This window comes from Hyperoodon ampullatus (assembly GCF_949752795.1).
Source record: "Hyperoodon ampullatus genome assembly, chromosome: 8".
Taxonomy (NCBI): domain Eukaryota; kingdom Metazoa; phylum Chordata; class Mammalia; order Artiodactyla; family Ziphiidae; genus Hyperoodon; species Hyperoodon ampullatus.
Window position 1 is genome coordinate 6,978,509 of NC_136921.1, and position 118,607 is coordinate 7,097,115.

General features: G+C 48.4%; 1 protein-coding gene across 2 annotated transcripts; it reads right to left on the reverse strand.

Moving 5' to 3' along the window:
• Positions 1-3,528: 3,528 nt before the first annotated feature.
• DGKD (diacylglycerol kinase delta) lies at positions 3,529-112,913 on the reverse strand (the record flags this gene model as incomplete). 2 transcript variants are annotated; one of them, XM_079709610.1, is made up of 30 exons in its annotated part: positions 3,529-3,747; positions 4,501-4,631; positions 5,720-5,837; positions 12,960-13,079; positions 13,977-14,069; positions 14,154-14,265; positions 15,222-15,373; positions 15,639-15,773; positions 16,793-16,906; positions 17,881-17,988; positions 18,130-18,226; positions 19,880-19,990; positions 21,981-22,077; positions 23,344-23,472; positions 24,296-24,445; positions 26,990-27,269; positions 27,346-27,445; positions 27,530-27,624; positions 28,737-28,821; positions 29,728-29,867; positions 32,495-32,603; positions 35,096-35,258; positions 35,947-36,049; positions 36,199-36,324; positions 36,652-36,758; positions 37,542-37,674; positions 37,929-38,033; positions 80,522-80,602; positions 82,164-82,274; positions 112,758-112,913. In XM_079709610.1, 30 exons carry the CDS (start codon positions 112,911-112,913, stop codon positions 3,658-3,660), a joined length of 3,651 nt encoding a protein of 1,216 aa, XP_079565736.1. In that variant the 3' UTR covers positions 3,529-3,657. The 2 variants fall into 2 exon arrangements, with proteins under 2 accessions (XP_079565736.1, XP_079565735.1); XM_079709609.1 differs by having other exon boundaries at positions 5,648-5,837.
• Between the last annotated feature and the right edge of the window lie 5,694 nt (positions 112,914-118,607).

Here is a 118,607-nt window from a genome sequence, read left to right on the forward strand (position 1 = left end):
GAGACCTGGGACCACAGGCAATTTTGTTCTCAGCGTGGGGCCCAGCTGGTAACATGACTTCCCGGAAAGCACAGCTCAGCAGGCTTTTTGGTCAATCTGCTTCCATCCACGGTGCGAGCGAGAAAGCCTTCAGGTCCCTAGCTGGCGGGTTTTCCTCTGCGAGTTTTACAACCTGCTTATTAGGCTTTTATGATCAAAACTGGCAACAGACGCCGCTCCGAGGCCGGCACCTGGGCTGGGCGGCCAGCGCGGTCACAGTTGCCATCCCAGTGTGAGAGGGACCACAGGCTCCCAGGCCAGGATGCCTGCGTGTGACTGAGGCCGTTCCCTCACCTGTCAGAGTGGGCTGGGGTGGGTGTCAGACCTGGGACACAGGACCAGCATGGCCCTCGAGGTGTGATCTCCGGTACCCAACTGCCCCGTGACTCCCGTCCCTGCCACGTGCTGCTGGGACAAGTTGTGAACCTCTCTGAGCCTGTGTCCTCATCTGTAAAATGCAGATACCCACCTCATAGGATTGCTGAGGAACACAGGTGAGCTAGGATGTGTGAAGTCCTGAAGCCAGCACCTGACATAAAATAACAGAAATGTGTTAGGCCAGCAGCATTGTGATCAGCCATCACTTGCATAGCCCCATTCCCTCTGCACCCACCGGTTTAGTCAAGAGTGTGTGATACAGTTCTAGACAATGAGACATTAGGGGAGGTGAGTGGAAGCCAGACTTTCTGAAATGTTTCCTTTTACCTTAAAAAGAGACGCAGGAGCTTCCCTGGTGGCGCAGTGGTTGAGAGTCCGCCTGCCGAGGCAGGGGACACGGGTTCGTGCCCCGGTCCGGGAAGATCCCACATGCCGTGGAGCGGCTGGGCCTATGAGCCACGGCCGCTGAGCCTGCGCGTCCGGAGCCTGTGCTCCGCAATGGGAGAGGCCACAACAGTGAGAGGCCCGCGTACCGCAAAAAAAAAAAAATTAAAAAGAGACGCAGAAGAGACAACCCTCGTATACACCCACACCTTAGCCTGGACATGGTCACGTTTGGATGTGATCCCTGGAATAGTGGCAGTTATCTTGTAAGCAGGAGGCCTGATCCTGGATGGCCAGGTGGGGGGAGCACGCACACCAGGACAAAAACGGGGCTCTACTAAGCATAGGAGGAGAGAGGAGAAAGCTGCTGGGGAGGCAACCTACACATCCAAAGCCCACACAGCCCTATGGTACCCTGCCAGCCTGGTTTTCGACTCTGTGATCCCAGCCCCCATCCCTCACCCCAGGAAACTGGGGGATGATTAAAGTGACCTTGAGCTTGGAGAGGCAGCTCCCTTGTAATAAAGGTGCTATGATTAAACAGCCGTAAGTAGGGAAGCTCCGGTTTGCAGTTACACGTGAAAGACTTAGGAGGTTAGAATATTAGCTAAAATGACCCAGCCCTCAGTAGGTTGGGCTGAAGCTGCACGTGATTAAGCCTGAGAACCTTGGTGCTACCTGGCCCCAAGGTTGCTGAATTTTTTTTTTTTTTTTTTTTTTTTTTTTTTTGCTGTACGTGGGCCTCTCACTGTTGTGGCCCCTCCCGCTGCGGAGCACAGGCTCCGGACGCGCAGGCTCAACGGCCACGGCCCACGGGCCCAACCGCTCCGCGGCACGTGGGATCCTCCCAGACCGGGGCACGAACCCGTGTCCCCTGCATCGGCAGGCGGACTCCCAACCACTGCGCCACCAGGGAAGCCCGGTTGCTGAATTTTTAATTCAACAGATCCTAGAACCTACACCCTAAATAATACAATGGCATTCATCCCACTTTGCTTTTCAGCCACCGCCAATTCAACCTGTTTTTAGAGCAGCTGAAAAACGTAATTCTGAACCCAGTTCGAGAAGATTTGGGGCAACGACATCTTACGTCCAAGCGCAAGGAATGGTAACAAGAAACCCGACAGTGAAAGATCAAAACCAGGCTTGTTTTATTTATACACAGAACGTATTTACAACCCCAGATGTGGATATGTACATAGCGATACAGGAGGCGTTTGCTTCCACGGTGGGCGCTGTATAAATTAAGATCATAAATATGGGGGAAGCCCCACCAGAGGGCACAAAACCTTTTCTCCAAGACTCCAGGGATCCCTCCTCCCTCCCTCTACACTGACAGGACCGTGAGACCCCAGGGGCCCCCGAGGGACAGCCATCCAGCAGCACGGCGGGGGCCCGGAGGGCAGCCCCACGCGCAGCAACACGCACCACAACGCGCGTGGGACACCGCCCCAAAGACGCGGCCTCGCGCAACGCTTGCGTTTATCCCACTCGCTCTCACTCACTACCCTCAGAAAGTGGTTTCACGTAAACAGTGTCGCTCTAATCACTGACGACGTTACCTTTAAACACCACGCTTGACCTAAACCTAAGGCTTTCCCACGGGAGGGCGCTGAGGGCCGCGGTGGCCCCCGAGCACCGGCCACCAAGCCCCGCGTGCGCCCTCCTCCGCCGAGTCCCCGCCTGTGCGTCGGCCCTGAGGGCCTCAGAGCCCGGGGTGCCCCCCGCCCGAAGCAACAGAGCAGAGGGCGTCTGGCACCGCGGGCCGGGCCAGCCTGTTCTACTTTGAAACCCAGGGACTTGCGGCGACTGGGTTTCCTCCACCTCCCTCCACCCGCGGCGGCTCTGATGGGCGGGAACCTCGGGGCGGAAGAGAGTGACACACTACCTCCGAGGCGCAGGCGGCTGAGCGCACGTGCAGAGCGCGGCCACCCCGTCCGCGGGGACAAGCTGGCCTGGGGCAGGGCCTCGGCCGAGCTCAGCGCAGGGAGGCCCGCCAGTGGGAGCCCCCGCCGGCCGGAGGCAGCGGCCGACTGCGCGGCGGGCGGGGAGCCGGCAGAGCGTGTGCGAAGCGAGCGGCAGGTCAGTGCTGCTCCGCCGCGCGCCCCATGGGCCCCTCGGGACGACAGCGCCCCCGCTCCCGGGCCCCTCGGGACGGCGGCACACAGCCCCCGGGAGGCGGAAGGGGAGAAAAGGGCCAAGTCCCAGGCGGTGAGGACCGGGGTGCCGCCGGGGACGGTCCCGGCTCAGCTTCCTCCCCGCGGAGGGACGCCGACCTGGCCGCTCGAGACGAGAAGTCGCCCCGGGGTGAGAAACTCTGGGCGGCCCCTGACGCCCCGGCAGCCCGGGAAGCCTCCTCCACACAGAAAACACGGACCAGCCTCTGTCCGCGGGGAGACGACAGGCCAGGCGTCCTGGGCACAGAGGGGACCCCGCGCCCGCAGCCCAGGGACCGAGGGGCCGAGACGGACGGGGCGCGAGCTCGTCAGCCCCGGACCGTAACTACCATCTGCTCGGCCTAAGGGGGACCCAGCGTCGCCTTCGTGTCAGACGGAACCGGCGGGACGGAAGGCAGCCAGGCCGCGCCCACACCAGGGCACTCAGACGCGTGGGGACACAGCGCGGGCCGGAGGGGGCGGGAGACAGTGCCCCGCGCTGCGCCGCTGAGGGCGCGCGGAGGAGCCCGGGCCCCGGACGGGGCGGAGGCGGCATCGGCTGGAAGGTAGCTGTGTTGCGGGTCGGGACCCGGGGCCCGGGCCGCCGGGCCGGGTCGGAGCGGCGGGAGTAGCACCATGAGCGGCGCCGAGCCGGCTCAGTCGCGGGAGGCGCGGGGGACGCAGGCCCAGAGGGCGGAGGCTAGGCCTCGGCGGCAGGGGTGCTGCGGCTCAGCTCCTTGATGCCACACAGGATCCTCTTCATGTGGCCCACCTTGGTCACGCCGAGGTCCTGCAAGGAGAGGACAGCGCTCAGGCCCCGGCGCGCCGCCGCCCGCGTCCGAACGCGAGTGAGGGTGAAAGCGACAACGGGGGACGCAGCCGGAGACGATGCCCGAAACCAGCAGCCCGCGGCCGCCCGCCACGTCCCGGTCCCTGACGGGAGTCATCAAGGGCACACGGAGCAAGACACAGACGAGCGAGGCAGAAGAAAAATCAAAGGGAGCTACCCTTACTGGGTAGCTCGGCGGCCTCTCAGCCTCTCGGGGCGGGACGCGAGAGCGCCAGGCTCCGGGAGCCCCGGGTCAGGGCGCCCCACGTCCTCCCGTCCTCCCGTCCTCCCGAGGGCAGGGAGACAGGCGAGCAGGGCCACTGGGGGAGCCAGAAAGCGGCCAACTGGGGAAGGAACCCCGTCCGCTGGGTCCCCTTCACCCGATGGCCGTCATCACAGAGAACGCTTCAGCTTGACTAGCGGAGGGCTGCATTCCCCAAAGGGTTTTTAGCGCTAACATGGCTCACTGTCCAGTTAGGCTAAGAGAGCGAGGCTCCCCACGGGGTCTGCTCGGGCTTTGGCCGCAGCAGGTGAGACATCACGTCTGGGAGCCGCCGCGCATCACCCCCAGGTCGTCACCCCGGGTCGCGCACAAAGGCCTGAGAAGAACGGTGAGGAGACTGCTGACGCTGGGACGCGGCCAGGTCAGAGGGTGGGGACAGGGGGGCCGCGGGGAGCGCAGGTGCGCCTTCCCAGGAGATGCTGTGGAAGTACCTTGAGGTCCCTGCGCTCCAGGTGCAGGAGCTCTGAGCCCCGGATGTCGTGCCGCATGAAGATGTCCTTATACTCACAGAGACTGAGGTGCTCCAGCCAGGCAGCAACCTCCTCTGTGCCCCAGAGGTGAACTGTCGGAGACGGAAAAGCACGAGTGCAATGAGTGCCCAGAGCCCAGCGCGAAGCAGGCGGCGGCCCGCGCCCGAGACACCCCAGCAAGCGGCACCCGAGACGCCCCAGCAAGCAGGCGCCCGAGACGCCCCAGCAAGCAGGCGCCCGAGACACCCCAGCGGCAGGCACCCACCACCCAGCCCCAGGTGCCGCCCCAGGCTGTGCAGAAAGAGGAGGGGAGCTGCCCGCCCTCGAGCTGCCGCAGAAGCTGGTGTCTGTTCCTGCCAGGTCACTGGCAGCCTTCTGTCCCAGGAGGGACACATGGGTCTGACTGCGGCTGAGGTCAGCTTCCCTCTCCCTTCTAGAGGGGTCCATTTCACTTCCAGCCCACAGCAGGAAGGGAAACATACGCAGAGATTCCATGGAGTCAGAGCCACCATCATTCAAAGAAACCCAATTTTTGGACAAACATGCGAAGAAGAAAAATCAAAGGGAGCTACCCTTACTGGCAGCAAATGCCACCCCCAAATCCAGGCTTGGGGCTGCCCAGCACCTGAGAGCCTGGGGGCAGCTGTGCTCAGGGCCGACACTTTGAATGGAGATTCTAAAGCCCCAGTTGACTGACCCAGAGGAGAAACATCCTGTAGTGCCATTTTCTATTGATTTCACGGCCCAGGGCCACTGGCAGCCCAGGTTCCCGGCGCAGGGGCCTTGATCAATGAACTGATTAATGGGGGACGAGCAGCCCCGCAGAGGAAGCAGGCACAGGGGGCCAATGTGTGGCTGGAGTGTGAGCTGTGTCTCTGTCTTGTCACCTCTGCTGTCTCCTCCCCACCTTGTGCCCCAATCTAGCGCAGGCAGGCGGCTCGGTGGCCTGTCACCCCGAATCTGCACCGGGAGCAAGTTCAGGGCAGGGCGTGACACCGGTGAGCCTCCCACGTGGAGCGGGAAAGCCGGGGTGCGGTTCTGTAGCCACAGACGAGTCGGCGCAGGGCGTGACCGGAGGCCGTGGCCCCGGGACAATGGGGCCGAGCACCAGGCCAGGGAAAAAGCAGAGCCTGGGCCCCGCACAGCCCGGGCGGCCAGGAGAACAGCAGAGGGCAGGTACCCGGGGCTCCCAGGCTGCTGCGAGCTTCTCTGTTCTTGTTATTCTTCTCCTTCTTAAACTTGGTCACCAGGCGGAATTTACCGCTGCGGCTGCGCTTGGAAAGATCCAGCATCACGTTCTGTGTGGCAAACGAGAAACGGTGAGTCAGACCCCGGTTCACCAAGACCTCAGCCACCCCTCGACCAGACAGGCACGGAGCTAGGAAGACACGTCGTTCCTGATACTCTTATTCCCGGGCTTTTCCTTGACTTTTAGTCCTGTATTTATTGCTGATTTTTTAATGCCTTTAAAAAGCAGTTTCACAGTGATAAGTATCTATTTTCATATTCTTTTTTTTTTCATTTTATAGTGTTTATTTCTCACGTGACTAGAAAGCTCTCTCTATTATTATTTAAATATCAGGACCATTATATCAAGATTGGCAAGTTATTAGCCACTCTTCCAGCATGGGCAGGCTTTGACTATCAGCATCACGAGTATCTTTCTAAATAAAGCTTTTCCTGCACTTTGCACTGTTTCCTTGCGATCTGCTCCCTGAGGCAGAATCAAGGAGGGAAGGGAGTCAGAGGGACACGGGGACTGGGTCCCTGCTCGGTGGCCACCTCCCCACAGAGCAGTCCAGGGCACGGCGGAGCCATCGCTACCCCTTCCCCACGGGTCTGTGGACCTTCTCTGCTGATTCTCACAGAAGCTAGGGCAGGGGTCTCCGCCAGTAAAGCATTTTGTGCACACACAAACAGGTACCTGTTCTGATAATGTGTATAAACCTATTCACAAATAAAGAAAGCGTAATTTCCTTATTTTTCAGGTGTGCCACTTTCTTCCTGGCCCCGCCGGCCTGGATTCTGCCCCTGGGCCCTGTCTACCTACATCCCCACAGCGACCGGCACAGTTAGGACTGCGCAGCTTTATGACACACTTTCAGATCTGACGGGGACATCAGGTCACACTGAAAAAACTCCATCGGCATTTTCACTGGGATTGCACCCAACCTAGAGCCTGGAAATACTAAGCATCTCCACACCCAGACTGTCGTGACCCTGCATCTTCATCACGCCCCTGCACGGTCATCTTCGTGGAAAGAGACCTCTTACAATGACATTTTCTAGTCAATGACTGTGAGTACTGAAGAAACTTGTTTTCACAGAAGTCTTATTCTTGGCAAAACCATCAAGCGCCCATTCTCGCACAGCTGCTCCACGCAAGAACTCCAGCTCCCGGGCGGTCAGCCCAGTCACGGGCTCTCTGGCCCCAAGACGAGCCGCCCCTCACTCCTCAGCGCCACCCGCAGGAGGGGCGGCCACGTGTGAGGCAGGTCCTCTCCAGAATCCACACAAAATCCGATTCCTGACTCTACAATTTCTTTCTTCAATGCAAACATGAGCTTTACATTTACTTCTAACTTTTTCAATATGCATATTTTCTTCCACTGGTAAGACGAGGAGACTAGTAGAATGTGGCTGATTATCGAGCTGTTATCTTATTTAACCTCCTCCGGCCTTTTAAAAGCAGATTTCAGACATCAAATTACTCCACCCATAAGCACTTCAGTATGCAACTCTAAGAATACTCTTTTGAAAACATATTCATGGCACCATCATCACTCCTGATACCACTAACAAGAAGTCATTTGGCTCTCATGAATCCATTTGTATCGGATCTCCCCGACTGCTCCAAAGGTTTATCCTCACAGCTGGATATGTGTGGGTAAACATCTGGAGCAAACCTTTGAATCAGGACCCTGACGGGGTTCACAGGGGACACCCAGCTCTTGTGGCTCAGTCTCTCCCCCTCGGGGCCACCTGTAGAGACCTGCCGTCTGCCCTGCAGGACAACTCGTGCTCTGGCTCTGACGGGCGTCTCCCTGCCTCCCCACTCCCCGTGTGGTCCAGAGCTGCTGATTCCATCAATCTCGTGTCCCCAGGGACGCAAAATGGCGCTTTAATCCTATACGCTCCAGCTAGAATTCTGTTATAAAGAACTTCTTTCATCAACTATTTGATTTAAAGAAATAACTTCAAGGGATCTACTGATAATACTGAAGTCTGGAATCCAACGTGCTGGTTTTTTAAAAATGAAATGTTTAAAGTTCTGGAGATCTGTTTCCTAACAATGTGCATATACTCAACACTACTTGAACTATACACTTAAAAATGACAAAGATGGGGCTTCCCTGGTGGCGCAGTGGTTGAGAGTCCGCCTGCCGATGCAGGGGACGTGCGTTCGTGCCCCGGTCTGGGAAGATCCCACATGCCGCGGAGCGGCTGGGCCCGTAAGCCATGGCCGCTGAGCCTGCGCGTCCGGAGCCTGTGCTCCGCAACGGGAGACGCCACAACAGTGAGAGGCCCACGTACAGCAACAAAAAAAAAAAAAAAAATGACAAAGATGGTAAATTGTGTTTTTCTACCACAATTTAAAAAAATGAACTGGGACAATGTCCATCTTTTTCCAGCTTTGACATTTTCTTATATACGGAAATTACATATTCCTTGACATTTTCCCTTTGGAAGTAAAATTTATTTTTTCAAGTTGTTCTGTGACTTTTAAAATATCTTGAAATTTCAATTTGTGTAATTTAAATTTTTTCTGAAAAATCAAGTTTCATCAAGATTGTAAGATTCACTGTCATTTCTTTGTATATGCTGTAACTTGATTAATGCCCATATCTGTTGTTATAGCCCCTTATCATTTTGTTCATTCCCCCCCCCCGCCGCCAATTACATCTGCCAGAGGAGACGTTTTTTTTTTTTACTTTCAAAGAATCAGCTCAAAGACCTATCACTTCTTTTCCTTTCAAATAAGTGATTTTCCTATTTTTATGCCAGTAGAAATACGGTGCCTCCCCCTCCAAGGTTCCCTTTGCCCTTCACACTTTACCTCCTCCTGCTGCCTTGCATGGGGATGAGCCGGAGTCCCAGAGGGTGGCAGCACTGAGCTGGAAGGCACCAGCGGAGTTGGCTGGAGAAACCAGGAGCCCAGGAGCCAGCGTGGTTTTCCCTTCACTCCCGGGGCCCCTGGCCCTCGGTTGGTTTCTGGCCTCAGGCCCCATCGGGTGAATGCCTGTAGTAACACCTCCCCGGCTGGCTCCAGAGGGTTTCTGGTGTTTCAACTACACCTCAGGTGCCATCGGTACTATTCCCCACCTACTACTGCAAGAACGAACACCTGCTCTGTCTCAGCAGCCCACATCTAGGGACCCTGGAAACCAGGGCCACTCTAGACGTGGCTTAGGGGGTTCATCAGGCAGCATTCAGGTCAGCCATCCAGGGAGGACTCGTGGTGCTCTGTGTTTGTTTCCATGGTGGCTGCATGGCATTTGGTGATAGTTGTTCTGCAAACACTTTTAGGCTTAAAGCTTTAGAGCCACACAATCCCTGTGACATGGGCTTTTACTCCTAAGACCTGACAGTCCCAAATAAACTGAGGTGCTTGGTCACCCTGCAACTGGGCACCAGGCTGTGAGCCTCCCACCGCAGCAGCTGCTACCCTGCCCGTGAACTGAAGAAAATCCTTGCCCTCCCTGTCTTCACTGAAGAATCTGCATGGAGGCAGAAGCTACCCACCTGCGCAGGGCAGCGCACTGGGAGCACAGGGGCCATGGTTTACAGCTGGCACAATTTCTGTTCTGAGTTAGTATCTGAGGTTTCCTTGTGGCCTAGAGCTGTGCTGCTCAAACTATCCCTGGAAAAGAACCAGCGTTAAAAATTCCCGTTCCATAGTGGACTGGTACTTAAATGAAAGAAAGTAAAACAAATTACTAGAAAAATGAAACCCCCAAAAGGCATACAAAATACAAACCTCAGTTTTTTTATTGGGACTTCCCTGGTGGCGCAGTGGTTAAGAATCCGCCCGCCAACGCAGGGGACACAGGTTCGAGCCCTGGTCCGGGAAGATCCCACGTGCCGCGGAGCAACTACACTCGTGTGCCACAACTACTGAGCCTGCGCTCTAGAGCCCATGAGCCACAACTACTGAGCCCGCGTGCCACAACTACTGAAGCCCGCGCGTGCCTAGAGCCTGTGCTCCACAACAAGCCACCCCGATGAGAAGCCCGCGCACCGCAACAAAGAGCAGCCCCCGCTCGCTGCAACCAGAGAAAGCCCAAGTGCAGCAACAAAGATGCAACGTGGCCAAAAATAAATGAATAAATAAATAAATTTATTTTAAAAAATTTATTATTTTCAACATAAATAAAGTTTCCCTCTCAAGTGCTTCAAAGTTTCTAAACGCTTCCTCTCAATTTCTACAACGATAACAAAGAGTTTCATACCATCAGTAGTAGTCCCAGTTTAGAAAATGATCAGATTTTCTAACGTCCTATGGGCAACAGAAAAGAAAGCATTTTCCCTCTTTGCAGAGTATAAAATTCTCTCTATAGAGAAGCATGATATAGACTTGTATATATATTCTACATATACGCATTCTATCAACTTGCTTTGTTCAGATGTTGTGACCGTTTGTTTTACGTGATTAATCACGGACTGATAGGGATAGCTCACACTACAAAATTGGGTTTCTGACACTTCCTATCATTTCAAGAAGTTGTAGCTTTACATATTTTATGCATGTAAATTAAGATTAAAATTTTGGGGGTCATCACTAAAAGAACAGACAGAAGAGTACATATTTCCAGACTAGTAGAGGGGACAAACAGAATTGTGTGGGAAGGAGAGACTCATCAATCAAAAAGGAGAAACGAAAAGAAACAAAAAAATGGGACAGAAAGCACAAAATATGGTAAAAATATATCTAAATATCATAATCATAATAAATATAAATAGACTGAACTCTCCAATCAAAACAGAGTACTATACCAAATAAAACCCCAAAATTTAGCAATGCTATTTATAAGAGCGACACTCCAAATAAAGCGTGAAAGTGAAAGTATGAAAAAGTATGAAAAAGAATATACCAAACAAGTGGACTTGAAAACAAAGAGAGTTAACAAAGGTCTTTATATATAATGATGAAACTTGTATGCATCCAATAACATAACCTCAAAATACATATAGCAAATATACACAAAACCGCAAGGATAAACTGAGACATCTACATTCACGGTTAGAGAGTTCAACAGTAACTGACAGATCAAGAAGACACAAAAATAGGGGGCCTCCCTGGTGGCGCAGTGGTTGAGAGTCCGCCTGCCGATGCAGGGGATACGGGTTCGTGCCCCGGTCTGGGAGGATCCCATATGCCGCGGAGCGGCTGGGCCCGTGAGCCATGGCTGCTGAGCCTGCGCATCCGGAGCCTGTGCTCCGCAACGGGAGAGGCCACAACAGTGAGAGGCCCGCGTACCACAAAAAAAAAAAAAAAAAAAAAAAAAAAAAAAAAAAAAAAAAGAAGACACAAAAATAAAAAACAAAGTAAGGACTTAATGACGTAAATAATTACAACTGGATATAAGGTACGTTTATAAAAACTGACCACCTTTTGGGCCATAAAGTAAGTTTCAACAGCTTTCAAAGGCCTGGTAACATACAAACAACTGCCTTTGAACACAGTGAAATTAAGTTAAAAATCAATAACAAAAAACTTATCAGAAAAATATCTCACATATTGGGAAATACATACTTTAAGTCATTTAAATGTTATATTAGGACAAGATTTTATCATTATTATAACCATCATAAGTTTATCTCAGAATTATACAATATATAGTATAATGATATGGTTATTATCTTTTACCAATATAAAGTGATCCTCTATCATTTACTGCCTTAGGTATGCAATTCTATTTTTACATTGTTACTTTGGATTTTTTATTGTGCTTTCTTGAAATTGTTTTAATCTTTCTGGGTCACAATTTTTTATTGAGGGTATGGAAGAGAAAACTGGGCTCCTGTGACTAGTATTTGGTTAGATTTCTTTTTTTTTTTCCTAACACAATCTAAGAATAATTTGCTTTTAAGAGGAGCAGTTATATTATTTTCTATTTTCTTATTTTTATGCTGTTAGCTCCATCTTTACTACTTCTTTTATTTTCTTTTACGATACAGACTACATTTTGCTTGTGTCTTTTGTGGTGATTCAAAAAGACATACACCTTTTCAATTTTACTAAAAGCTACCTTTAAAACTGACTCTACCTTTCTCTAATTATCGAAGTCAAGAACTTTCATTAACCTTCCTCCACCGTAAGAGGAGGGACCTTATGTGCCCTCACTCCCAGCCATGTCCTCTTCCCTGTCTCCCCACTGCACTGTCTGCACTTCACAGGCTCTGACAACATAATCTGGAATCACGGGCCTAGGTTACTGCTACATTTGTTGAATATCTTACGTATTATTATTATTGTAGTAATTTTCTTTAAATGAAATTTTTATAACTAACTACAAATTTTGATGAGCTTGGCCGGGCCCTCTGAACCAAAATGTCCTCATTCTTCAGTTGTTGAGTTTTGTTTCTTGGCTGGAAGGCCTCTGAGCCAGTTTTCCAGGCAGGGGTCACATCTATCAACAAACGCCTGCATGTTCAAGAAGAGCTCTGGACTGCCGGCCCCGTCCCCTCGCCCTATTGCTGCCCACGGGTCCTGACAACGAGCCGGCAGCAGGGGCACCTAATGTGTCTAGCAGTTCTTTACCTGGTGAACTCTTCTCCCGGCCCACCTCTGTTCCACCCCTGAGAGGAAGGCCACCTAGGGTTTGCCCCTCTCCAGGTGCTGCCCGCAAAAACCAACCACCCAACACCAAGAGCCTCTCCAGGGCCTTCTTCCTGCCTCTCCTGCTTCAGGAGACACTACCCCCAGGGCGCACATGCCCGGGGTCCCATCTGTTGTCCCAGCTATAAGACCCGCGCAAGCTGGGGTCTCTAAATACGCACAACAGAAAAGCGTGACTGTGAGTTGAACACAGCAACTCTGCCCCTGTCAACAACAAACTCCCAAGAAGTTGCTGTTTAGCCAACCGATGTGCCTCCACACTGGGGGCAAATAGTGGGGCTGGGCTCAGCCTTCTTTCCACCTATGTCCTGGACAGCACCGCAGTTCTGTTGCCGAGGGCAACTTGTGCCCCAGTCACCAAGGGTCATTCTTAAGAGCAATTCCCAATTCCTTCCTACCTGCCGAAGTTCATCTCTGTGCCTTCAAGGCATCTTAAAAGAGAAGCGTGGGAGGCCAGATCAGGGGCTGCAGGACCAACATCATCTTAATCCCGAAGCTGCACAGAGCACGTGAGTTCAGGCACTGAAGGTTGTGCCGCTGTGTCCGGGGACACCGCGCTGAAGCCCTGTGACCCACATACCTCTTCATCACCAGGCTCCATGGGCTGGCACAGCCAGGGCGTGTCCGCCAGCTTCCTGAGCTGCTGGTCCATCTCGACGAGGGCAGCCGTGAGCCGTTCCTTCTGAGGGGGATCCAACTGCTGCTCCAGGCAGGGAGGGAAGAGACACAGCTGGTTACCGGCAGGGAGGAGCTGGGGCCGTGGCAGAGCCCCACGTAGACGGGAGGTCTGCCCCAGGGGCTGGGCTGCTCTCAGAGAGTTTTCTAAAAACTTGCAAGGAAACTGAGTCCCAGAACGCCACTTAAGGGCCAGACTCAGAACCTCCCCTCGTAAGTAGTGTCGGGTGAGAGAATTAAACTCTCCTCTCGTAAATGATGGGGCAGGCCCAGCTTGTCTCAAATCGCATCAGCATGGCTGACAGGTCACCTGCTCTGGTTTCCTCGGGACCCTCTCTCGGAAGCGGGGGAGCAGCCCGCCTGCACCAGAGCGCAGGAAGCATGGTGGGGCCGTGGAGGCAGCAGCTGGAACGTGTCAGGACAGTGCGGTATTTTGGAATGAGAGCAGAGAGTGTGGAACTGGACTCTTAGGGCGGTTCTCCAGTGACTTCGCCTCCTTGACCTCCCACCTCCTCGTTTTTTAAAACAAGGAGGTTGGCCAGGCGCTCTCTCGGGTCTGCCCTACGCTAGCTTCTGCGATTCAGTCCAACTCCAGCCGCACGCCTCTGCAGGGCTGACTCATCAGCCAGGCTGCAGGGCTGAGTGAGGAAGGCGGCCGGGGGAAAAGGCCGGCCAGCCTGGCCGCGGCGGTGGCCGCACACCTGGGGGGCCTGGGGCAGAGCGCCGTCTACAACACAGGAGGTCCCGGACACCCTGGAGATGACGTGGCGAGATGTGGCCAGAGGGTTTGAGCATCACCACACCGTCAGCTCAGATGGCCTCTGAGGCCCCTCCGACAGGGGGCCTAGAATTCTCAAGGCCGGGGATCCTGGGCTGAGGCGGGCTGCCCTCTGTGCGCACAGCAAGCGGCCCCCCAGCTCACCAGGGCCAGCTTCCCCGCCAGCAACAGCTCCGTCTCGCTGCGCAGAGCTCTGACGTTATTCACCATCTCCAGCACGAAGCTGCAGCTCAGCCCCTGGGAGGAACCAGAACAGACACCGTGGAGACGGCCCGAGGGCGAAAGGGGCCCGTGGGAGAAAGGCCGGAAAAGCGCAGGCACCTCTGCGGCCCTGGGCTTGCCGTACACCCGGTCCATGGCCTTGGAGCTGGCGTTGACGGCGTGGGCGAGCTCCTGCTCCACGTCTCGGTGGGACCGCGCTGCTTCCCGGATGCTGGAGGGAGACACGGCGCTCATCAGACCGAAGAGCGGCAGCCTGCGAGTCGCCTCGCTGGAACACAAGCCCAGGTTCGGCCCAGAGGGCCAACAAGACCACGACTCGACCGTGATGACCCGTGACGGCCGATCGTTTCCTGGCGGGTGGCGGAGGAGGCCTTAAATGGGAAATCTGACAACAAAATCCCAAACTTTTCTAGAAACTCAGCCAAGGCGGTAAATGCCCCAAATGAGACCTACACCTTGTAAAACAGCGAGCGGGTAAGTAGCAGAAGGCAGAGGAGGAGAAAGCCAGGACAAAGCTAGACTGGGCCGTGGAGGGGCTCCAGGCCTGTGGCGGCTCCCGGCAGGGGCAGGGGAGGCACAATGCAGAGACACCGCCAGACAGCAGCTGAAGGGGGTCAGCGGATGTGGCCAACGAGAGGGCACAGGTCACCAGGCGGAAGGGCCATGCTGGAGCGAGGTGGGTGGACACAGCGGGGGGAGGGGAGAATGGACAGTGGGCAGAGCAGCGACCACTGTGCTGGAAGGTCCAGAGTAGGAGAAGGAAACGCCTTTGGCTGTTGGCTTTTGTTTTTTCAAAATAACTACACTGTCTGCTTCTTAAGTGCAAACCCGCTCTCTGGGGGCTAAAGGAGGCAGGAGGGGTACTATTCTCAGAGATCCGGGATAGGCTGTAAAACCTATGAGCTGCCTCTGAAAACGCCGGTGGTGTGAAGCTTCCACCTGCATAAACCCCGAGTAATCCCTGGAAGACTGTCAGTGAAAATACCAAAGCCCGGGGTTAACAGAAACCCGGGCCAGGCCCTCGTGAAGGAGGCAGACGGCACATAAGATCCGGCAAGGGCATCTCAACGCCTGCGGCCCAGCCGCGGACCTGGGTCGTCCCAGTGACGTCAGGGGGCCCGGGCGCTCTCGCGGAGGAGTGGATCACGGAGGAAAGGTGGCGCCCACCTGTGGATGAGGGCCCCCGCTGCCTGCCCAAACTGGTCCATCTGGTTGGCTTCCTCCTCGGACAGGATCTCCGGGTGCAGAGAGAAAGACGGAGGGCGGGGCAGCTCACACTTCTGCTTGTCCTCCCAGGACTTCAGGGTGTTCTCAAAGGCCTAGGGCACGGGAGCCAGCGTTACACTCTCTCCTGCCAGCACACATCTAACAACAAGCACTGCTGGGACGCTAGTGGGATAACCGGCTAGAAAGGCAGACGTTCTTTTTAACGCTGGGGGGAGGGGGAGCGGTCCTAGAAAGCAGAGCCCTGTTCACTTAATCTTAATCTTCAAAAAAAATAAATAAATTCCTGGAACAAAACGTTAAAAACTCCAGGTCTTCTCCTAGAAGGGGCACATGTGCGCCGCAGGCAGTCCGTCTTACCCGATCCCTGGTGAGCGTCTGTGCCCGGTTCTTGTGGATAATCCGAATGTACCCTGGCGGCTGGATCCAGGCCTCTCCGTCCACCTGCACAGGTACGCCCTCATCCCCCAGGATGGAGATCTTCACCGTGCGACACTGAGCAAACATCACAGCCGTCACCGAGCTGCACCCAGGAGCCTTCAAGTGCTGTCAGCACCACAGGCACCGTCCTGCCCTACACACCCCTGCACCGGCCGGCTGACCCCTGGGGTGACACCATACCCCGCCCCCCACCAGCCTCCGGGGTCAGAGCATCCCCGCCTGGGGCGCACGCAGCTCATGGAGCCCGGGGGGTCTGCCCCACCCCGCTCCCACTGCCCTGCACCCAGCACCGCCATCTGTGATCGCAGTGCAGGGAACTCGGTGCTCAGACACCAGCACCAGGTGCAGGGCGGGGACACATGACCACCAAGAGCTGCTGGGTCCCTGGGCACGTGGGGACACTCCCAGGACAGAGCAAACACCCAACAAGTGCTCCTTTTTTCAACAAAAAATACTGCCAAGGAATTAAAATTGTGAAATTCAAGCAGCCCACGGCAGGGACAGAAAGGACTGGGGTTCAGAGGAGCATGAACTCCCCATCTCTGTGCCTGAGAACATCGCCCGCCCCAACCCCACCAACAGACACACCCTTCCCAACCCATTACCAGAAGTACCGGATGGGGAACCCACCCTGCCACCCGCTAGCCGGGCCTCTGAGCAGCCGGGCAAGGCCACGCACTCGGCCTCTGTTCCCAGACTCAGGCTGTGGCTTCTAAGAGCTGCAGGCCCAGGGGCCAAGGTCAGCCAGGCCCGTCTCATCTCACCCACCTCAGCAGGGGTGGGCAGGAAACAGGTGGTACCCACAGAGTGAGTCAGGGAGGGAGCTCAGGGAGGGTACAAGCCAGCCCCAGTTTCGAAAGTATTTTTTAATTGTCAAAACACGGCAGGTGAGAATGGGCTCTGGACCAGGAGGCGGCCGGGGCGATCCTGGAAAAGCGCCCACTCCCCTGGGCTCTGAACCCCGGGGGCCCGTTTATCTCGAGAGCGCGGCTCTGGGCCAGGCCTGCCGCCCCAAACGTGTGTGAGCCCCAGCTCCACCCAGGCCCCTCCCACCTCCAGGACCACGGCGGTACCTGGGCGATTCGGTGATGCTGCAGCTTTATGACACGGGAGACGGCCATCTGCATGCTGCCGAACACGGCGACCACCTCCAAGATCTTGTCATCAAACGACGGGGCTGCAAAGGTCTGGAAGGGCCGGCGTTAGAGCTGACCTCTGCTCCCAGCTTCCCTGAACACGCCCCTCACCACGCGCATCCTTCTCACCTGGGGGCCGCTGTGCTGGCGAGAGCCCGACAGGCCCACTAGTAGGAGAAGCTACGGGGTCAACACTTGCTGACGGGTCTCCACGTCAGAGCCTGAGAGCAGCTGCCTGAGATCAAACCCCAGGCCTGCCACTCACTAGCGTGGGAGCTTGGGCAACTTACTGTCTCTCTACCTGGGTTCCCTCATCTGTAAAATGGGGCTAACACGGGTACTACGTTCCTCACAGGTTCTCATGAGGGCCGTCAACAGGCACAGCGCTGAGAAGAGGGACCGGCACACGCTCAGTGTGCAGCCGGTGTCAACTGTTTTTATTAGCTATTACGTACGAAGGAAGTCAGGCCCCTGGTTAAAACCTACCAACACCCCCAGAGTTCTCGGCATAAATTCCAAACTCCTCCCTGCCTTACACGACCCCACGGGAGCTCTGAGCTCTCCGTGCTCCGCCCAGCACGCACAGCACCAGTGAGCCTCCTTCCCGCACCCGGCCCGGCCCTGCCCAGCCGCCAAGCCTTCACATACACTGTTCCCTCCTCCTGCCCCACACCCACCTGACCTGTCCAACCCCGAGTCACCCTCAGGTCTCAGTGTAGATGTCCCTCCTCCTAGGAGTCTTCCCAGACCTGGGCCCGGATTCCAAGCCACACCTGCGACCATGCCTGTCCTGCCTGGCATCCCTTTTTCAAGGCCACGGGAGCGGGGCCTGCCTGCCTTGCTCTCCGCTGCGCCCCCGCTGCCGGCACAAGGGCCCCGCTCCACCCATCCCTCCGCCTCACTGACAGGGCACCCCCAGAGCGGGAGGCTCCACCACGGCTCCCGAAGGGGCCGCCCCTCTGGGGACCCCGGCCCCATCCCCTTCCCTGAGCTCGGCCCATGCTGCCCAGCACCCCGGTACGTACATCGTCCTCCTTGGTGCCCCCCCAGAAGTTGGTCCCTCCAGCATAGCTGGGAATGTTGAGGACAGCAATTCCCTGGAGACTGGGCAGTGGGATGGGTCGCCCGTCACACTGAGCGGTAGAAATGCGTGAAAGGAGAGAAGAGAGAACCAGGCTTCAGCCGGGGGCTCCCTCCCCCCAGCACTCCACCCAGGGCTAAGGCCGAGGGGCCACTGGGTCAGCAGAGGGGCCGGCAGGGGCCCGCCTGCTCACCTCCAGCAGGACCTTCTGCTCCAGGTTTTTGTAGGTTCTGTGCAGCAGCTCTCTGGTGCCGAGGACTCCGTACCACATCATGTTCTTGGTGCGACTCCTAGGGGTGGAAAGCAAAGGACTGACGTGGGTCTCAGCTTTCTCTGCACAGCTACCTACGGCCCTTGCTGCCACCTCATCACAAATGGGTCACATCGGGCAATCACTCCCAGCAGCGACACCGTTAAGATGAGGAGGACATGCCCTTGTCACATGTCCACGCGAGATGGGCTAAAGAGATATATTATTCACTGACCAGAAATTCTGCCAAAGAGTAACACTGCCAAGAAAGTGATCATACCCTGAGAGGTAAAAAAGGTAAGACATTACAGAACCTCACAAAAAAACGTATAAATCACAATTTTTTTTCCAGCTATAAAATTATGCTTACCACAGAAAATTTGGAAAGGGCAGAAAAGCACAAAAGAGAATTCACAATCCCCACATCTGTAAGTGCTGATGATAAATGCTTCAGTGTATTTCCTTAGGAACTTGATTTACAGCTGAAATAGCGGTAACTGTGCACTTCACCCTGCACGGAGAGCACTGCCCTGTGTCCTGAGCACGAATGACCACAACGGGGCACTTCCCACCAGCACTCGCTGAATTAACCCCTGTGACGGGTCTCTACTTGTGCCCACCCCTGAGCTCTATAACGTACGTGGCAGTAGCCCTTGGTAAACGCCTCCTTGACGAAGTTCCCAATTACTTTTTAAGGGTCGATGTGTAGAAGTGGCATCTTCTAAGTAGACCTTCTCAAAGATACAAACTCAGGCAAGATTATATATCAGGATCCCATGTTTCTAAAAACATATCACATGTGGCCTTGCTCCTCACCTGTTCTGCTCTGATAAATTACCTGCATTTCAATGCCTTTTCAGTTGTATTCAGACTAACAGGGGTATCTTCAAATGACTTGGGCTCCCATCATGTGCTGTGTAACAGGGATGACCCCTGGGGACCTCTGAGACTTTTCCGACACTCGAGCCCCAGAGCTCCAAGGTTTTTGAGTTCTTATGCTTGATTTTGTTTTCCGAGAAAGGTCCAAGCACACAGGAGTTGGGGGATTGCCGGGCAACTCCTCGGGTGTCACTGTGACCCCCCGCTCCGAGTGACAAGGGCACCTGGCGGGGGCAGGTCTGCAGGCTCTCCAGCAAGGGGCCCCCTCCTCCTGCATCAATGGCTGTTCTCCGCCCAAACTCCACACCAGCTTCCCTGTCTCTAGTTCTAGAAAGTCATAGCTGAACAGTCTGCCCTCCAGGTGATGGCCACCGTGGGGTGGGGCGGGAGACATCAACTCCGTTCTTCCCTTGTCACGTCTCCCCGGAGGAGAGGACTTTCTACTTCAGCCAGGAGGAAACCTTCCCATTCCTCTCCGTCCTCTCCCCGGCCAGGGGTAGACAGTACGTGGTGATTTAGGGGAGAACCTGAACACCCCCAGCGAAACACCCCCCGGGGCCTCTCCTGTGGCATTTGCCTGCTCGAGGGCCTTGCGGGGGAGCAAGCCCTGACCCCACCTGAGGGTGACATGGAGATGCCACTGCCGTGGCCACGACACACAGACGCGCCCCGCTTTCTGACAAGGCATTCGGGCTCCATGTCTGTACTCCACCTGAGGGCTCTGTGCGCCCCAGAAATCACCCCACGGCCGGAAGGAGAAGCCAGCACAAGACCCGAGGACAGGCACGCGCAGGAGCCGCACCCACCTACCCACCTGCACTGCTCCGGGTGCTCATCACGCTTGTTGTTGAAGTCCAGGGAGATCTTCGCATCCAGGCCGATGCCAAAGTAATTGTTCATGACGCACTTCTCTGTGTAATACTCTCTGCAAAGGGGTATTTCAGGCCATTTAGAACAACCCTGCGTGCCAGCCTCTGAGCAGTTCTTCCTGAGGGCAAAACTCAGTTTTTTTGTTTGTTTGTTTTGGTTTTTTTGGGGGGGCGGGGAGGTAACAGCATTACTGACATGTAACTCACATACCATACAATTTACCCATTTAAAATGTCCAACTCCATAGTGATTGTCCATGTATTCAGAGTCACGACAATCAATTTTAGAACAGCTCATCACCCCAAAAAGAAAGTCCACATCCTTCAGCCATGAGCCCCAACCCCTCCCCAGTGCCGGCAACCACTAATCTGCTTTCTGTTCTCTGCGAACTTGCAGATTCTGGATGGTTCCTAGAAATGAAATCACACAGCGTGTGACCCTTTGCGTCTGGCTCCCATCACTGAGCACGTTTTCACGCCACGAGCACTGGGCTCATCTGAGTTCAGTGCTTCAGCTGGTTAATGGCGAACAGCGACGACCCAATGCAGGGATCCTCGGCTGACGGACCTTTGGGTTGCTTCACTTTTGAGCTATGATTTGTGAACCCTCATACACACGCTTCAGTGGGGACGTGTTTTCTCTCCTCTTGGGAGTAACCCTAGGAAGGGACCTGCTGGGCCATGTGGAAACCCTGGGTTTTGAGGGACCGCCAGACTGTCTTAAAAGTGGCTGCACCACCTCACGTTCCCATCAGCAATGTTAAACCTGATGACATCCATGGCACACACGCCCACATATGCTTACACCCTGGATCCCAAAACGTCCCTCAAACGTCCCTAGACCCAATCAAAGCAAAGTCCCCAATTTGAACATGTCCAGCCCAGCCCCACGTCCCAGGTCCACCGCGGGTAAGACTCCTCCCGGCCCCTCACCCCCGTGAGCGAGGCCCGGCACGCCACGCTGGGGAGGGAGGAGAGGAGAGCAGCTTGCGTCTCCCCAGGGGAAGGAGAAGCCTCTCCCTGAAGGAAGAGACCACAGCCCTCGCTGCCAAGTATGGAAATGCAGGGACCCCGGGTGACGGAAAGAGACAGCACATCTAGTTCCGGAGGCCTCTGTGGGCGCTGCTCATGGAAGGCTACAGCTCTGGCCTTGTTGGGGAGGACAACTCAGGAAGGGTCAGGACCAGAGCCCCCGACAGGCCCCGGCGTGAGAAGCAGACAGGAGGGTGGTGCCAGGCTGGGGACAAGGACACGGGCCAGCACTGGAGCAGGTGTGGGAACCCAGGCCACCCTGCAGGAAAACTGGCTGCCACTGTGCAGGCTTGCAGCTCTGCTTCCCGAAAGCCAGAGTCTCTGAACCGCACATTTCTCACTGCTACTCTCCCCACCACGCCGGACACACATGGTGGACAACTTTTAACCAACTGCCACTAGCCACTAGCTGCCCAGAACTTGCTATCAGCCAGCAGAAAGGGAAATCTAGAAGGCTGGGCTTTCAAAATACCATTTGTCCCCGCAACGGTCTCTACACACACGAGAACAAGCTGCGTGAAAGGCCTCACTGCCTTTGACGCTGGGCAGTGGACACGGCACGTGGCACGCAGAGCAGTGTCGGGACTTCGTTCCCCAGAGTCCAAGCCCAGGACAGCATCTCCCCAGGCACGGCGAGGAGGCGCTTCCAGCCCGGGAGCTACACTAACGGGAGCAGCAGACCCGCCGGAAGGAAGGCGGTCAGGAGGCGGCGCCAACGTGGGGCCAGCAAGGACCGCGGGGAGGACGACCGAGGACACGGGCAGAGCCTCCAAGCCTGCCGAGGCCCCAGAAGGTCAGGCATGCGCCAGGACGGCGCCTCCCTACCCAGGCATTCCCAACACACCCTCTGCCCCGGACGCCTCACACCTTATAGGTTTTCCTTATCGGCAAACGCCAGCTGGAAAAGGGTCACGCAGGGAGCTGCTCACGATTTTCTCTAGTTAATTCCAAGCCAGTTTTCTACGCTCCAGCATTCAGCTGACAACATGCCCCCTTGGTTTACCCCATACTCACAGGTTTTCTGGTTCGGAGTTAAAGGGATCGGCATTAATTAATAATCGACTGATGACTGAACCTCCAGGCAAGGAACCAGACATCCCGGCACGAACATCTGTAAGGCAGAAAACAGGAGACAGCACTGCCTGGGGGCTCCCAAATGAAGAGGCCGTCGTGTCTTTGAGGCTGATGGTCCACAGGTTCTTCAGAAGGTTATTATAATAAGATGTTTCTAAAATACTGCATAAAAATGTCCAAACTTTGACAATTAATAGTCTCAGGGCAAAAATCACTATCATAAATCCATATTCACAGAACAAAAACGAACACCGGGTGGTAACCGACACCTATGAGACACATCAGAAAGGAGCTCACAAAGATAGTTCTCACTAAATTTAAGAAAGTCCACCAAGATGATTCCTACTGCAACTAATCGTAGGGTCTAGTCACACAACGTTATAAGGCTAAACTCATGAGAAAAGGTTAAACATCAAGGAACCCTCCAGGTGACCAGAACCCTCAAGATACCTGCACCCATTGTAAAAATTTAAATGATAAACAGTAAGGCTGAGATGGGGCCCTGCTTTTGAACATTCTGCCAATCCGTCCCTTCCAGTAGCGTCTTTGCTGCTTATTAACCAAATCTGTCTCAGCCTCTCTTCCCTAGAGCTTCCGCAATTTTCTTTCTATTCAGTTGAGATTCACCTAGAAATTGCCAAATCGCTTACAGGAGCAGCGCGTGCTCTAGCTTGCCCAGGAGGCCGCAGGAAGCTGGTTAAGGGAGTCTTATCAGCAATTTCGACCCCTCGTACCACTCCTTCCTACTGCAGACACAAAGTGCTATCATGACTCTCTCTGAGGGAAGAAGCAACAGGAGCTGCCTTGACATGATCCTGGGCAAAATGAAGGCAAGGCAAGGGGACTGGGCCCGACTCTCCTGGTGGCCAGCTGTGCTCCTTCTGCAATCATGCTGGAAACAAAGGGGTGACCCACCGACTCCCCATCACGACCTGCCGGCCCTTCCCTCTTCACTCAGCCCAACTCCTATTTACCTATCAGCACCCAACTGAGTATCACCTCCTCAGTGACATCTTCCTGGGACCCCAGGGCGACGATTTGAATGCCGTCTGCTCTTTGTAATAAACAAGAGCACTTTTCATACCGTGATATGACTCTGAAATTCTGCCTGTCTTCCCCATGGACCTATGAACTCTTGGAAGACAGGGGCCCGGTCTCGTGAACCCCTCAGACTACTGCCAGGCAGAGCGAGTGACAGCTGGGTGCTGAGCTGGAAAGCTCAGTGCCTGGCCTGCGCCCCTCCCCCAGACACACAGGCCTCTGTGCGGTGCCGGCGACCCCGGCCCACGCGGGGAACACTCACTCGGGAACAGGATCTTCGTGTTCAGCGCTGGCAGGCTGTCCCGGTTTCCTGACTGCGAAGGAAGAGAGGCAGAACCCCCCGGGGACAAGCTTCCTTTGCTTATCAGCTTTTCACACGGGGATTTGGACACTATGAGAACAGAACAGAAAACAGAACGCGACTGAGCTACTGGCAGCTTCATCGGAGAAAGGAGCAGGCGGAGGGGGGCCGAGGGAAGCGAGGAGTGGGCCACCCGCCGCGGCCGAGTGTGCAAGACGAGGAGCGCGGCAGGGAGCAAGGAGGGGAAACGAGAAAGGGGACACAGAGGCGAGCGGGCTCGGACACCCGCCAAAGAGACACAGGCCCCTGAGGGGCTGGGGCCGCGGTGACGTGACGAGGCCGGGGAGGGGGAGGGGCGGCCTGCAACCGCAGTCAGGCCGCGGGGTCTGTGCACGGGCAGGGGCGAGTCCTGCACAGGAACGTGGTGGAGGAAACTCTGGGGCAGGATCTCCCGGTGGCTCGCAAAGGCCACGAGCGAGGGGGCCGCGCAGAGTTGGGGCTGTTCCAGGAGGGCTAGGGGTCCGCAGGTGGTGGCCCGTACAGCTGGGTGGTCCCTTACCACCCGGAGCAAACGTGGTATGTGGCCGGCTGCAGCCAGGAGGCCCCAAGCCCTGGGTGAGGACCCCGGGTGTGCAGGGAGGGCCTGCTGGGTCTGGGCGCGCAGGGAGGTTCAGAGGGAAGCACCGCCCCAGCAGCAAGGTCGCCCCCTGCCCAGGATCCTGCCAGGCCTGCACCAGGCAAACTGCACACAGCAGGTGGTATGTGAGACAGGTCACCTGTTTGAAACTTTTTACACTTCCAAGTGGCCACAGAAACCGTCAGAAAGCACCCGTAAGCTTCCCAAGGCAAGCTTCTGAGCATCGCAGACAAAAAGGCCTGATGGCGGCGCCGCGGGTCACCAGGGCTGCTGTACCTCTGCGGAGGCTCCTGCCCTTGGCAGCGCCGTGGCCCTCGCCGTGGCACGCTCTGTCGTCCGACTTCAGGTCCTTCTTCTCCTCCGACTCGGAAAGACCTAAGATGAACCCCTCCTGCTCTTGGGTCTGGGCGTTTTGCTCGTCCACAGCTGTGCAAGGCAAGGGTATTTGCAGCTGAGCGCACAGACGTTACCCCGCAGGCACCACCGGGCTGGCGGGGCTCCCACTGCACGCGGACCCCCTCCTCATCTCACTCATCTCCCTTCAAATGTCGTCTCGGCTGAAGGCTTAGACCCGAAGCTCCGACCCGTCCCACTTTCTCCCCGGCCCTGGCACACAGGGCACCGGGACCCTCGTGCCAGCTGGCTGGGGAGGAGGGCCGAGGGCTGGGAGAGACGGAGGGGAGGGGAGAAACGAGCGAGAGCACGCGCAGCCCGGAGGGAGCAGTGCACCCGCCAGCGCGCAGGGGCAGGTCACGACCTCACTGTTCTCACTGTAAGAAGCAGCAGATCGATCTGCTCAGAGAGAAAAGGGTCTGATGAGAGCGGAAAAGGTATGAGATGGTTTCTGAAGGTACCGAGAGAGAAGACAGAAGCAAACTTGCTGGGGAGGATCTCAGGGTCTGGGTGAGGGTGGAGGTAATGAAGTTCACAGGTCACTGTGGTTTTACAGCGTTCTCTTCAAAGCTTAGCAAAGAGTCTAGGAAAAGGGAGCGATTGACTGGGCGAGTCTTTAATCCTATGCAGGGGTGCCTCTCTCTCCCAGGCCGACTAAGGACAGTCAGCAGTGGCATCCTGGACACCAGGGCCGGTGACCTGTCCGGGCCCCGGGCCCCTCGACCACTGCAGCCGGCGCCTGCCTCACACACCACAGCACAGACGCTCCCCCCGCCTTTTTTTTTTTTTTCTTTCTGTTAAAAGTATTTTGTCTTGTTTTAATATTTCATCAGCTTTACAGGGTTACAATTGTCTAAAATATTTCTGGTTTAAATACAATCTGCATATAATGTTATAAAATGTAAACTTTCAGTGTTCTTTCAATTTCAAAATCACACCTTTTTTCTCTTTTTTTGGTCTTTCTTTTCCCCCCTCCCTTTCAATACCTGAATGTCCTACAAAAAATAAAATAAATCGTCACAGGCTGCCCCGCCGCGGCCAGGGCGCGACAGGCTGGGCCCAGCCAGAGGTAGAGAGCAGTTTTACATCTTTTTATTGGAAGTTTTTTTCCCTTTAACCCGAGTTCAGGCGCGGTCCCCATGCCCTCTGACAAACCCCAGAGAAACTGAAATTTCACATGTCAGGAATGAAAGGCTGAAGTCGTGTTTGCCAACAAAAAAGGCAGAAGCAAAATTAAGGGGGGGAAGGAAGAAAGGACGGTAGTGGGCAAACATGCTACCAGTGAGAAAAGGGGCTGTACAAACGCACAGTTACAAGCCAACCCACCCCCCAGGCCCCGTCCCGCCCCCGCCCACCCCCCAGCCAGAAAGCTACAGCCCTGCGGCCGGTTTGGAGGTCACAAGGAAGCCTCTAGAAGCAGCCCATCCACAAGCACCTCCAGAGCGGGGGGGACCCCTGGACCCCCTCTCCACCCTGGGTTTGGGGGTCCCCAACCTCAGCGTGCTGCTGAGCCCCGCCTGTTCTGGAGTGGACAGCACTCAGCCCCCATCCCCTTACGTCCCGGTTTGCATAAGGGGTGCTGAGTGGCACCCCGGAAACCCCCCCAACAGGCAGCGGTGGGGCTGGGGGGCGCCCCAGGCAGAGGTAGGGCCCCTGGGGGCTGAGCGCCCGCTGGCCCCGGGCCCCCCTGGCGTTTCCACAGCCGGTGGACTCCCCCTGACCCATCCCCTACAATCATCAGCGTCGCTCAGCACCGCAGGCACACACTGAGTTAGACCCGGGGGAAGGCGCCTCCCCTGCGGGACACCGGCTCCCCCAGACACCCGCGGATGCTCAACAGGACGCACGGGGGTGGGACGCTGAGCTGGGAGCTGGTTGGGGCGGGCGGCTGGGCGGGGGTCCTGGCATCATTAGTCAGACCTGAGGCAGAAAGAGATTCGCAGCGGGGCCGCCCACACGCCCGTCCGCCCACACGCTGGCAGAATGGGGGGCGGAGGGCAGCCGCCCGCGCTCCTGCAGTCAGGTGTCCCCCCGTCTCTGAGCACCGACCCGGCTCACCCGGCCTCCGACCCCATCCTCACCTCTGTCCGTCACATCGTCCTACAGCCTCATCTCCCACCTCTGGCCCGGGCCCACCTCCCTCCTGGGCACAGGGCCGTCCTCCGCGGGTGTCCTCAGAGCACCTCAGGTCTCAGCACCGAGGCCCTCCTCGGAGCCCCCACCCCTGGGGACAGTCCCACCTCTAAGCGGACAGGGCCAGGCTGCGCCTGAGGTCTGGCAGAGCTGCCGCAGGTGAGGACGCTTCCAGGGAGTGGGTCCCCCAACACGCTCCCCCGGTGTGCCTGCGCGAGGCACCTTTCCACCAGCTGGGGGCGCCCTCTCGACTCTGCCGTCCGCTCAGTGTCTTTCCATCGGGCACAGGCCCTGAGGAAGGAGGCGCTGGCCTGTGTCAGGCGGTCCAGAGCGGCTCTGGCCTACACGGTGGGTCCCTCTGCGTCTCGCGCCACGTTTGGGGGGAAACTGGGAGCTCCCGGGGCTGGCCTGCAGAGAGCCCCGCGGCATCCAGAGCCCGGCTACCTTTCTCTGTGTGCTCTATGATCTGGCGAATCGCCTTCTTCAGGCTGTTGGCTCTCAGCATGAGCTGCTCCCGAGGACGGAATATCTGCGGCCGGGCTGGGCAGGCCGACCCCACGGTGCGGTCCCCGGTGGAGCTGGAGCCACAGCTGCCGCCCGCCCCCTCCCCGTCTTCCGCCTCCTCGGCGATGGTGGGGGGTGGCGTGGGCAGAGAGGACGAGGCCTGGGACTCATCATCCAGGGTCTTGAGGAGAGAATCCAGCTTCTCTTTCAGCACAGAGCACTGGGCGGGGAACAGAGGAGGGAGTGGAGGGGCTGCTGCCCCGCCCAGACACCCACCCCAGGTGCCCAGGACGCACCTTCCTGGCCATGACCTCCGACTCCTCGGAGCTCTCGGTGGTCTTCTCGTAGGCCTTCCCCACCCGAGCCACGAAGTCCTTCACGGTCTCACAGAGCACTCTGTGGGGGGGAACGCGGGGAGAGGCTTCTAGAGAGACAGTCCTGGCTGGGACCCTGGCTCCCCCGAGGCCGCCGGGCACTCACTTGGCCGAGGAGATCACCACCGAGTGCTGGTCGGAGGTCAGGATCTTAGAGAGATGGGCCGCGACCGAGTCTTCATAGAAGAGGATCTGCTGCACCTGCCATTGCCCCAAACAGGGCGGGCGACTGTCAGCCCCACGACGGAGCCCGGTGAGCTCCACGCTAACCCCCGCCCCTTGCCGGCGAGCCCCAGCTCACTTCACGCTAATCTGACAGATTTCAAAAGCTTCACGGAGCTGTGGACGAAGGGATCTTAACAGAAAAGAACACGGTGATAAAACCTCGTGAATGGCTCGTGCTGCTTTCGTCGGAGATTCAACACAGCCAGCCTGTGCTGGGCTGGAGTCCTGAATCCTGCGTCCTCCTCAGCAGCACAGGCGGCAGGCAGGGTCCTCAGCTGAGGCTCCACTCGTATTTCTCTGCCTGGCTGGAACTCGGCCCGGGCCCCTCTCCACCTCTCGATACAAATCACCCCCTTCACCGCTCACCCCTGCCTGCGGGACTGGGGTCGCTCACCCTCTGTGACGAGCCCTCTCTTTAGACCTTGGCCCTGGGTCGGCCAACTTTACTACTGGCCAGAGAGTAAATATTTAGGCTTTGTATACGTGCGTACGCTCCCTCTCTTAAAACGCGCAAACCATTCTCTGCTCACAGGCCAGGTCACAGCAGCCCAGGCGGGTGTGGCCTGGGGGGCTGTAGTTTGCCAACTGCTGCCCTTGACCCTCCTGAGGGGCAGACGGGCCCTGGCAGAGCCCTCTCTCCTGCTCAGCCAGCAGCCAGCTTGCCCAGTGGGGTGAGCACAGCTGGGCGCCCAGCGCTGCGCCAGTCTGGGCCCTGAGGGAACCACTGATGACAAAAACCAGCGTAAAGTGAAAAGAAGAGCTGAACACTGAACTAGCACAGACTGACGGCAAGGGTGGGACGTGGAGGAGGCGGGCCCAGAGCGGGAGCCTGGGCTGGGCGGGGGCACTGGCAGCAGGGGGCGGCAAGTCCTAGGGGGCCATCGACACAGAGGACCCCAAATCCGGCGACACCCCAGGAGGCCCCCAGATGACCACCAATCCTGTGGGGGCAGAGGCCACGGGCTGCAGCTCCACCTCGGCTGGCCCTGCCCCTGCGTGGGTCTAACCTAGGGAAGGACGTCTACGGGTGGAGGCAGGGCCCCAAAGTGGTGAGGACAGTGAGCACGCGGCAGGGCAACTGGAAGTACCTCGGAGCCCTCACTCAAGTCTTCGGTGACAGTGGAAGAGGAGGCCGGCCGGGGGAGTTTGGTCTCGTAGGCCATGACGCTCCACCTGCACACACAAAGGAGCTCTCAGCAGGTCGGCTCGAGCCCCCAGGCAGGCCCCGTGCCTCTCCCACCTCCCCAACTTGTGGCCTGGGGGCTTGATCTCATGACAGCCCTAACTTCATCTGTAAGCCTTTATCTTGACTCCCGTGTCCCTAACCTGGCTCCTCACTTAGTCACAACCCATTGGACACTGCAGCTCCACTGAAGGAGGTGAAAGGCATCCCATAATGCTGCTTCTGGGAAAATGGGCTTCCCCTCTTCAGAGCTGAAATCACTCAGCCAGCAGCCAGCTCTCCCGCGGGGGCTGAGCATTTCACAGCCTCCAAAGGCACGTAGGCCTCCCTTCAATAGAGAAGAAACGGTAGAGGCAGCTGGAGAGGGTTCAAGACCACACCTGCTCGTTGCAGCGCAGGAGCCTAAGAGAGAATACGGGCGTTTCAGCAACACCAGGTCCTGCAGGCTGCGGTCAGGGGTTTCATACGTGAGCTCAGCACTAAGCAGCTCGCTCGAGAAGAACGCCCAAGTTATTTCTAAACACACAGAGGAGAGTTGTCCAAAACTTAAGATTCTTCTGGGAACATGGAATTGCTCAACTATGCAATAAGTCTTCCTTATTGCAAGACTCTGCTGACAGGTATCAGACGAGGCTGCAAAGGCCAAAGGGGACAGGGCCACCTTCTCTAACGGCCCAGAGGATCGGGCCTGGCTGGTGAGACCTGATCGCTCGAGGGCACAGTGCCAACCTGTCCTGCTCGTCAGCTCTTTCATAACCTGATCGCCAGGTAAAGCCCACCAGAGACAAGGATTCCTGCTCAGGCCGAATTTTTACAAGTAACTGCAGAGGGCCTATGGTTTCCAGGGACCCTGGGTTGAGAACACCTAGTCAAGGGGACTCGTGCGGTCCACTCACCTGTCCAGCATCTTGGTGCTGGCTCTTTCCAGCTTCTCCAAGATCTGCGGGAGCTGGGTGTCATCGTCACAGGCCGAGCCCCAGCCTAACACGCGAGCCAGGTCATTCCCTGTGCCGAGGGGCAGCACTCCCAGCTGACACTGAGACACGGGGGGAAGACACGCGTCAAACACCCTCCTTTTCACCTACAAGGTGTGAGGTCTGATCTCACACGGTGTGGTGCTCGCATTCCAGGCAGAGCCAGTAGGCAGGGCAGGACAGATGTCTCTCTAATCCGACAGAAAATTCCTCTCCCACCCACAGGCCTGCTTCTCATCTGCTGCCGTATCTGACAATCAATCCTCTACAACCGCCCAGATCTACATTCCCACCTTCACAGCTGTGGCCACAGTGCTGACTGCTGAGTATCTGAACCCCCGAAAAATCAGTCTATACGACTTCCCTCCGCCTGCTTCTCCGCCCTCTACAGCACCACACTAACACCTTCCTTCCCCTCACAGCACCTTCCACGGCTTTAAGTCCTATCAAGACAGGCGCCAGGACTTCCAGCCTGGCCGTCAAACTGGAGCACACCCCAGCACTCGGCCTGCACCCCTCCGCCTGTCACTCCCCAGAGACCCCCTGCACTGCTCAGGCCCCGCCCTCCACCTGGAATTCCCACTAAGAGCCCCCTGTGGAAACCCCACCTAGCCAGTTCAGTGCTTAGGAAGCTCCCCAGACACCAGCTGCCCAAGAGCCTTCGACCTCCGAGCCCGACACGCAGGGTGGGGGAGGGTCCCTGGACCCCCTAAGCACGGCACAGCCCGTGGTCACCTGCCGCGGCCACTGAGGGAGGCCCTCCACCCTGCCAGGGACAGCAAGCTGGACAGAGCAGGTGAGGAGGACAAGGAAGCCCCAGCACCAGGGGGAGGGGACCTGGCGCCGGCTTCCAGGAGCCTTAAAGGAAAGGAGCAGGCAGCACGGTGAAGGGACAGTGGCGTTCCGGGAGAGGTGACCCCCCGCCAAGTCAGAGCTCAGACGGGGAGGGCCGTGAGGAGAGAGCAGTCGGAGAAGCAGAGGAGGAAGAAGCAGCCGAACTGAGGCCTCACTCTGAGTCCGGACCTTCTCCTAAGTCAAGAGCCACCGGGGAGCACTCAGCAAGGGTGCACGAGCAGAGCCTCCCCAAGGAAGGTCCTCGGGGAGGTGAGGACCGGCGGGGACCGGCGCGGCCCAAGAGGCTCAAGGAGGTGCGTGAGCAGAACTGCCCAAGGGGAAGGCCCCCTCGAGGAGTGGAGAGATGGAGCCCGGGGCCAGCCCGGGCACACACGGCTGTGCTGGACACTCCAGGGTGGCAGGTTAACCAGAGACGAGGAGGGAGGGTGAGGGAAGGCTCAAGAACTACTGTCAGATCTCCGGCTTGGATATCGGGTAGGATCACGGGCCACAGAGAAGCCAAAGGAAATGAATGCTCCCTGAACTCAGGTGAATGCAGGAAAACCTGTCTTCCTGACTTGTGATAATGAACTTGGTAACGATCCTGGAAGTGAACAAAACCTAAGATTGGACCTAAGTGTACTGCTCTAACTTCACCACGAGGGGGCAGTGCTCTCTTTCCCGAGCAACTGGCCTCCCTAGAGCTGAGCAGTTACTTGCACACCCGGGGTCCCCGCTCCAACGTCATTCCAGGAGCTAAACGCTGACAGCAAAAGGTCCACCCCGCCTACAAAGACCACCAACGTGTTGAAGGACAAGTGACAAATGAGGAAAAATATGGGCAACAAGGATTTCACATCCCTAATATAACAATAATCCTTAGAAATCAATTTTTAAAAAAGTAAATACCCCAGTAGAATATTAGGTTAAAAAAAAACATGAACAGATGATTCATTTAAAAATTCATAGTTAATTGAGGATATGCTTGACTTCACCAGTATTAAAGAAATAAAAATGAAACATACCATTTTTTTGTCTACTAAGTTGGGCAAAAGCCTTAAGATGTACAATGGACAGCATATGCGAAAACACAGTTTTATGAGCATTAGGAATATAAACTGGAGAGCAGTCTGGCAATATTACCAAAATTTAAATTTGGGTACTCTTCAAAAGAGAACATAATTGGGACACTGTATACATGGTTTTCACCAGCACTGTCATTATGAAGCAATCTGAGTGTCCATCCATGGGGGGAGATGAGCTAAACCCAGGGCTGGCGTAGCCCTGCCCAGTGGAAAATCATCACATAGGCCTCCATTTAAACTGATGGATCAAGAGGTGCCCACAATGTGTTGGTTAAAAACTGACACTACACAATATACTGTAAGGGTACCATGAGTCCATTTAAATTAAAACTGCATCGCACACTGTACTATATACATTTTGATAGAGAGAGGTCTGAAGGATAGTTACTGAAATGTTGGCAGTGGTTAATTATTGGGGGCGGGGGGTGTGAGGGAGCTGGAGCAGAAAATAAATCAACACTTAAAAAACAACCCTACTCTGACCCGAAGCTCAAGTATACTTCTGAGCCCTGCTCGCCAGCAGGAGGCATCAGGCAGTAGGCGGCATCACTACCCAATAAGGAGCCGCACCCAGATCCGCCCGTGCCTGGGACCTGCGGGGATGGAAGTGTTCTTTTCGTTGGGTCCCTGGGCCCATGACGCCATCAAGCTACCTGCTCTTCCCTCCAAGACCACCCCAAGGGGACGAGGAGTGCCCCCCGAGATGACACAGCCTCTCTGTAACGGTGGCGTCGCTCTCCCGTGGGGCCGGCCCCTCCACACCCAGGTACCTGTTTGTGAAGGTTGAGGCTGTCGATTTCAGAGAGGACCCAACCAACACTGCCATCTCCACCACAAACCAGAATCCGGAACGTATCAAACTTCTGGAATAAGCGTAGGCTGCAAAGAAAACAGAATGTCAATGAAATGAGGTCCACTCTAAGGGACAGGTAGCCAATGGCCAGTCAGTCTGGGGCTGGGGGACCCCCTCTGTGCTCCTCAAGGCCGACCCTGCGGCCCCTCCTGCGAAAAGGCCTCTCGGAGGCTGGAGCCAGGCTGTGCTTAGGCTCCGCCCACTGGGGCCGCTGGGCGCCTGAGAGCAAAGGCCGGCCCCCCTCAGCCCCCAGCCCACCCACCGTCCCCGCACTTGGCCAGCCCCGCACGTGTCTTCAGGAGCCCCGAGCTGCAGGATCCTGCCCACGCTGTCCCTGTCCTCTGGGCCACTCCGCCCGCCCAGGTGACCGACCCACCCTGCGCCCCTCGTGACTCCAGCTCCATCTCCTTCCTGTGCTCCTCTTGGCGGCCCTGCCCCTGGCTCGCAGCATCCCTCCCAGTACACCCGGCAGCCTTCCGTTCACTCCCCAGCCGCTTCCTGGGTGGCCTTATCCGCGTCTTGGCTTCAGGGACGACACAGACGCTGATGACCCTGAATGACCCTGACAACGATCCCTCGGCTCTCCTGAAGGACAACACGTGCGCTTGTCTACCAGAACGTGCCACTCGGTGTTGCACGGGCGCCTCCTCGACTGACGTTTCCTTCCTCAGAGAAAGGCAGCGCCACCACCAACCCAGTTACCGGGCAGGCCCCGTCGTCCCCTCTCGCAACCCCTCCAGGAGCCTCCCGTCTCCTTCAAGATGCCTCCAATTCGTGCTACCAGCCTCATCTTCCCAAAACCAGTGTCGTCGGGTGTCCGGCTTTGGAAGGGGCCGCTTGCTTCCAGGAGAGGTTCAAACCTTTCAGCAGCCCCCACGGCCCTCCCTGGCCAGGAGCTGCCACCATGTGTCCGCACCTCTGCACACAGCCCACCCTCTGCCTAGAGGGCTCCCTGCCTCCCTCCCCACTACCAGAAACTCTCCTCAAACGCTAGCTCGGCGGGGAAACTGAGACCCCCATCTGACTCGTAAGCCCCTTCTCTTGGTTCCCAAAGAACCTGCACACCACACTGCCAACGAGACAGATCGCCTGCCTTGGGCCTGGACTGTCCGTCCGCGCCCGTCCCCGGCAGGCAGGGCGCCCCCTTGGCCGGGCTTTGCATCCAGCACAGTCCGAGCGGGGGGAAGGCCTCAGACAACAAACAGGACCAGGTGACAGGGAACTCGGGGACGTAACAGAGGGGCGAGGCTGCACCAGACCTTCAGGCTGGGAGAGAAGCAGCCACACGTGTCCTTTAAGAACACTGACCTCCCTCAGGCCTCCAGCTCTCTGGAGAAGATGGGACACGTCAAGGCCAGGAATCAGGAAAACGAAGCCGTATCTCTAAGTTTTCTTAGGAACAGTGTGAGAGCAAGGCTGCTTCCCAGAAACGGGACCTGTCTAAGCCAAGTACACCGCACCTCTGCAGGTCTGCACGTCCTTAACGCCTACTACGAGCTGTGGGGCTTGCATGCTTCTCCAAAGGAACACATGCTCATTCCGCGGTCCTACTGTGCAGCCCGCCCTGCCCAACACCCCTTCGGGGCATTCCTCCAACATCCCTGGCGCCTTGGAGAGCAGCGGCCTGCACCTGTCTGGTGAATCCCCGCAGGGCACCTCCAGGGTCCCTCCAGGGAAGGGGGTGCTGTCACCAAGGAAACAGGCTAGAGAGCTGCCACCGGTGACCATTTTCCAATAGCAGGTCTCTCCAACCAGACCCAGGCTCAGGTCACAGGAGCACCCAGCTCCAAAACCAACACCCTCCCGGGAGCCTCCCAGGAGCGCACACGCCCCCAGAGAGCAGGCTCTGCGGGCACTGTCTGCTGCAAACATCCTGCACCACCTCCCACACGTGCCGGGGGCTCGCAGAGCTCCCACCTGGAGCCGGTGCTCCCAAACGAGGAAGGAGTTGGTTCAAATGCCAGAATTTACAAAAGCAAACGTTTTCCACAAACCTCTGGATTGTATAAAACTAGAAAGCACATGTCAGGTCTCTTACTTTGCCAGATACACCGGGCCTTGCACATCTGCACGTCACGGCACCTGCAACTTAAGTAACCTCAAGTGCCCTCTAAAATGGAAAATCTCCCTTTTGGCCTCACTGGAAAAAAGCTTCCTACTCGATACTAAGCAGCCATTCAAAAAAATGAGGCAGATCTGTAACTACTGACATCAGAACACATCCACACTGCTGTCGGCTGACACCCATAAATAGCACACTGCACAAGGGCAGGTAACCTAGGCCCCCACCTGGTTTCAAAGTCTGTGTGTGCACACAACTGAAACACGCACTGGAATGTTGGAAGGACACACAACTCTATGAAACATTCAGAGTGGACACCTCTGCCAGTGGAATTTGGGAAGGGTAACTTTTATTTCCTATTTAAAATTTTCTGTATCTTTGTATCTTTAAATAAGCATGCATTTTCTTCAAACGGTTTTTAAACTCCAAGAAAGATATATTTTACAAGCTTCCTACCCAAGGTGTGGTCCTCCATTCATGAGGTCAAAGACCTGGGCAGGGTTCAGCAGCTGCTTGAATCTTCTGAGGAACTTCACACCCTGGTTGTCCCCACTTTTTGAATTGACGAAGACCAACAATGGACTCGTGCAGGATGGAGGACACGTGGCCTTCCAGAAGCCTGGGTGTGAGGACAGAAAAGGACACAAGAAAATCTGAAAGCCACGAAAGACATCAGGGCGCCCTCAACCGTGCACCAAGTAGACTCCCCCCGTGGGACCTACAACTTAAACGTACATGCCCAGGAAACCAGCAAGAGATTAATCCACGTTTCCACAACGCCATCCCCCGTGTAGAGGGAAGTGAGTCCTCATCTGGTCTGACCTCACTTTTGCAGGACTCTACATGTCAGACACTGCTCTCAATCTAGCAGAGGTGACTTCTGGAGACACGTGCCCCGGTTCCCAAGTTCCCACCAACACATGTTAATATGCATCATCAAGTACCACCTGGACAAGCGAGCGCAGAGGCGGAAGAGCGTGTAATTAATATCAGCTACTAGACGAGCCTAGTTGACGGACAGCCCACGTCAAAGACGGAGAAGCATCTTAGACTCGGTTTCTACTCAACAGCCAATGGACCCACCACCTTCAAGTAAGGTCCTGGCCTTGAGTCCAAGATGCCCAGAAGCCCAGCTGCCAGGACACTGTTCACCACCTCCTCTCCTCTCCCCGCAGGGGTGGGCCTGACCTCTTCCCAACTGCATCTCAAAATCACTGACATAACCAATTCCAGAGCGGGGGAGGGGAGAAGGCCTGGAGAAGGAAGCACGAGGAAATGGCTGAGACGGGAGAGCGTGTGGCACCCACCATCGGAATCGATGCTGTTGAGAGCGGTGGGCGGGATGACCGACACTTTGCACAGGCCCAGCGGGCACTTGGTCAGTAAGGATTCTTTACACGCCGTGTGCACCTGGAACACAGACCCGCTCGTCACAGGGGGCGCCAGCCTCCCTCCCGCACCCCAGAGCTCTCCCCAGCCCTGCCGCCGCAGGAGCCGTGCTCTCGGATCCAGCCGGCCTGTGCCCATCTGGCATTTGCCCAGCGGCTGCGCTCGCTCACCATGGCCTTGCACCAGAGGCAGCGCCAGTCCTGCAGACGCAGCACGCTGCCGCAGGTCTTGTCGCACACCGTGCACTTGGCGCTCACAGGCAGGTTCCCCTCCAGCCACTGGTGAGGCATGGCGATCTGCAAGCCACGCAGAGACATGCACCGGGGGCGTCCTCACAGCCTCCACGCAGGCCAAGGGGACCCTCAGGCAAAAATGCTCCAAAATGAATTCCACGAGGGGGTGGGGCGGGGTCTGCAGAGCCCTGTCCCCCCCACTGCTCCCCTACGGGCATCCACAACTCACAGGGACTGGTCAGAGCTCGAGGCCCCCAGACACCAGCATAACCAACCAAAGGAAACCCTGCCCTCACGCTCCTCAAGAAAGAGACCTGAGCACAGGAGGGAGGAGGCGGGGGTGCCTCTCACCCCGGTGCTAGGAGGGCCATGCAGGGTCCCCGGGCATACCCCGTCCTCGTCCTCGATGATGTCCTTCCCGATGGAGGCCAGCGTGGTCCACTTGCAGTTACTGGTCGCACGCACAGCACAGCGTTTGTGGGCCTTAAACTTACACACTGTGAGAGAATGAGCACGTTAACCCTCGGAGCTGCGGTCGTGGTCTGGGGTGAACTGCCCCGCTCTCCTGGGAAAGTTGGGAACCAACATACGTGGTTAGTTTACTCATAAACGAAACCACCAGGATGCGTGCAGAGACCGCTCACGGGGAGGCCAGGCGTCCAGCCTGGCCAGGGGGCGGCAGGCTTTCTGTGAAGGGCCGGAGACGGAGCAGCTCTGGCTCCACAGGCCCACCATTCGGCTCTGTCCCCGCAGCACAAGGGCCGCCGTGGCCACGCTTCACATACAGACGCTGAACTTTAAGTTTCACGGGATGTTCTGTGTCACAAAACAGTTGCCTTCTTTTGATATTTTCCAACCTTTTAAAACTGTAAAAACCATTCTTAAGCTCACAGGCTGTACGACATCAGGCAGCAGGCGGGACCTGGGCCTGGGGCCACGGTTCACCTCTCTGCTCCTGCCCAAGCCCAGTGCTTCTGTCCTCTAGCTCTGGAGGACCATTTACCCAGAGAGGGGCTGAGAGATACTTTAACTCCTTCTTCCCTGTGTCCTCTATGTCTCCTCTTTGTGTCTCATTACTACCAATGCCCTTCTTTTTACTCTGTTCCGTTACTACAAATAATAGTTTATCGAAGACTCCCGAGCAGGCACAGCAAACAAGGGTGGAGCCATACAAGACACTCTACTCCTAACTGACCTCAGGTGACTGTGCTCGGACTCCTAAGGCTTTGTCATGTCAAACCTCAGGCCACTCTTCCCAGCAGGAAACACATCGTTCGTACCTTCACAGGACAGTCCGTGGGACGTGACCCCAGACAGAGCCTCTCGGCACACATTGCAGTAGGTGGGCCTCGCATGGGAGCAGGCGTACCAGTTGTGCATCCCTGAGAAGTGGTCCATGCTGTACTGGGTAGGCTGCGAACAAAGAACAAAGATGGCAAAGGTGAGGCACCCCTCTGACCTCCCTAAACATGGTAACGTGGACAAGATTCAATAAGAAATCAGACAGGGTCACTGCCCGATGGCCCAAAGATGAGCAACAAGCCTTAAGTTTGCAAGGAGCACGCTGAGAAAGTGAGCTCCAGACCATAACGGCCCAGCATGGGGGACATTCAGATGGCAGAATACAAGGGGGAGGGTGACAAAAAGGGAGGGCTTCCTCCCCTAACCTCAAAGTGCTCCCTGCTCTGGACCGTCTTCAGCGCTGCGATCCAGTCTTCCATCTCTTTTCTGTTATCTGCACATAGGATGAGTTTCCTACATGGAGTGATGACCTAGAGAAAGAAACAAGAAACATGCAACATGTCCACGAGAAGAAGACAAATGCTAGCAACTATGAAAACTTTTTAAAAACCTACCTTCACTATATACTTTCTTTTTTCATGAAAAAGTACTGTTTCATTCAAGTATTCAATTGAACAGAACATAAAGATGGTTGTCATGGGTCATTAAAAGTCAAGAACAATCTCAAACCAAAAAGACAATCAAATTTAGATTACAGATTCACCAAAATCAACTCAAGTGAACATTTACCAACTATCTACTACTGAGACACGGTAATCGGCCGTAGGCAATTTTATTTGTTTATTTATTTATTGCTCTTTATTGCTGCATGTGGGCTTTCTCTAGTTGCAGCAAGCAAGGGCTACTCTTCCTTGCAGTGCACGGGCTTCTCATCATTGAGGTGGCTTCTCTTTGTTGTGCAGCACGGGTTCTAGGTGCACGGGCTTCAGTAGTTGTGGCACATGGGCTCAGTAGTTGTGGCTCACGGGCTCTAGAGCGCAGGCTCAGTAGTTGTGGTGCATGGGCTTAGTTGCTCTGTGGCATGTGGGATCTTCCCGGACCAGGGCTCGAACCCATGTCCCCTGCATTGGCAGGCGGATTCTTAACCACTGCGCCACCAGGAAAGTACTGGCAATTTTTTTTAAAGGAAAAGAAAACACAGTTTCCATTGCTCCAAAGAGCTCACAAGCTGACATCTAGCACTTGAACAGTTTAGGGAAGTCTGATCCACAGTTACTGTAGGAGGGCTTCCCTGGTGGCGCAGTGGTTGAGAGTCCGCCTGCCGATGCAGGGGACACGGGTTCATGCCCCGGTCCGGGAAGATCCCACATGCCGTGGAGTGGCTGGGCCCGTGAGCCATGGCCGCTGATCCTGCGTGTCCGGAGCCTGTGCTCCACAACGAGAGAGGCCACAACAGTGAGAGGCCCGCGTACCACAAAAAAAAAAAAAGAAAAACACAGTTACTGTAGGAATTTCCCGTGCATTTCAAGCATATCATACATAAATGTTCTTTTAAAAAAACCTTTACTGTATGACAATGGAACAACAACCAGCTACTACAGTCAGGCCTGAACAATTTAACTAGAAATGAGGTCATGAACCTGGTAATAATCAACAAATGAAAATTATATCTACAACATATAGAGTTTTTTATAAATCAATAGAAAAAAAGGCTATGAACTTGCATTTCACAAAAGAAATACAAAATGGCTAATAAAGGAATGAAAAGATGCTTAATCACTCTCATAACTGGGGAGCACAAATGAAAACAGCAAACTATTTTTCACCTATCAGATTGGCACAGTTCTTAGAGACAATAATCCAGTGTTGGAAAAGGTGTGAGAGAAGAGAGTTCTCCTCAAGTACTCACAGGAGGGAAACAGAGTATAAACCTTTTAGAGAAAAATTTGACAATGTCTATCAAAATTTTTTAAAGTCAAAACCTTTTACCTAATTATTTTTATGCTATAAAATAGCTACATGGTTCCAAAGTCAAATTGACAAAATAAGGCATTGATTTTAGGTGTGTCCCCTCATCCTAGTTCCCTCCCTTCCCGAAAGGCAGCTTTAAAAATAAATAAATAGAAGTATGGTTTATTCTCCCATTTGTAAGATACATGCAAATACATGTATATATTCATATTCTCTCTTTTCAAAACAGTAGCGTACCACAGACCCTTCTGTCCACGCTCTGCTTTTTTAATTTAATCACAGTTGGCCCTTGAATAGCACAGGTTTGAACTACAAGGGTCCACTTACACGCAGGCTTTTTCCAACAGCAAATACTCCATGACACGTGGCTGGCTAAATCCACAGATGTGAACCATGGCTAGGGAAGAGCTGTGGCAAAGGAGGGCCGATTATAAATTATACCTGGATTTCCAACTGCACGGAGGGTCAGGGTCCCTGACCTCTGCGCTGTTCAAGGGTCAGCTGCACACATCCTGGCCATCACTCCTTAGCAAAAGACCGCGATTCCTTATTCTTCCAACAGCTGCCCGGTGCTCCACTGCACAGAAGCACCAGAGTCTGTTCAACTAGTCCCTATTCACGGAAGGTCTATGTTACCGAAAATCCTTCATTATTTCAAACAGCGGCACAATGAACAGCCTTTACATGGATCTTTTCATTTTTTTACTGGGGTTTTTGGAATAAACTCCTAGAAGGAGAACTGCCCTGACACAGAATAACTGCATACCTAATTTTGCTGCTATTGCCAAATTTCCCTCCAGGGGGTTTGTACCATTTCGCATTCCCACCAGCAGTGTTAGGAAAATGCCTGCTTCCTCATGGATAAAATACGTTATTTAACTTTTGGATGCTTGCCCATTTTAGAGCTTTCATTTATATTAGAAAGATCCAATTTAGGAATACCCAACTTAAGTTATTAGATGATCATGTTTCTGGCTCAGAAAATTTAGAAATAGTATTTTATAGATTATCTCTTCCGTGATTTCCATAAACTACCTACAAAGCTTAATCACAGAAGGGGGTAAATAGAACTGGGTCACAAGCTGTTCATTCTTTCATGACTGGGGTAACCACGATAACTCCACGTAGGGACCAGGCTGGGTGTAAAAGAGTTAAGCCTAGGAGAGGATGCAGGGAGATGGAAAGACAGAACACAGAGGCCTGGAGCAGCTGCGCCCTCCTGGGGTCAGGGTGGTGGGAGCTGCTCTTTCACTCCTGGAGAGCACGGCAGGCGGCTGCACCCTACCCTCCCAGCAGACGCCGGCCAGGTGTCTGCTCTGGACATGGGCTCCCAAGGCCATGACAGGCAAGGTTCCTACTCACACAGAACTTGCACTGGGGAGAGACAGACAAACCACAAAACAATTTCAGACAGTGACAGGAAGCGGGTCGTGTGCAAGGGGGCTGGTGGGTGCTCTGGACCGGGTGGTCAGGGAAGGCCGTGGCAGCCTAGCAACCGCCAATGGCCTGGGGTCGGTGCATAAGGAATTTTCATCAGCAACTGTATGTCTATAAGATCTCAGCAAACACTTCTTTATTATTCACTCCAGGGTGAGTTTTCATACTTGAACAGTTTTATGAGCATAATAAATAGTTACAGAAAGATAGTACATTTATTTTGCATAACTCAGGGACTTATTAGGAGTTACTATGATATCTACAGAAGAGAACAATGAGATTTTTTATGCCCATCCTATTTTAGGTCTTGACCAACAGATGAATGTCCAAGAACCTGGTTTTCAGCCTTCTTTTTTTAAACTCTTGTGCCTGTTTGAAGATACCTCATACAGAATCCCACCTGGACACTGACTGTTTGGGAAACGTTTCCCTTCTGGAAAAGGAGAGGTGTTAGAAGTCACCTGCCAGGGTTGTCATGGGACTGAACGGGGCCAAATGTGCACAGGACCCAGCAGGGGGCCCAACACACCCCTGGTCTGAAGCCCTGCGAGATGTGTAACTTGGAGCAGCTGCCTGTGCCTCTACTTGCTCACCTGAAAACTGGGGCTATTAATGGTGCTGTCACATCCTAGCGGTGCTGTGACGTGTGGGGCAGGGACCACGTAAGGTGCTGAGAACAGCGCCTCGTATGTAAACACCCCACCACCATTACTCTTGGTGCTACTTCAGGCTCTAGGTCCTGATCTTAGGGTATTTTCTCTTTGATGGAACTAAAAGATGGCTCTTCATGTGGACAAATCTCCCTGAGACCATTCTGGTGCCAAGAGTCCACCTCCCGATCATGAGAATCATCACAGAGGACGCCCACCAAATAAAAATCAATCTCTGCTTCTCCCCGACTACGCCCTGCCACCTTGAGTCAGAATCTGTATTTCTTAGTTGCCCACAAGATGGCTCATCACTCCATTCCCTTGAAGGCTCCGCCTCCCTTTGGTCGCCTGCAAGCTCCTCAAGAGCCCTCCAGCCCTGGGGAAGCTTCATGGGAGAGGTGAGGCTGGGAGGGTCTCCTCAGGAGGAAGGGAAAGGGGAGGCTGTTTCTGAGAGAGAAGTCTTGGGCGGGACTTCCTACTGAATGAACCCCTTGGTTTTGGAGACACAGCGGGCAGGACAGGAGCCAGGAGAGAAGCAGGTGTTGGATGAGTCCGAGGCAGGAGGAAGGCAGGATTCAGGGAAGATGCCCTAAGGAATAATAAGAGTGTCCCTTTGTTTGGGCTGCAGCCAATACTGTAACTCCTAGAAACCAAGGAATGGTGCGAAAAAACTAGAACTACCTCCAAAACCTAGCCTTCACACAGAAAAGACTTTAGAGACTACAAGTCTCTAAATTTTTCAAGCAAATTTGTATGGTAAGAAACAGTTCACACAACTCAATGAACTTAGAAGGTAAATGCAAATTAAAAGTAGGGTAATAACGTGAACTTAGAACAAATCAGCGACAGCACAGAGATTCAGCGGGCTAGGTCCACGACTGGAATAAGCAGACGTGGTATTAAGGGACGGAGCAGAGAAATACGATGGGGCGAGAAGACAGACAGCCACGTGGAAACCCGCAAACTCAAGAGGGAAAGCACACCACACACCCTGAAATCAGAACATGAATGAAACAGAACGGATATCCCAGAGGAAGAGCAGAGAAAACAGTGCAAGTATTCCTCACATAATCCTTTGAGGAGGCCAGAAGCACAATAAACAGATCTGAATTCTTAGACACTTGCTGGAATTCTCCTGAGGCAGAAAAACTTAAAAATCAGTAAGAAGGGCTTCCCTGGTGGCACAGTGGTTGAGAGTCCGCCTGCGGATGCAGGGGACACGGGTTCGTGACCCGGTCCGGGATGATCCCACATGCCGCAGAGTGGCTGGGCCCGTGAGCCATGGCCGCTGAGCCTGCGCGTCCGGAGCCTGTGCTCCGCAACGGGAGAGGCCACAACAGTGAGAGGCCCGCGTACCGGAAAAAAAAAAAAAAATCAGTAAGAAGAGAAGCAGACCAACTAACAGGAAAACAGACAGAAGACTTCAACAGTTATCTCACAACAGTTATTTCACAAGTGACCAATAAGGGACACGAAAAGGTGCCCAACTTGATTAGTCATCTGGGAAGTAGAAATTAAAACCCCCCATGTGGTACACCTTTCATGGTGGCTGAGCTAAAAAAAGTGCTCAGTGTCAAAAGACAGTATGGAGCGCTGGCGATGATGCAGAGCAACCAGAATTCTCATGCGGTTCTGGTGGGAATGCAATTTGGTACAGCCACCCTATGGCTCAGCAATTCCACCCATCGGCCCAACAGAAATACAAACATATCTCCTTCTCGTCGAGACACAGACAAGGACTTCATGGCATCACTACTCTTAAGAGGCCCGTACTAGACACAACCCAAATGCCCTGCATGGGTAAAGTGGATAAATAACCTATAATGTATTAGTACAATGGAATACTGCAGAGCAATGAGAATGAACCACCTGCTGCTACATGCAATAATGTGATGAGTTTTACAATGCTGAAAGAAGCCAGACACAAAAATACATATATACTATTCATATAAGTTCATTATGCATATACAAAGTTAAAAAAAAAGTAAAACTAATCTATAGGGTTAGAAACTAGCTGCTTCCAGGAGTTGCTTTTGGAGAGAAGGGTACAAAAGAGAGCTACTGGAGGCTGCTAATGTTCTGTTCCTTGATCCGGAACATTCATTAACCTGTAGATGCTATAATCGATACACTTTTCCATATGTGTGCTATACTTCAGTAAAAAGAATACAGAGCTTCGAATAAAACTAACCATGTAACTGAATCAAAAGAAAAATGGCAGGGACTTCCCTGGTGGCACAGTGGTTAAGAATTCGCATGCCAATGCAGGGGACACGGGTTCAAGCCCTGGGCCAGGAAGATCCCACATGCCGCAGAGCGACTAAGCCCATGCGCCACAACTATTGAGCCTGCACCACAAGCCACAACTACTGAGGCCATGCGTCACAACTACTGAAGCCCAAGCACCCTAGATCCCGTGCACCGCAACCACTGAGCCCAGGTGCCACAACTACTGAAGCCCGCACACTTTAGGGCCCACGTGCCACAACTACTGAGCCCACGTGCTGCTACTGAAGCCCGCACGCCTACAGCCCATGCTCCGTAACAAGAGAAGCCACCGTGATGCGAAGCCTGCGCACCGTGACGAAGAACAGACCCCGCCCACTGCAGCTAGAGGAAGCCGCGCGCGGCAACGAAGACCCAACGGAGCACCCCGCACCAAAAAAAAAAAAAAAAAAGACAAACGGCATAGCTACCCAGACCCTTGGATAAAGTCTGTTTAGAAAACTAAATGTACAAGAGAGGCAAAAAAAGACAGAAGTGTATACATGAGAGACTGGCAGAGCTATATTAAAATAGTCGACAGATCTTAAACACAGGAAAAGTGGTCAGCCTTACTCATAAGATAAATGCAAATTAAAATTACAAGATACCTATTTTTTACCTACACGAGCTTGATAACCTGCTCTGTTGAGTCTCATACATCGAGGTGTAAATAAACTCCTACAGAGAACATCTGGTGAAATCTAGCAAACTTTAAAATATACATCTTTGTCTTAGCAATAGTGCTTCTACAACTATGTCTTCAGGAGCACTGACACAGAGTGTATATGAGGTAATTCATGAAAGTTCACTGTAAAGACAAAAGGAGCAACTGAAATACTGATCAAGGCATGACTGGCAGGACACTGGCGACATAGATCATGGCACCTTCATATATCAGGAGCCTACACAGCCTTAAACAGACTGAAGCTACTTACTCTTCATGCCCTTACAGGGATCAGCCTCTAAGATATATTGTTAAGTGCTCAGAACAAACTGCAGGAATAGTCTGGGTGTACAGGAAAAAGTAACTTAATCACCTCTGGGAGGGGACTTCTGAGGGACTGGGAAACTTACTTTATACCTTTCATCCTTTTGAGCTCTTTACCATGTGCATGTATTCATTATAATTATTTTAAAAATAAAGCCTTAAGTTTATAATATATGCTAAAAACAAAAAAAAGAACTTTTTAAGTTCTATATTTTTTCCTTATTAATTTTTGCTCCCATCCTTTCATAGAAATGATCTTCCTGGAAATATGAGAAAATGCTAGATACTCTAAATGAATCTAAGACACCCAAGTCAGATAAATATCTTCCAATATCCTGGGAAGAATTAGCCGGGGAGGTTACTAAACCCCGGGCAGTGATCTTTGAGAAATCAAGGAGAAAAAGGAGACATGGTGGAAACACACAGATATGATGTCTCAATGGCGAAGGTGGACGCTTGAGTTACACACACAGGAGCGGACAGGACAGCAAAGCAACCAAGAGGATGTCAGCAGTGACTCCCCTGGCCGGGCACTTGGCAATGCTGGGAAATCTGCTAGGTGTTGACAGGTGTCTGCTTGTCCCAGCTTCCCCACCACGTGATGGAGGAGGTTATCAGGAGAGGAAACTGAGCCCTGCCGAGTGACTTGCCCCAAGTCCCACAAGTAACGAAGCAGGGGGCCGGGACCCTGGGCAGGCTGGCTCAGGCGTGGCTCCTGACCTCTACCCAACAGTGGGTCCCCACCTGGATTCCAGGCAAGACTGCCAGGTGAGCAATGCCAGGAATGGAGGGGCTGAATGTAGGGAAGGAACCGGCAGTTGCCAAGACTTCTCCTAGGCTCACTCGGAACAGGCAGTGTCTGGTGCACTGCATTTCCTTTTTTTTTTTTTTTTTTTTTGGCGGTACACGGGCCTCTCACTGTTGTGGCCTCTCCCACTGCGGAGCACACGCTCCAGATGTGCAGGCCCAGTGGCCATGGCTCACAGGCCCAGCCACTCTACGGCATGTGGGATCTTCCCGGACCGGGGCACGAACCCGTGTCCCCTGCATCGGCAGGCGGACTCTCAACCACTGCGCCACCAGGAAAGCCCCGCATTTCCTTTTTTTTTTTTTGCGGTACGCGGGCCTCTCAGTGTTGCGGCCTCTCCCTTTGCAGAGCACAGGCTCCGGATGCGCAGGCTCAGCGGCCATGGCTCACGGGCCCAGCCGCTCCGCGGCATGTGGGATCCTCCCGGACCGCGGCACGAACCCGTGTCGCAGGCGGACTCTCAACCACTGCGCCACCAGGGAAGCCCCCCTGCATTTCCTTTTTGACAGGAATACTGGCCTGGAGGATCAGTGCAAGGATGACATGGACATCTCACTGAGTCACCCGACCGCTGCCCCTCCCACTCCAACCAGGTTTCCCAAGAGTTCAAAATAGAGGGTGGAGAAATACGATCTGGGGGACGATGACAAGGGCGGTCCATGATTCACCAGCAAAGTCCTGTCCAGCAATTCCTCACCACGGATTTCGATGTGCCTCTCATTTGTAAATGAGACCTTAAATGACAAAAAGATCGAGATCCTGCAAATTTTGTCATGCTGGGACTACAGGCCAAGCCAAACCTCCTTAGCAGTAATAAATGTGAGGCCCTGAGCCTGGAATGGGCCAAAGGCCACGACAAGCAGGGCAAGCAGGCAGAGCAGACATGCAGCCTGGGTCATCAGATTTCACAGATCCAAAAATAATAAGAGTAACCAGCAGACTTCTGATTCCGGGAAGACGGTTAGAGATACTTTTCCTTATTCCTCTGGCTAAGTACAGCTAAAATCCTGGACTTAGATATAAAAAAATATGCAAAGGCTCTGAAGGGTGGAGAGAAGAGGGCCTGAGGAATGACAAGGCACTGAGTTCTCTCGGGTCTCTGTTTGTCCCCGACATCCTAAACATGGAGCTGAAGAAGCCCAGCCAGAAACACCCAGGAGTACAGAAAGAATTTAAAAGCTCACCAAAAGCCTGCCCTCTCCGGCCGTGGCTCCAGGAAAGGGGAGCCTAACAAGGCAGAATCAACAGTGGGAGAGCAGCCAATAACCACCCTACTCCAGCCAAACGGAGACAACTGTGGCCCCCATGCCCACCACGCAGGCAGCAGTAAGGCTCCAGCACCGGCCACGTGTTGCCCAGAGAACACCAGGTAGGGACTTTCACCCCTGCCAGCCACATCCCCACAGTGTCAGAGGGTATACAGAGGCAAATTAGCACAAGAAAAGGTATTCAACATCAACAGCCATTCAGAAAATGCTCATTAAAATCACAATATGACTACACACCTACGAGAATGGCTAAAAGAAAAAAGTGACAACACCAAATGCTAGAGAAGATGTCAAGAAACTGGCGCATATTGGGGGGAATGTACACCCACTCTGCAAAACAGTTTGGCAGTTTCTTTAAAAACCAAATGTGAAACTACAAGACAACCCAGGGATTACACTCTTGGGCATTTATCCCAAGAAATGAAGACCTGTGTTCACACAAAATACCTGTCCATGAATGTTTATAGCAGCTTTATTGATAAGCACCAAAACCTGGAAACAACCCAGATGTCCTTCAGTGGTAAATGATTAAACTCACAGTGGCACACCCATTCCATGGAACACCACTCTGTATAAAAAGAAACTTTCATACACACAGCAACCTGGAGGGATCTCCAAAGAGCTCTGCTGGGTGAAAAAGCCAATCCCGAAAGGTTACATACCACCTGATCCCATTTACAGAACATTCTTGAGATAACAAAATTACAGAACAGATTGGTGGTTGCCAGGGGATAAGAACTGGAGTGGGTGTGGCTATAAAAGGACAACCAGGTGATCCTTGTGGAGATGGAAACCTGGATCTTAACAGTATCAATATCAACTTCCTGGTTGTGATATTTTACTTTAGTTTTTCAAGATGTTACCAACGATGGAACTGGGTAAAGGACACAAAGGATCTCTGTATTATTTCAATTTCATGTGAATCTACAATGATCTCGAACTAAAAGGTTTAATTAAAAATAAGTAACCACAATCAACGTTTTCTAAAAACTCGTATGTTTAAATTAAATGTTAAACATTCAGAACAATGCCGTATTTCTTAAGAACAGGGGCACGTGTGGTCTCACTCAGCACAGATTAAAAGTACCTTGCTATAAAGTCCTTTATCTGTAGGTGGCACAAACTCTTGAAATTCACATCTGATTTGCCAAAGAAATATTATGCGGACAAACCCTGGGTACATAATCTCAAAGAAAACGAAATTGGGTCCTCCCCACGTGACATGAGGGTCACAGTGCTCGCGGTTTTCCGGCTGTGACACGTGGGCTGGTAGTCACACCTGCACAAGACAGAGCCCCGGAAATGGCAGGACTCGCTTCTGTACACAACAGCGCTTGAGAAATCAGTGAAGCCACGTCTTACGTCAGCTGTGAACCTCAGTCCTGCCTGCAAACAGCTCTGTACTTCCAGGGTGGGCCAGCCCCAGCGCCCGCAGACAGCAGGTGCTCTCCGGGAGCAACCAGAAACACCCTCAAGACAAGCTGCCCCCCCCGCTCCAGACCCACAGATCCCACTGCCCACCGGACAGGCCCACGCACACACCGAGACACGTCCTCCTGCCAACTGCCTACCACCCCCGGAGGCCTCAACCTCACCTCCTCTCCCACGCTCAACCCTCATCTGGAGGCTCCAAACTCTTCCTTTCTTCTCAGAAATAAATTCAGTCAGTCTTCCGTTCCAACAAACAGACAAGATCCCTGTTCCCTGGAGCTTACATTCAAATTCAGACAGGAAATAAATACTGTAATAAAGAAGTAAATTATACAGCACAGAGAGTAGTACTGGTGATAAAGTTTATGGGGAGAGGAGAGAGACCAGAAGAAGGAGGTCAGGAGACTGAGGCAGGCCTTGCTGGAAAAGACTGGAAGGGTGTGGAAGAGAAGAGCCTGAAGCAGGAGCGCAGCCAGTGGCTGGAGCGAGTGAGCCGGGGAGAGGGGCCGGGCAGCCTGGAGAAGCGACAGGGCCCAGAGTGCCCTGGGGGCACCTGTAAGAGCTCTGGCTTTTAGCCCCAGTGAAATGGGGGCCGTGGAGCTTTTGAGCAGAAGGCTGACATCTGACGTGGGTTTAAAAAGCATCGTTCTGGTTGCATTATTGAAAACTGGGCGCAGGAGGTAGGGCAGAAGTCGGGAGGCCTTGTGGGAGCGTGCTCAGCAATCCCATCTAGCGACCAAGGGGAGGGAGGGCGGGACTCGGACGCCTCCTGAAGACAAGGGGTTTCCTGACAGAATGTACAGACAGGAGCCACAAAGACCCCTGGAGCAGCGGGGGAGAGGCCGCCACCCTGGGAGGGGAAGGCTCTGAGCCGGCTTGGCAGCTGGGAGCCGGGGGGCAGCAGTGCAATTCTGGACGTGCTGGGCTTAGGGTGTCTACCCAGATGCTGGGCATGGCCAAGATTTTATCTCGTTCATGAGACTTCATCACCTTGCCATCAGCCTGGCTACATTATAAAAGGAAATAACATCACTCACAAGTTACCACTGTTGGCGGGTCGCTTAAAAAATTTAAAAGTTTTTCAGAGCAACTTGACAATATCTCATCAAGCTAAAGACGCGCACACCTGGCAATTCTGGCCTTAGAAGCACACTCTAGAGAAACTCGTGCTGTGTGCCCAGGAAGGCTAGTATAAGACTGTTTGTTCCCTGCAGCGCTGTCTGTAAGGCTGAAATCTGGGAAAACAAGTCAACAGTGGGACACATCATACGCTGGACCCCAATGTAAGCCACAAAACTAACCCTGGAGCATTGTGAGCCTCAACTCACTGTACCTGTGAAAAGTTCTGAGGCTCACGTCCCACTCCCTGGAAATTCTGATTTAATTCTAGAAATCAGGAATCTGTCATTTTAAACCTTGAACCACTTAACTAAAGATGAATGTATCCACATGGATAAAACTCAGAAACACAATAATGGGTGAGAAAAAAGCAAGCTGCAGGAGGTGTGTAGTGTGACACCATTTATTAGAAGTTTTTAAACTGATTAAACAATACTATGTATTGTTTATACCTACATATGTGAGTAGAGAAAGTATTAAAAAGGACGCAAACAAATGATAAACCGCAAACTCAGAATGGGGGTGACCTCAGGGAAGGGAGGGCAGGAAGGGAACAGGATAAGAAAGGGAATATAAAGGACTCCAAGAACATCCATAATGTTTCTTTCTCAGGCTGGGAAGTGTACAGAGTTGTTCATTATGTTACTTTTTGAATGCCTGAAATATTTAATAATTTTTAAAAATGTTAAATGTTTTGGCACAAAAATATGCTAAAATATCCAAGCTAGGGCTAGACATATACTATGTTTTGTACTTATAGTTTATAGTATTTACACACAAACACACACACATACAGAGTATGTACAATTTACTGTACTTATGGTTTACAGTATAAATTTATAGTTTGCCTTGTGGTACAGCTTAGCCCCACAGAAGGGAATTGTGTCAGCCTGAAACCATGCCTGCAGACAGATTCTGCTGGTAAAACCGGGGAATCTCCAGCAGCCTGAACTTGGCGGCCGTGCGTTCATTCACTCACCACACAGAACGCCCTCCTCTGGGCACTCGCGTGGCGGTCACACTCCCCGCCCACCTCTGCTGGCTGCCATGCGCTTCATAGCAGACACAACTGTTCCTAATTTGCCTCTCAAATTTCTTATCTCAAAGTAGATTTCTGAATCCTACAAGAGCTGGCTGAGTGTGTGAAAATGAAGTTGATGCTGTATGAAGGGAGAAAGGGGGAAGCGCTGGCTGGACGGCTCAGCAGGAAGCTTTGAGAGACCAACAAAGAACCTTCTCTCCCAACACACCCCCTGGTCAACCAGTAGGGTGGCAGCTACCAGAAGCTAACATCAAACCCCAGAAACGTCCTTTTTGAGGATTCTCAAAGCACACAGAGATACATGTCCTGCTGCTCAAAGGACAAGCAAGCTCAGTAAGCCCAGGGATGGAATGAGAGGCGTGGAGAGAGGACAGTACAGCACAGCAGTTACAACAGACTGAGCCATCAGAGGGCCACTGGGACAGATGCCTTGTCCCTTTAGTCCTCAGCTTCTTAACCTCAGGGTCATGGCCCCGGTGAATGAGAGAGGCCGTTATTGCTGTTCGTGCCTGGAGCTGTCACCTGCTGTCCTCCAGCAGGAAGGCATTGGTCCAAAGGCCAGCACAGCTCAGGGCATGTGAGGCGACGATGAGAGCAAAAGGCTGGCTCCCCAGCTGCTCCCACAGCGAGACGGCAGTCACAGCAGACACCTGGCTACAAGAGACACCCAGCAGCCCATGTGGGCATCTGGTCAACACGTGCCTGAAGCGCCGTCTGACGCCACTGGGCAAAAATCACCCGCATCTACGGGCAGACTACTTGAGGCTCTGTGGTACTTGGGGATCTGGGTGAAACTTCTCCTGTGACAAAGCTCAGACAATGGGAATTCATCACCGAGAAGCTTATCCGACCTGCAGGCTTTCTACTCGGCCAGGTGGTGACCAAAGAGCGTTTCTAGCATGTGGGTGAAGTCACACCACCAAGCCCATAGCTTTAAAAATCCCAGCCTTCCGCTTCCGAGAAATAGAAGACATAAATCAGCCCTCTAGAGGTACTTACAATAACCTACAATTCACTCCACTTACTTCATTCTAAATCCTTATAATTTTAGCTTCTTCCCCACACAGCTTCCCACGGCCTCATCACCCACCATCACCTAGAACACTTACCTTCCACTCTTCCCTCTTTCAGAACGTTTTCCAACTGCTCAAAATGGATCAGAATTGAAGTGACCCAGCAAAAACAAAACTCAAGTTTTAAAGCCGATGGGCAAGAACCTGTGGGTCACCGAAGTAGACCAGAGACGCACAGAAGCCCATCAGCACGGCGCAGTTTAGCCACCGACCCAAAGAGGGGCAAAGGGGCCGTGTCCGCGCAGGATTAGGAACCTGGAAATACTCGGCTAAATATAGCTCCCCGGTCCGCGGGGCTTGGAAAGGTGGCCAAGAATAAGCATCTGGCACGCTCAGTCATTTCTGTCACTTCCTGTTACTCACATCCTGCCATTCCGATGCTGCCCGAAACACTGGGTTCGCCATACACAATCCCCACCTGGAAGCCCCGATATACAGACTATTCACGACAGCTGGGATGTACGTAGACAAGGGACTTCCTCACACAGTATCATACGAAACACAAAAATAGACACCACCACACAAACAAGCTCCTGGAGGGCCCTGTGGGAAAGCAGCCCGGGATGCTGGTCCAGACACCCAGGCTCCCCACCCCACATCTGCCCTCCAGAGAGGAACCAGGCCTCGACTGCTGACAGGACACCCTCCTCTCTGAAGCTGCACCTCACCTCCAGTCACAAGGCAGCTTTGGGGGCAAAGAGGGGTCCCCACCACCACTGCTACTCAACCTACCCGGGGGCCTGAAGCATCCAGTCAAAGCCAAGCACCCTCTTCCCTGCCCACCTCCCAGTCCTCCTGAGGACACTGGCCACAGGGACTGCAGGACGCCCAGGCAGGGAGCAAAGCCAACCGGGCCACAGGTCAAACTCACTTATCAGAAGACGGATTTTTCAAAAGGAACAAAAAGTAAGATGAAGCAAAAGGTACAAGTTATACCTACAACTGAAATGGGATGAAAGTATTTCAAGTTACTCATCTATTCAATATTTCAACGGTGCTTCATTAGCTTTGAAATGGGTTCAACGTGAGGGAAACCTTGGAGATGAGAGGCGGCCCTGAGCAGGGTGGCAGAGGCAGAGAGCCCCTGGGGGGAGGGGTACCATTGCCCACGAAGGGCACCCAGGTATGGGGGTGGTGCCCCAGAGGCAGGAAACAGGAGACGGCAAGCAGAAGGCAAAATACAAACAAACAAAATCTAACATGCTTCCAATAGCAAAATGCTAGAAATAGCCTAAATCTCCAAAAACTGGGGAGTGGTGAAATACATAAATAATGACATGTTTCATATGATGGGATACCATTTAGCCAATTTTAAAAAGGGCGATGACAGTGCATATTTATGTACAGAGATGTTCATAAGATAATAAATTTTAAAAGCAGGCTACAAATTAGTATGCATAATTGGTCTGATTTTTTGTAAAAAACTGAAGTGTATGTATTGATATTCACAGGAAAATGCCTAAATCTATGTCTATATCAGGGTCTCTGAACCCCAGCACTACTGACCCTCTGGGCCCCATAATTCTTTGTTGCAGGGACTGTCCCCCACAGCACTGGAGGGTGCTGAACAGCATCCTTGAACATGCCAGTAGCATGCCCTCAACAACCCCCTCACCTAGGTGTCACACGCCACAATGTCTCCAACTGCCAAATGTCCTTCTGTGGGCGATTCTCACCTCCCCACTCCTTAGTCCCGCCCGTGTTTGAGAACCACAGGGCTCTATAACAGTGTTTGCATCTATGATCTCAGTTGTAAGACTACTGAGGGTTTATTGTTCGTTTTGGTTATGTGTGCTTAATTATTTATAAGGAACGGGCTATTTGTATACAAAAACTGAATAAACGAACAATCTGAGCACTGGTAAAACATTACAGGTGTTTTTGCTATAATGTACAATTTGAGTTGCCGAAAATCCTCACATTCTACAAAAGTGCACAGTAAAAAGTTTCAGCCTCGTGGGAAAGGATGAGCTGCAGCAGACCACTCAGAACCTAGGCAAGGCTGTAGCCAAGCGTTAACAGAACAAGAATCTTAATAAAAACACGAGTACCGTACAAACTTTAAAGTACGTAAGGAAATACTACAGTAAATATAGAACTTGACCTGTGAAAAAAATGAAGGAGCTTCATGGATGGAAGCTGCTGCAGCTGAGTTACAGATCAGAGACAGGCAAAGCGCACAGAGACCAAGATTCAATAAGCAAGTTGCAGGCAGAGCCTGCAGGCCTCGAGGGCAGGGCTGTGCTCCTCTCCCTGGCTGGCCGTGCTGGGTCAGTACACTTTTTGTTACGGAAACACACCACAGCAGGAAGGACTTTACTTGCATCTCCCTCTTGGATACTGCACAAAAGGAACGATTAGCTCAAACCCCTAGAATTATGATTATCCCAGTGATAATGAACTCTAAACCAAAGTACCCTGGCAGTGGGTCCTGAAGGGACGTGAGGATGGAGGGAGTGGAATGGGAGTGCCTGGGCAATCTAACCTGGAGGCCACCATGCGGTCACAATTTATCTGTTTTCCTCTGGGATTATTTGATGATAAATCTGCATATACCCAGGTGTATCCGCAGTAACCTTACAGTTAGCAACTATCAAGGGAGGGGAGGGGAGGGGAGGAGACGCATAGCAACCTCTATAGTCCAAGGTCCGCCTGCCATGCACTTTTCTGATCACTGAAGGTCAAGCTGATTAGGCAGTCAGACTTCCAAGAGCAAAGTGGCCTGAGGTAAGAACACCTGCATCTGCTGACTCTCCAGGCGTCCGTCCCTGGGACAAAGTCTTGTGCACATCTTTACTGATGAGCTGATCTCAGGCTGTCTGTTTGTTAAGTAAACCAGGGACTAGCTACCAGGCAGCATGCCATGCCGCCAGAAACAAACAAAACACCGAAGGAAAAAACAAGGTTTACAAAGAATTTATTAAAGGGCATATTTATATTACACTTCTGTGTTTAAAAATATATATTTAAAGGAAGGGACACACATAGGCTGGAAAACTGGAAGTTGACACCTCAGGTTTTTTTCTTTTCCTTCTGGTTTTCTGTATCTTCCAAAATGTCTATAGTAAGGGATATTTTTAAATTATCTATGTTTCTTTTTTCCTACAAAATCAACATCTGGGACAAAAACTACGAGTTGCCTACACAACTAGCATTTTCCCTTCTTCCTCACGAACTGACCTTGCTGCTCCTGATGGCCCCTAGCTTGGCCCAGCTCACAGAGCATGTTCCACCGCCCCTGACCTAGGGACGCAAAAGAGGTACACAAGCTGACGTGCTGGGGCTGGTGGGGGGACCTACCAGTAAGGTTCTTTGAGGGGACGACACAGTGGCAGACTCTGCCCGCCCACTCCCTGCGGTCCCTGCTCCTGGCATTTGGCCCCCGGGAGGGGCCCTGAGACCCTGCCGACTGTGGGGCTCCAGACTGGCTAAGCCTGCTGGGCCCTAGTCTTTTCAAGGAGAAAAAAACAAACCTCTGCCTTATTTAAACCACTGTCACCTGGGTTTTCTGTTAAACACCCCAGACCTAAACTGAATTAAGACACCATCTCTATCAACACACAGAGAAGAAAACCGTGCCACAGAGACTGAGCCTTCTTCACGCTCCAGGTAAAGAACTTGATTTACTTCGTTACATGAGAACTGAAAACTGTCCACTCAAATGGCAGCAGCACCAAGGGAGCCTGATTTAACAGAGTAACAGTAAGGCTGAAATAATAACACCACAGATCAAATCTGACGACTTCCGTCAGGGCTGGGCAAACTTCAGTCTGCCACCTGTTCTTGAAATAAAGTTTTATTAGAACACAGCCACACCTGTTCATTTACATACTGTCTCTGGGTGCTGCAGACAGCCACAGAGACCCAACAGCCGCCAAGGCCTGAAATGCCTGGCCCTTTAGAGAACTTTGCTGCTGACCTCTGATATACATCATTCCATACATCTTAGGAGGAACATAAAGAGAATTTGCTATGTATAAGAGAGATAAATAACAAGGACCTACTGTATAGCACAGGGGACTATATTCAATATCCTGTAACAACCTACAATGGAAAAGAATCTGGAAAAGAATGGATATATGTAGATATGTATAACTGAATCACTTTGCTGTACACCTGAAACTATCACAACACTGTAAGTCAACTATACTTCAATTCAAAACTGGTTTAAAAAAAAAGAATTTAATGTGAAGGTGTTAAATGCAATTTGCTGCATAAAAGATGGAATTTGCACCTTGTCCCTTTTCTGACTCTGGTTCCTCTAAGGAGGGGATCTCTGCTCTGTTCCCAGAGGAATCCCTGAGTGCCTGGCAGATAGTACGCACTCAATAAATAATGACGGAATGGAACACTTGCCCTTAACATGAAAGGTCACCTCTGAAAACTGTGTATATATGCTCACACTTACTAAGCAATGTAGGATGAAAAGCCTTACAAAGTGAAAACTACCACAACAATATATACTTCCTCAAATCTCCCCCAACACCCCCTCCCCCAGTTTATGTGAACTATTTCAATGTAGTTTACCCAGTGGGTTGAGGATTCCCAGGTTCTCTGACCTTACTGTGACTCAGTCTGGGAGATAAAAGGTCTGGGAAAATGACCACATCTCACGCTGAAGTCACACTGCTACGTACATGAGGATGCTCTCAAGTTTTGCTCCCAGCAAAGGACTAGGCCAGCAGGTGTGGGTCCTTTCAGCCCCTCCCCAGTCCCCTTGGGTGGGGACCCTGGCAGTGAGATGGCCTCACCACCACCACCCCCAGGCAATGAAAGGGGTGGTAACTCCTCCTCTTGGAACTGATTCTAAGGAAAATGTCTTCAGACATGTTACCACTGCATTAAAAAAGTAAACACCACAACGTGAAGGTTTCCAATTCGATGGTGTGAAGCAAAGCTGGAGGAGGAGACGAGGTGAGGACGGCTGGACCCGAGCTGCTTCGCGCACAGCTCACAGCCATCACGTGGTCCTGCTTGGGTTCAGCTGGAAGGTGAGGTCACAGACTTGCACAAGTGTCCGTGACGGAACAACCATCTGTTCCAACAACCAACCCCATGTCACACACTAGGGGACGGATGCACAGAGAGGGAAGGTAGCTCCCCAAGGCCACACAGTTTGTAGGAGGCACAGCCAGGACCAGAAGAAGATGGCCAACACGTGTCCAGGGCACATCGTGGCCTGTGGAGCTCCCTCCTGGAGGGATGAAGTGCCCACCGACCTTGGGGCTTAGGGGAGCTGTGCAGGCTGGCACGTGGACACGGCACTCTAACTAACACGGCAGGCTATGTCCTTCAAATCTAGACCCAGGATGGAGACAGGACCCTGAGAAGCACAGCCCTTGTTCTCAGCTCCCAGTTCTGCCAAGGGAGCCCTGGTTCCCACACCCAACCTCTGTAGCTGCACAGTAGGCACACAAAGACCTAGACCCCAAGATGCAAAGGGGGGAGTGAGCACCAGACACCCTTCTAGATGCCAAGGACCTGAATGGAGTTTATAGCCACAGCGCTCATGTCCTCTCAGAGATGTCCAGTCCAGATCACCTGCTCTCTCTCACTCCCTGACTAATGTACTCAGTCCAGGGGCTGTCACTAGTAAGCAGTCCAGGAAAGGGCATCTCGGACCCATCCCAGTCGGGCAAGTAGGTCACAGGCAAGGTGACTTTCAGGATAATGCCCCCTCACCTATAACCACTCCCCCTCAACTTCAGACAGTTTACCCCTTTCCTCTGACCAAGCTTCCTATATTCCTCTGGTATTTCAAGTATATTTCAAAAATGAAAAGAAGTAATTCCAACCACAGGATTTAACATTTAAAAAAAAAAAAAAAAAAAAAAAACCAAGACAGAAAAAGGTTGAAGATATTTCTTCCCTCGGCAAGCCCTGACTCAGAGGGTCTGTCTACCAGAGCTATGGACACATCCCCATGTATCTGGACAGCTGCAGTGGAAGGGCAAGGCATGCGGTCAGCCGAGGCCATATGGCCTGACTCAGGAGCCACCTCCCCTTGTCATGACACAGCTATGACACAGTCCCATGTGGATGGAGGAGAGAGAAGTTTCGCAGAGATGCCGAGGGATGGAGACACAGCAACAACAAACCAATCAACCCAACAAATATTTCTAGAATGCCTACTTTGTGCCAGCATGTCTCAGGGTGCTAGAATGGAGAGAGAGTCAGCAAGCCCAGGACATCCCTTCTCTAGAGAAGTTGACACCTCTCCAACAGAGAGAAACTGGAAGGGAAAAGGAGTACGTAAAATGTCAATGTAGACAAGAAACAAAAAACCTGAGGAGCCTATATCCATTTAAAAATTTAATTTATTATCAAAAATTTCAAAAGGTATTATCAAAAACCTTCCCAAATAGAAAGATCCACACCTAGTTTCACTGGTAAGTTTAGCAAAAATTTAAGAAAGAAGTAACACCAAACTGTATCAGAAAATAGAGGGAGGAACAATGATCCTCCTCGTTTTATAATGCTAGCTTACATGTTTTATAAAGCCAGCTTACTCTAAGTGCCAAAACCTGACAAAAACAAAAGGATTACAGATCAGTATCTCTCATGGATAGAGATGCAAACACCCCTAACAAAATAACAGCAAACTGAATCCAATAATAAGTAAAAGGATAATACATCATGAGGAAATAGGGTTTATCCCAGGAATGCGAGGTTGGTTTAACATTGGAAAAATCAGTCAATTTCATTTCTCCTTTTAATAAAATAAAGGAGAAAATCCATATGATCACTTCAACAGATGCCAAAAAAGCATCTGATGAAATTCAACACCCATTCATAATAAGTATTCTCAACAAACAGGAAAATCCTCAGTGATACAGGCTATGTAAAAAAGCCTACAGCTAACATCATACTTAACAGTGAAGAGCTTAACTGTTTCCTGTTAAGACTCAAAGAAATGAAAGGATTTCTGCTTTCACTCCTTCTATTCAACATTGCACTGGCAGTCCAAGCCTTTGCAATGAGACAAGAAAAAGAAATATAAGGCATTTGGGTCAGAAGGACATAAAGCTGTCCCTACTTTGCAGATGATATGACTGTTTACATAGAAATTTCTGGGGAATCTACAACAACTACTAGAACTACGAAGTTATTTTCCAAGACCACAAAAGCCATTGTTTGCAGCAAACAATTGGAAAATATTTCTATTTCATTTATTTAATAGGCACAAAAAACAAACTACACAGAAATTAATCTAAGAAAAGACATTAACGTTATCTGAAAGGGCTTCCCTGGTGGCGCAGTGGTTGAGAGTCCACCTGCTGATGCAGGGTACATGGGTTGGTGCCCTGGTCTGGGAAGATCCCACATGCCGCGGAGCGGCTGGGCCCATGAGCCATGGCCGCTGAGCCTGTGCGTCCGGAGCCTGTGCTCCGCAACGGGAGAGGCTGCAACAGTGAAAGGACCGCGTACCGCAAAAAAAAGATATCTGAAAACTACAAAACTGCTACTGAAAACTACAAAACTTTGCTGGGAGAAATTAAAGAAGACCTAAATAAATACAGAGATATATCATGTTCATGGGAAAACCCAATGTTATTAACATATCAATTCTCTCCAAACTGATTTATAGATTCAATGCAACCTCAGTCAAGATTCCAGCAAGCCCTTTTTAAATAGAAACTGACCAGTTAATTTTTATTTAAATAAAAATGCAAAGGGTGGGCTTCCCTGGTGGCGCAGTGGTTGAGAGTCCGCCTGCCAGTGAAGGGGACAAGGGTTCGTGCCCCAGTCCAGGAAGATCCCACATGCCGAGGAGCAGCTAGGCCCGTGAGCCATGGCCGCTGAGCCTGCGCATCCGGAGCCTGTGCTCCACAACGGGAGAGGCCACAGCAGTGAGAGGCCCGGGTACCGCACAAAAAAAAAAAAAAAAAAAAAAAAATGCAAAGGGTTTTGAATAACCAAAGCAATTTTAAGAAAGAAAAACAGAATTAAGAGGGCTTGCCCTGTCTGATTTCAACACTTACTGTAAAGTAACAGTAATCAAGAAAGTGTGGAATCAGGATAGGGGCAGACATAGATCAATGGAACAGAATAGAAAGCCTGGAGATAGATTTACAAATATATGGTCAACTGACTTGTGACAAAGGTGTCAAAGTAATTCAATGTGGAAAGGAAAGTCTCTTCAACAAATGCTGCTGGAACAACTGAACATCCATATGGGAAAAAAAAATGAACATCAACTCTTACCTCACATTATACATAAAATTTAACCATAATCCTAACTGTAAAACCTAAAACTGCAAAACTTCTAGAAGAAAAATCTTTGCAATGCTGAGGTAGAAAGGGTTTCTTGGATAGAACAAAAATTTCACCAAAGACTCCATTCTTCTACAAATGCCATTAAGAAAAAGGCAAGCCAGAACAAGAAAAACATTCACAACACATATATCACAGACCAATATCCAGAATATATGAAGAGCTCTTACAATTCAATAGTAAGACAAACAAGTCAATACAAAAATGGACAGATGATTCTACCATACTCTTCACAGAAGAAGACATACAAATAGTCTATAAGTACATGAAAAGATGCTGACATCATTTGTCATCGGGGAATGGAAATTAAAACCACGAGACACTATTATGTATCTATTAGGACATGTAAAATAAAAAGATAAAATAAAAAGACTGACCACACCAAGTACTGGTGAGGATGTGGAAAACTGGAACTCTCATGCACTATTGGTGAGAATGTAAACTTCCAACTACTCTGCAAAACAGCTGAGCAGTTTCTTGAAAAGTTAAACATAACACCTACTATATGACCCAGCAATTCTACTAGTAAGTTTTTACCCAAGGGAAATGAAAACATATGTCCACACAAAGACTTATATACAAATGTTCATGGCAGCTTTGTCTGCATTAGCTCCAAACTGGGAACTGCTTGAATGGCCACCACAGGTAAATGGATCAACAAATTGGGGGGAAAAACCAAATTACTGATACACCCAAAATAGAAAACTTCAAAATCATTATACTAAGGCAAAGAAGCCAGATATATATATATAAAAAAAAAAGGACACACTACCATTATTCAATTTATATAGAATTCTAAAAAATGCAAACTACTCTACAGAGACAGAAAAGAGATCCTTGTTTGCCTGAGGAGGGATATGGAGAGAGAATGGATTACAAGGAAATTTTCAGGGGGATGGAAATGTTTGTTATCCTGACTGTGGTGACAGTTTCAACAGGGGTGTGTGTGTGTGTGTGTGTGTGTGTGTGTGTGTGCGCGTGCACGTCCGTGTGTGTGTGAGAGAGAAACTCATAAAGCTGTAACAGTGCAGTTCATTGTACAGCAATTAGGCCTCAAGTACGCTATAAAAATATTTTTAATGTTAATGTATCTTAGTGCACTAGAATATTCTTTAAGTTACAGGGTTGAACCTTTCTCTAAATGACTAGATGACCATAGGGTTTATCATCCAAGCCAGGAAATTTCTGCAAGTGGGTGCTAAAAATAATTGACAAGTGTTAACTCATCTACAACAGGGTGTGTAAACTGGCAGTGCCCAGGAAAGCCAGCACTTACAGCTTTGGGAACAACAAATACCTAATCTATTCCTTGGTGTGATTAGATACCTCTTGCATACAGCAAACCATAAAGTTCATTCCTCAGAAGACAGAGAGCCAAGCTGGCAACAGCCTCAAGGGTCAGCTATCTTGGACCCTTATTTCCCAGGTCAAGGAAGCAGCCCTGGTTTTCAGTGTCAGGGACAGGACAGATGCCAAGGCTCCTGCCTCAAGGTCAGTGTCCCTTCAGCCCCTCCAAGGATAAGGGGGGAGTCACCCCCACTCCTAACGATTTTCCAAATGTCTAATTACTCTGATTCACCATCATTAGACCTTTGCAGACTGAGAACAATTAGGAAACAGAGAAGACAGTGCCCTGACACTAACCAGCTTTTCTGGATGGAGGTGAGTCTGGTTGCACCCAGAGCAGCTGGGCGCAGGGGAGTTCCCGGCCTTACCTGAGCACCTCTGCACCTGGCTGAGTCTTGGGGTTTAGCTAAACATCCTGTAAGAACTAGTACAATAGCTCGGGATCACATGTTTCTTTTTGAGTCTACATTTCAAACTAAGTGCTTCAGCTGTGGAGGAGGAGGGATTATTGAGTCAAAAAACAGCATAGTCTCCCCACCAGCAAGCAGGGAATTATCTTAGTTTGATAACAAGTTGTTTCAAGAAAATAAAAAATTCCACCACTCTATGCACTCTGAAATACCAGATTATTCTGGAACAGAAAAGCAGGATTTTTTTTAAACATAATACCCTACAGAGTGACACCATTTTCCTAACTTTCAAGGAAAAAACCAGACAGAGAGGACACGGCTCAATCATGTCCTTGGACATTTACCAAGTATTTATGAAACCTGGACATTTATCTGAACATTTACCAAAGAACACTGGGTAAGGAATGGCTAAAATTATTCATTTCCTGGACACCCCAAGAAAAACTGAATCAAATCTATGTTTCTCCACTGTTTCTTCTCTCAAAGAACTTTACAAAACTACTATGGTCAAACTACAGTCTCTCAACTGTCCTTTTTTGTTTGTTTCCTCTATCACTTGTAAATAAAGACAATCAGAAGTGTTGACAATTAACACACACATATATACACATGCATACACAACACATACACACATACCCCCCAATAGTATTGTGAAAGTGGCTTCGATTTCATAAACACAACCCCCTACTCAAAAATAACACACAGCCCTGACAAGTAACAGCATCCTCCCGCACCCCAATTCTAAATATACTTAACAGACACCACAACTAGTTCCACCGCTCACCAGCCAGGCTGCCAGAAGACAGTGTTCTCTCTCTCTGCCTGCCTGGAACGACTGTAAGAACCAAATGCTAAGGCCTCACGTGGAGTACGCGGCTCTTTGGACCATCTGTGTCACAGAGCAGGTGCTGCCTTCAGCAAAACCCCACACTTAGCAAACACACAGCCACCAATTTGGCTCAAAGCCTGCTTCTTCCCGCTTCTTGAAACTGAGAACACAGAGTGGATTATAAAGCATGGAATTCACTGGATTAACTTCCTCCTGCAGCTGCTCTCCTAGTCCTGCTCCACTGTCCAAGGCGTGTTTTAACAATCCGAGCATTTAATTCACTAAGCACCTACTATGTGCCAGGTGCTTGCCCCTCCCCTCCCCAGGTGCGAGATAGTACTGCCCCGACTTTTTCCAATAGGAGAATGAAGCTACAGGTATAAGAAGCTGAGATCCCACAGCTGACGGCTGACACAGCCAGGACATGAGGTCAGGCCCTCCTGGAGCTCTGCGCTTGGGGAGGGACCAGGCAGTGCGCTCAGGCGGCAGGAGCCGCTGTCCTAACATGGGGCTTCCCGTCTGGCACAGCTTCTATATGAGGACTTACGGGACAGCCTCAACCCACAAGTACAACCCTCCCCATCCCAGATCCAGGCCGGCAGTCACAGAAATTGGGAAGAGTTTTTTCCATGCAAGGAAATTTGCCAATTATATATATAGCTTTTCCTCTCTCTGAGCCAAAGTGACTGGTGTAGGGGTTTTGCCCAGGAAATATCTGAGCTCCAAACAAGCTGAAAAGGAAAACTGATGTTGAAATCTGGATAAAGGTCATGGTTGCTCACCAAAGGAGTGGCGCCTGACCACCCCACAGGCTGACATCTGCTGGAAACAGCTGAGAAACTCAGGTCCATGGTTTCACCTCATGCAGGCCTACAAAGGGACTCTCATTCATTCAACAAACTTGAATGCCAAATGGATAAGATTTAAAACAACTAAAAATAATACATAAATCCATCATATATTGTAGCTTCTTTTTTTTTTTAAGGTGTTGGGGGTAGGAGTTTATTAATTAATTTATTTATTTTTGCTGTGTTGGGTCTTCGTTTCTGTGCGAGGGTTTTCTCTAGTTGTGGCAAGTGGGGGCCACTCCTCATCGCGGTGCGTGGGCCTCTCACTATCGCAGCCTCTCTTGCTGCGGAGCACAAGCTCCAGACGCGCAGGCTCAGTAGTTGTGGCTCACGGGCCTAGTTGCTCCGCGGCATGTGGGATCCTCGCAGACCAGGGCTCGAACCCGTGTCCCCTGCATTAGCAGGCAGACTCTCAACCACTGCGCCACCAGGGAAGCCCTGTAGCTTCGTTTTTATTTAGAGTTATCAGGCTATAACTAACAGAAACAGGAAAAATAAAATATAAGGGAAAACCAAATGTGATTTTAAATAAACAAATTAAACAAAGATACCTTATATTTTTAATTACATTTGTGTTTCCTTTATATTTTATTTTTCCTGTTTTTATTAGTTATTTGCCTGATAATCCTTAAGGATAATAATTCTTTCCTGATACCTACTCTTCAGCTGCAGATGCTATTTTTAACACTGCCAAGAAAAGTAATCTCATCTGAAATCCTTTGGAATTTCTACAAATCAGAATAACTGCTAAGTGTTAGCAAGTTGACCCCTATTACTTTCCTACTAGTAGTGATAACTGGTAGTGGAGATAAAAACTAGGAAACATTCAGAGGGCACTTTTTTGCCAACCCAATGACCAATGAGATGGAGTCTAGTATTATCCCCATTTCACAGATGAGAAAACTGAGTCTTAGATGAAGTATCTTACCCTAAGTCATAGAGCTAAAAAAAGAAGACCACCTTTATAATATACCTCACAAAACTTCTGGATACCATAAAACATTTCAACAATAGTACTGGGAGGAAAGGAAGTAATAAATACAGACATGAAAAATCACTCCTCTCTATGTATGGCATGGTTATTCTGACATAGTCATTTCAGGGCAACCATCAGGATGATGCTATGAGCAAAGCCTGCTAGGTCCCTATGCCAATGGTCATACGTTGTAGTCATTTGACTAACAGAAATGCTAAGTCATTTTTGGGAAACCACACAAAATTTCAATATGGAATTTTGCAGAAAAGCCGCCCTCTAAACATGTATATCCTAAATGTAATTCTCATTCAATTTCTACTGAAATTATACTGAAACTTGGAATGTCTTTTTTGTGCCATGGACCCCTTTTGGCAGTCTGGTGAAGCCTATTGGACCCTCTCAGAATGTCTCTAAAGGCAGAAAATGAAATACCATTGCAATGAAAATCAGTTCTAATAAAATATAGTCAAACCCACTGACCCCTTGTGGGGAAGAAGGTCCATGAACCTAGGTAAAAAAACCTCTGCCAGGCAACACCTTTTCTTTTCTCCTCCCTCTCCCCCACCTCCCAAAAGGAGATAAGGGGGTGACTGGCACTCTAGCAGTCATCTTGGACCAGGAGAATCAAATTCTGGAGGGACCCAGATGACCCTGTAGAACTGCCATGCTGATCAAGGACTGCCTACTTCTGTATAGAAAAATAAATCTTTACGTGTTCACACCATTTTTATTTTGACAACTATTTTTTACAAGTAGACGTAGTGGGTTGAAAGATGGCCTCCAAAAAAATATACCCGTGTTCTAATCCCCAGAACCTGTGAATATGAGCTTATTTGGAAAAAGCCTTTGTAAACATATTAAGGATCTTAGGATGCAATCATCCTGGATTATCTGGGTGACCCTAAATCCAGTGACAAGTGTCCCTATAAGAGACAGAAGAAAGGACACAGGGGAAGGAGGAGAAAGTCCTGCAAAGATGGAGGCAGCGATGGGGGTGATGCAGCCACAAGCCAAGGAGTGCCTGGAGCCACCAGAAGCTGGAAGAGGCATGGAATGGAATCTCCCCTAAGACCTCGGCTGGGAGTGCAGGCCTGCCAACACCTTGATTTCAGACTTCTGGCCTCCAGAAATGTGAGAGAATACATTTCTGTTGTTCTAAGCCATATGGTCATTTGTCATGGCAGCCCCAGGAAACTAATTTAGCAGCCAAACCTATTTCTAATATACACACCTTTATGATCTTCTAAACATTAAATACTAAAAATTAAATGTAAACTCCCTTTCAGGTATGCAGTGCTGTATATGGCATTATGCAGAAACAGCTCTCTAAACACGTATATCCTAAATTGACTTCTCATTCAGTGTATACTGAAAACTCTCTATTTTCAATCCCCATTATTTGGCCAATCCATTTTCCTGAAATTTAAGAATAAACCGAGGGTGTCCTTGCCTTCACTCTATCCTTACGTCACGCCACTAAGCATTCACTTCTTGCTTCCTGCCCTCTGCCCAAGCTCCTTCCGCCCCCTCCCAACCACCCCTCACCCCTCGCGCCAGCGTGTTCTCGACTTCTCCACTGCCCTTCTCCAGGCTGCGCTGCCTGCAGAGCAGATGTTCCCAACTTTCTGCTCACGTTTCTTCCTCCAGTGGCTCGGTCACTGACACTAGGGTCCCTTGAGCTGTCTGTCCACTTCCTCATCATGAAACCCAGCCCAGCCTCCTCCTTTCCTTTACTACAGGTACATGACACACTCACCAGAGATTCTGGGGGTATAGGATAAGTTAAAGTTCCAGTTGTGACCCATCTAAAATAATGTGAAGTAAGCAGAAGCTGAAATACAGAAGTCCTCATGCTCAGAAATGAAGCTGTAAACCAGAACCAAACCAGAATCACGCAGAGCTGAAGGAAGTTTTATCTTCTCAACCTCAAGTCAGGCGACAGAGGTGAGAAAGGCCCCACGACCGAGCAAAGGCCGCCCTCAGGAAAACCTGCACCCTCTGCTGAGCAAAGGAACCCAGCACGGGAGCTACTCTGCAGGGAGAGACCACACTCATTTTCCCAAATGTCCCTCCTGTGATCTAAGACGCTTGTGCTAGCATTATCTGAAACAGGAAAAACTGCAAACATTCTAAGTCCCTAATACTGCAGGAGTAAATGAAGTTTAACTGATCAGCTATGACTCATCTACATGATGAAATACCCACAACTAGAGAGGTGGTCATTATAGAGGCTCACAATGTGGGAACATTTATACGATGAAATAATAAATAAAGCCAAAATATAAAACTATACATATGTTGATGTACATAAAACATATGCAAAACTTAATGTTTGCCTATGAAAAAGTCTTAAGGGAACATGAAAAAAGAAAACAGCTGCTGAGCTACTGCAGGATCTTCGTTTTTTCCACTTTAAATTTCCTTTAAAATCATTATCACAATTCAAACACTTTAAGAACTACGTTAATAAGCTGTCTGCACACTGTTGGTCTGTTGGTCTGTCAGTGAATGGGAGCTCCTGGGTGCTATTCCTGGAACATCTGACCTGCGGGCTCGCCCATGCCGTCTCTGCAAGAGGCCTGTCCCCCAGGTCCCGCTCACACATCCCCTTCTCAGCAGAAGTTTCCACTCTCCAGGCCGACTGAGACACTTCTTTCTCCTCTCTCTCACGGCCTTTTGCACCTTCCTCTGCATTACACCTGTCACAGGGTCCAATCATGATTTCTGTTCACGTCTAACAGCCCGTAAGAAGTCTCTAGGCACAGGAAACGCACCTTCTACCTCCGTCCACCCCCAGACACCTAACGGAGCTTGCCACAGCAGGGACTTCTTTCCCTTTGAAAGAAGGGAAGACGAGTCTTTCTAAAACATGCATCTTTTCCAACTGATCTCTACATGATTTCAGAAATAAGGTTGCCAGGGTAAAGTCTTACTTGTCAAGTTATTCCTATATTCTCCAGCGGTAAGCAAGAAGCTTTCAAGCTGTCAAACCTGGAAATGCACACAGAGCAAAGGAGCCAGCCCCTCCCGAAGCTACTCACCAGAATCCAGAAGCACACAGCTCCAGGGAGCTCCTAGGTCCTGCTCACTCCCATTAACAAAAAGGGGCCCGGCCCACAGGACCACCTGCAATAACGAACGTCTGTTCCACTGGGCTTCACAAAGGAGCAACAATTCTCTGAACAGAAAGTGGCAGCAGAACCGACTTCCTGGCTCCCGCTCACTCGCACAGCTGGCACGTGCCCTGCACTGGGGCGGCAAGCTGTGAGAGAGAACCCCTGACTTCAAGTCAAGACGCAGAAGGTGAGACCACGTGCCCAGATTACTAAGGAGGCTGCACTCAGCACTGCAGGAGTGTGGGTCCCAAATGTGGCTGCACCTCGAAATCGAGGAGAGCTTCGAAAAATCACCCATTTGTAAATCAGCAGCAGAATCTCTGGGGATGGTGCCAGGAACCCTTTTTTTAAGTTCTAAAGGGTGATCAGGCATAGCCAAGGCTGGGAGCCACCGCCCTGAGGGAGAAGGCAGCAGAGCGTTGGTTCCCTTCTGACCACAGCATGAATAGGAAGGTCTTAGGGAACAGGGTGTTTTCACCCTACCTTTGAGGAATGGACCGGGTTGACGGGGAGAGTTTGGGGAGAGGGCCTCAGACCGAGGGGCCCCGCAGAGACCACGGTCAGCAGGCGACCGTGCACAGGGCATTCGTTCCCTGCAAAAAGAGCAGGCTGGACTGGAGAAGGTCCGTGTCAGGGAGAGGTTGGGAGGGTCGGGGAGCGCCAGATCCCCTGGATGGCATTAGATAAGAAACGAGGAGGCACTCGAGGACTTAGAGTGCTTTTAAGTATGGGCAGAAGATGCCTCTTTTTAATGGTTTTATATTCAGGTATATTCCAGTAAAACTCGTCTTTCCTCTTCAAGGTCCAACTCCACTGCAGCTGCTCCTATGGCCCGGGTAGGAGTGAACAGACTGCTCCAGGCCAGTGAGATCTGGAGTGATCACAGGACGATCCATTTAAGAAACACAAGTATACCAAACCAAAGAAAATTTTCTAATTAAGACCAATGACACAGTAAATTAATTTGGTCCATTGCTTTCCATCATTAACTCATCGAATACTCACTTGTTATAGTAAGTGCCTATTATCGTATTGTCATTAATAGCAACCACTTTCGTCACGCCTACATTACATTAATTCATTTAACCCTTCCAACAGCCCACAAGCAGGTACTATTATTATCCCTACTCCTCAGATGAGGAAACTGAGGCTCAGAGCCGTGTGGGATTTGCCCAAGGTCACTCAGCCGGTCAGAGGCCAAGCTGGGACTCACGCCCTGGCTTCCCAGTCCTTGCCTTTGCACCCTGCTTCTGTGCAAGGCCCTGTGCGAGCACTTTCAGACATAAAGAAAGAACCATAACCCAGCCCTGCTGTCTAGGCTCTTACACCTGAGTGAGGAAACACAGATCCTGAACATTCAAAGACAGAGTCCCTGACTCCTCTGGGAAACCCGAAATTTGGAAATTCCACATAGCACGTAACTTCCTCCATAAATTAAGCAAAATGTAACTGACCACGTCACAGCAAACACACAGGTGGAACCATCAGGCTCCTTGCTTCCTTCTCCACAGCGCTGGGCCTGGCTCTCCCCTGAGGGCAGCCTCCGTCCCTACCCAACTCTGACCATGTGGGGGCCCAGAGCCCCACCCAGGGGGGCCGTGAGCTCCCACCAGCCCCAGGACTCAGAGGTGTTGCCTCGGCCAAACCAGCGAGCCGCGCGTGGTGCCGGTGTGGCCGCAGGTGCCCGGGGCGTCCCTGACTGAGGTGAGGGGCTTGGGGAAACATACCATCCTCTCCGAGAGGCAACGCAGGCTGGGAGCCTGTGAACCCCGCACGCTCCAGGCTCCTCACCCTCGCGGGGACACAGCCGGGGCTCGGCACTCAACCTGCTCCCCAGCGTCCATCAGGAGCACCTGTGTCCACCTCAGATGACGCGGCCCTTTATCCTACTCGTTGAGAAAATCTTCACTAAATTGAATTTGGCTCTGATTCTGCCTCCCTCAAAAGGGACAGAGCCTGACACCAGCCACCATGAAGTCAGTGTCTGGGGTGAAATTTCTAAAAATGGAAGCGGCCAGCAACACACCCTGGTACAGGGAGAAAGTACAGAGCTGCCAGAGGCTCCCCCTGTGCAATGTAACTGTGATACCTTGTGCAGAGCTGCTTTCTAGGAAGCGTCTAGAAGCATCTCTCATTGATTGCTCAATACCCGTTTTTCTTCAGTGCTGTTCCTGAATCATGCAGAACAAAGAACAGCGCTGCTAACAAAGAGAACAGTGTTTAACCAAACTGCCTGCAAGGCCCTGTCCCCCCTCCACCTCCCTCACCTGCCACAGAAAAGGCCACCTGTCCAACCTCCTCAAGCCCATTCTGGCCACCTCTTCCCTGCAGATCTATTCTCCAGCAGCAGCCATAACAAAAACCCACAGGCTTTAAAAATCTTCCCAATACATATGGCAAAAAGGTCCAAACTGCCCACAGCCTGGAAAGCACTTCACCTCTGCCCTCTGCCCATCTCGCCACCCTCACATGCTCCACTCCCTCTGACAGGAACCACTTCAACCCCAGACACCTGGCATCACTGGCCACGGCCCCCCTCAGCCTCAGGTCTCCACACGTCTCTCCCGGCCACGCCGCAGCCACGGAAAGGCCTGCCCTGACACCCGCTCGCCGCTGCAGCCAAGCTCCTTCCTTCTTGGCCTGCTGCTCCTAACTGCTCAGTACCTGCCACTCACACAGGACTGCTCACTACATGAAAGGGAGCTCTTTTACTGCTAGCCAGCACCTGTCCACTGAAAGCACTCTACTGAGTGAAATCAGTGAGAGGAACAGGGCCAGAATCATCCTGGAACTAGTGGTGATCAAGTCACTCTTCAACATATAATTATGAGCACCTACTGTGTGCTGGCACTTGGGTAAAACAGTGAACAAAACAGACAAAAATCCTTGCTCTCACGCAGCACAGCATTTAACAAAGTAAACAAAACTGCATGGACTCGAGCAGCGACTCTCAAGGGAGGGATGGCGGGGGTGGGGCAGTGTGAGAACAGAGCTCTGCTGTGCCCCACTGCTTTCATTTGTTTTTGCTGCATTCTGAAACTTCAAATAACTTTAAAGGAGTGTGATGACATTTCATCAAATATTTATCAAAATAGAACACAGGTTTAAAATGATGGAACACTGACTTGAAGAAATAAGTAAACGAAAGCACTCAACTCTAATGGCCCTACAATTCCTGGGCTGCTGTGGGAAGATTATAAAAGAATAGCTATAGCTCCAGGCTATAGCTCTAGGCTATAGCTAGCTCTATAGCTCTAGGCTGTGTGGGAAGATTATAAAAGAAGCCATCATAGGACTTGAATACAACTAAAATCACTAAAGAAGGCTCAAAGATGACTAGATCAGGGAGGGGGGATGTCCAAAGTCCGTGAAGACATTTGGATACCCAAGAGGAAATGCACGTGCTCAAAGGACAATCTTTCCCTGAGGCAGGAAAATGACAATGTTAAACAGAAAGCATTTAAAAAATATTTTCTCTATCAAATGAGAATAAGCCAAGATAAAAACAAAGTAAATTAATTGGTAGAAGCAATACTTGAAGAGGTAATAACCAAGACTTCCCCCAAACTGACAACAGAAGGGACATATAGCTTCAGATTTCAGAAGTGCTAGGAACACTAAGCAAGATAAACACAAAGAACCATGACTGGAAAAATCACAGTAAAACAGCACAATGCCAAAGGAAAAGAAAAATCTTAAAAATAGTCAGACGGGGTGCGGGGCGGGGGCAAGGTATATTATCATCCAAGGAACAACAATAGGACTGACAAGTTACTTTTAACAAAAATAATGGAAGCTACAATACAATGGAATGACATTTTTAGATTGCTGAAAGAAAATGGCTGCCATGCTAGAACTGTATAACAAGCAAGAATAACCTTCAAAAAGTTGAAATAAAACAAAAGTAGAAACCAACACTAAAGAAATTAAAGAGAATTTTTCACAGAAAGAATATTACCCCACAGATCACAGAAATACAGAAAGAAATGAAGGGCAACAGAAAAGGCAAAAATATTCACTAGAAATCTAAATGACTGTCGACTGTATAATAATGTCCTATGAGGTTTCAAATATATGTAAAATTAAAGTAAATAACAAACCAGCACAAAGGCAAGAGGTGACTATAGAGAGGTTTCCTTTTTTTTTTAATTTATTTATTTTATTTATTTATTTTTGGCTGTGTTGGGTCTTCGTTGCTGCACACGGGCTTTCTCTAGTTGCAGTGAGCGGGGTCTACTCTTCGTCGTGGGGCGTGGGCTTCTCATTGCGGTGGCTTCTCTTGTTGCGGAGCACGGGCTCAGTAGTTGTGGCTCGCGGACTCTAGACTGCAGGCTCAGTAGCTGTGGCGCACAGGCTTAGTTGCTCCACGGCATGTGTGATCTTCCCAGACCAGAGACTGAACAAACCCATGTCCCCTGCATTGGCAGGCGGATTCTTAACCACAGCGCCACCAGGGAAGTCCTGAGAGGTTTCCTTCTTAAGTACCAGAAATTAATGGAAATTTCAATTATAATTTCAATAGCAATGAAGAGTATAGAGAGTTTAAATGCTCTAAGATCCCTGCATTGTCTGGGAAGCACTAATCTGTAGTAGAAGTTAGTAAGTCAAGGATATATTTTGCAATCTATAAAATATCCACTAAAATAATGTATATGAAACAAGCTAAAAGAGCAGGAAATGAAATAATTCATCTATTTTAGAAAGAAAGATGTGAAAAAATATAAAATGTGAGACAAAGAGAAAACAAGTAATAATGTATTGGATTTGTACCCAAATACAAGAGAATCTAAAACTAAGTATAGATTAAACATAATCTAGTTAAAGGCACCATCCAATAGACAATTTAAAAAACCACACAACTTTATGCTGCTTACAAGAGACACATCTTAAATATAAAAAAAAGGTTTAAAGTAAAAGGATGGAAAATTATATACCACTACTTACAATACAATTACTAACCAAAATGAAGCTACTGTAGCTACAGTAACATCAAAGTAAACTTTAAGGCAAAAAACATTAAGAGAAATAAAAGGTTATTTCATGATAAAAGGGTCAATCTAGTAAGAATATAAAATAATTCTAAATCTGTATGCATTTAATAATAAGCCTTCAAATATATAAAGCAAAAATTAACAGAATGAAAACAAAAAACAGGTAAGTCCACTATCACAGTAGGAGACTTTAATAAATATCACTCAATAACTAACAGGACAAACAGAAAAACTAGTCAGAAGGTTATAAAAGATTTGAGAAAAATGATTAAACTTTTGTCCTAATCAACTTACAAGAACTAATGAATCCAAGTTCTGTTCAAATGCACATAGAACATTTATGAAAAGTGACCATTTACTGAGTCATAAAGAAAGTCTCAACAACTTTAAAGGACTGAAATCATTCCGAGTGTGTTCTCTGATCACAGTAGAGTTAAGACTAGAAAAATCGGACTTCCCTGGTGGCACAGTGGTTAAGAATCCGCCTGCCGATGCAGGGGACACGGGTTCGAGCCCTGGTCCGAGAAGTTCCCACATGCCGCGGAACAACTAAGCCCGTGTGCCACAACTACTGAGCCTGTGTTCTAGAACCCGTGAGCCACAACTACTGAGCCCGCGTGCCACAACTACTGAAGCCTGAGTGCCTAGAGCCCGTGCTCCGCAACAAGAGAAGCCACCGCTGTGAGAAGCCCACACACTGCAACAAAGAGTAGCCCCCACTCACCGCAACTAGAGAAAAGCCCATGCACGATGAAGACCCAATGCAGCCAAAACAAACAAAAAAAAGACTAGAAAAATCACCCAAATGCCATGAAATTAGGAAACACACAGATCAGAAGCAGACACAAAAGAATATACACAGAAGACTATGAGCTCATTTACATCAAATATCTAACACAGTCAACATGAATCTATAGTATTAGAAGTTAGGCTGGTGGTTACATGTCGCCGGGGGTGGGGGAGGGGGAACAACTGGGTGATATCGCGAGGGGAGCTTCCCAGGGCCTAGACGTGTTCCACAGCTTGATCTGGGTGACGGTTACACATCAAGCTCTGTACATACATCTGTGCACTTTTCAGTTTGGAAGTCATATTTAGATTTTTAAATTATTTAGAATATACAAACTTTCAGTAAAGCAGAAATGCTGCTTTGACAAACTCCTCTGAAGAGTCATAGTAGTTAAAATATACGTTCAGAATACAGAAAATCTGTAAATTTTTTGATAAGGCTGAAAATTATTTTTAAATTATCCCATGAAAAGAAATATAAGGGGAAAATGAGAAGTATTTTAACCTGACAATTTTGGCCTATTATTAGTGTATGAAATCTAGTTTTTTAAAAAAACAAACAAAAAAAAGGACCACTAAAACAAGCATAGCCAATGGGGGCAAACTTATGTAGATAAATAGAGTAAGAGAGAGGAGTAATTTTGAACCCCCAAAATACAGAGCTGACTATGCAAAAGCACATGAAAAATCAATTCATAAAGAAATTAATACAAGTGGCCAACAGACTGTGAGAAATGTTTGACCTCACTTTGATAATCAAAGAAATAAAACAAATTACCATTTTTATCAAAGTGGCAAAGAGGTTCTAAAATTTTAACACATGGTATTTGTGAAAGGATAGAAAAAAACCACGTTGTGAAGTCCTACTCATACAAGTTCTAAAGGCAATTTGGCAATAATACACCAAAAGCCCTTTAGTTTTCATAGATTAATATAAACATGTTTAACTATCAAAAACATATTTCATGTTATTTCAGAGGCTGGGACACGAAACTGGCAAATCCCCTTTTCCTCTTCATGCTGCTGTTATGTTCTGTGGCCTGGTAAGGGGTGACCCCACTTGAAGGTAAGAATGCAGAGGACTCTGTCTGCTCCTACTCCCCATCTTCTGAGAGTTCCCACGGCCAAACCTCCACCTCATCTAAAGGCATATCGTGTCTTTAGCTGCATCCCACCTTCACTTTGTTCTTAAAGAACAGAAGACAAGCAGACCCCTCTCCAGTTACGTAAGCCTCCTTCGTACCATTGCTTCCATCAAACCTGTATAAAAATCTCTCCTCTCCCCCAGGTATTTCCTCCCATCTCCCTTGGAAGTCTCTTGTCCCTGGATCCTTATTTCTTTATGATACACTTCTTTGGCCATTTTAGGGAGAAATTAAAATGGAGTCTTTTCTAATGTGGAGCAAATTTACTCATTCTTTTCCAGTTACAAAAGGTTCCCATCTGTTGGCTGATTCATGATAACAGCAACTTTCACTGCCTTGCTCTTTGTATCAGGCACGCAATTTTAATAGCAAGTGTGGAATTTGGAAATTACTACCGGAATAGCTGGAAAACTAAATGAGATATCCCAGGAAATGTAGTAGCTTCTGGGCAAATGCATTAATTCATTCTGCACTCAGTTCCCTGAACACATGGGCCAGGCACTGGCAAAGTCCAAGGCCAGGCCCTGCCTCCTAGGACCTGCATGCAGATTCCTGCAGTTTGCTGTATGGGAAGTGACAGGTTCAGAGTTCAGACAGTAAATACTGCACGGCGTTAGAAATGGGAGAGTCCAGAACCTACCGACCCTCTGTGGAAGCATGCCTTGGGGAAGTGGGCACCGGTCAACTGGCTCCAAACACTCCCCATGTATCCCTAAATTCCAGACGCCATCACGGATTGCTCAGAAATGGTCTCCTTATCTTGGGATATTTCTGGGGAACTTCATTATTAATCTTTCTCTTGTCCTTTCAGCACATCCTCAGATGAAAAAGTTTTTACAGCACTAACAAAATCTAAAATAAATGTGAAAGAATCAGTGCCTCTGCCCCAAGGGCTGGGAAACCGTCCATGACCGCCCCACAGGAACTGGCTGGACATCTGGAAGTCAACTATTTGGCACACATTTTCCCATAGAGACAGTATATAAATCAGGGTTCATTCTCAAATCAGACTGACAAAGCTCCATAATAACTCATGTAGTACCAAAGCACAGTGGCATACTATTTTTTATGGAGATATAATTCCCATACAATTCATCCTTTTACGGTATACAATTCAGTGGTTTTTAGCATATTCATAAAGTTGTGCAACCATCACCACTATCTAATGTTAGAACATTCTGCCACAAACCCCCAACTAAAATCCGGTACCCATTAGCACTCCTCCTTCCCACAGCCTCTGGCAACCACTAATCTACTGTCTCTACAGATTTGACTATTGTGCATTTCATATAAATGCGATCATAAAATATGTGGTCTTTTGGGTCTGGCTTTCATTCAGCATGTTTTCAAGGCCCATCCAAGTTGTAACACGTATCAGTACCTCATTTATTTTTCAAAAGCATTTTAAAAGTTCACACTTTCTACCTCAAAAGGGATTCCATTTCTAAGAACTTAGGCTATGGAAATAATCAGAAATATACAAAAGTATCTGTGTACAAGTGTACAGCACAGTGTTATTTTATACGAAAAAATGGAATATACGGACTGGTTAAACGTATACATTTATATGATGGAATACTATGCAACACGAATAAACAAGATTTTGAAGGATATTATAAGAAAAAAAGCTCACTGTTAAGTGAAGAAAGAGGTTAAAAACTATACTTTATAAAACACATTTGGTGGGAACGACATAAATCAATATATATTATTAGGTATCTTTGGGTAGTAGGAATGTGGATGGTTTTAAATTTCCTATTTTATTTATACACTTCAAAATTTTCTTCAATAACTTTATCAGAAATGTAATTTATCTTGACTAACATTTTTCTACTGCGAGAAAAAACAACTTTGGAATGTTGGAATGTGAACAGAAATGCACTCAGTTAAATTCTGAGTCCCCAATGTCTTTTAATTATTTATATATATGAAAATAAAAATGAGTTAATCAATAAGTTATTTTTAAAAGTTATGAAAAGCAGACAGAAGACAATAAATATAAATGCATAAAGTGAATTAGGTAATAGAAAAATGGAATTGTTCAATAATCTAAGAACTGGATCTCTTAAAAAACAAAATGATAGAGTTTAAGAAATATGACAAGACAGTCTCCCAAGGCAATAGAAATAAAAGCAAAAATAAACAAATGGGACATAATCAAACTTATAAGCTTTTTCACAGCAAAGGAAACCATAAGCAAAATGAGAAGACAACCTACTGACTGGAAGAAAATATTTGCAATTGATACAACTGACAAGGGCTTAATTTCCAAAATATACAAACAGCTCATACAACTCAATAACAAAAAAACGAGCAACCCAATAAAAAAATGGGCAGAAGACCTAAACAGACATTTCTCCAAAGAAGACATACAGGTGGCCAACAGGCACATGAAAAGATGCTCAACATCACTAATTACTAGAGAAATGCAAATCAAAACCACAATGAGGTACCACCACACACCGCTCAGAATGGCCATCATTAGAAAGTCTACAAATAACAAATGCTGGAGAGGGTGTGAAGAAAAGGGAACCCTCCTACACTGTTGGTGGGAATATAAATTGGTGCAGCCACTATGGAAAACAGTATGGAGGTTGCTCAAAAAACTAAAAATAGAGTTGCCATATAATCCATCAATCCCGGTAAAACTATAATTTGAAAGATACATGCACCCCTGTGTTCACAGCAGCATTATTTACAATAGCCAAGACATGGAAACAACCTAAATGTCCATCAACAGATGAATGGATAAAGAAGATGTGATATGTATATACAATGGAATATTACCCAGCCATAAAAAAGAATGAAATAATGCCATTTGCGGCAACATGGATGGACCGAGAGATTATCATACTAAGTCAGAAAGTCCGAAAGAGAAAGACAAATACAAGATGACATCACTTATATGTGGAATCTAAAACACGACACAAACGAACATATCTATGAAACAGAAACAGACTCACAGACATAGAACAGACTTGTGGTTGCCAAAGGGGAGAGTAGGTAGGGGAGGGATGGAGGTTAGGGTTGGGAGTTCGGGATTAGCAGATGCAAACTATTATATATAGAATGAATAAACAACAAGGCCCTATTGTATAGGAACAGGGAACTATATTCAATATCCTGTGATAAACCACAATGTAAAAGAATATGAAAAAAGAATATATATATGTATAACAGTCACTTTGCTGTACAGAAAAAATTAACACAGCATTGTAAATCAACTATACTTCAATAAAATTGTTAAAAAGAGAGAAATATGACAAGAAAAACAAAAGCTAAACAAGTAAAATTAGGTATGTGAAAGGGGATCTAACCAGAGACATTTATGTTTAAAGTGCAGGACTTCCCCGGTGGTCCAGTGGTTAAGACTGCATGCTTCCAATGCAGGGGACATGGGTTCGATCCCTGGTCGGGGAACTAGGATACCGCATGCCACATGGCATGGCCAAAAATAAATAAATAAAAATAAAGTGCAAACAATAAATGTTACTAAATTTGAAGGTGTGGAATAAATGGGAAAGTAAATACCAAAATGGACTCAAGAAGTAAAAAAGTTCCTATGATCAAAAAGCAAAAACAAACCTTTTAGGGACTTCCCTGGTGGTCCAGTGGTTAAGAATCTGCCTTCCAATACAGGGGACGTGGGTTCGATCCCTGGTCGGGGAAGTAAGGTCCCACATGCTGCGGGGCAACTAAGCCCACACGCCACATCTAGAGAGGATGCCTGCGTGCCGCAAGGAAGAGCCCGCGCTCCAAAACAAAAGATCCCACGTGCCACAACTAAGAGCAGACGCAGCCATAAATAAATAAATAAATAAATTTTTTTTAAATTGCAATAAACCTTTTAGGTTTATTCAGAGCCTTATTACCTCCCTGAAAAGTAAATTCTCTCAAACTTTCAAGAAATAATCAACTCTAAAGCTATAAAAATGTTCCAGAGCACAAAAAGTCATGGACAGTTACTAAATGAATTTTATGGGGCTAGTTTAACTCCGAAATCAAAACACAACAAAGGCTACCTCCCACCCAAAGAAAAGCACACACGCTTTCAGAAAATTCTAAATCCAAAATTAGGGTATAACATTCAACATTACCAGGAACAATTTATTATTATGAAATGTACAAATACCTAAAACCAAATTGATCATCTAAATTAATGTTCAAAACACTCCAGTGAAATTCAACACCTACTCCTAGTAAACACTCTAAAAGCCATAAATCAAAGAATAATCCACATCCATAGTTGTCTCCCCAGCCAGTAAGTAAACAATAAAACTAATGCAGAAAAAGTAAAAATAGTCCAAATAAAACGAGGAATAAGATAAAAGAGGCCGGGCTTCCCTGGTGGCGCAGTGGTTGAGAGTCTGCCTGCCGATGTAGGGGACGCGGGTTTGTGCCCCGGTCTGGGAAGATCCCACATGCCGCGGAGCGGCTGGGCCCGTGAGCCATGGCCGCTGAGCCTGCGCCTCCGGAGCCTGTGCTCCGCCACGGGAGAGGCCACAACAGTGAGAGGCCCGCGTACCGCAAAAAAAAAAAGAAAAAAAAAAAGATAAAAGAGGCCGTCAGGGAATTCTGACTAATTCGATAAGCCACAAAGTAAAACCAAGAGCAGTTAACTACATCAAAACAAAATAAGTAGAAGTTTAAATGAAGGAAGGAAAATTCCATTTGGAGCAGCAACATAATCAATCCATAAATAAACAAGTTAAAAAAAACCTGAAAGTAGCTAAAACTAATACTAACCCAAAATGTTAGATCCTAAACATGAAGAAAATTACCCACCTTGAATGAGTTATAAAAGAATTGAAAAAAGGTAGGGAACATACTGTATTTCTAGATAAGATCACTTAATAACACAAAGAAAAATATTTTAAAATATTCCATTCCTGCTATTAGAGTCATACCTTACACATGAGGTTCTAAAGTCAGCCCCCAAAGCCAAAACTGTAAAGTCATACAAGAAATGCTGTACAGCTATTAAAAAATGTGATGAACAATTAGATCAATCAACATGGGGAAATGTCCACCATAAACTGTCAAGAGAAAAAAATAAAACCAAACATGTAAAACAAAAGGATCACTACGATCTCATGTTATATGTGGGTAAAGACATAGATATTTAGACATGAAGATAATCACTCTAAAGTGAGCAGCTGGGGCTTCCCTGGTGGCGCAGTGGTTGAGAGTCCGCCTGTCGATGTGGGGACACGGGTTCGTGCCCCAGTCCGGGAGGATCCCACATGCCGCGGAGCGGCTGGGCCCGTGAGCCATGGCCGCTAAGCCTGCGCGTCCGGAGCCTGTGCTCCGCAACGGGAGAGGCCACAACAGTGAGAGGCCCGCGTACCGCAAAAAAAAAATAAAAATAAAAAAAATAATAAAGTGAGCAGCTGGCTACCTCTGGGTACTGAGGTCACACGATTTTATGCATTTAGAACTTTTGCAGAAAGTACAACATAATTTCTATAAATGTGTTGGGGGGAGGAGCTTTAAAAAGAAAAGAAGTACACCAAAATATCAATATTCTATGTTTTGAAGTGGCTGAATGATGGCTGTTTATTTTTAATATAAATTTATTTATTTATTTATTTATTTTTGGCAGCATCGCGTCTTCATTGCTGCGTGGGTTTTCTCTAGTTGCGGCGAGCAGGGGCTACTCTTCGTTGCGGTGCGCGGGCTTCTCACTGCGGTGGCTTCTCTTGTTGCGGAGCATGGGCTCTAAGCACGCAGGCCTCAGCAGTTGTGGCTCACGGGCTCTAGAGCGCAGGCTCAGTAGTTGTGGCGCACGGGCTTAGTTGCTCCGCGGCATATGGGATCCTCCCAGACCAGGGATCAAACCCGTGTCCCCTGCATTGGCAGGTGGATTCCCAACCACTGCACCACCAGGGAAGTCCCCTGATGGCTGTTTTTTAATTGCTTCAATATTTTCTGTATTTTCCAGATTTTCTATAACAATCATGAAAAACAAACCTCTGTGCAAAACTGTTAAAGAAATGTAAACTACAACGTGTTTTAAAAATTCATTTGGTCCCTCTTGTTCTTTTGTGTTTAATGTGCGAAATTCTCAGTTATTCTCCAACCATAGTATTATTTTGAACCTTAAATTCAAAATTTACCAGGAATTGTTCCAACCAGAGAGCAAAGGATGAAAAGTCTGAACTGCTCACACACATTTGTTCAAATTAAACAGGAAAACCAAATGTGGTGAAGAATCAAGAAAGGTGTGCGTCCAGAGGCTTACCGTAAAGCTGTTGTTGACATTTTTGGTGCTGGATTCAGCCACACTGGCGTCTGTCAGGTCCACCTCATCAAATATGATCGACTGGAAAGACACAGGGACTGCAGTCAGTGGGGGCTAAGGTGCCCCTGGCCCAGGGCTGCCCACCACTCTCCCTCGACCCCAGGCAAGCACTTGAGAACTAAATGAACGCTGAGTGAGTTCACCCTACCTGCTTCTGACAAAGCACCAAGCTCACAGGTATAGCTCAAGACTTTTTTTTAGTCCAGGGAGTTCCCCAGTGATTGCATTAATGGAACCAAAAATACGTCCTCATACGAGTCCACCTGAGAGGGCAGGTTCCCGACTGAAGGTCCTCTGTCCTTCCGACTTTAGTTTCTCCACCTCGCACATTTGCGGGGAGAGGTCCCGGCTAAAATAAACAATTCTACGGGAAGAGAGACTGACCGAAATAGAAGGGACCCAGCCATGAAAGAAAACAAGGGAGCGGAGAGAATCTAGTCCTGGAGAGAGAGACAGTCAGGCTCCAGAGGAAGGGCTGGGAACCAGGCCTGAGACGCCCCCCTCCCCATTTTCCTCTCCTCTCTCTCCCAAATCCCCGCCCCGTTCATAGCCTTCACCTCCTGTTTACCTTTCCGTCCCCTCTAGGAGGACTCCATCAGGAACCCCTGGAGGAAACGCTAATAAGTTAGAAAAGAGACTCAGTCTTTTAAGTAACTCCCCCACCCCTCCAACTAAAATAACTGTAAGGGTTTGTATTTTTTTAATGAAGGATGTGGTCAGAACCCTATCTAAACAAGTTATTCTGTTCAATTTCAAATTTTAATGCACTAACTCACTAGGGATACATCTCAAAATGTAAATTATTCAGATACCAGATTTTTTTTAATACCAAAATATTAGTATTGACTGCAATACTGATACAAAAAAGACTGGTATTCAGAACACCAAAAACTAGGTTTGCAGACACGCTAGTGTTTGAAGTGTACATGACACCACAGTCGTCTAAACTGGGCAGTGACTCAGGGACTCTCAGTGGCTCCTCCTCTGTCACTGGCATCTGCCTGGTGATTCTAGCTTTAAATCTTACACAGATGGAACATGGGAAGAAGGATCATGGCTAGAAAGCCAGAGGCAATTTCTGTTCACACACCAAAAAGCCCAACACACTTTAAAAATACTTTTAGTTAGATTCACAGGTACATACACTCAACTCCAAACTCATCAAGTTGTATACATTAAGTATCTGTACAGCTTTTTGTAAGCCAATTATACCTTACTAAAGTGTTTTTAAGAAAAAGATATTTAGGCCGTAATAAGAGATTTTTAAGCCAGTTACCCCCAATTTTTCTGAAAAAAAAAAGATATCTAATGGTAATGTGGTTATTTCTGTGACCTTTTCTCCTTTCCCCATTGGTTACACATGACATTAAAGAAAAAGAAAATGAATTAAAATATCAGTGTTCATAAGAAATAAACATGCTTGAGACAAATAAAACCCAGCACCCTAGAGTATTACAAAACTCGCTCAAAATAACAGATCTAGAATCGAAGGTTTTTCCCAAGATGAGGACGCAGAACCCAGTCTCTCCCTGAAGCTCCTCGGATAGTTTTCTCTCGTTAAGTTTCCTCCACTGCATCTCACCTTGGCGGTTTTTGCATAGTACAGCGTTCGCCCTCGAAGCTTAAAGTATCTCCTTTTTGATCGTTGGAATGAATTGTTCTGTTTGGTCAGCATCCCCTCTTTGATGACGGTCTGAAAGCACAGAAACGGATTCATGAGCGTGTGTTTTCGCGGTGCCGTGCGCTTGTCCACTGACTCCAGTTCATTTGTGTCTCTAATGGGCCGATGGCTTAACAGAACTATTTCACACTCTCCCCAAACCCTGACCTATGGACAGGCTAAGCACGCGGCCAGGGGAGGGTGACACAATTCTCCAGGGGGCAATGGCGTGCCAGAGTGGCGGGGGGAGGGGCATGGGGGTGTGTCAGAGGCCCAAGGTGTGCCCTGCATATGCCCTGGGGTGGGGGTGGGGGGTTAGCAGAAGCGGGGCGCAGGACCACCGTTAGTGGCCCCAGGCCAGTGCTCTCTCCAACTTCAGCATTTGGTATTTTTCAGCTATTCTTGGCCCCGTCTCCGTGTTCTCTGGCTTCCTGCCATTTCTCAGGATCCTGTTGCCAAAACTGTCGACGTAGGTTGCTATGGGGTTCAGTGCAGTTCCAGGCCTGCCCCCTTGGGCCCTCACCCCTGTTCACAGGCTGGGCATGTGCGTCTACCCATACTGTAACAAGGAGAAGAGCCACTGCCAAAGTCACTAAAACTCCTCCACCCCCAAAATCTGACCAACCCACCACCAAGCAGGAGTTCAAAGAGAATCACGAGGTGAACAGCAGTCCACTCAGCTCAGCTCAATTAAAGCCAAGAATGGGGCATGGCTTCTCCTGAAGCTGCTTCCCGGGCACTTACCAAACGGGAGGAGGGAGCCCTACACACCACTTACAAGCTGAAAGTTCAAGGACCTACCTGATCATTAGATGTGTTGAACTACTCAGAGCCACTAACACAGTCAAAACTAATAAACAAGGTGCCCTGAAACAAGTGCCTGGCTTCCAGCATCTGCACACACCTCAACAAATGTCCATTCTACACGGAGGCCCACCATGCGATGGAGGCAGAATGTATAAAAATTCTGCTCAAGGACAAGAACATGGGTCCAGAGAAGCTTTTGTGTAATTACCCAATCCCCTAGAGCTCTGCACTTTAGGTAACTTTTTAAGTAGCTGTACAAAGCACTTGAGCGTCTGTGGCCACTTAAGACGACATACGATGAAACCAGACACAGAAGCCCTACGTCACCCCAATGTGTCAGAGGCAAGAGCAGATGTCTGTGCTGCCTGGTCCCTCCATCATCCGGCTCCTAACGGGGAGGGAGTGGAACCCGCGATGCACTGATACCCCCCGTAGAAGAATGCTGAAGACAACCCCCTACACACACCACCAGCATCTGGCTGTGCACCAGGACCCCCCCGTGAGAGCCCCACGCTCCAGGTGTCCTGGGAGGCCGGCAGCACTGCTCCTCCCCTTATCCCCGCCACACAACGTCCTCTTGGAGCTTCCTGGGCACAGTGGGCTGCACACGCCAGCTTGCGACGCCATGCTGGGTCTGATGGAATTTGCACTGTCAGGGCTGGCCCAGCAGCACAAAGAACAACCATTTCCACTTCCCTAGAGAATCAACTCTGGGGGGAAAAACCACTGAGGAACCGCCCTACTCATTATGTGGCATGCATCTTCACCTTTACTTCTGAAGAGGCCACCCACTGTTCTTCCAGGTAATTAAGGAGAGAGGAACACATCACCCAAGATCAAGGTAAGAGACATGTGCCAATCCAAGGCAGAGAGAAAGTCCCAACCTCTGGTCCCAGGAGCTCCTGAAATACAGAAGGACTGTTAGGTTGTTTCCTAAGATTCTTTTCAGACCCAAGTGCACATGGTGATGCTATTTCAATGTGCTCCTCAAAGACAGGACAGCTGACTGTGCCCAGCGGGGCAGACACAAGACGCCTGCTGTACTCTCCAGGAGAGCCTTTCCTCTGGACCCCGCAGGACCCGCTCACAGACCAAGTCACCTCTCCTCGCCCCCAAATGTCTTCCTTACCTCTGCAGAGGAAGTCATCACTTCCATATCTTTCCCAAATGCAAATTAAAGAAAAAAAGAGGAAAAAAGGCACCGAAACCAACAAGCCCAGACGCAGAAAAGTTATAAGAAGTTATCTTTAAAGGATAAATGCTAGAGTATTTTTCTTGCATCTCCCGCTACACATGTCACACATAAAAGAAAAGCAGAATTAAACCAAAATCCACTCCCACTCCCACACACACTCACAAATCTTTCAGAGAGCGGATGAGAGCTGCGATCTTGGGCTACCAAAGGAGAGCTGTTGTTCTATTTATAGAACAACAGTGCTCAGAAAAAGACTCTGGTGGGTTTCAGCGGAAAAGGCTGGGGAAAAGATAAAGACTAGTATTTCTTTGAAGCTTTCTCAGAAACTGCATTTCTTCTCCTATTCACTGCTAGTGGAAGACTATAGATATGCTGCAGAATATTTTTAACACTCAGTCAAAAGCAATGCACTAAAAGTGGTCAAGAAAAGAACACCCCTGACTAATCTGCTGTGCTTTGCATTTGGCAGCCTGTAAGCAGCACCCACAGGAAACTGCTCAGCTGGCAGGGCTCCTCCTCACGCCCACCGGAGCAGAGAACCAGAAGTCCAAACCCAGACCCAAGAGGGGCTGGTCGCTTATGCTGGTCAGCCAGGCTCTTAGAAATCATTTTGTCAAGTTCTTTGCACAAACGACAGGGCCGACTCTGTCCTTCAAGCCATCCGGGGCACCTTCATTATCATCGGGGACAAAGGACAGATTTGCAACACACACACAGGCACTGAGAATCAGAGCGGCAAGTAAGTGGGAAGTGGAAGCATGTGGCCCACCTCCAAACGGAGAAGATGCAAATCCCAAGCCGGGTTGCAGAATGGAAGCCGGCAGGGTATTCAGCCTGAGCCAAAGCCACCCACTGACTGACAGAGACACGCCCAACCCACAGGTAAGGTGGCCCAGGCACCTGCCACAGGCGAAGCTCGAGTCCTAGTCATCCTGCTCAGGAGCAAAGAACGGAGTAAGGCAGCTCCGGAAATGCCCTTCAAAAGCCTGCAAACCAGTGGGCAGAGAAGCCGAGGTCAGGCCTGCCTTGTTGGGGCCCTGTTCACCCAGTCACGAGGGAGGATGACCCCTCTCTGCAAAGGCAGTGGGAGCTCCTGCTCCCACCCTCCCAGACATGCAGCAGCAGTGGCTCAGAGGGCTCCAGGGACAGCTCAGACCAGAGGAGGACAGAGGACACAGGACGCCAAGGAGGGAACAATTCCCCCACAAGGGAAGGCTTCCCAGAGCAGGTCTTAGAAGATGAGCAGGGGTCTGAGCAGGCCAGGCAGAGAGGTCCACAGCCTCCTACAGGCTGCAGGCAGAGCCCAAGAGGGCTGGGAAGGTGGGCAAAGGGCCCAGATCACTGACAGCCAGACCTCCCAGTCACAGGGCCCCCAAATCAGGGGGCCGTATCTCAGGGTGTACATTTTACTTAAGAAAGATGATTTTGGCCAGAATGCGGAGAAGAGGGAGTGGGGATGAAATCAGGAGGCAGGCAGAACACTCCAGAAACTCTTATAAGACGGCAGCCAACGAGGAGCACCTGGGAGGATGAGGCATGCTCACAGGCATGAGAGCGTTTAAAAGAAGACAAACCACAGACGGGGTGAAGGGGACGACCCCGAGGGGTCTCCTGGGGGAGGATGTGGCCTTCGTTTTAGACGTGCTGACTCAGGACGCCAGAGACGCCTGGGGGAGCTGAGTGGAGGGCCAGCAGCAGATAATGCAGTTGGGGCACAAGACAAAGTTTAAGGGGGAGACACCTCAATGAAGTCCCTTACGGGGTAGGAGTGGAATGAGAAGAGGCTCAAGGAACTGGGAACCCCAAGACACGAACATCAGGTACAGAGAGGAGGTGGGAGTCCAAAACGGAAGACAAGAAGGAAGTGGCACAAAACCAGGGAAGCAGACGAGAAAGCACCGAGAAGGCATCGTGGATGACACCTGCTAAGGGCTGAGGTCGAGTGTACGGGTGAGGTCATCAGTGGGGCCCAGGAGGAGCCAGACGAGAGGTCCGTGAGGAGTCACTGAGGACCCGCCGCCGGAGCAGACTCTCGACCTGACCCAGGGCAAAGCCAGATCAAAGTGCAATGAATGTGACCCGGATGGGAGGAAGCAAAGACGCTAGGTTGTTTTGTTTTTTGGTTTTTTTTTTTTGCGGTACGCGGGCCTCCCACAGTTGCGGCCTCTCCCGCTGCGGAGCACAGGCTCCGGACGCGCAGGCTCAGCGGCCATGGCTCACGGGCCCAGCCGTTCCGCGGCACGTGGGATCTTCCCGGACCGGGGCACGAACCCATGTCCCTGCATCGGCAGGCGGACCCTCAACCACTGCGCCACCAAGGAAGCCCCTAGGTTGTTTTTTTAATTTGCATGTTTCTTAACTTTTTATGAACTTGGAATTGTTCTGTACATGAACTTCCTATTCCTTCTGTCCTAATGTGTTGTCAACAGCCTTCCGTATTAGTAAATATATTTTTGTCTGCTACAGAGTATTTCACTGTAGTGATGTGCGTGCATCATTCAACACACTCCCACTGCTGGAACATTTAGAATGCTTCCTGCTCAATATTATCAACAATGCTTCAAAGATTAGTGCCATAATGGAATATCCCCACATGTCCTGGGCTACTCCTTAGAGCAAAGTACTAGAAGTAGAACTTGGGGATCCAAGCCCAGAAACAGATGCTCACAGGTTTGAAAGCGTGATGTATGACAGCAGGCTGGGGAGAGAGGGACTAGTCAGTGGAGCTGAGACATCAGGTCATCTAAGGGGAAAGGTGCAATTGGTCCCGTACCTCACACACCACACAGGAATCACTTCCGGGTGGCCTACAGATTCAGTGTAACAGGAGAAACTTTAAAAGCTTCAGTAGACAATATAGAATCATTTCTTTATGACCTTAGAACTGGAAAAAATTTCTTAAATAGGATTTTTAAAATACTAAACATAAACTATAAGATTGCTGAAACCAACTTTATTCCCACGGAGAAACTCTAGCCATCAGACACCTTATAAAGAAACAGAAGAGAGGGGCTTCCCTGGTGGTGCAGTGGTTAAGAATCCGCCTGCCAATGCAGGGGACACGGGTTCGAGCCCTGGTCCAGGAAGATCCCACATGCCACGGAGCAGCTAAGCCCGTGTGCCACAACTACTGCGCCTGCGCTCTAGAGCCCGCATGCTGCAACCACTGAAGCCCGTGTGCCACAGCTACTGAAGCCCGCACACCTAGAGCCCATGCTCCGCAACAAGAGAAGCCACCACGATGTGAAGCCAGCACACCACAATGAAGAGTAGCCCCCACTCACCAGAACTAGAGAAAGCCCGTGTGCAGCAACAAAGACCCAACGCAGCAAAAATAAATTTTTTTTAAAAAGTGTTAATTTAAATTTGCACATCACTTGAAATTTTCATGAGCATTTTTATATCTATTTGCCTTCTTAAGAGAACAAACACTTATGGTCTATGAGACAGACACTAATATTCTGAGTGACAAATAAGAAAACTGGTCACTGAGTAATTTGTCCAAGGTTAAACAGCTAACAACAGACCACAAAAGAAATGTCAGGCCTCCTTACTCTTATCTCAAACCTCCTTCTAGGGCTTAGGAATACCCTAATAAATAAACAGGAAACAACCAGAAAATAATTTGCTCACAAAACACAGGCATGTACAGCATACCCAAGACCAAGAGATTATTTTAAACACTTACTAAGTGAGTGCCCACCCTATCTACCACATACATACAAGCCATTTTCACCTTTTAATCCTCACGCCGACTTTGGAGGCATGTAGTAATATTCCCATTTTATAGACTAGGAAACTGAGAGTCAGAAGAATTAAGTAACTCACTCAAGGCCACATGGCTAGTAAATGGAAGACCTGAAATTCAAACCTAGAACCTAGTCAGGCCAAAAATAGCTGTTGGCAAGTCTATGACCGTCCATCATGAAGGCTGTGTCCCTCGCCAGACCAAGAGAGGCCCAAGGGCTATGGCTGTCTTATTGATCTTATTCATCTTAATTACCCAGTGCCCAGCACTGAGAATTCTGAGGAAACTTTCTGCAAAATATCATAAAGGGCTAATATCCCTAATCTATAAAAAGGTTCTTAAAATTTGAGAACTAACAACCTGATAGAAAAATGGGCAAAAAATATGAACAGCCATTTCACAAAAAAATTAAAATAGTACGTTTCACAAAAAATAAATTTAAATGGCCCTTAAATACATGAAAAGATGCTCGACCTAGCTCATAATAAGAGAAAAACAAATTGAAACTAAACTAAAATACTATTCTCACTATCAGATTGACAACAACAAAAAAAAGGCAACACACTCTGGGTGAGACTGAGGAAACAGGCTGGTCCGACTGCAAGATGAGGTAAACCTTGAGGACCAGAATCTGGCAAAACCCAGCAAATCAGACATGCATCTACCCTCTGATCCAGCAAGCCCATTCCAAGGAAACTATCCCACAGACACTCTAGCAAAAATATAAAATGAGGTTTGTGCAAGGATATTTGCTACAAAATATAGCAAAAGACTGAAAATAATCCAAGTGGTTGAATAAACTATGGTACTTTCAGGAAACAGAATACTACACCATTGTAAAAGGAATGAGGAAGATCTTTATACAGCTATGGAATGATCTCCAGATTATATTAAGTGAAAAAAGAAAGGTTCAGAACATGTATGGAGTATGCTACCTTTTGCGTAAAAAGGATATTTGTGTGTGTGTGTATAGACAGAAATAAAATTAAAAGTAAATATGTGCATATATTATTTTTAAATTTTCAAACAGAAACAATGAAAGAATAAACCAAAATAATAAAAATGGTTACCTATGGGGAAAGAGAAGGACAGAACAGACCAGACAGGGGAGGAAGGCACATCATCTTAAAAAGGACTCGCATGGGAGGGCAGCCCCTGCAGGGCAGCAGCACCTAGGGGCGCTAACACTGGCCCACGCCCACGGCTTTCCAAGGCCAGCCCCACTTCATCCGAACAACCACCTCCTACGGGGGGCACTGCCAACATTCCCACTTCACAGAGAGAGGCAAGGATGAGACGGCGTCGGTACCCATGCCGTGCCTGCTCTGTGCCAGGAACTTAGTTCTCGTCAGTATTTCATCCAGTCTTCACCACCCTGTGAAGAGTTACTACCCCCTTTCACTTACAAAGAAACAGGTCCAGAGAGGACCTATGTCTGCAGAGAAGGGTCAGAGGTGGGGCTTCAAACCCGGGTGTGTCTGATTCCAACTCTCTCCACACTTCCAGATTGAGTGAAAGGAACCCAGTCTTCCAGGGTGAGCACACGGACAGACGTGCATGTCTCAAGGCACAGCCATCTCCCCTACCCACAAGGTTGGCCTCCGAACACATGCGGAGGCTCAGTTAAGGCACCAAAGACTCACCCGGCCTCTGTGAGCCTAGACAGTAAAATCCATCTCCCCACGGACCTGTGGAATGACATGCACACTTTGTTCCAACAAATATTTACTGAACACTTAGTGCAAGCACTGCTAGGAATATGATGATGAAAAAGACAGGACCCTTGACCCTTAAGGAAGCTGCATACTGGTAGAGGGATACTTTTACAAAGTAAAAGGGACCCTGAGAATTTGCTTTTTAAATACTCAGAATAAAGCAGGGCTCAGGGCTGGGGACAGATGACACAAAAAAGGCACAAGGCTGACAACTGTTTGGACTGGTGATTAATTAAACTCCTCTCCCTACTTTTGTGCATGTTTGGAAATTTCCATTACAGGGGTACAGACAGGGTGCTCTGGAAACTCAGATGTGAACAAAACACAACAGAGGCTTGAACGCAAGGCCTGAAGCTGCTACCTCTTAGGCTAAAGGCAGCCACTGCCTTACCACAGTTTCCTGATCGTTCAATCCCCCCCAGAAGGTGCTATACAGAGCGGAAAATGCCTGAGAAAACAGCTTAGACACTGCAAAGGGCTACACAAATGCAAGATAGTACCCTAACCATCGTTACTCAAATTCCTCTTCCCTGGGCACACGCTCAACCCGCTGATCCCTCGCCCATTTTCAGACATTAGGTGGAAATAAAGTCCAGCGTTAAACAGCCCAACTCGGGGCTGACGGGCTCACTGGAGGTTACTTTTTCTTTACTTGAGAACACTCAAGAGTCCAGCCACTGCTAACACCTGACACTAACATCCTGAGATAATATCCTTCCAGTGTGTTTTCAGTATATAAATAAAACAGAAAAGTGGGGTTATATAATGTACAGATTATTTAATAACCTGCTTTTCCAAACGATACATTGTGGCCAGATCTGCTTTTATTTTATGTTTTGTTTCTCTACAGCCTACTTCTACTTCATTTATTTAGATGCTTAAGGACGCTGACATAATTACGAACAAATCTAAGAAACTGAGTGCTTCATATATCAAACAGTCTCAACCAAGCTAAACTGTACCTTATTTACACCAAGACCTTGAACTCTCCGCTTACATAAGTTGAGATTTATTTTCAACACAGGAATTAAAAGTTTAAACAAGTGGGAACATAACTAAAATGTTCCACATAATATACACATTTATTAGGATACTATGAAATTTAAATCCTATGTTTTCACAAATCTGGCTCCTTAAATTTAATGTTTGACCCAACAGTTCAAACTGTTCAGCTGTGTCTTAGGACATTCCAGAGAAGCAACTGAGGGCAGACTCATCTCCACCTTCTACTAACACACAGCGTCTGTGGCAAGACAGACGCTCTTACTGTAAGGAATCTTCAGTTGAAGAGTAACATGTTATGCTTTTTTGTTTTCTTTAGTATAAAATAATAATGCTCATTTTAGAAAATGCAGAAAAGAAATAAAAATAATCCCAACTGCACCACCAGCACGATCCCTGACATCAGTTTGGAAGCTCTCACCTCCTTGGCACACAGCTGAATGTCCATACACACTGCCTCTCTGATTTCCCAACATCACAAAGTACTGTCCAAAGTACCGCTCTCCTTCATCACCTGGATGGCTGATGAGGCCAAGGGCAGCTCCTTGCTCTGCCACTTCCCGGCCGTGTGGCCTCGCGCTGCTGGGTGCCTCAGCCCCGCCATGGCAACCTTCATGCAGTTGTGAAGTTCGTAAGACCACCCACGCACAGTACTCAGTGTAGGACCAGCACCAAACAGGTGTCGGCTAATGTCATTAACTCACTGAGTTGTTAAACTGAAGTGTTTCTGGGTTTGCAACTTTTTATATTTAATGGTGCAATAAACATGTTGCCCATGATGCTTTTTCATATTTAAGATTAGTTCTTCAAGGTAGGGTCCCACCAGTGGAATTACTGGGGCAAGAGTTTGCAGTTTCTTGGAGTTTTTCACTGTGTCACCAAATCGCTGCCCCAAGTGTTTATACCCATATGTGCTGCCAGAGGGCAAAGCAGCTACAAGGCTTCTATAAACAGCAAAATCCCAGCTCATACACAATACTGGTAAAATACAAAACGACACACAGAACATATTACAAGTAGACTGTAAAAAAACACTTAAACGATTAGACTCCCACCTCAGTCTTGACAAACCTGGGTCCTCTTAAAGTACATGAAAACTTTGAGCCACCACAGAGAGAATGGGGATAAAGAACAATTTCCCAGACTTCCTTTTCACTCAGCTTCTGAGTACTAGTTCATCTTTATCAAAGAGTTCAAATACAAAAACTATCAAATGGGATTGGATTTAAGGAGGTGAGTATTTATTTCACATCTTCCCAAACCACAGAAAGAACTGAATTCACCCTCAAACATGAAATGGAGAAGACTTCTATGGCAGTAAAAATTCTGAAATGCAGATATCTCCTTTTAAACCCTTTAAATGTGTAAATGTATTATAATCATCCATAACAATAATTCTACTAAAAACCACTTTACTGAGACCAATCCAAAATGGCTGGGACTTCCCTGGTGGTCCAGTGGGTAAGACTCTGCACTCCCAACGCAGGGGGCCTGGGTTCGATCCCTAGTTGGGGAACCAGATCCCACATGCATGCCGCAACTAAGAGTCTGCATGCCACAACTAAAAGATCCCTCATGCCACACGAAGATCCGGCACAGCCAAAATAAATAAATAAACAGTAAATTAAAAAAAAAAAAATGGTCAAGACTACCAAGCAATCCTAAAAAGTTCATTAGCTAGTTTTATGTATTAGAAGGTATAGACCTTCAAAAGCAGAATCCAGTTAACAAAAAGAGGCCCTCTTCAACCAACGGTGCTGGGACAACTGGAGACTCACATGCAAAAGAATGAAGGTGGACCGCTACCTCACAACACATGGAAAAATTAACTCAAAATGGATCAAAGACTAAACATAATAGCTAAAACTATAAAATGTCTAGAAGAAAACTTAGGCACACGTATTCTTGACCTTGGATTTGGCAATGGTTTCTTAAATATGATACCTAAAGCAACAGCAAAATAAGACAAAATAAACTAGACTTCATCAAAGTTAAACTTTTATGCATAAAAGGACACCATCAAGAGCGAAAAGACAAAATCCTCAACAAAATATTATCAACTGAATCCAACAACACATAAAAAGGATCCTACATCATGATCAAGCTGGATTCATCCCAGGTTCACAAGGATGGTTCAATATACACATATCAATCAATGTGATACACCACATCAACAAAGGAAAAGACAAAAACCACATGATCATCTCAACAGATGCAGAAAAAGCATGTGATAAAATTCAACATCCATTCACGATAAAAAAAAATTCTCACCAAAGTGGGCATAGAGGGAACATATTTCAACATAATAAAAGCCATTTACAACAAACCCACAGCCAACATAGTACTCAATGGTGAAAAACTGAGTCTTCCCACCACTTCTACTGAACATAGTATTGGAAGTCCTAGCCACAGCAATCAGATAAGAAAAAGAAATAAAAGGTATCTAATTGGAAGGGAAGAGGTAAAACTGTCATCATTTGCAGATGACATGATACTACATATAGAAAATCCTAAAGACGCCACACAGAAACTATTAGAACTGATTAAATGAATTCAGCAAGGCAGCAGTATACAAAATTAACACAGAGAAATCAGCTGCATCTCTTTACATTAATAATGAAATATCAGAAAGAGAAAGAAAAAAAATCCCTTTTAAAATCACATCAAAAAATAAATAAATAAAATACTTAGTAATAAACCTGACTAAGGAGGTGAAAGACACATATGCTGAGAACTATAAAACACTGATAAAGGAAACTGAAGATGACTCAAAGAAATGGAAAGGTATCCCATGCTCATGGATTGGAAAAATTAATATTGTTAAAATGGCCACACTACCCAAAGCAATCTACAGATTTCATGTGAGCCCTATCAAATTACCTGTGACATTTTTCACAGAACTATAACAAATAATCATAAAATGTATGTGGAACCACAAAAGACCCAGAATTGCCAAAGCTATCCTAAGGAAAAAGAACAAAGCTGGAGGTATAACCCTCCCAGACTTCAGACAATACTACAAAGCTACATTGATCAAAGCAGCATGGTACTTGCACAAAAACAGACATATGGATCAATGGAACAGAACAGAGAGCCCAGAAATAAACTCACACACTTACAGTCAATTAATCTTCAATAAAGGAGGCAAGAATATACCATGGAGAAAAGACAGTCTCTTCACCAAGTGGTGTTGGGAAAGCTAGACAGCTGCATGTAAATCAATGAAGTTAGAACACTCCCTCACACCATACACAAAAATAAACTCAAAATGGCTTAAAGACTTAAATGTAAGACATGACACCATAAAACTCCTAGAAGAAAACATAAAACTCCTAGAAGAGAATATAGGTAAAACATTCTCTGACATAAATCATAGCAATGTTTTCTTAGGTCAGTCTCCCAAGGCAAAAGAAATAAAAGCAAAAATAAATGAATGGGACCCAATCAAACTTACAAACTTTTGCACAGCAAACGAAACCATAAAGAAAACAAAAAGATGACCTACAGAATGGGAGAAAATATTTGAAAACAGTGTGACCAAAAAGGGCTTAATTTCCAAAATATACAAACAGCTCATACAGTTCAATATCAGAAAAACAAACAACCCAATCAAAAAATGGGCAGAAGACCTAAGTAGACATTTCTCCAAAGAAGACATACAGATGGCCAACAGGCACATGGAAAGATGCTCAACATCGCTAATTACTAGGAATTCCCTGGTGGTCCAGTAGTTTGGACTCCATGCTTTCACTGTTGAGGGCCCAGTTTCAATCCCTGGTTGGGGAACTAAGATCCCACAAGCTGCGTGGTGTGACCAAGGAAAAAAATAAAAAGTAAAATAAAATAAAACATCGCTAATTATTAAAGAAATGCAAATCAAAGCTATAATGAAGTACCACCTCACACCAATCAGAATGGTCATCATTAAAAAGTCTACAAATAATAAATGCTGGAGAGGGTGTGCAGAAAAGGGAACCCTCCTACACTGTTGGTGGGAATGCAAATTGGTGCAGCCACTATGGAGAACGGTATGGAGGTTCCTTTAAAAACTGGAAATAGAATTACCATATGATTCAGCAATCCCACTCCTGGGTAAGTAACCAAAGAAAACTCTAATTCGAAAAGATACATGCACCCCAATGTTCACAGCAGCACTATTTACAATAGCCAAGACATGGAAGCAACCTAAGTGTCCATCAGCAGATGAATGGATAAAATGGATAATAAGAACCTGCTGTTTAAAAAAAAAATAAAATTTTTAAAAAAATACTTTCACTACATTTTTTTCTCTCTTTAAAACTATAACTTTGAAAGGCCTGTTCTTGAAGGTCAGGGAGAATTCCACTGAAATTCAATGTGGTCAATATGATTTGTAGTCTTCAGAGATTCAAAATAAATAAATGAAAAAAAGAAAAAAAAAAGATGTGGTATATACATACACACACACACAAACACACTGGAATATTACTCAGCCATAAAAAAGAATGAAATAATGTCACTGGCAGCAACAGGGGTGGACCTAGAGAGTATCATACTAAGTGAAGTAAGTCAGAGAGAGAAAGACCAATATCATATGATATAATTTTTAAGTGGAATCTAAAAAAATGATACAAATGAACTTATTTACAAAACAGAAACAGACTCACAACAAACTTATGGTTACCAAAGGGGAAGCGGGGGAGGGATAAATTAGGAGCTTGGGATTAACAGATACACACTGCTATATATAAAATAAACAACAAGGACCTACTGCATAGCACAGGGAACTATATTCAATACCTTGTAATAACCTATAATGGAAAAGAATCTGAAAAAGTGTGTGTGTGTGTGTATGTGTGTGTGTGTGTGTGTGTGTGTGTATATATGAATCATTTTGCTTTACACCAGAAACTAACACAACATTATAAATCAACTATACTTCAATAAAATTTTTTTAAAAATAAAAAGAGTGGGCTTCCCTGGTGGCGCAGTGGTTGAGAGTCCGCCTGCCGATGCAGGGGACACGGGTTCATGCCCCAGTTCGGGAAGATCCCACATGCCTCGGAGCGGCTGGGCCCGTGAGCCATGTCCGCTGAGCCTGCGCGTCCGGAGCCTGTGCTCTGCAACGGGAAGGCCCACAACAGTGAGAGGCCCGCGTACCGCAAAAAGAAAAAAAATAATAATAATAAAATAAAATAATTAAAGTTAAAAAAAAATAAAAAGAGTGAAAAGACAACCCGCAGAATGGGAGAAAATATTTGCAAATCATATGTCTGAGAACTGTCTATTATCTAAAATATACAAAGAACTCTTACAACTAAACAACAAAAAAATAAACCAATTTTAAAATGGGCAAAGGACTGGAATAGACATTTCTCCAAATAAGATATATAAATGGCCAATAAGCACATGAAAAGATGCGCAACACCATTAGTAATTAAAGAAATGCAAATCAATACCATGAGATACCACTTCACACCCTCCAGGATGGCCGTAATCAAAAAAAAAAAAGAGAGAGAGAGAGAGAGAGAAGGGAAGGAAGAAAGGGCAGAAAATAACAAGTGTTGACAAGTGTGAAGAAATTGGAACCCTCAAACATTGCTGTTGGAAATGTACAATGCTGCAGCCATTGTGAAAAAGTTTGCAAATTCCTAAGTAAGATGAACACAGAATTACCCAGCAACTCCACTCCCTAGGTGTACACCCAAAAGAACTGAAGACAGACATTCAAACAGTATTCCTAGCAGCTCTACTCATAATAGCCAAAGGGTAGAAGCAATTCAAATATACATCAACAGATAAACAGATAAAACAAATGGAGTATTATTCCATACAATGAATGTTACTCAGCCATAAAAAGGAATGAAGTACTGACACACGCTACAACATGGATGAACCCTGAAACATTATGCTAAGGGAAAGATGCCAGACACAAAAGGCCACACACATATTTTATGATTCCACTTACGTGAAATGTCCAAAATAGGCAAACCCACAGAGATGGAAAGCAGGGTAGTGGCTGCCAGGGCCTGAGGAAGAAGAGGGAGTGGGGAATGACTTCTTAATGCGGAAGGGGTTTCAATGTGGGGGATAAAGAAGTTCTGGAAGTGAAAGTGGTGATGGAAGGGTGACCCTCTTCCATCCTACCCCAAGGACAAAGCACTGTTCATCCTGGAGCCTGAGGAGCCGGGCCCAGGAAAACCACCACAAACCAGGCACCCTCACCTTCAGATGCAGAAGAGCAGAGGCAGCCAGAAATGGGTGGCAGGTGACCCAAAACCTCACACTACTCAGACCGAGATGGCGGGGAGAGTCACTAGACCTGGGCCCAGTCTCATATGGGACTCACATTTCTTCCAGAGCCAAGCACACAGCTAACAGCAGTTCAAACCCACAGACCAGCAAACACCATTCAAGGATCAATAAATCAAAACAAAAACAAAAACAAAAAAGTGGAGGTGGGAGTTTAAAGATATACGATAAAGCACATACATAAATCTGAAATGAATTATTACAGAAAACAGAAGACCTTTTTAGAAAATATGTGCTTCCTGTAAAAGATTACAGGAGGACACTGCCTCTACTAAAAAAATTAAAGTTAAATTTTTTTTAAAGAACAGGGAGCACCAATGTGAACAATATGAAATTAAAAGACAACAAGCTAAGATATAGGCCATGATTAGGATAGGAAGCAAAAATAATCACACTACAGCAGAATTAAAATCCACATGGAAGGGGCTACAGGGGAAATGCACACTGCTGAAAATGTCATTGATGGTGCACAGGACAAAACTGAGGTGCCCACAGAGTGCTGCTGGATACAGTGGAGAGGAGAAAAGACTGAGAGAAAAGCTCATGGACAGAGTGGTGACGGGACAGATTATTTAACCTACAAATAATAAGAACCACCCAAAAGGAACACAAAATAAATGGAGATGCAATAATCAGAGGTAGAGAAGACAAAAGCCTTCCACCTCATTTATTAATACTGCCCCAAAAAGGAAAGCAAAGAGCTGCCAGCCTGATGTGCTGAAATCACTGGGCACTGTCTGTCCCAAGCACAGGAGAGAGGACAGCATCACACATGGGCCATCCCCTCTGCCCTGCATCCCCACCTCTGGGCTCCATCCTGAAGATTAAAAGACAGATCGTGACACAGCAAGCAAGCGCTCAAAGACCAAAGAGCCAGCTTGAAAGGGCTCTCCTGGGAAAATGGGGACAATCTGAGCATGAAAAAGAATGACTATAACTGATCACAAAACTGAATAAAAAGTCATGAATCCACAGTGATAACCACCCCCCCTCCACCAGCAGAGAGACAGAGGGAGAGAGAAACAAAACAAAACCATTTGCCTCCACTAGGGACGACTATTCTACCAAACCCTTACTTTGAAAATTGGTAATTAAACAGAAAGAATCCAGCAATTACCCTGCCTTTGGTAGGAAGAAATGTAGTCGTTCCCCAGCTGCACTGGGAAAAATTTACCAAATACCAACAGATAATTGTGGAAGAAACGACAGAAAGCTGAGGGAGGAGGTAGGTCCATTTTTCAAACTCTCTCAAGCTCTCTTAATAAAACCGATTCAGGCCAGTTAATTATGTATAAATGCTGAAAATCATTTGGTAAAAAGTTGTTGGATAAAAGGATTATTTGCAGGGTGTCTAGGAATCACCTCACAGATTACTTCCTAATCTCAAAGAAGGAAATCCACATTTCCAGTAGAAATATCTAGCATCTCCACATAAACCAAATGATGACACAGCAGAGGAGACTGCCTGCCTGACAGGACACGGAACATCCCACACCTAGGAGATTTGCCCAAAACATCAACCTGAATATAATTGAGTCTTCAAACCTCTCTTTCAGCTTATAGCAAATACAGAGTATAAAAGAACGATGCAAAAGAAACCATGAGGAAACAATCAGACAAATCCAGAATCAGATTTTACAAGACAACTGCCCTTGTCTCGTCAAAAAGTCAATGTCGGAGAGAGGAGGGGAGGGGAGGGGAGAGATGGCGAAGGTTGCTGAGGGCAGCTATCCTAGGTTAAGAGACTAAAGAGATGCAACCAATGCATGAATTTTAATTGGTACATGGTTCCCAAAAGGGAGGCTATAAAGGGCATTTTTGGTTCAACTGGGGAAAACTAAAAAGGATATAGATATTAGAAAATTACAATTAATATCTTAGGTATAATAATGGTATATAGGAAAATGTCCTTATTTTTTCAGGAGTACTTATTTGTAGGAGTTCAGGTGTAAAAATGGACTATATAGGAAATGTCATTTTTAGAAGATACACATTGAGCTCTTTAGGGATAGACTGTCATGATGCCTACAAATGGTTTAGTAAATCATTTATTTCTATACAATACATATAGATAAAGCATATTTGGCAATATGTTACCAACTGCTGAATCTTGATAGTAAGTATATTAGGTACCTTTTTAATTTTTCACAATAAAAAACTGAAGAGCTTTCCTTGCAAAGGTATTCTTCACAGAATACGTGGTACAACCGTTACAGAGGATAAGAAAAAAGAGATTTTAATAGCATGGAGAAATGCTCACAACACTGAAGTGAAAACTTACATCTAGTTTCATTTCAACTAAATTAAACATATCCAGAAAAACAGTCCAGAAGGAAATACCAAAGTAACAATACAGCTGGTGCTGGTGGACCTCCAGGTGCTGCAATCAGGGACTGACTTTCTCCCCCAGCCCTTGCCCAGCTCTCCTACTTCCTTCTCCGACGGACCCTCCTCCTCTACTTGCTTCCTAAAAGCCAGTGGCCCCAGATCGGCCCAGACCCCCTTCCACTGTCCACTATTGTCCCTCTCAGGCTCCGAGGAACCATTCCTACTGTCTGCGCATGACGGTTATGGGGCTGGACAGAACACACCAGGAAGAGGTGTAATCTGGAATCTGTGAGACCCAGGTGGCTTCAGGGCACACCCACAAGCCACCTAACTGCCTCTGTGTCCCTCATCTGTGAAGCTGGCATAGCTGAGAAGAAGAGGATCCTGGACACCATGCAGGAGAGCTCAGTGAGAGCAGAATCCCCAGAGCTGGTCCTCACTGGTCCTCAACCACAGCTCCTCACTGGAAAGAGCTCCATTCGCCAGCCAGTCACGTGAACCACGAGCCTCCCCCGCCTCCCCCTCCTCCCCAACACCCTCATCAAACCATCACCGAGTTCTCACAATGTCAAATCCAACTAATTCTCTCCATCACCACTGCCACAACCCTGGCCCAGGCTACCATCATCTCTCACCACATGGGTCAGCCAGCATCCACTCAGGCAGCCACAACACAGCCAGAGCAATCTTTCCAACCTGGATCAGATGTCTCACTCCTTCCTAAAATCTTAAAGCAATAGTATCCCGTTATTACAGAGCTTCTACCCGGCTCCCCAGCCTCATGGCACAAATCAAGGTCTCCTCAACTCTTGCTAACTCTACCCACACCAGCTTTCTTTCAGCCTCTTGATTTCCCCAAGCTCCCCCTGGCCACAGGGCCTTTGCATACCTCTTTGACCAACTACCTCCTCCTCATTCTTTTATTTACCTTTTTTTTTTAATCTTTTTCAGTACAGCACAGGGAATATAATGACTTTAAATGGAGCATAATCTATGAAAATATTGAATCACCATGTTGTACACCGGAAACTAATATAATGCTGTAAATCAACTATACTTCAATTAAAAAAATCTTTTTCATTACAGAATAGCACACATGAAGTCCACAAAACAAAAATGTATAATTATCACAAGCTGAGAACCCAATCAACCACCACCTAGGTGAAGAAACAACACTACCGGCCCTGCAGAAGCTCCCTCTCTCAAGGACCATCCAGTCACTACCCACCACTTCCCACCACCCCGACTTCTCTGGTAGTCGTCTTCCTTGCTCGTAGCTTAAACACACAAGCAGGCAAGTCTAAACTCCTTAGTGTCCTACCTGATCTGAACTGGATGTAAACGGAATCATATGGAATGTACTCTTTTATGTCTGGCTTTTTTGGCCTGCAACATTAATGGCTGTGATTAATCCTTAAATCAGCAGGTAGCAGTAGTTCATTTTCACTGATGTACAGCATTCTCTTGTAACATACTATAATTTATCAATTCTACTGCTGACAGACACTTGGGTTGCTTCCACTTTTGAGCTGTTACAAATAATACACTAGTAATATGCTTGTACATGCCTCTTGGAGTACATTTGCTTACATAAGCTATTAGATATATACCCAGAAGTAGAATTGCTGAAACACAGGGTATACATGCCTTCAACTTTAATAGATGCTGCTACAATATCTTGTAAAGTGGTGTTACCAATTTAATATTCCCACCAGAGCATTCCCTTGCTCCACATCCACACTCACACCTGAAGAGACGCCCTATGGAAGATATACGTATAGGGCAAGATACTGGGAGGCGGGGGGTAGAGCATCCATGCCCGCTCCGGGTGTGCCACCCTCCCAGCATAGTACTGCATTCACCAACCCAGAAGCTCCCCGAATCTCCTTGTTAAAGAGATTTTATAACTCAAACCTCCAGCCCCACTCCACTCCTAGGAAGCTGGGGGTAGGTTGGGGGGGGTCTCTATTTCCTGGAAGATTTTATGTAAAACTGGTATTATTTCTTCCTTAAATGCTTAGAATTCACTGGTAAAGTCATCTGGGCCTAGAGTTTTCCTTGTTGGAAGATTTCAAATTATGGATTCAATATCTTTAATAGTTATAAAGACAATTTACATTTCTATTTCTGTGTCAGCTTGAAGTCGTGTTTTTCTAGGAATTTGTCCACTTCATCTAAAGATTCAAATTTACTTGTATAAAGTTGTTTATACCTGCCTACTCTTTTTAACATCTGCAAGATCTTCGATGATGTCCCTTTTTCATTCCTAACATTAATTATTTGCTTTCTCTAATTTTTTCCTGATTACTCCTGCTGGGGTTTGTCAATTTTGTCAGATTTTTTTTTTCCAAAGACTCCATCTTTGCCTTTGTTTATCCTTTCTAATGAATATTTTTCATTTTGTTAAATTCTGCTCTTCATTATTTCCTTCATTCTATTTTCTTTGAGTTTAATGTGTTGCTAGCCTTCTAATCACCTACTACACAGCCTAGCTCATGGATTTTCAGCAGTCTTCTTCTGTAACATAAATGCATTTAAAGATATAAGCCTCCCTCTAAACATGACTTCAGCTGTATCCCATTAGTTATATGTATTTTGCTATCATTCAACTGAAAACATTTTCTAGCTTTGACTCATAAGTTATTTGGAAACAAATTTCTAAATTTCCAGATACATGAGGATTTTCATTTTACTGATTTCTAGCTTAATTCCACTGTTGTTAGAGAACACAGTCTGTATAATTTCAATATTTTGAAATCTGTTGAGAATTGCCTTGTGGCCAGCACATAGTGAATTTTGACCAATGTGTCCTGTGCTTTTGAAAAGAACTTCGATTCTGCAATTACTCGGTACAGTGTTCTATATAAGTCCATTAGGTCAAGTTTAGTACTTTGTTGTTCAATTTTTCTTTATTTTTATAAATTTTTGTCTGCTTATCATAACAGCCTCTGAAAGAGGTGTGTTTAATATCCCACTATGATCATAGGTTTATTTCCATTACAGTTGTATTAATTTTTCTTCTAAATATTTTGAAGTTACATTAGGTATATACAGAGTTTAAATTATTGTATCTAAAATAAAACTTTTATCATTTATCAGTATCAAAGCTTTATCTCTAATAATAAATCCTGCCCTCAAAGACTATTTTGTCTGACATTAAAATACTATAGCAACTTTCTTTAGGTTGATGTGTGCATAGTATTTTTTCCCATTCTTTTACTTTCAATCTTTTTATATCCTTCTGTTTTAAATATATCTCTCTTAAATAACCTGGTCTACTTTTGTTTTCTTACCTGTCTGACAATCTCTGACTTTTAACTGGAGCATTCAAATTCACTTATATTTAACGTGATTACTGCTATACTGGGAGTTAAGTCTATCCACTTACTGTTTGCTTTCTCTCTGTTCCACTTGTTCAATGTTTCCTTTTCTCTCCTTTTTTTTTTTAAATTTTATTGAAGTATAGTTGATTTACAGTGTTGTGTTAATTTCTGCTGTACAGCAAAGTGATTCAGTTATACATATATATATATACACGTTCTTTTTTATATTCTTTTTCATTATGGTTTATCACAGGGTACTGAATATAGTTTCCTGTGCTATACAACAGGATCTTGTTGTTTATCCATAACAGTTTGCATCTGCTAATCCCAAACCCCCAATCTCTCCCTCTCTCTTTTTTCTCCTTTCTTGCCTTCTTTCAGATTTGGAATTTCTTATTATTCAATTTTTCTTGCCTTTTAGCTTAGATACCATATCATCTTCACAATTTAGTGGCTGCTGCACAGATTACAACATGTATCCCTGACTTGTCTAATATTAATTGGTTCTTTTTTCTTTTTCCTGGAATTGCAAGGAAAACTTTAAACAGTTTTATTCCATTTACCTCCTTTCTGACTTACATACCGTTGCTATGTATTTTAATTCTATATATATTTCAAACCCAAAGACAGATGGAGAGATATACTATGTTCTTGGATTGGAAGAATCAACATTATGAAAATGACTATACTACCCAAAGCAATCTACAGATTCAATGCAATCCCTATCAAACTACCATTGGCATTTTTCACAGAACTAGAACAAAAAATTTCACAATTTGTATGGAAACACAAAAGACCCTGAATAGCCAAAGCAATCTTGAGAAAGAAAAACGGAGCTGGAGGAATCAGGCTCCCAGACTTCAGACTATACTACAAAGCTACAGTAATCAAGACACTATGGAACTGGCACAAAAATAGAATATAGATCAATGGAACAAGATAGAAAGCCCAGAGATAAACCCACGCACATATGGTCACCTTATTTTTGATAAAGGAGGCAAGAATATACAATGGAGAAAAGACAGCCTCTTCAATAAGTGGTGCTGGGAAAACTGGACAGCTACATGTAAAAGAATGAAATTAGAACACTTCCTAACACCATACACAAAAATAAACTCAAAATGGATTAAAGACCTGAATGTAAGGCCAGACACTATAAAACTCTTAGAGGAAAACATAGGCAGAACACTCTATGACATCAATCACAGCAAGATCCTTTTGACCCATCTCCTAGAGAAATGGAAATAAAAACAAAAATAAACAAATGGGACCTAATGAAACTTCAAAGCTTTTGCACAGCAAAGGAAAACATAAACAAGACGAAAAGACAGCCCTCAGAATGGGAGAAAATATTTGCAAATGAACCAACTGACAAAGAATTAATCTCCAAAATTTACAAGCAGCTCATGCAGCTCAATATCAAAAAAACAAACAACCCAATCCAAAAATGGGCAGAAGACCTAAATAGACATTTCTCCAAAGAAGATATACAGATTGCCAACAAACACATGAAAGGATGCTCAACATCACTAATCATTAGAGAAATCCAAGTCAAAACTACAATGAGGTATCACCTCACACCAGCCAGAATGGCCATCGTCAAAAAATCTACAAACAATAAATGCTGGAGAAGGTGTGGAGAAAAGGGAACCCTCTTGCACTATTGGTGGGAATGCAAATTGATACAGCCACTATGGAGAACAGTATGGAGGTTCCTTAAAAAACTAAAAACAGAACTACCATATGACCCAGCAATCCCACTGTTGGGCATATACCCTGAGAAAAACATAATTCAAAAAGAGTCACGGGGGGCCTCCCTGGTGGCGCAGTGGTTGAGAGTCCGCCTGCCGATGCAGGGGATACGGGTTCGTGCCCCGGTCTGGGAGGATCCCATGTGCCGCGGAGCGGCTGGGCCCGTGGGCCATGGCCGCTGAGCCTGCGCGTCCGGAGCCTGTGCTCCGCAACGGGAGAGGCCACAACAGTGAGAGGCCCGCGTACCACAAAAAAAAAAAAAAAAAAAGAGTCACGGGCTTCCCTGGTGGCGCAGTGGTTGAGAGTCCGCCTGCCGATGGAGGGGACACGGGTTTGTGCCCCGGTCCGGGAAGATCCCACATGCCGCGGAGCGGCTGGGCCCGTGAGCCATGGCCACTGAGCCTGCGCGTCCGGAGCCTGTGCTCCGCAACGGGAGAGGCCACAGCAGTGAGAGGCCCGCATACCGCAAAAAAAAAAAAAAAAAAAAAAAAAAAAGAGAGTCACGTACCACAATGTTCACTGCAGCTCTATTTACAATAGCCAGGACATGGAAGCAACCTAAGTGTCCATCAACAGATGAATGGATAAAGAAGATGTGGCACATATATATAATGGAATATTACTCAGCCATAAAAAAGAAATGAAATTCAGTTATTTGTAGTGAGGTGGATGGACCTAGAGACTGTCATACAGAGTGAAGTTAAGTCAGAAAGAGAAAAACAGGGCTTCCCTGGTGGCGCAGTGGTTGACAGTCCGCCTGCCAATGCAGAGAACGAGGGTTCGTGCCCCGGTCCGGGAAGATCCCACATGCCACGGAGCGGCTGGGTCCGTGAGCCATGGCCGCTGAGCCTGCGCGTCCCGAGCCTGTGCTCCACAACGGGAGAGGCCACAACAGTGAGAAGCCCACGTATCACAAAAAAAAAAAAAAAAAGAAAGAAAGAGAAAAACAAATACCGTATGCTAACACATATATATGGAATCTAAAAAAAAAAAAAAAAAAAGGCTCTGAAGAACCTAGGGGCAGGACAGGAATAAAGATGCAGACGTAGAGGATGGACTTGAGGACATGGGGAGGGGGAAGGGTAAGCTGGGAAGAAGTGAGAGAGTGGCATGGACATATATACACTACTAAATGTAAAATAGATAGCTAGTGGGAAGCAGCCGCATAGCACAGGGAGATCAGCTGGGTGCTTTGTGACCACCCAGAGGGGCGGGATAGGGAGGGTGGGAGGGAGATGCAAGAGGGAGGAGATATGGGGATATATGTAGATGTATAGCTGATTCACTTTGATATAAAGCAGAAACTAACACACCATTGTAAAGCAATTATACTCCAATAAAGATGTTAAAAAAAAAATTCAGCAGTTGATAATCATTCAGTTTTCCATGTAAGTGCCCTTTTCATTGCTCTTCATTCCTTCCTGAAACACTAACCCTTCACCTAAGATCATTTTCCTTTAGCCAGACACAAAAACACTCCTTGATGTTTCCTTCATTATGGGTCTGCACACAAAAAATTGATTTTGTTTATTTGAAAACATCTTTATTTCAGCTTTATTTCTGAAGGATCTTTTGGCTGAGTAATGAATTAGGGTTAGCAGTTTCTTCCAGCACTTAAATTTTGATTGACTTCTGCTTCCATGGCTTCTGTTAAGAACACAGCTGTCAATCTCACTGTTGCTCTTTTGAGGGTAATCTGTCTCCAGTTGCTTTCAAGTCTCCTCTTCATCTGTGGTTTTCAGCAGTTTTATTATGAAGTGATAGGTGAGGCTTTCTTTGTGTTCACAGGCTACTGAATCTGTGGGTGGTGCCTTTTAATAGTTGTGGGAATTTCTCGGGCATTATCTTTACAAATGTTGTTTCTGCCCAATTTTCTCATAAAAGACCTTTTCACTGTTATCTCTGACTCCTGCCTTATCTGCTAATTTCTCCATTTTTTTATGTCTCCATAAGGCTTCCTTATGGGTAATTTTCTTTTGAGCTGTCTTCTGGGCCACTGAATTCTTTCTTCAGCCGTGTCTATTCTACCCTTCCTTTGAGAACTTAACTTTGATTATTACATTTGCCAGTTTTAGAATTTTCATTTGGTTCTTTTTCAGTTTCTAGTTCTCTGCCAGAATTCTCAGTCTGGTCTTTTAGCTCCTTAAACATAGTAAGCATAGTTGTTTCAAAATCTGTGTCTGATGTCTAGAGCCCCTGTTAATCTGTCTTTATAGTCTTGCTGTTTCCATTGGTTTTAATTCACGTGGCCTTGCCTCCCCGTGTGTCTGTTCTTCACTGAACACAAAACAGTGAGTTTACAACATGGCTTGTGAAAATAACTGGATGACTGGATGATGTCATCTCCCTCTACAGAGGACTGAAGTTGCTTCTGTTAAGCACCTAAAAACAACAGCACTCTGGGATTACCTTAATTTCAGAGACCTGACATGCTATGAAGCATGACTGCAGGCCTTTGGAAGTCCTACTTCTAATCCTCCTCATTCCTTGGAAGTGGCTTTTTGGGATCCTAAACCAAATTGAGGGAGCTCACCCAGGATTGCTGCCCTTTGGCAGATCCCAATACCTCAGGTCCCACAGGCATTTCTGACTGCTTCACAGAGCTCAGCCCCTCGGCGTCCCCTTCAGAGTTAGTATATGCCCTACGTTAGTTTCCTGTGGCTGCCCCGTAACCAAGGCCACAGACTGGGAGGCTTAAACAACAGAAATTTGTTGTCCCACAATCCAGGAAGCTAGAAGTCCAAAATCAAGGTGTCAGCAGGGCCACACTCCCTCTAAAGGATCCAGGGGAGATTCCGCCTATTACCTCTTCTAGTGGCCCCACCTGGTCCTTGGTTTGTGACAGCAAAGATCTAAATCGCTGGCTCTGTTTTCACATGGCTTTTTTCTCTGTGTTCCTTTGTGTCCAAATCTTCCTCCTCTTTCTTTTACAAAGACACCAGACATTAGATTTAGGGTCCTTTCATCACCAAAACAACCCTACAGTACCTATGTGGTTATTCTATTAACGCCTTCTTCAGACTACTAGCTCTAGGGGTGTTCTTTGTTGTTCAGGAAGGCCTCCCCAAGTGCCAGCACACAGAACAATTTTAAGATCTCTACTATTTACTGAGTTAAACTGAATCTGTGAAATAAAGAAAATAACACCTAGCCCATGCTATTCCCACTAGTATTCAATAAATTAACAATTTTTTAAAAAGATATTCACTGTTAATTGTCTGCCAGATTTGTTTTTATTTGCTATTCTGGCTGCTAGAGATGGAGACTCACCCAGATCAGCTTGAGCTGGGGGCGGAGGGGTTCGGGGGGATGGCTACTGGTCAAGATACAAAAAGTGAACAATCAGAAAGACAGAAATAATCATAAAAGCAACCATTTATTGAATGCTCATAATATGCCAGGCTCGACGCTAAATAAGCGTTGCACAAAGACTACTCCACTTGATTCTATGAGTTATCATCATTTTTATTTTACAGATCTGAGAACTATTATTATCATTTCTATTTTGCAGAGATAGAAACTGAGGCTCAGGAACACACACCTAACATTTACTGTCCCCACCCGTTACCCAAGAGCTAGTATTTTCCCTATTTACAGAAAAGGAAACCAAGTCTTGAGAGGTTTGGAGACTTGTTCGTGACACCAAAGTTTAGACTCTTAAATACTGCTACATACTAGCTTTAAAAAAACCTTTTAGGGACTTCTCCGGTGGTCCAGTGGTTAAGAATCCATCTTGCAGTGCAAGGGATGCCACTTCCATCCCTGGTCAGGGAACTAAGATCCCACATGTCTCGGGGCAACTAAGCCCACGAGCCACAACTAGAGAGAGGCCCACGTGCCACAACGAAAGATCCCACGTGCTGCAACTAAGACCCGACACAGTCAAATAAATAAATAAATAAATATTTTAAAAAACAAAAAACAAAAACTTTTATACCACTTCACACCCACTAGGATAGCTGTAATCAAAAAGATAAAACAACTGAGGACGTGAAGAAACTGGAACCCTCATACCTTACTGGTGGAAATGTAAAATAGTGCAGTCACTTTGGAAAACAGTCTGGCAGTTTCTCAAGGACTAAGAATAGAGTTACCATGTGACCCAGCAAATCTACTCCTAGGTATATATCCACCAGAAATGAAACATATGTACACACAGAAATAAGTACATGAATGTTCATAGCAGCATTATCCAGAATAGCCAAAAAGTGAAAATAACCCAAATGCCCAGCAACAGATGAATGTAAATAAAACGTAGTAAATCCATACAACGGTATATTACTCAGCAGTAAAATGAAAAGAAGTACTGGCACAGGCTACAACATGGATGAATTTTGAACACATTTTACTAAGTGAAAGAAACCAGACACAAAGGGTACATACTGCATATTATATTTATATGAGATGTCTAGAATCAGCAAATCCACAAAACAGAAAGCAGACTAGCAGTTGCCTAGGGTTGAGAGAGTTGGGAGAAAACGGGGAGTAAATGCTAATGGTTATGGGTTTCTTTTTTTTTTGGTTGCATTGGGTCTTCGTTGCTGCACGTGGGCTTCCTCTAATTGTGGTGCGCAGGCTTCTCATTGCAGTGGCTTCTCTTGTTGCGGAGCATGGGCTCTAGGCGGCCTGGCTTCAGTAGTTGTGGCATGCGGGCTCAGTAGTTGTGGCTCGAGGGCTCTAGAGCGCAGGCTCAGTAGTTGTGGCACACGGGCTTAGTTGCTCCGCGACATGTGGGATCTTCCTGGACCAGGGATCGAACCTGTGTCCCCTGTATTGGCAGGTGGATTCTTAACCAATGCGCCACCAGGAAAGTCCCATGGGTTTCCCTTTGGGGTGATGAGAATGTTCTAAAACTGACTGCGGTGATGATTACACAACCGTAGATATACTAGAAAACACTGAACTGTACACTTTAAATGAGTGAGCTGCATGGTATGTGAATTTTATCTTAGTAAAGCTGTTTTTTAAGTATTTTGCAACTTGAACATTTTACTTAATTTCTACTAGTCTTCATTTCACAATGGAAAAAATACTTTGTTTAAATTTGAAATTAAGAATATAGGCACTTTAATGCACAAAGCCAAAAATGTTAACTTTTTTAAAACTTTTAAATAAATTAAGCTCCATCTTAACTGATAAGTCTTCACACAATCACACTGTTCTCTACTCAGATTTCAAAATACCTTATAATGTGTTCATAAGCTAATTTACCAGTGTATTAGTTCCATTTTCTTTTTTCCACACTAGCTATGTGGTCCTATAAAATCACTACTGTGTACTATGGTAAGGAAATGAAATGAAGTAATGTGTTTGCTGGGGACAGTTGGAACATGTGAAAATATCAGACGTACATGAAATGCTAAACTAATGAACGACCATCGCAAATCTATACACATCAAATTTTCAAAGACTTTCCCCATCAAAGACTTGGGAAAAAGTTTTAAAAGAACCTCACGAATAAAGATTTTTTTTGGCGCTTGGTAAGGCTTCTCTTTACACATGTCCTCATGGTCTTGTTTCTCAAAGTCTGGTCCATGACCAGCAGCAGCAGCATCTCCTGGGAGGTGATAAATGCAGAACCTCTAGCCCCACTCCAGACCTACTCAACCAGAATCTGCATTTTAACAAGATCCCGAGGGGACGTGTCTGCACATGAAAATTCGAGAAGCACTGTCGTAAGACACTTCCTTTTCTTTTTCCATTAAGACAGCTCTAGCTTGCACTGGACTAATGTTTCAACAACTTGACATACATACAGCTCTGGTCCTGAGCCAGCTTGTCCTCAGTTCCATTCCTCACCCTTCTGCTCTACTGCATTGCAGATGGGCTGATCCCCGCAGGCTGGGCTTCCCAAGCAGGAGGGGGCATGGGGTGAGTCTCCAGGAGCAGCTGTGTCCTTCCAAGCCTCCAGCCCCCGCCAGATGACCCATGGTGGTTCCAGCCTCTGGCGAGTCATAGTTGTTCCTGATACGCTGCCTCCCGGCTTGTCTTCCAGCTTCGGGGTGGCAGTGGTTTCCTGTTTGCTGCCTCGTCGCAGGGTTACCTCACTGCCCACTGTGTGCATTCTCAATTCTTCAGCACCTGTGCGACCACTCCCCATTGAACTCCCTCTGTTTTAAATACTTAAAGTGGGTCGTTCCTTTTTGGACTCAGAATGATACCCCATACCATTCTGGATATTTCCCCTGTGCACCACATATACCAGAGGAATTTTCTGAACGGCTTATCTGCTTTAAAAGGGGGAGTGGGGAAGGGAGGTTGGGAGCTACCACACACACAGTAAACCTCACATTCCAGCAATCTCTAACAACCCAAAAGAAAACTCAACTTTAAGCTATTTGTACAGCAGATGTGCCTGTATTCAGAAACTCAAGTCCTCGGGGTGTATTTTTAACACTCTACCCATCACTCCTCCTCAGCCAGAACAGCTGGTGTAACAGCTATTGTTTTAAGAGGAAAAAAAAAAGCCTCCTTAAGAACAGAATTCCGGACAAACACTGGAATCTCTGAGAGATCAAATCTTAATAACAGTTGTAAATCACATGATCCACCCCATACTGGGCACACACCATGCCTGAGGACCAAGCAACAGGTGAGAACACCTCCTAGCAGTACCATTTAGGGCTACTTGGAGATCTTTCTAAAAGCACCTCTGACCCATCACTCTCAGGCTCTGAATAATCCTTAGTGGCTCCCTCTTGCCCAAGGCCACAAACCCAACTCCAGGGCTATCCTTTCAAAATCCAGCCTGATCTACCTTGCCAGCCTCTTCCTCATTCCTCTCAATCTGACCCACTCACCTTCTGACCATTCCCAGGTGTGCCTAAACCTGTAGATACAACATTCAACTAGGTGGAAAGTCCTCTCTTTCCTTACTTAGCCCGACAAACTCTTTCCCGCAAGATCCTGCCTCCCAGGGTAGCTGGATTCTCAGTCCTCTAAGCTTCCACAGCACTTACTACATCATACTGTCGCATGGACAGATGTCCACCTCCTACAGGCTGGGAACCCCGAAATGGAGAAACTGCCTTCCATCTCGGGATCCTGACCATAGTTCAGATCCAGATCCAAGTTACTACCAGTGACACCCTGGGCAAGACACTTACCCTCTCCACCTCCAATTCCATAAGACGGGAATGACAGACAACACCCAACACAGTGGGTTATCACCAAGGCTAATGAGTTAACCCATGTAAAGTGCTGTCAAGTTAACCCAAGAAAAGTGCCTGGCACACAGTAAGCACTGGAGAATTGCTAGCGTTATAATTATTACTATTACTGTTATATCTGGAACAAAGGAGGTGTTCAATACCTATGTGCTGAATGACTGGAGCACTGCACAATAAAACTGTTTGTAACATTAGGACAAAAGATTACCCCATCCCAGGTATCAGAGGCTGACATGAGATTAAGAAATGGCTCCCCCGGTAAAAGTACCAGCTGAACTCACTGGCCCTGGAGGAAAAGCGCACTGCAGCGGGATGAGATAGTCTGTGCCAGCTGGATCTGCCCAGGCTGCCCACAGGCCCAGTCTGCCCTCAGCCACCTGTCCAACCACCTGCCTGAGGAAGCCGTGTGCTAACACAGAGGGCTCACCTGCAGCAAAACCCAAAAGCAGTTTGCAACAGAAACCGCAATGGGAAAACAAAGGGTGCAACTTTACTCCTGCAGAAAGGAAATGCGTCTTTCTGCAGCTAATACTTCGCGTCTGGAGTTCTCCACCGAGAGTGAGATGCCAAGCGGGTGCGCAGCCAGGGACAGCCCCCTCTCCCCTCTTTCCCGAGGAGGGAGAGAGAGACGGTCACGGGACGCGCATCCCTGCCCTTTCCCGCACGAAAATCCACGCGAGGGGAAGGAAGGGAAGAGCCCCATACCTGGGTCCAATCGGATTTCTCAGGGGCCACAGGTGAGTGCACAGCACCCAGCGGGAAAGAGCCCGATCCGTCCTCAGAAATGTGCGGAACCCGGGTCGGGGAGCGCTCGCCGGCCGGACGCAGCCAGGAGTCCCCATTTCTGGTGCGCTCGCCCCCCAGCCTACAGGCCTGTCCCTCCCGGTCCTCGCGGCACGGGGCTTCCTCGCGGCCCGCCCCGCCAAGCGCCCCGCCGGCCCGGCCCCGCGCGGCGCCCACCTGCTCCCCGGCCCGGGGTCCCCGCCGCCGCCCCGCCGGGAGGCGCGCTCAGCCCCGAGCGCCTGGTCCGTTACCCCGCGGAGCGCGCTCCGTCCGGGCAGCGGCGCCCGGCGGGACCCTAGGCCGGGCCGGGCCGGGCCTGGGCGGCTGCTCGGGCCGAACTGCGGGCCTCACGGGGCTGCCGCGGCGTGAGGGGCGCGCGCCCGGGCCGCCGCCGCGGGCTCACCTTCTGGCGGATCTGGCCCGACGTGGACACCTTGCGGATAAGCTTCTGCGGGGAGCCGGGCTCCGCCTCGGGCTCGCTGTCGGACGACTCCTCAGGCGGCGGCGGCGGAGGCGGCTGCGGCGGACCCGGCTGAGGGGCACCCGCCGCCGCCGCCATGCTGCCGGGCCAGCGCGCGCACAGCGGGCGGGGGCGGGGCCGGGGCCGGGGCCGAGCCGGGCTGGGGGCGGGGCCTTTAGGGGCGGGGCCGGGACCGCGGTCTCCAGCTCCGCCCCTCCGCGCCCCCTGCCGGCCGCGCGCGCAGCCGGAGGTGGCGCCCCTGTCGGGCGTCTCTTCGCCCCCACAGGTGGTGTCAGAACCACAGGTTTTAGCATCTGTTTCTTTTCTTCCTGGGACACAAGTTGTGTGGGGTTTTTTTATTTCTGTGTTCACTCTTTTTCATCTGTAATGTTCTCCTTCAAGAATGTGAGTGACCTCCAGGCGGCCTGGGACTGTCTTTCTTGCCCTGCATCGTGTCTCCAGCATCTAAAAGCAGGGTCTGGCATTTAGTAGTTAGTTGCACGACAAACAGTTCGAGGAGTGGGTGAATGCATGCATGAATGCAGGAAAGAAGGTACTTGGACAGGCCTCTGGGATGCCGGAACAGGGATACACAGTTCCATCCGAGAAGGCTTCCTGGAGAAAAAGATAAAGTGAGACGGAAAATGTGAGCAGGAGTTATCCCTAACCGGGGACCCCTGTTCCAGGCCAAGAGATGAGATTGTGCAAAGATCTGGAGGCAAGAAAGAACATATCTCTGGAAAAAAGGGAAACTGTAGCCTAAAGGAAGGAAAATACTTGAAGAGATGAGCCTGGGGGCGGGCAGGTCAGACTGGGCCTTGGTAAACCTGATAAGGGGGTTGGTCTTTTAGGCTGAGTCCTGAAGGCAACAGGAAGCCCTTGAGCCATCTTAACCCTGGGCGGGGCTAAGTCACACAGCTGAGGACTGCGATCCAGGCTTTGAAGCAATCGGGGCAGGTGGCTGCCCTGGATTACTGGGAGGGGCTGGGGAGACAGAGAAGTGGACATAGGAGGGTAGCTGGAGGAGAGGCGGAGGCAATTTGGGATACGCCCAACCTTCCCAGCTAAGACATCTGGAGGAGAGGGAGTGAAGTGGGAGGTGAGTGTTTGCTGCCCTATGGGACATCCAGGTGGAGAAGGGTTTGGTGCCACCTGAGAAGGGCAAATCCTCTTTAAAGACCCTATCTCCAAATACAGCCACATTCTGAGGCAGTAAGGGGCTGCACAATTTTCCCCTTACCCTTTCAAAGGGCTGCTCCTAGAGACACAGTGGCTCCTGTCCTGCCTGCGGGTCAGCATGCTCTGGCCCCCACTGCACTGGGCAATGCTTTCCAGAGGCAAAATAAGTGAGACACCCCCCCCCCAGGGGCCACAGAGGAGCATCTGGCGTGGGGACATGGCCAGGGGAATGGATTCACCGCCAGGACAGAGCATGTCAGGGCCTAATGCAGGAACACTCTGGGACACACTGGGGACCCCTGGTGAACCCAGCTGTGCTGCCCAGTGCTGTAGCCACCAGCCACGTGTGGCTACTTCAATTTCAAGTTCAATTAATTAAAATTTAATTTTCAGTTCCTCAGTCACACTCGCCACATTTCAGCTGCATGTGGTCTAGCAGCTACCACACGGGACAGCACAAATATAGAACATTTCCATCGTCGCAGAAAGTTCCGCAATGCAGGAGGACAGTGATGGCTCCCATATACTGCCCACTGGCCACACACCAGACACTTGACCAGCGACTCTAGTCCACACACATGTCCCCCAGAGCAAGCTTGATGGTCTCATTCTAGAGATGAAGACCTGAGGTTCAGATACGTCTCCCAAGGAATTCATGAGAGGCAGAATTTGAACTTGGACTATGTGATTCCCAAATCCTTGACCCTTCAGGGCTAGGCCTCCCAGGAAGCTGAGGCTCCAAGAAGCTCATAGGAGGAAAGAGGAGAGAAGGGTCTTGTTATGGGCTGACTTGTGTCCCCCGTCCCAACATTCATACGTTGAAGTCCTAATCCTCTAGTACCTAAGAATGTGGCCGTATTTGGAGATAGGTAGGTAATCAAGTTAAGGAGGTAATCAAGTTAAAATGAGGTAATTTTAAGGAGGTAATCAAGTTAAAATGAGGAGGTAATCAAGTTAAATTGAGGCCATTAGGATGGGCCCTAATCCAATACAACTGGTGTCCTTACATCAATAAGAAGACATTTGGACGCAGACAGGCTCCAAGGGGAGACCATGCGAAGACACACAGAGAAGTCATCTGCAAGAAAAGGATAGAGGCCTCAGAAGAATCTGACCCTGTCGACACCTTGGTCTCAGACTTCTGGTCTCCAGAATTGTGAGAAAATAAATTTCTGTTGTTTAGGCCCCCAGGTCTGTGGTACTTGGTTATGACAGCAAGGAGCTGACTAATAAGGGCACAGAGGGGAGGGTGTCCTGCATCTCCACGGAGACTGGTGATTTTTGTATCAACTAATTACAATGTAGTGTGATACATAAGTGCAAAAATCTAAGGGTGTTATAGGGGGAGGGACGGTACAGCAGGAGAAAGAGTTATAACTCTGCCGGAGGTGTCAGGGGAGCCTCTCCAGAGGACGGGTGACCCCAGCCTGGTGTGGAGATTTGAACTGAAAGGTGAGGGGATGGAGGGAATTTTCCAGGAAAACACAAAAAGGCAGGAAAACACAAATAGGCAAGTTGGGAGGATGACAGGGATCTGGATTTGCTGCTGAGCCACTGGTCAGGTTGTGGGGAGTCTGGAAGGTGAGCTGCACCAGGACTCAAAACAGCCTCTGTTTGGCTCTGGAGCAAGGACATTATCCTCTGGGCACCAGAGCCACTGAAGAGGTTTTGAAAAGCAGAGGAGGGTTCTATCCCTGGTCGGGGAACTAAGATCCCACATGCCTCGCGGCGTGGCCCAAAAACAAAAGAAAAGAAAGAAAAGCAGAGGGACTAATGTCTCTGGGCAGAGAGTGATCCAGCGGAGAAAAGGCTAGAAACAGAGAGGGCATTAATAAGTGATTCACTACAAACTGTTATATAGAGAGTAGATATAAAACAAGGTATAGCACAGGGAACTATGTTCAATATCCTGTGATAAACCATAATGGAAAAGAATACAAAAAAGAATATATATGTATATATATATATGTGTGTATGTATATATATATATATATGTATGTATGTATAACTGAATCACTTTGCTGTATGGCAGAAATGAACACATTGTAAATAACTTCAATTTTTTTTTTTTAAATTGACTTACCGGGACTTCCCTGGTGGTCCAGTGGATAAGACTCCACGCTCCCAGTGCAGGGAGCCCCGGTTCCATCCCTGGTCGGGGAACTAGATCCCGCATGCATGCCTCAAGAGTTCTCATGCCTCAACTAAGAGTCTGCATGCCACAACTAAAGATCCCGTGTGCTGCAACTAAGACCTGGTGCAGCCTAAATAAATAAATAAATAAAGATTTTTAAAAAATAAATAAAGTGACTTACCAATCCAGGCAATGCTGATTTGGGCCAGAACCGAGGAGGTAGTTGTGGAGGTGGAGAGAGGAGGTGACAGACAGAAGACGTAGTAGAGGGAAGGAGAGGGACCAGGTGCTCCCTGTCAGAAGATTAGGGAGCAGGGGGAGTCGGAATGCCTCCCAGATACGGGGCTTTCCAGGGAAGAACGCCCCACTGAGCCCAGTAGGCCTAGGGGAGAAGATGAACTTGGTTTGGAGCAAACTGAGCTTGAGATGCCTGGGTGTGCTGTTGCCTATGCCCGTCAGATGCTCAGGGGATACCAGGGTCCCAGAATCCATTATTTTATTTATTTATTTATTTTTGCGGTACGCGGGCCTCTCACTGTTGTGGCCTCTCCCGTTGCGGAGCACAGACAGGCTCCGGACGCGCAGGCTCAGCGGCCATGGCTCACGGGCCCAGCCACTCCACGGCATGTGGGATCTTCCTGGACTGGGGCACGAACCCGTGTCCCCTGCATCGGCAGGCGGACTCTCAACCACTGCACCACCAGGGAAGCCCAGAATCCATCATTTTAGAGGCGAAAAGCCAAGGGCATGAACGTGAACGCAAGGGAGAGTTGGGAGGCAGAGATTGTGGCTGAGGAGGAGTCTATTTGCAATTATAAAAAAGTGCTAGAAATTGTCACAGCCAAGAGGAGCCTAAGGAAATGTGATGACTAAATGTCATGTGGGATCTTGGAACAGAAAAAGGACATTAGGTAAAAACTAAGGAAATCTGAATAAAGAATGGGCTTCAGTTTAATAATAATATGTAAATATTGATTCATTCAGTGTGGCAAAGGCACCATCCTAATGTAAGATGTTAATAATTTAGAGGAAACTGGGTATGGGGAAACTCACTGTACTTTCTTTGCAACTTTTCTGTAAATCTGAAACTATTTGAAAATAAAAAGTATATTTTTAAAAAGAGGATTAGGCTTAGTAAGAACTATATTATGTTCTTAAATCAGAGGAACATAACTGCCATATTTTCTCTGATGAGCAAAGAAGCCTTTGTGTTCTCTGGTGGCTGCAGAGTGCTGTTCCCTTGGAGACCACCCCCAAGGTGGCATGCCTGCAAGAGCACATTCTACCTCCTTATGCAGTGAGTCACGCTGTGAATAATCTCTAACAATATGCTGCTCCCCGAGTTTACCCCACCTTAAGGGCATATCAAGGTGGCAGTAATAACACACTTCACATCCAACCTAATCTTTCTTCTCGACCTGTCAATGTAGAAGTGCACCTCCTGTCAAAAAGAACCGCTTCACGGTAGAATAGATAAAGGATGCACTTGAAAACATGGGAGTTATCATTTTATCCTGAACTGCGGTTATGATTGACATCTGGAGCAGGACATTGCTTTACTGTGTGCGACATGTAGTTCCCCTGGCCCCCAGGACCTGTGTCAACCAAATACTGCCCCCATACATTTCGAAGTGCACCCAGCTTCCGCCCCCTCCCTGCGCACCCCCCAAGCATAAGTAAACTAAACCCTTAGGGTTGTGATATTAGACTGGGAGGCAAGCAGTGAAAAATGTTAAAGGAATAGGAAAACAGACACTCTAAAAAGAAGTTATCTACATGTGATAAAATTGTAGAGAACTAAATACACACACACGAATACAAGTAAAAAGGGGGGAATCTGGAAAAGATGGGTGGATTACAACTACATGTGAATCTATAATTATCTCAATAATATTTTCAACTTAAAAACAAACTTAAGGGCAGCCATTGTTGAATCATAAATGCTCCGACACCCACCCCAAACTCTCATATACACATTCAGCAACAAAAGGTGAGCAAAGGGAATTCCCTGGCGGTCCAGTGGTTAGGACTCTGAGCTTTCACTGCAGGGGGCACGTGTTCAATCCCTGGTCAGGGAACCAAAATCCCGCATGCCACACGGTGTAGCCAAAAAAAAAAAAAAAAAATGGTGAGCAAAGTTCTGGTTGTTATAGACTCAGGGAAACCGGAGTTTAAGTCTTGACTCCAACTCTCACTAGCTGTGTGACCTTGGGTAAGGTACATCACCTCTCTGAACTGCAGTTTCCTCATCTAACAAATGGGAAGCATGGCTGGAATGGTTAGATGTAACAGGTGAAGTGCCTAGCACAAGGCAGGTGCCCAATAAATAGCAGGGACCCCTACTTCTCCTTTGGTTGCAGGTTGCAGAACTTTGCCCCAAGTTCTCAGCTGCCGCTTTCTCCATGCAGCACCCTCAGCTCTTCTGCACCCTGTTTCTCCCACTGCACCTACCTAGAAAACCCTGGGCTGCACATCCAACC